General features: G+C 41.3%; 1 protein-coding gene across 8 annotated transcripts; it reads right to left on the bottom strand.

Annotated features, from left to right (window-relative positions):
- Positions 1 to 36,379: 36,379 nt before the first annotated feature.
- On the bottom strand, positions 36,380 to 105,534 carry LOC135323424 (hyaluronan and proteoglycan link protein 1). Of its 8 annotated transcripts, none has more exons than XM_064502890.1 (7): positions 105,468 to 105,534; positions 104,571 to 104,663; positions 89,860 to 89,911; positions 72,278 to 72,403; positions 59,178 to 59,552; positions 47,628 to 47,930; positions 36,380 to 40,259 (listed from the first exon to the last, which is right to left on the bottom strand). In XM_064502890.1, coding segments are annotated over exons 3-7 (1,095 nt in total). In that variant the 5' UTR covers positions 89,861 to 89,911; positions 104,571 to 104,663; positions 105,468 to 105,534; the 3' UTR covers positions 36,380 to 39,969. The 8 variants fall into 8 exon arrangements, with proteins under 8 accessions (XP_064358960.1, XP_064358961.1, XP_064358959.1 ...); XM_064502891.1 differs by having other exon boundaries at positions 105,474 to 105,491; XM_064502889.1 differs by lacking the exon at positions 105,468 to 105,534 and having other exon boundaries at positions 104,571 to 104,777.
- Positions 105,535 to 106,812: the final 1,278 nt, after the last annotated feature.

Below are 106,812 nucleotides of genomic sequence, written 5' to 3'. Positions count from 1 at the left end.
AGATAACATTGTGATTGTAGTTTAAATAGGTTAGGTACAGTGCTTATATTGATTTTTTTTCACTTCCTGCTCCTATTACTCATAATAAAATAGGACTGACAACATTCCTTATTAAAAAAACAAAACTGTTACCAATGCTTGTTTATTTAGACAGAGAATGGAACTTTCTTCAGCTCTGGAGACTTTTTTTAATACTGATTTAAATCCCAAATGGTCCGGTACTAACCCACTACTAGAATGCCCCTATTCACATCCCAGAATTGCCATGCAGTTAGGTCTGGTGTGTTAATCTCTACCCAGAGAGGAGACAGGGCATTACCACAACTAGTGACATGATTCCCTTACATACAGCATCACTGAACTCTAGTGTACGAAAGCACGTTGGGATTAGAGTATAGGAACAGAAGAGTAAGTCAGAGATTGAAATACAGATTTTTTTCAAATGAATGTTTCTTAGCTCTGTTTTCTCACCTTCCAAATTTGTCCAATATTCTGTTTAACTTCCTTTTTTTTTTAGCTATCCTGTATCTGCTGCAGAGATAGAAGAGTCTGGTTTAAATTATGAATTTCAAACACAGGCAAGACAAAGAGCAGAGTAATATTCCTGTGGTAATCCCCTACTGTGTAAGTATTAAGCTTTCTCTGTCTACTCGCCCACTTTCTGCCGTTTAATAAGATACTGAAACAGCTATAGATGAGGAGCTGGAAAGGATAGGGAAGGATGGGGTGTTGCTGATGAAGGTCATTAGCTTAAAGGAATTCAGCCCTTCTCTGCATATTTGTGGCTTGCTGGCAGCACGTGCAATATTCGGATCAAACCAGGCGCAGGCCGCAGGGCAGTGCGCAGAGCTCAGGATGCCACAGGGGAGCAGCTGCATTTCATGTGCCCATGAATAGCAGAACAGCTGTTATTCCAAGCATCTTCTTGCCCTGCCGGGTACCAACAGTATTTGAGTTCCTGGCGTGTACCTCAGCTGATGGGGGTCACAGCCAGCAGAGGCTACTGCTACACAGAAACGAGATCCGTCAGGCCACCTATTGCAGTATAGCTTCTCACTGTGGCCAGAGAGCACACTGCTTTTTGGAAACATTCCTGTATTCCGGCTAGGCGACGAGGCCCTAAAAGATACACATATTTCTGAACATAGGAAAGAGCCGATCTCCTTATGGCAGACCTCCTTAGGGGACATTGGTTTCTGTGTGAACTCATGGGCTGCCTGAGAGGTCAATGCAATTAGGGTCTCATCAGAGACTCGGGATGGAAGAACCATGTGGGAGAAAATACACATTTCTGGAAACGTGACAGGCGAGTCAGCAAGATACAAAAGGGCTGGAAAGGGGCTGCCAAAGGAAAGGGGAGCCTGCAAAGAGACCTTTGCAGTGAGAAATTTGTGTCCAGGGCAGTGGCTGGAGAAACATTGTCTAAGGCTTGACCTATGAGTATGGTTAGGGTCCAGGTCAGTAATTCATTCCCGCAGCCGAAGTACTTGCACTGAGCATAGGCAGAAGCCAATGCACACATGTAAGAGACATTTCCTCAACAACAGGAGGCTGGAGCTGCAACACCTGCTGCAACTTGGAGCTGCGAAAGGCCCAGCAGCACAGAGGCTCCAGGTGATTGGGGAGGAAGTGAAGGAAGAGGAGGAGCTACTAATTTAAGTGCTATTATGTAGATCCCCAAATCCTGGATTATGGTGGTAGTCTTGAGAGTGTGACTTGTAGATAGAATTAGGTTCTCTGTGAAGAGCCATGCTTTGCTGCTCTGGTAAGTTTTACTTTTAGCTTTTACCTCATATTTTCATGTTGCAGAGAGTGATTTTGCATTCAGGAGTGCTATGTTTTTCTCTGCTAGAATGGTGTCTGTTAAATGCCTCTTACCTCCTCCATGAAAAGAAGTCTTCCCGCTATTGTGTGTGTAAAAAACCTGTTGGGTGCTTTTTTTCTCGGCCTAATCCCTAGCCAGCAGCTGTCGGGGTGACTCCTAGAGCTTCTGAGCAACTCCATTCACTTTGGTGGGATTCATAGGCAAGGAGGTGCCTACTTATGGCAAGAAGCAAGTCTGTAGCTCAGTCTAGATAGCAGGAAGAAAAAAAAGGTGATTGTGCTTTTAGTTTAATTAAAAGGCTAACAATGCCCAGTCTGTGGATTTTGGGGGTCCTGACCACCTGAGGTGGAAGATGTCTCAAGCTGTCTGTAGACTTCAGCTCTGCAGACAGAAAATTGCTGCTCATCAGGAAATGGTGAAGGGTTTGTATATCAAAAATGGCTGGATAAATCTCTGGGCTTAGTGCAATTTCATCATATCCAAAGAGAAACATGTAGTCAGAGAAAACTTTTATGGTCAGAAGTAAAACTTTTCATTGTATTATTTATTGTAAGCATTAATGCCTGTCAGCCTCCCATAGCACCCTGCTTTCCCTTACAAGATGTAAAAGGGATACAAATGATGTTTAGACTAAGTGTGAACAAAAGCTGTGACACATAAGCAAGCCACATAAACAACTGTACTTTTCAACCTTATGATATCAACAGCTTTATAAGGAGGGCAGAAATACTATGCGGAAAAAAAAAAGTATGATTTGAACACTTGAGCAGTAGTAACAGAATGAAATTTAAGAGCCTGCAAAGCATCACCTGATGCAAATTTAGGTTCTCATGAAAAAGAAATGTGTTCAAGTAGGGAAGCCATCAGCTGTTACTGTTATAGAGGCTAAGTTACTGTTTAAATACAGATAAAGAGAAATGGGACCTTGGGATGTGTCAGTGAGAAGCTTCTTGCAGTGGTGGGAATGGATTCATGCTACATGATGCTGTGAAAGCTCCTCTGGATTTCTGGCCACCAGTAGCCAGGAGAAATGACTTCAGGCTGGAACTGGCCCAGACATTTGCTTCTGGGATGACCAGAAGAATGGAGAAGTCAAAAGCAAGGCAAACATGGTCTGTGGCCCTGCATCATGGCCACGATTTTACACAGCAATTACACTGCTTCTGGTTTCAAGCTCTAGAAGTTGCATCATGTAGTGGTGAAAAGTCCTGTGAAGGTACAAGTCCCCACTAATATAAGGTAGGGGGTAATCAGTTTAGGAAAGGGAATAAAAGGTATGGTTATCGCTAGTAGTAGCAGTTTGGCAATTTCAGTCCTGCATTTCCTAAACTACAATGCTCAGGGTATTACTTAAAAATAATTGTTCCTGCACGGTACAGAAATATATAGTTTGGTGACTTGGCAGAGGTAACACACAGAGGTCTGTAGCAGATCCAGGAAACGAAACTGTCTCCTAAGGGTCTCATTTATTCATGAGTTAGTAATACGGGACTTTGCTAAGAAGTCAATGGAAGTTTTGATTCCAAAGGCACTAGAATCCCAGGCAGGCTGGTCTTTTCAGAGTTTGAAAGGATCTTTTGGATCACCCATGTACTACATCTTTGTTAATATTTTTTAGTAAGTTTAGTAAGGGGGGAGGGGGGGAAGCAACAGATGTTTTTCCCTGACCGTGTTACTTGCTTCCTAAGTGACTGATTCCTTTGATAATGAAAACCATATCTGTTTTTTCTACTGCAGCTTGCTGCTCTTTAACCTCTTTGAGAGAGAGGGCTTAAACATTAGTGTTGACTATTGGGATTTTGAGAGGTGGGCAAATGGGCAGGGTGAGGTGGTGGTAAAAGGCCAGGCTGAAGCAAGGCATCAGCTTGCTCCGTCTGCCTCGGCACTGAGTTTCCTCTCTGCACAAAGTCCCAATGCACAGAGTCTGCCCGTGCCCAAACTGGCAGTGGAAAAGCTGTGGCCCAGCTGGTTATCTGCAGTTTGAAAACTGATGATGATACAAGGCTGATATGTTTGGCTTTGGTTCTCTTCAAGTTTGCAGTTGAGTGGATAGCTGAGAAACAGCCCTGTAATGCTACGCTGCCTCGGAGGTCCCTGGTGGGGCTCTGCAGTCAGTGGCTCCTGGGCTGCACACCTCAGCAACTTCTCTTTGCTTTTGGGGAAAATAAATATCTTTTCCTCTCAATAGGCTGAACAGGTCACGCTGTCAGGGTATGAAGGGGATCCCACATCTAGCACTTGGGAGATTCATGATACCAAACCAACTGGGCCCTGTTAGGTCTTGTGAAAACAACCTTCATTTGGTGTCTCCACGAGAATAGCCATAGGGTGCCAGAACCAAGGTCTGTCTGCTCACGTGGGTTTGTCACTGACAGCGACTGGTGGCAGATGTTTAGGGAGAAATATAAGAGTGGAACATGTTGTGACACCGTCTCCCTGGGTCCCTGTAGCGCCAGCAGCCTGGCTCCCCCCCTACGTGCCCGCTTTCCTGCCAGGCTGCCATTTGGTCAGGCAGAGTACGAAGGAAGGAAGTCATCAGAAAATATTGTTATCAAAAGGAATTACTATGGCTGAGAGAAAAGTACAGGAAGAATGATAGCAGGAAAAGAGCATAGGTATTGATTTGAAAATGGAAAATTGATCTATGTTAGCTTCGCATTAGAGAAGAACTTGAATTTATAGCAACCAGACCGTCTGGTCTCTCACAGGAGAGACTAGCATCCCCACTGAACGCACATCGGTATAGCAGCTAGGTATAATATGAAACACAGACTATTGTAGTTGTCTATAAACAGGGCTAATATGTGTGGTCTTTGTTTGGTAATATTGTTTTTGTTTGTGCTCTATGGTTACAAGTATTTTTCTTTTTAAAAAGCTCCTATAATCCTACAGGATTTTTACTTAATACAAACCTTTTAGTCTGTGTTTGTACAAGTGGGCTACACTTTCAATGACTTTCCAGTCCTGGAAAATTGTTAGGAACAGCTGTTTGTACTTGTAAAGGCAAACACTTGAGTTTAAAACGACAGGCGATGGAGATATGAAAATATTTTTTTTTCAGGGTACCTGAAGTGAGATCAACATATTGCTTAAGTGAAATGACTTCTAAAGATAATCCTGCATCACTTGCTGTCATTCTTGAATAGAAGATTCCTGCTGTGGAAGAGATTTCAAATGTGAAAGTTAAGAAAAACCTTGCGGTTTGGTCTGCGAGTCTTTTGCCCTTTCTTTAGAGCATATTGGATAGTCACTAGCATGATTGCATGGAGAAGTATGTTTACCTTTCAGGACTATGCTTTAATGCCATATATAGTGGAAACTTCATTTTTTCGGGGGGGTCGGGGAGAAAAAGTCCAATATTTGCGTTTTCATTGACTTAAAAGGGTGACTCCAAGGCAGAGTTAACAGAGCATCAGGGCTAGCCTAAGGAGAGATTAACAACACTGCAAAACTCCCAGCCTTTCTCCCTCACCATGTCCCAGAACTGCCTGACTCCTGGCACTGCTTTAATCTTGGAAAGGGAGCAGTGCTGGGGAGGCTCCTGGATTGCTGCTGCCGGATTTGCAGCTGGGGAGCAGCAGCTCTGTGGTCCCTGCCGGGCAGCAGTGGCTGTGCTGGCCTGGCCTCGCAGGGTGGTGTGAGCCTGGACGGAGAGGGGGAAGAAAGCAGGGTGCCGGTGGGGGCTATCGCGGTGTGGGAGCACGCCAGGTGCCCATGCCAGCGCAGCACAGGGGAGCCTAGGGGGCCCTCGCCAGGTCCCGTCGTGCAGCAGACTTCCTGCTTTCCTCGCTGTGTGCCGCTTGTGGTTTGGCTGTACAAAGGGCCCAGGACTTTTGCATTAGGCTGGCCTCATTCTGCAGTGTCCAAGAAATCGTCAGGCTACTAAGACAGTCTCAGTCCCTTCCAATGCGAGCAAACCTCCTAAGCGTTAAGTGCTTGTGGCTTTTCAAAAGCGGGTGCAGATCAAAACTGTTGTCCCTGTGTGTTTGTGCGTTTGTGGCTTGGCACAGCGGCTCTCCTTTGAGGTTCTGCCTCTGAGCCGTCCCTGGCTGCTGCTACTCTCCATTTGGCTTTGGTGGAGCTCGCAGACTATGCCTTTCCTGTGCAAATAAATAACACTGCACGTTCAGAATAACTCTCCCAACTTCCATGATGGTAATCACCAAAGTTAATGCTTTGTTGTCTCTTGTTTTTGTTATCCTCTTCCACCAGTCCAGGGTTGTCCATTGCGGAAACATGTGGGGTTGCCTCCTGACGTGTTTGGTTACTTCTCGGGGCAGAGCCACCTCTCTGGCTCTTGGTCCATGTGTGTATTCCTTGTGAAATCCGGAGTGTAAATGCCTCTAGTTGATCTCACGCGATGGAGGTGGCCCTTTGCCTGTAAACGTTCTGATTATTTTCCACAGATGATGAACAAAGAGCTTAAAAAGGAGGCAAGTAGTTTCTCTGTAGCACAAATCTTTTCTGTTCTAGCTCCTGCTATACCACTATTTAAATAACAAATAGTTTTAGCATTTAAATGCTAGTATCTCCTTACTTTTCATATTAGATATTTCTAGAGAGCTGTATATCTTCAGATATGATAATGGTTAATATCCCCCCTGACACTCCAAAGTGAAGTTAAAAATGCAGTAATTTCCAGCATATGTCAACAGATTTCAGTCTCTTCCATGAAGTAGGTTAAATTAATGATGTCCAGATTGCTAAAAAGCCATAAATGCTGACAGATTTTTGGAAATTATGTATTGTGTATCACCATAAGACACATCTCTCTTGGTGTAAAGAAAAACTGAAAATATTTTAATAGGCCTAATCTTACTTTTGTAGAGCGTGCATCTTTGTCTGAAATAGTTATCTCGCATGTTTTAAGAACAGATTCAGTGAATAGTAAATGGAATCTTAGGTTCTTAAATTTGTATTAATTGGAGAAATCTAAGTCACTTTTCATCAGTTATATTGCCTCGTTCCAACTACAAACTCTTCCAATGGAAGTTTTGCTATGATCCCTTTTGTGGCATAATGTAGAGGTAATGGTTAATGTAGAGCATTGAAAATTGACCACCTTTCTGAAGTATTTCCCAGTGTTTTATGTGTTCACCCACTCATCTGTGTTTCTGTGCAATCCCAGTGTAGGACAACTGGGTAAGGAGGCTCAGGAAGAAGCATGAAGGTCCTGGTACAGCCAGTTCCACCAGGTCATTAGCAGAGTATTCCAGTGCACTTAAATCCTCCATGGGGTGGGACTGGAGGATAAGCGTCAAGGCATACAGATGTGTCTAAGGGCCTGTGCAAGATCATTATCAAAGGGTTTCCTTTTAAGTGGGGAGCAAAGGACTCTGGCGCCAGTGATTTATTCTGATCTTGTTCTGTGGAGTTAATAAACGAACCCATTGGAAACTCAGACCAGAATATGTGTTTCAATATACTGGGGATTAATTGTACAGCTGAAGAAAAGGGACCTCCCCAAGCCAAATCAAGGACTTATACCCACTTTAATTTGGACTTGAAATAATTTAGTTTTAAAAGCACTTGTAGCTGTAAGTACAACTCAAGTTTAACATAACCACACAACTTGCTAGGTGAGTTGCTTTTAAATAGCGAAGGATTCAGGATCACCTTTGGCAGCTGTTCCTGAGCTTGTTGCACTTGAAGGACGATGTGATCAAGGCCTGGCGCAGACCTGGCTGTGCAGCCGGCTGGGGCTCCAGGACGCAGCGGTGGTGGGACGCGCAGTGGCGGTGGTGGGACGCGTGGTGTCTGGGCGGCTGCTGTCCTGGGGCTCGGCCGCCCTCGCCCGGGGGCAGCTTGCGTCACCTGCAGGCGCCAAAACCAGCGCTGCTGGCTGTCAGGAGCCCCATCTCCTCTGTACCCCTGGCCCCAGTGAGCAGGGACGGGCCCAGGTGCTGTGTGAATGCCATCTGGGAGCCCCCCACCCCCAGCATAAGGAAGTTATGGGCAAAAACAATTGCCACTGTCTAAATTTAACAGTGGGTGATAATAGATGCGAATGTACCAGCAAACACAAACTGAAAGAGTCATTTATTTCCGCCTTACCTTAACAATGTGGGAGAATATCAGTTCTGGCATGGATATTTCAAACATATATATCGCATGACCAGATAAGGAAGAATAGCAAGAGAACAGAGAAATAATAGAGGGGGGGAAAAAAAAAAAAAAGAAATTGTTGTCTGGGGAGAAGTTTTGATGGATGTTAGCATGCATCCCTCCAAGAGCAGCCTCTCTACATCCAAGAATGAGATAAGCTCCAAGAAGTATTGGTGTACACGGATTTTATTAAAGTTTATTACTTTTGCAGTTTCACACACATGAAGAATTAAATCCATATAGTTATGCCCTAGGGCAAAACATATTTGGATGAAATATCTAGGAAGATGACGATAGCAGAAGCCAATTAAATTCTTTTTTTTGGGGGGGTGATGGGGGAAGTTGTATTTTTTTATTTTTTATTTTTTTTGGTTTTTTTGTACCCTTCCTGCAGCAGAATCATAGCTGCCTAATTTCTGGGAGACAGTGTGTCAGGGAGTTAAATGTGAAGGAACCTTATTTGAAGGAGCCTTATTTCCTTTTTTTGGAATTATTATTATTATTACTGTTTTAATAAAATTACCTACTGAAAACCCTCAAATAGGGGTGTGTGGAGGGGAAAGGTTTGAAAAGTTGTGTGTGGGGGGGGAAATCAGATAATTTCTCCCAAAAGCAGAGGGGGAGAAAAATGGCCTGAACAGACAGAATTTTTGATACCATTAGGGAGAATTCATCACCATAAAAACTATTATTGTCGATGATGGATTTTTCTAGTGGCTTGGAGACTTTTTTTTTTAAGCTGGGAACTACTCAAGAAATGGTCAACTCTTAAAATGTCTTTCAAATTCACTTCTTTTTTCCTCAGTGAGAGTTAGTATTGTTTTTCAGCTATTAATAGGATTGCTTTGGGTAGGTAGAATATCAGACTTTATATAATCAGCAGATTTATATAATCTATGCTGAAAAGTTGGGAAGAAAAACATAGGATAGCTTAAAAAATGAGCATGCTAATTGTATCTACTCAGTATGAGCAATGACAACAATCAGTATGTGTATATTTAATTGTTTTTGTAGTGACATAGTGCAACAAGGTCTTGCATAGAAATATCTTCTGGCCATAAAGAAATATATAAGCACGAAGAACTTGGTCTTACAAGACTTGCCCAGCTGCCCAGCAGTTCTTCATACATTTTCTTCAAGTAGAGTTGGGCTTGTGTGGACTGGTTTTCAATACTAAAAGGTTCAGTACAGCCAGGATTTGAAGCTTTTCTCCAATACTTATTAGTGTAATAAGCATCTTACTATACAATATAATTAGTATTATAGCCCTAGGCAGTGTTTACCAATATAAAGGCAACTAAATAAACAAATGATGAAATGTTCATGTTCTGCTCCATTGTGTGTTTAGGAGGTTCAATATTAAAGAATGCAGCCATAAAATGTTGCTATCTGTAACCTCAGACTTTCAAATAGAAGAAGTATCATGAAGAAACTAGATTTACTGCTGAAGCACAATCCAACTTCTGTTTTTAGGGCATGTGTTTTGTGGTAGCCACCAATACACCTTTGAGAGCAGAAGTGGAGGCTGAGACAAGACGGGTACTATTTCAGAAATATTACAGATGGGCATGAAATCTGGTATTGCAGCAAAGCTCACAGCTCTGTCTAGGTAAAACAACCACCCTGAAATGTCAGGTATTTTCCTCTGTTGGCTGGGGGTTTTACCAAAGTAACAAGAGGCCCATTTAAGGACCATTTGGTTAAACTTAAGTAGGAAACATCCCAGAACACCCTCGAAGCCTTTTCCCTTTGGACATAAAATGGCAGCTGACATCAGAGATTTCAGGCGGTTGGCTAGGATGATTAAAAAAAAAAAAAAAAAAATCTGTTGAGAAGGATTTATAGAAGCATTTAGCACTGACCTGTTTCCCTTGACAACTCCTGAAAAATCTTAATTACTTCATGCATGAAATGCATCTGGCTATAAAAGAGACACAGATCTCAGAAGCAAGGCTTGCTGCTTCTGGGGCAGTAGAGGAAAAAGCAGGCAAGCATGCCAAAGGATATTTTAGCATAGCAGAGAGCAAGTTAAATGCCAAAGAATAAATGGCTGGCACACTTCTTCAGTGGGAGGCTGGTTGATTGACAGTGAGGAAAAATCTGTGACAAAATTATGTGTATATTTATACAGGAATCTAGGGAGAAAAAGATTTGTTTTTACATTAAATTGGCTACACTCATATCATGATTTCTTCATGTGTACTGAGACATGGCATATTCCTCTAATTTGTCTTTATTTAGCTGTCTAAGCAATAAAGCTAAGATGCTTTGAAATGCTTGTGACAACCTTCAGTTTGTTTCCTTGTCAAAGCTACCTGGCAGGGGCCAGAGATGCACCTTTTCTAAATAATATGTAGGCTCCTTTTGTAATGGATCCTACTGGAGGTTTAGTGTTCACTGATTCATGGGTATTATTTTATATGTATATACATATATATACGTCTGTGTATTTTTTTCTTTTAATCAAACGTAATCAATAAAGGTGAATACCAACTGAACTAACCATAGCAAATTAACGCTGCCCATTGACTAAAACATGCAAATAGCGTCACCATCATCAACTTATCTCTCTCCTCAGCATTGCTAACTAATTTTTGGCTCCAAAAGCTCGTGGTTTTCTAAACACACATTTTTGATAGCTTGGTCAGACAGTGCAGCAAAGATGCTGCACTGTGTCTGTCTGCTCTTCCGGTGGGGAATCTCTCTCTTTCCATTGCCATGGGTGAGGTAAGTGCACCTGGTTTGGGTCAGCTCCCCAGTGCTGCCAGCAGCACCTGAAGAGCACGTGTGGGACTGACCCATGGGGTGGTTGTGGTAGGTGACCCCAACCCAGACGGGGATTGGCTTCAGCCTCTGCAGCCTGGCAGCTCTTGCTGGCTGAGATGTCACGTCCTCTGTTCATGGCCATGGGGAGAAGTGTTTGAAGCTGTTGTCTAGGATTTCTCCTTTCCTGCTGTACACAGCTTCCATAACTACTTCTGGCTTAATTGCCTTTAGCTCAAGCAGCTTATAAACTGTTGGTGTGAAAGGGTCTGTCCTTCTGCCCTCAAGACTCAAAACCAATGGCCTTAAAAACTCACTGTGATGGGGTGTTTTGAATTAAAATATCAGTGCTTTATATGCCTAGACTTTCCAAATTAGTTTCTTTGGTATTTGCTCCGATTCCCTGCTAGTTCACTAGCACTTTTTTCTGTTAGTGGTTGAATATGGGAAGCATTACTTTAATTAGCTCTGTGACTCGTTACCATCATTTGCAATATGAGGTGTCTTTCTCGCAATTTGATTTGGCTCCCAGTGATGTCAGGCCAAATCAGTCTCAAATACTCCATCTGTTAATTGTTCCAGTTTGTGAGAAAGAGCGACATCCTCTGGCCTATGAACTGCTGGTTTCTTACAGAGAAAATATTCTGCATGCTTTCTCCGTAGATATTCTTACATGGACCAGGAATATCCTTGAATTTTACAGTGCCTTTCCTCTGCACTCTGTAGTCATGCTGGAGTATATGATAACTTTTTAAGTATGAATTGACTGCAAAATTTAACAAGGAGATGCAAATCAAACCTCTCCAGTTTGACCTAAATATTATTTGTTCTTTTTTGAGGGGAGAGGGAGAAAAAGTATTGCAATCCCAGGAGTTCTTTTTCAGCTTTCCTCTTAGACCAAAGCAATAGGAGAGCTTCATTTGCCATCTCTATAAAATGTCCTTTTTCCAAACTGTATCAGTGGGTTGAATAAAAGCTATTGTATCTTCCTATAAGCTTTGCCTTTTATTATAGTCATGGAACACCTGGACTAAAATAGCACATTTAATCTTAAACCAGAAATACTGTTTCAAATGGAGACCATGCACCATGTGTCTAAAAGCATATTCCTTTTTCCTGCAATATAAGTCAGCCAAAAAGAAAGATTCTTGCAGATTTTACTTTTTCCCCTGACACTAAGTGATGATAAGTACTATTTGCTTTCAGCAAGTCTTCTGCCCATAATTCTTTTAGAAACCTCTGAAATTCTCTTCTGTGCTTTATTTACTTGGCTTGTCCACTGATAAGGACTGAAATTGTAAATGTCAATACCTCTGTATAGCAGTGGCTGCTATACTGATATCCAGTTAAGGACCTAAAATATAAATACAACATTCCTTGTAATTTACATGGAAATTAGGAAACTAAAACTCCCTTGGTGAAGTTCACTTCTTTAGCTGTTTTTTGGTTATGAATTGATCTTGTGTACTATTGCGAGAATGCCTGTGAAATACTATTTTATTTACTGTCCAGATGAAATAAACTGAGTTAATTTATTTCAGGTTCAGTACTGGTAATAGTTTCGCTAGAAAGGGTAAAGCAATTTCATACCTGTTATCAAATAATTGTATCTTCCTCCCTGACATGAGTACGCAGTTATGCATGGCTTTGGACAACTCAGATGACCTTTATAAGCTCCGGACGCTTTTCCCCTTTGTTCCTTCGGAGCGAGTGGCAGAATATGCTCCCTGCAGCAGGAGGGGACAGCGCAGCCCTTTGCCTGGGCTCCCCCAGAAACACCAGTGCCGCCAGAGCTGCGGCCAGCCCAACCGCCGCACAGCCGCTCGTCCTGCCCCTCTGCCGAGGGAGGACTCGGGCAGGGCTTGAGCATGTTGCAGCGTAGGACAAAACAGTCGGGTTTTGGCTAGCTGGCAGAAGCCGCACGCTCTGGTATCGCGGCTTTCTCCCCAGGCCCCATAACGCAGGCGCGTGGCTTCACCTCTGCGGGGAGACCGCGGCCCCCCAGGCCGCAGTTTCTGGCCCAGGGCTGGCTGCATGCCGTCGCTGGTGCTGCCGACCAGTTGTTCCCCGTAGTGCTCTCTGCAACCAGTTAAGGGCAGCTCATTTAAAAAACTGAAATGCCATAGCGATGAGCTGGCGAGCAGAAAGTTGCCAAAGGGGGAGGCGGGCGGCGCTGGCAGCCCCGGGGCTGCGGGACCTGCCCGGAGCCGTCGTTCACCGCGGCTGGCGCTAGGTGGCACGAAGAGGAGGCGTGTTGCACCTGGCCCTCGCTCGCTTCCGCGGCCACTGCTCCCAGCACCGGACGCGCTGGGCAGCTGCGGGGGCTGTGCAAGCGGCCTGTGAGAAAGTGGCTTATGTTATTTATTTATTTTTTATTTTATTCTTCAACTGTAGCCATGAGTTAACTCATTATAAACAGTATACCAGCAGAAATACAAATGTGATAGTACAGCAATAAAACCAATGTTATCAGCAGGAAAATACATGATATGAAATATGTCGGTTTTATTTGCTGTACTATCTCATGTTCGTATTTCTGCTGGTATGTAGAAACGCAAGCCATTTCTACAATTAAGGACAATGTGGAAAATTTAAATGGATGCAAAGCTGCACTAGACACTTGAGATAAATCACACATCTGTACGTAGGGAGCACACAAACTTGATTTAACTATTCATCTTCTCTTTTATTAATATCTTCAGTTCCCATGTGAGATTTGGTACTGAATATAATAACAGAAAGTTTAGGCTCTTACATCACCCTTCAGACCTCTTTCTTTTTCCTGGCTCTAAAGGCAAGCAGCTTTATTAATTAAAATATGTGCCTTAAAATTTCCCCAAATCCTGTGAAATTCTGCAAGTCATATTTGCAGCCTTCTATTATTTGCTCTTTGGAGACTTTTGGTGGGACGGGAGTTGTGTGCCTGTTATTTCTATTGAAATCACCACAGTTGTCCAGCGGCATTGTGTGCCTTGCTGTTACATTCATTTGCAGAGTTTGGCTGCCTTTTTTTAACTGAGTAATCATTTTAAATGGATAGTTGATGCCTGGGACCCAGACCTGAAGAACTTTGAAGTTATGTATGTTGCTACTCTAATAATCGACAGTAGGAAATGGATGCTATTTTGACACATTGCTGTTAAACTCTTAAGGTTTTTGGAAAAGGAATTTAGGTGTGATATGGAAGAATTTGATCTACGCAACGGACACCTGCTGTTGAAGATATGCTGACTTGAAATTGTAAGGCAAAACACCCTGTGGTGCAGGCTCAGCAAGTCTTCTCAATTTGAGGGCTTCGGAAGCCACGTTCAAGTGGCTTCCTCTGGTGCACTAAAGCCTCCTCACTCTCTCTCTCAAGCCTCTCAGCAGCAGCTCAGTAACTTCTCTCTGACACCCTCCTCACTCCAGGTCTGTGAATCAGAGATTAAAAAACACAAGTTCACAATATCTGTGGAAATAGTGGGTTAGCCCAGCAAGGGTAAGAAGCGTCTGTTGGTGTCTGTTAGGGGGCCCTGCCAGCATGATATTCCAGCATAGGTACACCTTTGGAGACTGTAATAGAGACATGCTTGTAATGCTTGAAGTCTGTCAAATTTAGGAGAGAGGCACAGAGAGACTGTAATTTTCCTATTGTAGGGAGCTGCGGATTTGTAACCAGAACTGCACAGGGCAGGAGTAGGCAGGTGAGCGTTGGCATCTGCACGTGGTGCTGGGTATGGGTATGCTGTGTGCAGCTCCGGGGTCGTCACCATCGCTTAGCAAAAAAGAGTGTGCACAGGCAGAAAGCGGTGATCATTCAGGGCTGGAGAAAATGGCTATGGGTGGCTGACAAGCTCTGTAAGGAGGAGTGGCTAAAAACCAAAGCTGGAGAAATGCGAAGAACGAAGCAGATGCGTTTTCCATAGCCTGCCCAACTATCACTGAAACAAACTGGAACTTGCAAAGGGGAGCTTGTGAATTTTTCATGGTTTGATATTATCATGTTAAAGCTGGACATGCTTCTGAAAGTGAAGTATCAAACGTGAGTACCTTGTGTACCTAGGGAAACTTAAATGCCCCCTCATAACAGGAGATCAGCTTACACCAAAGCTGGCTTCGTGTTCAGCTCCTGCGGCAGGGCTAAGGCATGTAGCAAGCAGCAGGCCTTGCGGGAGGTGGCAGGCCCTTTTTCTTCAAAAACCTGTCTCTCTCTCAGCACACCAAAAGTCAGCACCCAGGAGCTGGACTTTGAAGTTGCAGGTCGTGTTGAATCCTTCCACTGAATCTTTAAGGCTTTCAGTTTTGGTCCCAGAGCACTTCTGAACCTCGTTACTGGCTAAATAGCAGTGTGATTTCTGATTATTATTATTATTATTATTATTTTTAATGTTTATGTGATCATGAGCAATGTAGGAAAAGATGACTGGAAGAATTAAAACCCTGAAGTTATCATGATGTTTCACCATTAATGCCTGCCTGGGGGAAGAAAGAAGTGTCACTTATAAATAGTATGATTTGACTGCTAAAACAGAAATATGGAATAAAACAAATAAAAACAGGCTCTGTTAGGCTGAGTGCACCGTTTCAAGTTTAGTTTCATGTTGAAATGAGACTACGGACTATGTAGAGAGAGTGGAAGCCAGCATTTAAGAAACATGGCTAAACTGTCTGATCTCACAAGATTTTTACTAAATATGATTATAATATTATTATTATTATTATTGATAAGATATCAGAATAGTAGAGACCTGTTTCTTGGTTTGGGTAGATCTGAAAACTTTCATTAATCACCGTAAGACCAGGGTGTTGAGAGCTGGTGTCTCAGGCTGGTGCACTGAAAAGTGAACAGAGTCATCTCCTCCGTCTCGCCCCAAGATGAGCTAGGGCGGCAATTCCGGATGCGCAAGGTGCTGTCTGAGCCCTGGCCTGGAGCGTTTAATGATCTCCATGTCTGAGGCTGCCCTGGCGATGCATTTGAAATCTCTCACTGTTGCTGCGAGAGTGGTCAAGACCAAAAGGAAAGTTCAAAAGCAAAAAAATCCCATTGACCGGCACTTGTACTTCCAAGTTTTATGTGATATTGGTGCAATACCTTACTGCAAGCATGACACTGGCATGCTGTCACTTACTTAGAATCACAGAATTGGGTTGGAAGGGACCTCTGGAGGTCTAGTCCAGCCCTCCTCACTCAAGCAGGGTCACCTAGAGCAGGTTGCCCAGGATCATGTCCAGTTGGGTATTAAATATCTCTAAGGATGGAGACTCCCCAGCCTCTCTGGGCAACCTGTTCCAGTGTTCAACCACCCCTACAGTAAAGAAGGGGTTTTTTATGCTTAAATAGTTTCTTGTATTTCAATTCGTGCCCATTGCCTCTTGTCCTGTCACTGGGAACCACCAAGAAGAGCCTTGCTCCATCTTCTTTCTTTACTCCCCCCATCAAGTATTAATACACATTGATAAGACCACCCCAAGCCTTCTCTCCTCCAGGCTGAACAGGCCCAGCTCTCTCAGTCTCTCCTCATATGAGAAAGGCTCCAGTCCCTTAATCATCTTTGCTGCCATTTGCTGGACTTGCTCCAGTATGTCCATGTCTGTCTTGTACTGGAGAGCCCAGAAACAGACACTTCCTCTGGCAATAAAATTTGAGAGCTATGACAATTGAGAGTTGCCCTAAATTAAATATAGTGAATGCTAAAGGAAGAATTTTTAAAAATTTATATATGTGTAATGTAACGTATATAAAATGAAACATGTTTGTGTAGATGTGTGTTACTAACCCAAAATGTTTGTAACAAGTGATATCCTACAATTGATATCCTCAAGATATGTGTTGGAATAATCAGTTTCTCCTGTCTTCATAGCAGGTACATTCTTCACTGGGGTCTCGGGGAATCAATGTTGTGCATACTATACATACCTAATGTACAGTGCATACTTGCCATGAGGAGAAAGGAGTTCGTACTGAAGTGTACTCACAATTGAAATGTGTTATGGAGCAACTGTAAAGGTCAAATGCAGACTGGTAGGATTAGGAAGAGTGTTTACTCCTGAATCAGAGGGAATGGGATTTTAAAATGCTTAATATGGGGACATGATTTCAAATAAACTTGCAGTGTCTCAGAAGGTGAGAAGTGCAAGAACTAGAGCATCACAGAAAAAACAGGTGAGCCATATTGCTGACATCAGTACCAGAAGGCACAAGACTATGTGACCAAGCCTTACGAAGGTTATTTGGTAGTTGTGATGTTATGCGAAAGAGTCAGGCAATAATGCCTTTTGCCTGAGTGCCCTGTAAAACTGTTTCTGTCAAGTAATGTTATTAAATAGCCTTTTAATCAAATAAAGAATTCACAACTTGTGTGTAATGGTACTAGGGCCTGGGAATTACACGCTGTAAGGATTGGAATAAGGCTGTTAATGTTAGAGGGGTACTAGTTTTAGTGTGTTGCCCAGGAGCAGTAATCCCAGAAGTAATGCTGGGGCCTCCTGATAGTGTTGGGGGAGATAGAGGTGGGCTTCCTCGCTGTTGGTGCTCGGCTTTCTGCGCAGTCATCATTGGCGTGCAGCAAAGCCTTGATGCGGGGGCTTGCGCTGCTGTAACGAGGGCAACTGCCAAGCGCGGGTGGGGGTGGGTGGGTGGGTATTTTCTGTCGTGATCTCAGCTAGAAGCCAGTGCTGAATCAAGTAGACTTCATTGTGCGGTGGACCATGCATGGTTCAGTTAGGAAAGAGGTAGGATTTTAGTAAGCTTTTGACAACTGTCTAACGCTTTGACTTGTTCTGTGTGTTGATGTTTATGACCAATTGGTTGCATTCATATGCAATTTCTTGGAGATGCTATTTTATCTGTATTATGCAGCAAATGTCAGGCTAGCAAATATGAATAATGTCTTGGTTACATTTTGTTTTTTCTATCTTACTTATTTTGAGGAAAAAAGGCATTTGGTTTCTCTCTTGTTTGTTTTTTTTTCTTTTATTTGGATATAGACTTAAAAAAACATACTTAAAGGATGGGTTGGGTCTGTTAGTTGTTTATTCATACAACTGCAACCCCCATTTGAGCTTTGATGATACAGAAATTACTCACCCTTTAGTGGAAATAAAAAAATGTCCAACACTAGAAACAAAGTAATTATTTTCACTTCTCTATTCTCCAGAGTTATATTTCAATTTTTTTCTTGATCTTGATTTAATCATAATTTTTCTATGATATTTTCTTATGAAAGACACTTATTTTCTTGTTCTATTCCTTTCTTCTCCCCCACACCCCAGACTTTCCTGAAAAACTTGATACTGACCTGTGCTTCCATTTTTGTTAGTATAGAAGTAAACTGGACAAATTTGAAACAAATGCTAATTTTAGAAATAATGCAATCATTGATCCAAATAAGATGACAGGCAGGCAACATACAGCAAAAATTGTCCCCAGTAACACACCCGGGATCTGCACAGATTCCTCTGCCAGTGGTACAGACCTTTGCAACTTTTGCACGGGTTCATATTTTCCAAAGACATGTTTCCGGAGTAACTTTGCAAAACAAAACTAGCGTTCATATATAACTCAAGGTATTTCCACGGAAGGTCATGTTCTAGGTCACTTTTTGTAGTTTTGTAGCAGGAAATAAATGATGGAGGCATAGAGGCCAGCCTGAAGCATGCTCTGAACTGAGAGGCACAGCATCTCCCACGTAGGGAAGGAGCATAAGAGGTAAACATGGGTCTGGTTCTGATGTATTAAAAGTAATTTATAATGACTACAGCAAATGTTGCAAGTAACATTAAACATACAAAAAGAACATTTGTGATGTTAAGCATATATTTTAGCTCAGTTTTCCATCTCTCCTTTAAACAACCTCTAAGGTCTATGGAAGTTTTCAGAGTACACGGTACTGGGATCTCTTTGGGAGCCAGTATAATCTGAATATTGAGTGACACAAGCCAGTGAGACCTTGCTGTGTGTGGTTAGGGCAAAAAGTCCAGATTGCTAGGCTAGCCCAAAAACTGGGATCAGAGAAAGGTAAATTGAATCAGTGCTTTTCTTTTAATATTGGGGCTGGTGCCAGTAGTAGCCCTTTGTGTACTAGAGCAACAACTTGGTGAGTCTATGCTACATGCTGCATTTCTGGAATACAGCATGCTTAGTGTATCCACTCAAAACTTGTCCTATATTCCCTCATAGATCATAGGTAGGAAATGTATAACTGTTTGCTTATTCTTCTGCAAGAGGAATATCTTTGATGTAATGCAAGCCAGCTTTCCATCTCCTTTGCATTGCCGGAATACTATAAAGGGTTGGAGTAGAGTTCACGATCAAGCCCAGTACCTAAAAATGTCAAACTGCAACAGACCTCCAGAGGCAAAGGTTAGTTTTACTAGCTAAAATCCTCTCTAGAGTAAAAATTCTTTATCTAAAACTTGTTTACTGTGAAAGGTCTGGAAGTTAATTTTGTAAAGTTGTATTTTTTTGGTAATCTGATTAATACAGCCTTCGTTTCTTTTTGAGTCATGGAGTTAGTGCGTGAAACAGGCAAACTTCAGTAGGGTTCAAATACTGAAGAAACACACTTACTTTACAGTGCATTTACATTAACTGAAATGTTTGTACTAACTATTGTACTAACACATATAAAAGAAAACCCTAGTAATGAGTAATAAATGTTTGTTATCAAAATGTGGAGGGAGGAAGAATCCTGACTGTGCTCTCAGTGCCTTCCTCTCCTTGATGGGAGTCCTGTGACTCGGTGGAGCCAGCTCCTGGGCTCCGTATCGAAACTAGCCCATTTTCATCGACAGCCAGAGGAGAGCTGCCCGGGCCTCCAGCCTTTCCATGACCACTCGGGCTATCCTTGGAAAACTCCAGCTGTTCCTGAAAGAAAAAGTGTGGTCCCCATGACAAAAATGTGCCCTCCCCAGGACATCTCAATAAGGGCATACTTCTTCCTCATCTCAGCTGATTCCTTCTCAGGGCAGCTGGTCACGTGTGCGCTAAGATTTAGGGGCAGGTATCTCCAGGGCTTTTGCCTCAGGGACAGAAAGTATGGTCCAGGGTCCAGATCCAGACTCAGAGCCTGACACAATTGCTTAAAGTTATTTGTACCTTATTCCTTGAGCAGCACCATTTAAATCAGCAAGTCTCTCCAGCAGAGGTATCTTCTTGATCACTTGCCTTCCCAAGATCTTAATGAGGAGGTAAGGCTTCAGAGTCATGGCATGACCATTATGGAAATGCAGCTGACCACAGTATTTTAATGCCACTTAACAGTAAAGGAAGTACAATTTGAAATCCACTGCCAGTTCAAAGGCAAGGATGAGCTGACCAGGTGATAAAAGATATTTCATGTTTTTGTACTGCAAGACCAGGCAGCAGAGACGCATAGCTCTGTAACAGAGGCTCCATAACAAACGGGATCTGAAAGGAGCAGCGTTAGTGTGTGTACGTTATACAGAGCACAAAACTGTGAGACGAATTTGGATAGGATACTTTCATGACTTCTGTGACCACAGCTGTGAACTCCAGCTGAGACGCAGACAAAACTTGCTGATTTCTTGGCTAGAGACAGTAAGCAGCAGGGTCTTCTCTTCAAACGATGTCTGGCAGTTTATCTTGAGATGTCCAGTCAATGCGGCTAAGTCAACATGCAAGATGAAGGGGTTAGTGATCTCTCTTTTCCCTCCTCTGTGGGCCCAAAGCTCCCCCCGTCTGATTTATGAGTTCCTGCTGATTTCCAAATGGCCCTCTGTTCTCTCTGAAATCTGAGACCTAGAGGACCCTCTTGAAGTTTCTCCTTTGCACTCAGGGGGGGAAAAAATCAATTTCCAAGTTTTCTGATGAATGCTTTGTGCATATTACCCTTCTATCTTTTTACTATAAACTTTAGCAGAGGAGAGAGGCTATGGATGACTATCAACCATCTCTGGTAGATGTCATTTGGGATAACCTATACTTTTGCTTTTCACTCATATAACTGAGTTTACACTTAATCTATTGTGGGTACTGTGTGACTCCTACCACTGTAGTATCTCTGTGCCTGACGACAGTCTGCATGAGGTTGGGAAAAATTATTTCCATTTTATGTGAGACACACGTATAAGATACAAAAAGGAATTATGTGCACACAGGACGTTGCTCAAGAAAATGCTTGAATCCAGTCTGTACGAGTGTGAAGTGTCCTAACCACCTACACGGACCCCTTTTTCTTTACTTTAGAAGAGACGTCAGTGCAAGAGGGAGGAAGAACCACTGATACCATGACAAGTGGTTGCGAAAAATCAATCCAAAATGAAGTTTTGGATAGATTTCAACTAAATTTATTGCTTGATGTGTTCCTGACAGGTCTGACAGAGGCTTTGGAGGGTGCTGAAAGCTTGAAAGAAATTGATAGTGTATGAAATTTTAAAGCAGGAAGTATTAGTTGCATGTGTTTGGTTTTTGGTTTTCTTTTTCTTATTCTTTCTTCCATAACCTTGATGCTGATTGAAGTCTACTGCTGTGACTGAACATGGAAATGTTGGCTGCCTTGCCATAGCTTACTGAAGGACCCTGGTGTTTTTGTCAGGAGGGACATGGGCACAGCTGTAGTCCTGGGACATGTGCTGCGCCTGCAACGTGGCTCAGGATCTCCTTCTCCTGGGTTTTGAAAGCAATGGTCCAGGTCCTGCCATTAGGCACAACAAAGAAATTGTCCATTTAGTAAAAGCTGTGTGATGCTTGGAAAACTTGTGAAAAGCCTTTCTGAATCTGTGTTTCTCTTTTTAGAGGCAAGCTGGCTAACTAGGAAAGTAGCTGGAGTCTGCTTCAAATCCACAGCCTTAGAACACCAGAGGCTTGGGGCTGTGTGGCTTACCGGAAGCATTTGGCCATATCCCATCAAATATTGAGGAAATGCCTGCTTGGGTGTCCAGAGCCAATTTTTTTTGTCACAAGTCTCATTCAGTGAAAGGGTGTCTCTCTAAGCAGAAAGAAAACTCTGTTCAAGGTTCAGTTTTGTGCAGTAGCTAATCATAGAGAACAAGAAATATAAATAAGGGCTATCTTTGGATTGATCTAAGCTGTGATCAGGACTTCTTTCCTTCAGAGGAGGCTACATCCTTGTTGTGGAGATCTGTAACATAGATATTAACTTTGGTGCAAATGGAAATGAGTGTGTGACAGCCCCATAAGAGACAGTAGAGCAAGGGTTAAAAGAATGGCATGTATTGATAATCAAGAATATGACTAACAGCAATAAAACTGATGAACACTGAGGAAAACATTGTTTTCATCAGGACCAGAAGGTCAGAGCATCAGTAAGTCCACAACACAGATGACTCACCAAGAGAAAATCTGTGCTGTGAAAACAGAGGGGCTGCAACAGCATTACACCACACTTGCTTTACTGTTCCTCTTCCTGATGTCTCCAGAGGAAGACGGCCTGCTGGCATAAAGATACTCCAAACAAGGAAATAGTAGGCTGCAACCTTGTTTAAGACTCAGGCAAAAGATCACCCTATAATGGCTGTTGACGCCCAAAGAATTTGAAAGACTTATCCAAAACCCAGTTTGTTGTCGATCAAGAAGAACGTAGGAGATGTGGGAAGTTGATAGCTGGCCCTTGTCCTCTTCGTCACACATTAGTTATCCTGGCCAGGCTAATTGGACACATCCATTTTGGTGCTTGTGAGTATGAGAAAATGACTGAATGACTGAAGTTAGTTTTGTTTAAAACAAATACCATGTTCGACTTTGAAGGTCTTGAATTAAGTTTTTTTTTTAAAGTAATTTTATACAGTTTCTTGTGGGTCTTGTCAACAGCGCTGCTAGTAGAGCGTGAAGCAATTGCATATAAAGAAGAGATTCCAGTATTTTGAGGACAGTAGTTGCTTTATGTCCTAAACTCTTGATGCAATGCTGATCAAGTGGAGAACAATGATTTCTTCACCTTCTTTTGTGCCATGTATTTGATACAAGATAAGCTACCTGCAGGCACTTGTTCTGACCGTATGAGAAATAGGACTTTTCAAGGCTTTAAGTTTTCTTTCACAAATGGAAGATCTTTGCTATCTTTCTGTGATAGGTGTCCAATTTCTGAATGCTGCTGCATTTTTGAAGGTGGCGTGTCAGCTGCAAGCACTTCAGAATGAAGTGCTCTGTGGCTTTTAACCAAAAGAGACGACATGAAATAATGTTACATTTCTGTGCTTTCTCCTTCATTTTGTTTGTTGTGATCAATCTCTGGGACAACTTGCCACTGCCCTTTTTCATTAAATAATCTACTGAGCCAAAGCATTGTTCAGCCAAACATAGGTGCCAATGAAAACTGAGTCACGTACAGAATGCAATGAATCATTTGGTATTCAGCTGGGACCTCGTTCTTCGTGCTTATAGCTGACATATGATTGTCCGGCACAATGACATGTTTTGCCATGGTCTGTGTTCAAAGGTACTTACACTCTGTGTTAGAACAACATTTAGAAGACAAGCGTTAGCCTGCATAGGGTAAATCCAAGCTAACACAGGTTTTGATGCTGTTTTATTGGCCTGAGTCTGCTGCGTTTATTTGGAGCCTTCACTAGTCTAATGCTGGAAATCTGAATAGGTTAAGTTGCACGAATATACTGCCTGTGATGTTTTGGGGACTCTGAAAGGGGACAATTGAGCCAGAGGAGCCAGCACTGAACCAAGAGCTTTTTCTTAAGGCACCTGGGCTTGAGAATCCAGCGACTCTGGAAGGGCGGTGGGGGGCAGTGGGTGTATCCCCGAACTGTGGCAAGAGCCTGTGAAGCCCCGAAGCCTGAAAGCACCTGTACCCAGTATGCTTGCTGGCTGTGTGCATCCAGGCAGGAAGACTGTGCTTTACTGTGCTATATTTGCCTTTAAGGATGAGGGCATTGGGAATATTGCCTGCAAGTTATTCTGAGTTGTTTAGCTTAGGTTTTCTTTTTGTTTTCTGCACTCTGCTGCAATTAGGAGCAGCCAGCCAGGCAGATGCATGTCAAAAGAAATGCCAAGGCCTGCCTACCCCAGACTGGAAGATGTTATGCAAGATCTCTGAAACAACACTGAGCACAGGATCCCTGGAGCCAGATAATGCAGCACTTTGTGAAGATACAGCTCAGTTCCCACAGACAGTGGGATTTGCTCTATTAACATGGTGCTGCATCAAAGCTAATTAGCCCTGTCTTTCAGCAGGACTTGTTCCCTTAGGCCCTGCGTTGTGCTGGGCACAGCTCTGTTACTTGTGGGCTCTTTGCAAAGCTATCTCTGTTGTGTAGAAAAACATGCTCTTTGGTATCTCCAGAAAAATATTTGTCTCAGCTTTTGTTCCTAATTCTGGTTACTTTAAGTGCAGCTCCAACTGTTTAAATCACAAACTTATGGAAAAGTCTGTGACAAGTGGTAACCAAAAAAGTAGCTGCTAGGTATATCTGTGCCGTTCGCTGCACGGTGTGAAATGTGCTCTGCTATCCTGTTTGTTTCTCCTTCCTTTCTTTGGCACAGGGCAGGAGATAGCTTAAACTTCCTGCCGGCTGGAGCACAAACTTCTGCACAAGTGCTCTCTAGTGTGGCAATAAGAAAAACCGGCCACAGCCAGGACAGATAAAACTCTGTATGCTCTCCTTTCAGCTGTCTCAAGAGAATGCACGAATCAGGACCACAGACCTGGAGATGCCATCAAACACGAGTCTGTAGTAAATATATACTTTCTAAATGGACTGGTGAAGTTATAGGAAGTTGTTGTGCTCCCCTTCCCCACCCTCCCCTGCGCCCTCACACGGACAAATTCCCAGAATGGAAAGGAAGGGGTTGGGAGAGAGATTTTGAGTTTGAAATGTTTCAACTATGTTGCATGAAAACAGAAATTGCTTCTTAAAAAACTGCTGACACCTGAGCTTTCTCCCACATCCCAGCCTTGTCTCATTTTTTTTCTTTCAGACTGCTCTAGCTCAATTTTCTCTGTGCGAAGGCAGACATACACTGCAGGTAGAAAAGCCATTACAAAGAAATATAGATTCCCAGATTGCCGCTACTGGGCAATGGCAGCATGGAATTCACTGTGGGTGAATTAGGCCTATATTTTAACACTTTTGTGGCTGTGATGGAGTTGTATTTTCTGGTAAGGCCTATTTCCCCTGTACATATTATATTGCAGGTTTACTTTTCATCAGGGTGCTTTTTTCTGGCCCAATCTTGGCAGATTTCCACTGAACCCTTTCCCCTGGTCCTTATGGATACCCGGCTTGGCTGGAAGGCCCCAGTGCCATTCAGAAAGATGTCAACAGGGAAATACCTATTGCCTTCAAAAATGCAATTAGGCCTATGGGTTTTGGGTTTTTTTTAATCCAGAAGGGACCATTTTCATTACCTTTCCTGTAGAATTTGGACTCCACAAAACCATGAAACTCACCCAGTGACTTCCAGTCCTAGCCCAATAACTAAAATATAGAGTTATTTGTTACAGAGACATCTGGTCTTGATTTAAAGACTAGGAACTTAATTAAAACTGATGGAGAATTTCCACATATGACAAATTCCATCAAATAGATTAGCTTCAATCTGATTAAACCAAGACTTTAGAATTTCTTTGACATTATATTTATTCTTTTGGGGAGTAAGAGAAGAACTAACAGATTCTTTTTTGAAATTTTGCCATGAAATTATGACTTACTACTGCCAAGTTTTCATTATAATTACTTTTTATATTAGAAGTCAGTCACTAATTCAATATAAACTTAATGTAACTGGAGTTTCAAATATATTCAAAGTGAGGTTCTTAAATACCGATCTAAACTCATTATGAGCACAAACTGACATAGAGTTATAGCTATGTGAGTAAAAAAATGAATTAAGCCAATAAATGAAGTGTGGGAATTAAATGGCACATCCTCAGTCAGTTTTCATTCATTGTTTTGGTCGCTAGTTTTGGTGCATGTGTCTCTCTCTCCCTTTCACTAAATATAGCATGTACCATAGGTCTAGTAGCACGCACAGATCAGAGCAGCGACTGAGCATCTGTTGTCCTTTAGGAAGGTCACAGGATTATATTATGGCTCTGTCAAACAGACTGTCAGAGTCTGACGAGAAAATGTGTCTAAGCAAATTTACATTTCAGTGATAGATTTGAAACATTAGTAATTCAGATGCTATTCTGTAAAATACAATGATCATAGGAGAAAGGCTAAATGCAAATGCAGCACTCTGAAGTTACTTTGGGAGGTGGAACCAGGCATTTACATCTGTGGTGTCATCTGGTGTTATGCAGCACTACTTAGTGGTCACAATTACCAGATTTTCCTTTCTCAACCCTTTTCCATAAACAACAGAAAAGCAACAAAAACAATATTGATTCAACTTTGGAGGGTGTCCAAGTCCAGAACTCTAGTGACCTTACTTTGAAGGATTCTTTTTTATTTCGTTTGGCCTTCTGGGATCTAAGTCTTTTTTGTGTTCATATAGGTGCGCACCAGGGCAAGCCTCAGCTGAAGTCAATCTAATGTAACTGTGTAAAAGTAGAGAAAGTGAAGGGAGAAGCAGGTTTCTAATTTTCCTCCATCATGTGGGCAGGATAGGTCTTTTACTTGGACAGACAGTATGTCATGACTCTTGTCTGTGTATAGCTCAGGCCGGGGCTGCCACACGGTATTCCTGGGGCCGGCTGTGCCAAGCGACCTCTTGTGCAGATGGTGCATGTTGGCTGACCTGAGTGCTGTCCCAGCTGGGCAACGCCGCAGGGAGCCACCGCTCCTGGTGGGTAGGAGCAAGGCAGCAAGGAGAAGTCTTTACTCCAAATAGCAGGAAGAGAATATCATATAATAAGACTTGATTTTTTTAGGTAGGGAGAAGGAAAACAGGCTAGGCAGTCAGTGACAGGCTTTTTTGGTTTGTTTGTTTGTTTTGTTTTGTTTTGTTTTGTTTTTTTCTTTTCTTCATTGGGTTCCTGAACTCACCAGTCCCCAAGTATATAGTGCCCTGAGTTTCCCTTCAGTTTCTCCTCCCAGTCTGGAAAAGACGCCCCGGCCGCTGCAGCAGTGGAGCAGCAGGCAGGAGCCTCGATGACCAGCAGGGGCTGAGACTGACCAAGGTGGGCCGTCTCTCCCAATGCGTCCCTCACTTTTGCTCCCGAGCATCCTGCAGGAAGACCTGGGCAACAAGGAAACCTTTCCTGCTCTAGCAGCTTATAGAGCTAGGCTATTGTATTTCTCTGCTTTGGAAACATCATTAAAAGGCGTTTTTCTTGTAATTGATTGGGGCAGTGTTTTACTAATGTCTAGAACTGACTTCCTGAGCAGAAATCTTGCTTTTATAGAGGGCCATACATTTAAATTCAGAAAAAATTTAAGGGAGTTGGGGAAAATATTTAATCCTCTACCCTCTAAAAAATATACTGTTTTCTGTATTTTTTGGTTTTGGCAAAGACTGAAGTGGATCCCAGCCAGCAAGTAAGTAAAATACAGTCAAAGACTGTCCTTGTCCACATGTTTAAAATGGACTACCAAAAATGTTTCATTTTTTCCAACATTTTTGTTGGGTGGAGTGTGGAAGGTGATTCCCCCTTCACACCCTTACATAAATATTTATGCAGAACTGCTTTACTTTAACCTGAAAGGAAAATTCTGAGAGTGCTTCAGAAAGCCTGTGGTAGGAAATAAAAAATGAAAATGATTTCCATTAAATTGCTGGCTCTGAACACGATGTTGTGGGCTTGGCATATATGGTGGGTTTGAGTGAAACAAATGGCCATACAGAAAACCCCAAAGTCCTACACTCTGTCTTCACAAAGTGTCTCTGTTACTCAAGAACCTCGGGAAAAGGAAAGGAGGAAACGCTTTATTGCCTTGGGAGGGTATATTAAATAAGCTTGCTCTCCTTTTCTGCCTCCTCACTGAAAGGCAAGAGAATAGTGAAAGGATACTGTACCTAAGGAAAAAATCCATAACATCATGGGCACAAAGGGAATGTGTAATGGGTCATAGGACAAGCGCTTTTGCAAACATAAAGAAGTCTTTTGTAAGAGGATTAAAGGTTTGGGTTTCCTTGGTTTGTTAGAGCTGAACCAAATCTGTCAATACTTTCCACTCCTAACCCAGCAAAGGGAAAATACAGGAACAGTCTAAATTTGGTACTTGAGAAATGGTACTGAACTGAGCACTGCATTTAGACCTGTTCCTGTTTTTTCCCTTGCTGGGTTAGGTTAAGCCTCACAATTCTGGAATCGCCTGTTCCAAAATGCCACAGTCGGAGGCGTTAATGCTTTATAAAGACAGGGCTGAGATCAGAAACTGATCTCGGCTGACCTCCCTGGCCTGAATTTACCTTCCTTGTACTTCTCTCCTGTGGAACGGCATCAGCAACAGGTTGTCCTGGTAATGGCTCTTGTGAGTAATGCAAGCTTGCAGGGCCAAATGAGAGAAGTTTAGGCCCATGCATCTGTTTTCAGTCTCATCTATTTAGATGACAAATCTAGCACACAGGTTAGGTGCTTCCCCAGCAGAGCTCTCCCGGGTCTGCTTGGCTGCACCGGGGCAGCTGTGTTCTCCAGCAATTCCTCTCCTGCTGCGTTTAGTGCCACCGGAGCAGCAGACTGACAAGTGCTTGGCTGGCTTAGTAGGATAGTGGCTGCAGGGGGAGGGGAATGCTATTCCTGCCTGCGTGTACAAGAGGATAAATACTGGAGAAGGAAAATAATCGTTTAATGCAAAAGCTGTGGCTAAAGAGTAAGCAGGTAAAATCTGGGCCTGGATAAATTTGGGCTGGAAATTATAATGATGTTTCGCGCTGTCAGAAGAGTAAGGCCCTAGGACACTCTCTGGTAGGAGGAATGGAGGAGAAAAATGCAGGTATTGAGCTGCAGCTGCTGAGCTGGCTCATGCGACGTGGCTCCTCACGATGGCGAGGGTCGGGGCCAGGTGATCCCTTGCAGCATGGGGGGCTATGCCGCAGCATGGCCGTGCCCCGCCAGCACCTCCAGCACCGCGGGGCTCCTCGTGCCTCCCTGAGACACCGCCAGCCTTCCCTGATACCTAACGACTGAGAGTCTGGGTAATTTGTGCAGAAATATTAAGTAACTTGGTGGGGCAGATATACTTTGGAGTTCTTGTTTGTATGTTACTGAAACGCTGAGTTTGATTTCTTCACTCAGTAAGTTAGATCAGCTTCAAAGAAAGAAACAATAAAATATACATACTGCTTTGCATTTTTAATACCTATAAATAGGCACTTACAAAATAGGGCATCTTTAAACAGCAGAACAAATGCTGTAGCATTATAACAAATCATTGCAATAAATCCTTGCTAAAGACTTCTCATTAATAAACCATTACTTTGCACTTGGGAAATGTGGTGGGTTTATTAATGTGGACTTTTAATCCCTGCCATTATGGAAATATTTAGCAGTATTGCTCAGTTGCTTGATCTTAGAGTTCTCATTCATAAATCTAAGTCACATTTCCTAGATATAATTTTTAGTCTTGCTAAATACAATTTAGGCAAAGAGCTTTACGAAAGTGTTTATGTAGCTGGACATAGCTTAAATGGACTTCTACTTCAAAGTTAGGCTGAGATGACTGCCTAATTTGTAATGGAAATGAAATTTGGAAAATTATGCGAGAGTACTAATAAATTGCTAATCAGTCATGGCCTTGTCTTCCAGCTGACACATGTAAATTTTGTCCCCAGTGTAGTCACAAAGGAGACCGTTATCATGTGCATGTAAATAGCAATTTTGTGGGGGACAAGCTTTTCCAATTTCTTCTATGTAGATGTATGCTATGTTGGGTCACACGAAGGGTGAGATGCATCTGATGTGGGTCATATCTCCAGGGAATGGCTATCATCACATGAGGCTTTAATGGGGTAGTACATCTTTGAGCAGGGGTCTTTTAAGCTCCCGTGCAGATGGGAGGCTGAGGTGTGTGTAGCTGTAGCGTAAGGAAGAGGCTGCCCCATCAGCAGCGGTGTGTGAGGAAAGTCCTGGACGCAGCTTGCATGCAGTGGGTGAGGCTTTGCAAGTCCTGGTGTATGACACCAGAATCTCCATTTCATTTTTGCTTTGCTCTTTTGCTTTTCTCCCAGGTATTTTTTAGCTGGAATAGTCTGTAATGTTTTATATGGTTGCTCTCAATAGTATATAATTTTTCTTGTCTTTCTATTTTAGAGTGGATTTGCAGGGGTTTTTGGTGGCTTTCTTTAGGAGCAGAGTAAGCTGGAAACAAAACCATATCAGACTTGTTTCTGATGACTGGCTGGGTCCTTATCTGCCACAGTTTCGTAGCTGTAATACTTGCTCTCTTTAGAAACCAGTAAAGCTGGCCCTGCAGGCTGGACCTGGGTCTTGCTTGGTAGGCCTAACTCTGTGCGAGGGCGGTGGAGATACGATTAGGAGTTGCCAGCGTCTCTCTCTGGGCAAAGTGCCAGCAGGTTTTAACCAAGTGATTGTTGGACATGTGCTCAAAGCTTGCTTTTGATATTGCTGCACTTCCCAAGGTCTTTTCTTTAATTTTCTTATTTGGGGAAGGTTATTTAAAAAAGCGTGGAGAAGGCTTTGCTTAGTCTCCCAAAGACTTAGCCCCTTTAAGTCTGTTTCTAGCTGGAAAACTGGAAGGGAGATTGTGTTCGTCTCTGGAAAAACCTGTCAAGGTAGCTCAGGCTCAATCTTGTAACTGTCAGTATCTTATAACACCCAAAATGATGGAGAGGGAGAAGGGATTTTCTCTTTAGAACAAATTGAACATGCTGTGGAAGAACACATTTGTCCTGGAGGCATAATGAGTAATTTAGGATTTTGCTATGGGGCAGCTCTGAATCACTGTCAAACCCCCTGTTAAGAGTCCAGTGGCTCTGTAGCACCAGTAGATGTCCACAAAACACGTGTGCCTAATGTTTCTAGGCATCTAGCATGGTTATGTGATGGGGTGCTGAGTGGCGCATTGCACTCCTGGTCCTGCGGTGCGCCGGGGCTGAGCCTTCGCCACGCTCTGCCTCCTCCAGCTCCGTTCCCTGTCTGTCAGCGCTGGCTCCCAAAGGAGGAGGGTCTTGCCAGGCCATATGTCCCCTGATGGGGTCCATGAGGGACGAGGACCACGGGGCATACCATAAAGCACACCTTCCCTGTAATATGTACTCGGCTGTTGGCACACTTTTGCTGTTGAACATGTCCAAAATGTGATACCTTCAAGCCACTCAGGGCCTGGCTTATGCCAAAACTTTGGAAAAATTTTAAACTAGGCCTTTTATTTGTGTACAGTAGCTGGAGTGAGAGTCCTGGACTGTGAATACTGTGCATGCATACTTACATGTGTGTATCTGTCCTCTGTCTTTGTTCACTTTTTCCTGATATGGCATTTTTAGGAAAAATGGAAGAATTAAGTTACACCTTAGCACCAAATCAGGTGAGAGAGGAATTTGAAAGGAGTCCCCTTGTAATACAAGATTGTTTGGCTGCGTGCCTCAGTTTATTTTATTTATTTATTTCTGGGAGGACTGCAGCAGTGGCTTACTTGGCTTCCTGCGGTTTGGATTAAGTCTCACTTCTTTTCCTCAACAGCTCCCTGTTCAGTGTGCTGCTTCTTCTGGAGCATGTTATTCAGCAGTTCCTCCTCCAGGCATTACGAGGGAGATAAGCAACAGCCTAGCTCAGAGCCAAGGAACTCGCTCAGGAGCCGAGTGCCTCCAAGATGCATGCCAAAACTCAGCACTGCAATGTCTGCTTCTGCTGTGAATTTAGCCCTGATGTACTTGCTGCCTCTCACAGAGACAGGCTGATGATGTGGGCTGCACTGTCACCCAGGCATGGCATAAAGCAATGGAAAGGGGTGGCAGGGTTGGTATATTCTTGATTTGGTTTATGTATTGTAATACATTTCACAGTACAGGTGCCAGTTCTTCCAAGGGTTGGTGGTAGTGGCCAAGAATACTTATTTTCATGTTTGAATAACATGAAAAACAGGAGTGCAGATGTTCCTAGATGCAAATCCTGCCATAGTGACCTGTGTTAGTGAGTTACTTCATCAGAATTAATGTAGTGTATTGTTGTAATGTATTGACTTGTCAGGATACACTGTTATAGCTACAGCTTTATGTTAAAGGACACCAAAAGACAGGCCTATATTCATAAAGGATTAAATTTAAGCAGCTGTAATGGAGCAGTTCATGGTGAAGCCCACAAAGGTGCTCATATGTCTACAACTGCGCGGGGTTGGCAACGCCATGGTGTTGGCAGGGCTGAGTGCCTCGATGACCCTTGTGCGGATGCGGCTGTTTGGAATTCAGCATCCCGCCATCACCAGGCTTTGGAAAAAGTTAGGATGGACCCATCCTCTGTCCCTACTGTTATGATTCCTCTTCCTTTAGCCATATTTTCAGCAAAGGTAGTGATTCAGCTTTCTGTATCCAAAGCAAACACTTAGGCTTTATTTACACTGGCAGTCCTGGGATGGCTCCCAGTTTCTGGGTCTGGGTTCCTGCCCTGTGCGCAGCTGAGCCCACCTCCTGGAAAGGCACTTGCCCATCTACATGCCTCGGTTTCTCCAGGGAGGAACATCTGGGTTCAAAGGATCTTGTGGCAGACCATGGCTTGGTCCCTAATTTGAATAAACAGGAGACTGAGACTTGTATTTATGCTTCAGAGCCCACCCATCTCTTGGTACCTAAACCTAAGCCCATAAGAGGCTTTCAGGCTGTGAATTCTGGATTTTCTTCCACAATCAAGCTGTCTAAGAGCTCTTTTCTTCAGTATTTGCTAGCTGAGGTGTTTTTTGCTCAGTTCATGCAGTTGCTGTGAGTCGCAGTCTAAAGGATTAGCTCTCCCCATTACAGGGTGCTGTGGCCAGTTTTATCTAGAGCTGGGCACTCGCCTTCCCGGGGACTGCAGAGCTCGCTGTGAAAGTGCCCAGGTCCCCGTGTGAATCTTTGGCCCTACCTTCTGAGGTGTTATTTTAACATTATGCAGGAGAATTTTTTCTTTTATACCCATTGACTTGGAGGTCTTAACAACATTTTAGAAGTGAAGACAATCCAAGTACAAATTTGCATTGTTAATGCTATTGATCCTCCATGTTTTGAAATTCCCACTATTATGTTATTTAAAAACATTAGTCTGTGAGAAATACCAAATTCCCTCTGAAAAAGCTTGATTGAATTCCACCTGCAATTAATCTTGTACATCCAGTTACTGCATTGCTGCTGCAACTTACACCTAGCTAAGAAAAGCCTTTTTAAGAATACATCACAAAATGGGCTGAAAATAATCAAGTTCATTTGTACTCTGGATGGTGCAGAAGGGTAAATGTTGAAAGATGTACAGGAAAAATAACTTAAATATTGTGTGTTTATTTTAAGTAAGTATGATTGTCAGTTTTATAACACAACTGAGTATTATCTCAAATAAACTTGTTTGTTTTGTAGGGTGTTTCTTTTGTAGGATGTATGAGCAAATGATCTTCTTTATACCAGAGAAGATAAAGTTATATGCTATCTTTAGAAATTCTTAAATTTGGATACAATTTTTCTGAAGGAACTAAGCCTTGAAGGTCATGTTTGAAGGTCAATCCTAGATGCATGCATTTTATGATAATTATCTTTGAGATAATTTGATGTTTGGAAAAGCTGTGGGAATTGAAATCCTTCTTATAGCTCTATGTTTTCTGATTGAGGCCATTCTTGTGCATTAGGATGTCACCTTTTGGTGTAATGAAGGTGAATGTGTCACCACGGAGTGAAGAAGCAGAGAAAAAAAAGAAGGGTTAAAACATACATTGAATGTTAGTTTTGTGCTGAGTACTGTATTTTTTCCATAACTAAAGATCCCAGGAAACTCCCTTGAGATGAGCTGATGCAGTAAAGCTTGGCTATACTTGATTGCAGTCAGCAACGGCACAAAATCTTATTTCAACTGGCTTTCCAGGCAAACAACAGTTGGTCCATGCTAATAGTGTTATGTTGCATTGTTAACTAACTGAAGAAATTTATTATTACTTTCTATAATAAATGGACAGAAACTGGATTACCTGGGTCTTAAGGAGCTGATTAGGGTGGAACCACTTGATAAAATCAGTATGACATTTGGACACAGGCTGTGGAGTCTTCTCTGTAAGCTTATTTTTGTAGTGTCATTTTGAGAGATTTTGTACAAATGGTTTTAAAACATGCTTTTGAGACTACTTAGCTCTAAGACTTAGTTTGGGAGCCCTTTTGCTGTGATGCCCAGAGTTTATGCAGAGCAGGCTGTATGCTTCATTCAGGTCTACATGCTTTGAGGTGTGTTGTGGTGTCAAAGGTTGGACTTTCCAAGTTGGAGCCCGTTCAGAGCAAAAGCTATAGGACTCAGTGTAGTATGTTCAGCTTGCATAGCGGCACAACTGTCTTAAGGTGATGTAATTATGGTCTGCCAGCAAAAGGGGCACTCCTGTCTCCTTCGTTCTTCTAACCTACAAGTGATCAGAGCAAACGCAAAGCCTTTCTGCTCTGAAGGTACCAGCAGACCTGCGGTGCCTCGGATCTCCTCGTGCTCTGCCCTTTGTGTCTTCCACTTGCCCGCAGGCGCAAGCGGAGCGTTGTGCTCCCGCTCTCTGCCCATCTGATGGGTACACCCACCCCTGCTGCCCTGCCTGCCTGGGGCCGGCACGAGGGGCAGGAAAGAAAGCAAAGTGAAGGCTGCCCGCACCGGGCTCTGGTGGTACTATGAGGACCTGCACCTGCTGGGCAGCCCTTCAGAAAAATGAAGCAAAATCACTCTCAGACCAGGAAATGTGAAGTTACCTACTATTATTCCTTTGTTTTTCATAGTTCAGTATCATTATTAAGGTATGACTGCATCCACTTCTTAGTTTGCGTCCTTCTTCCCTTCTGCTTCTTCCCCTGCTCTTTGAGGGTGGTTTTTTTGTTAATTTTAATGTTTCAGTTGCTGGTGAAAAGTATCCAAATCAGGAGAACTAACAAAGAACTAAACCCCCCAAAGACGTACTTGAAAGTCAAGAAAAAGAATAGTCCCTGCTCTCTCCCGTTTGGCAGTGTGAAATATAAACTCATTTTATACTGGAATTTTGAAGTTTGCCATCATCAGAGGCAGCCATTGATTCAACAGCCATTCCCATTAGAATGAAGACAGGCTTATTTCTCTGCTTCATGTTTGAGTCGGAACTTAACAAATTTGAAATCTGATATCTTTCTTCATTTAAAAAAATCATACCTTTTATTTTCTTCCAACTGTGAAGGAAATCTGAATGAAATTAACTGGAAAGTGAAGGGTGTCATGCATAAGTGCAGTGAACAGCAGCACAGGAGGTAATGAGCTGAAATCCCTTACAATATACCTATTTAGCTAAAGGATAAAAAACAAGCTGTTCTTATTTGATTAGTATGAAGGCCTACCCTTTTGGGTTTGTTTGTTCGTTTGAATTTAAAAACAAAAATAAACCTATCAAATACCCCCTGGACATACTGGAAAATAAACTAGTGCATAATTCATTAGTTTAGTTCCATGTTAGGACTGTTGTTATTAGTAGAACAATTGCATGCCTCCAGCACAATACTGAAGAAATAGATGGACTTTACATTTTACTCTGTAATGGCTTTACAGATTGAGACATTCTCAGACAAAAACAGGAAAAATATTGGACTCAAAGGGCCTATAATGAGAATTTCCTACTTCCAGTTTAAGGCTTGATGGAAAAAAAAGAAGAAGTCTCTTCCAAGCTCTTGATCTATTTTTAATTTGTTTTTTTAATTAAACATTTAAACTTGTGACTTAATTATTATTGGGCACAATGGAAGGAAAGCTAACTCAGTGTCTTAAATCCAGTCACTTCCAGCCATGAAGACAGTGGCTCAACTTTGAATAGTGGAGTGTCGTTCAGTGGAAGCAGCTACCACAAATGCAAATTCTAGTTACTGAGTGACTGTTATTACTGAAGACCATTTTAATTGCCTGCTTAATGCTGTAAAGTCAATGTTACCTATTTGAAAACTGTTTTAACTAAATTTTTAGAAAATCAGGGAGGTTCATCTCAGTCATGTATTAATTATAGTATAGCTTTCTCTTACTCTGAATGAACAGTTTTTCCAATCTCTTTTTCATTTATTTTAAAACATGGATGATATACTGGAAGTTTCTAGAGGATTAGTATTTCTCGACACAGTGGTAGTCTCTATATAAGTTTTAGGGTTCAATCTCCAGCACAGATTGATAAAAGAATGCAGAAATAGTGTGATTACGGAGGCTGAAAATCTGGCTCAGTGCTTTGAATAGCTAATTCTTCTCTTGACAGTGGAAATCTTTCTTGCTGTACATTACAAAGAGGGGCCTTTGTTTGTTTTTAGTTTTTAAGGCCATAAGATTATAAAAGTAATTTCATAATTTTTTCCCATACATGGAACATTATTCTTCATCCAATTTCTAGTGATGCATGTGCAGAGGGTAGCACCCACCAGGAAAAAAATGACTTCCTTATTTATATTTTATTTTATTTTGGAAGATGGGAGAGAAAGCAAAGTAAAAATTGGACCTTGTAACTCTACCTTCAAAATGTTTCGAAGAAGCATAAACTAAATGCTTTGGAATATGTTTTTCTTTACTGCAAATCATATCCACAGAGTAGACTCTCCCTTGCCCCCAGATTTGTGATCCCTTTGTTTACTATGGCAAAGCAAGCATTTTCTTTCTTTAATCATTTCCTTTTCTCTCTATCTTTTCTGGGAAAGAAATAGAATGGCCAGCCAATACGAAGAAATCATCATACTGAAAAGAACAACATGATTTAATTGTCATTCACGGGCATTAAAATTCAGATACATTGTGAAATACAAGGTAATGACAGAGCACATGAATTGACTCTAATGATAGAATTTTTTCCAAAGAACAGAATATAGCACAGACTTTTATCCAGTTCTTAAGCTGCTTTTTAAGGTTTTTATCCAAGCACCTAGCTAGCTTATTCAAAAATTAGGAAACATCTTGACCTTTGACATTATAAAAGGAAGTGGAGTCAGTAACTGTAAAAATAAATAAAATTCATGTCTTTTTGTCTATTTGTGCCCATTTCTCAAATAATCATACACTTTTTTAAAAACCTGCTTCCATTAGAGCTAATTTTTTTTCATACAAACATATTTTCATCAAACTGTCCCATTAACTTTATCTGTTATAATAATAGATAATATCGTATATCTATACAGGGATCTAAAACTAGCCTGTTCCCAGATTGGACTGCTGGACTTTTCGGAAGTAACACGACAAATGGAAATTCACATCCTGAGACTCTGTCACATGAACACCTGATTGCGAGTAAGCAATATCTTCGGTGTGAGTTTGTAGGTGTAACTGAGTGATGAATTTGGCCGCTTGTGACCACATTACAGTTCAGGGTGGCTCTAGCGGCCTGGTTCTGCGCTGTGCTGTGGCCTCCTCGTGCTGCGAGGTGGGAAGGCCTGGCTGCTGGGGGTTCCCCAGAGCTGAGGGGTCAGGCTGGGTGGCGAGGAGCCTGCGCAGCCCCAACCTGCGGGGCTGGTGACGCCCAGCGTGGGCACACGGCTGGGGCCGTGCGCCTGTCCGAACTAGAGCGAGCCTGGGATTGCTGCGGTCCAGGACGTGACCAGCCGTCTCTAGAACGTCATAAGGTTTGCGAGAGACCAAATTTACCTTTTCCCGCAACACCTGCAGTCTAGCAGCCCTGAGCACGGGTTGGATGTCTACATTTTTGGCACACTGGAGTTCTCAGTCCTGCAGATGTGTCTGGGTGAAACCCTGTGAAGTTTTCTTGAAAGGAGGGGGAAAAAAATCTGCGTGTGTGTCTGCCTACCACTGTGCAACAGGAAAGTGGTGCAGTCTCCTCCAGATGTAGCAGATGTTGGGGAGGAGAGAGGCAGCTGTATAAAGGCTTTCCCTCTTTACAGAATGTCAGGATCTAACAGGGGTGGCAACTCCTCTGGGGTATTCCTATGGCTTTTTCCATATCACTGCCTCCCTGCCCATGCAACAGAGGAGATTAGGAAATACTTTTTCTGTTTTTCCAAGGATTGGATGGAGGAGCAATATGTATTCCTCTTGGTTGCAGTACAGTCTTTTATATCCTGTCCTTCTCCAGCACAAATATTCTCCAGTTCTCTTACCCCTCCTGCGTTTTTTTTTTTTTTTTTTTTTTTTTTTTTTTTCCTCTCCCTGAAGTGTTTGGAAAAGATTCTGAGTGGTCCAGGAAAATGTCTGAAGTGAACATTGGTTTAAAAAATGACTGATGAGGAAAGCTTATATGGGCTCGGGGGCTTGGTCTATGATGTGTCTTTTTTATAACTAAGTGAAAGACTTTCAAGAAAACCTGACTCCTAGTGAATTTTTTAAAAGGGAGTTTTGGCACCGGCATTGCTTCATCTATATAGTATAAGAAAATATCCATATTGACAGTGACTCAGTAGGATGGAGTTTTGCTTCTGAGCTTGATGCGAATGAACTCCAGTGCAATACCTCCTGCGCTAGGGTGGCTTTCTGTTACGATCCTCTCATGTATTCTCCGTGGTTTATTCACAGAGTTTTTACAATAGGACCACAACCATTTTGGGAAGGAGGTTTATTTACTCATGTCCATGGGAAATTAACTACACAAAACCATTCATGAAAGCATACCAGTTGTGCCCTACTTGGATAATACCCCTATGTCTCATTTAGATATGGAAACAATGGGAAGCTATAAAACTTTGTGTAATACAAATATTGGTCCTCCAAAGTCTTCATAGTCAGTAAGCATAGAGTAGGAAAAAAGTTCTATGTTTTTAAGTGGTAGAACCAATACTGGAGAGGGAATTTCAAAACTGCCTAAGAGATTTCTCAAGACCAAGATGTTTTTAATCAGTGGCCTCTTTTTATTTATTTATTTTTTGGATATCCAGCTTGAGACACCATAAGTGGAGTAAATTTTCAGAAAGCCTTGAGCACCCACTCTTTTAAAACTGGTTGCATTAAGGTATCTGAAGATGAGCACCGAGAACTGCTGCATCCAAAATAAGTTTGCATCAGAAATCCAAATTCCCTCAGTTTGGCCTTTAGGGAGGACTTAGTGCTTTAGGCAGCTCTGAAAATCCTAGGCACTGTGCACAGTGCATGTTTATCTCTGACACTGGCAGATACAGGTAAACATATTCCACCTAGACCATTGTGGAATTAATGAAATGAAGAATTTCAGTAATTTTTCTGTGAAAGTGTTTTAACTAAATAATTCTTCTAGATGCAAATGAGATGTAAGCGAGGAAAGAAAGTGTTTTTTCTCCTCTAAACATTAATAGCTGGTTTCTAGTTTTTATTTAATAATCTTGTTTTAAGACTTTATCATTTTAATGTTTTTCCCAATGTTTATTCTTGTGATGTGTAAGTATGAAAGAAATATTAAATATTCTAATGTTCTTTCATTAAGACAATAACATTTCAAAGGCTAATGTAAAATCAAGCTGCTAAAGTTTGCAGTTTTTCTGTCCAGCAGTTCATTTATACAACTGCCCTGAGTAGATGCGATATGCTGCTTAGCAAATGGCCTTTAAGAATTTAAAAATAACTCAGTAAAGCTACTCAAAGGTAATACAACACTTCTTAGGCATCTTTAATTTGAGTTAAGAAGAAAATAGGGTTTTCTCTTTAGTTAATTATTCATCCCCTCATCAATGTTTTACAGACAATAACAACACAATTGAAATGTTCAGGAGAACTAATTGTGCTTGTTGCTATGCATGGGATCATAAGCTTATTTTTCAGAAAGGCAAGTTTTTAAATGGTAAAACGAATCCCATTTTTGTGGACTGCTTTAAATGCTGCTTTTATTAAATTGTGTATTGTTCCCGTTCGAAAACATTTCCTTTCTATTTTTTTTGAAAAACCTCGCTGAACCCTTATTAGCAAAAGATTATCTTATTTCAAAACTGCAGATGTAATTAATTTGCAGTGTATCTCAATGTGTAAAAATGTGTAAAATTTGTGCTTGTAAAAGCTTCTGCTTTGAGTAGCCTTACATTCCGTAAGTGAGTCCTAGCAATCATCAAGCTCTATTGCATGCCCCATTCATGAAAAGTATATTTTGTTGGGATGATGTAGCTTAAAGAATTTGGCTCTAAAGCTTCCTTATCTAGAGCTTCCATTAAATTATATTAATTTAAAATATCTATGGAATGATACTTTTACAAAAATATTAAAACGAAAAAAAAATTAATGGGTTGGGTTTATGAAAATGACTCTTTACAGTAAGTAAAAAAGGTTTATCACAGTTTTGGTAACTTGCATGAGTTCATATCGAAAAGAAATCTTTCACATGTTCTTAATGAATTTAAAACTGTTGTGCTCTAGGTATTTTCAGTTGTATGCTCTGAAACAGTAGACACCATATAGCTTGTGCTTTTTATCAGGGAAGCCTACAAAGCGAACTGCTGCTTCATTAGGACTGCAGCGTTTTCTTGGCCTAGAGATTGGGTAGCGGACACTGCCGTCAGCCAGCCAGCCAGCATCACAGCGGTCATATCCTAGCAGTTTCCAGGCAGCAAATATCTGGCCAACTTTAGCAATCTGTGCCCCATCCTTCAAGCAAGCCTGAACAGCTTCGTCGTAGGTCAGCTTGGTTGGGTGTATTAGGTAGTAAAACCGACCTGGAAAGAGAAAGGAAATAAAGAGTCATTAGTGAGATGAACAAGATGCTATGGTATAATAAAGATGGCGTTTGGGGAAGTTCACTGCAGAATCACATCAAGCAACTTGACTTGTTCAGAACCATGAGATTTATACTTTCTGCTGTTAAAATATTTTTATTTTTTGTATAGTGGGTTTATAAATAATGGGAGGAAAAAAATACACATGTAAATTTATGCTAACTTAGCAAGGCAAGGGATCTCCACCCTCACTTCATTTAGTTGTAACTGAACTGTTGTAATGCGTTTTTCCTTTGCCTGCAGAGGCAGAAAAATAGGAAGAAAAAGGTTGAGGAGAGACATAATGGAAGATACTCTGGGATTTAGAGGATTGCTTCAGTTCTGCATCTATCTTTAAGGGAAAAGATGCATTTACCAACAAAGTCCCCATGATATTCCAGCAGAACTTCTGAACAACCCTGTAGACTTCAGGAAAAACAAGTCTCGTGCAGCGGTAGCTTATTGATAGAGAAGGGAAATTAGTTAAATGTCTAAAGCAGTGTAATTGTACATTATGTTTTCAGCGTTAAATGAGTTATTCTTCTCAGAATGAGTTTTCTTCTCAGAAGCATGGCACAGTAAGAGTTGACCTTTGATAGTATTTGGGTGAGGGTGGCTAGAGGTAATGCGTGCAGTTTTACTCTTTGGCAAGGCGCTGACCTTGTTCCTGATTAAGTACAAGCACAATTTAAAGTTTTTCTGTAAGAAAGCTGAGATATTGCACAGCTTCTCAGAAGCAGAGTTTGAACCTGTGGTAGATCAAAAGCATGCCTGTCATAAGTCTTCGTTGCTAGAGTCAAAAACATTCCCAGCAGTTCTGCAACTCTGTTTCTTTTTAGGCATCAAAGGGCACATTCTCGCCATAAGATGACATTGAACTGATAGTGCTAGTAAAAAAAAAAAAGTGCACCGGTCTCAAGGTAATAAAAACATGTGCCAGCAAGTAAAGCTCATAACGGAAGTCTCCTGTACTAATCCATAAGCAGCAATAATACAAACATTAATTTCATTTATAAAGGCAATATAAATTCATTGTAGGCCTTTTATTCATTATATTCAAGGTTATTTATCATGATTGGATTGACAATTAACCAAGTGCTAGGTAGAAATGGATTACAGAGGAATAGCACTTAGCTGAAGTAATAATAGTTTCCAAATAAGTCTGCAACATTTTCAATTTGACTCTTTTCTAAGGGCAGCTCAGCTGAAAAACAAAGCAATTTATCCATGTAGGGTTCTTGTTCTAATTCCAGGGAACACTCTTTACTTCTTGATTAAAAATGTACTCCAAAATAATAACCTTTCTCTTCCTCATAAAAAACAGGCAAAGGCACAAACCTAGTTCTGCTCTTTTTCAGATTATTTTCTCGGTGAAGAAAAAGCAGTGAGAAAGACAAAGACTTATTTAAGCTCTATATCCCTGAAAAAAACATAGCTTTTTCAAGCATGGAAATGTCAGGTCAGATGAGAATATGATAATTGAATTAACTTTATGTTAAGGTTTGAAATTTTGCACTATGACGGGAATCTTTTTTTTAAATGCATTTACATTGTGGCTGTGGTGGTGAAGAACCTTTTAAACAATTTCACTGTTGTCAGAGACGATATCCACAGTGTTTCAACAGAAAACATTACTTCTGAGAGTAAATAATCTACCCTTTGTAAAATGCTTGCTTAATTCCATTTCAGCAAATTGACAGCATTTACATAGTGCTGCTAAAAAGAATGTCTATTAAGAGGAAACCTGTTCCTACTATATTATTAAAAAGTTTCCCCAAAGCAAATAAGGTTTTATACTTAGGGGGACAGGGATTTGGACTGATAGTATGTAAGCTTCACCTAGCTTATTAGTTGCTCTTCAAACCATATGTCAATGGAATGTAATTTCCTAGGGATTTGCCGTAAGGTCAGGTTTTTGACATATGACATCAATAATAAGAACTCCTATACTCTGCCCCTCCCTTAAGTAGGAGAACTTCAATAGTAAACCTCCTGGGGGAAAAGAAAATGTGTATCCAGGATGATTAAATAAAATACTATCAATAAACTCAGTACAAATTTGCTGGTTTTGCCTGCCAACAGGTTAGATGGGTTTCTAATGTGCTGACTTCTCAGTCTTAATATTTATTAATTTATGTGGCAGGAGATGGAGGGATTAATTGTCTGTCTCATTAATACGTGGTAGTTAGGCTACTCCTACAGAGGACAAGCATGCTTGATCTGACTCCTCACTTCAAATCATGGAGCAGAGGCTCTCCTCACACCTAATCCAGCCCCAGCTATAATGGGTATTTTAAGTTTTTTCAAGTAATGTAGCAGTTTAAAGAGGAAAACTTGAGCACTTGACCTAAATACCTACACCCTTGTGACTGCAGTAGCTTGAGGGATGCACTGCCAGGGGAGATTTCCCCAACCTCAGCTCTAAATCAAGAGAGCAGAGATCTGAGATCTGAGACTAAGTTTTTGTATTGCAGCCCTGGGTTTTCGGCAGCGGGCCATCATCTCTGGAGGCAATGAAAGGCAGTGCCAGTCTGCCTGCTCTCTCTGTGGCAGGAGTTAATGCAGTGCCTTGGAAAGAAGGCTCTTGGCCGTGTGCTCGGAGGGGAGGCCTCCAGCGGCACGGCCCATCCAGCAATGCACCCAGCTGCGCCGCAGGGGCAGCGCCCGTAAGGGAGTCACTGAGCGCAGGCCTCCCTTTGCAGTAGGCAGGCCGCATATACATACACGAGGGTGCCTACAGCCACGGAGATCAGTTTAATTGTTTTCCCGCATGAAAAGTAAACTATTCTCCATTTGTGGTTTCATATGGCAATAAAAGAGGTTCTCAGCAGCCAGCAGGATATTTCTGCAACTTGCACATTGTGTAGAGCCTGTCATCTGCTCAACAGCCTCCAGTTCAGTGTATCTTAATATTAATAGTATACGGTTGAGCAAGGCCATTTCCTCAAAATTCAAGAACTTACTAAAAATGTGAGAAGTGAGATGCTTTCCATTCCTTTAATGAGAAGATTCTGATAATTATTTTAAAATACAGTGATGATTTAAGATAATTGACTTCAAATTGCCACATGAGAGTAGATAGGAACAGTTTAAAACATTCTCTTGCACCCTTTCCCCCATGTGCAGCAAGTCCAGCGGCACAGAAGCACTGGATTTTTAAAATTCCATTTTTAAGAATGGATAAGAAGTTTCATTTTGGTATTTTTGCTTTTCATTTTAAAACAATGGCTACATGTTCCTAGTGGCTAAATAGTCCATTTATCTGGAATGGGCAAATGAGCAGTCAGCATACATTATCCAGAAAGGGCTTTATGCACTCTTCTCCCATTTAAATAGAGATGGTGGTTAACATATCATATGCATTATTGTAATAAGTAGGTGGTTCACAGCTGCACTTTTAACATGATCCCATAAAATTCATTCTTTGTATTTTTAACTTCGTTAACATATGAGATTTTTGCTTGATTCTGCTAGAACTGATAAAAAAATTGTTTATGCATTGTAATTCTATGTGCAAAGCCTATAGCAAATGCATGTTAATGAGCAGAATGTGTGAGAGAAGCTCTACTTATACCTTTTCTTTTCTTTCAAAACTTTTAATTACACGGGAACTGACAGTTATGTTTATATTTAGCTCACTTAACACTTTCCAGTGCAAAAAATTCCCATGACTTCTCTTTGAGAAATGCACTGCCCCCCTTCAGCAAGCTTTTGATATCAGGTGAGGAATAACCACTCAGACTATACCATTACATATCTTTGTCCCATATCTTTTGGGGGCTGCGGGGAAGACTGGGGCAGCACGATTCACCTGCACTTATTGCCCTGAATCGGTGCCCTCCTTTACCTCCTGGAGGGAGCGTATGGAAACAGAGCAGCTCCATTCCTCGGGGCAGGGAAGGGGGGAGAAACTGGGATGGGCTGCAACTCCTGTTAACCTGTGGATGACAGCAGCTTGTCCCACCGCATGGGGTATGAGCCTGCAGCTTTTCCACAGAGGCCATAGACTAAATTGGCTCCTACTGCAGAGGATGTGCAGGGAAGCAAAGCGTGGTGAGGGCTGCGTAGCGCACAGTGCAGATGTCAGAAAATGCCAATGTAGCAAATCGAACTTAAATGCTTCCCACTTGTGGGATATTCATTTCCAATAGTCTTTATCAGCTGAAGGAATCTAAAAGCAGGATAAGAACCACGTTGCCAGCTGATAGTTATTTTTCTGGAGGGAGAAAGATTATATGCTCCTTCGCAATATTGTAGGGGACAATCACTATTACAGCTGGGGCTTGAAATCCTGCTACAATGCTTGTACAGAAAGGGACCAAGTGGCATCTTTCCTGTGCAGCTATACCATGTTATTCCTTGAGCTCTGAGTGGTAAGTATATGGATAGCATTATGTTAATGTCATTCTTTGTATAGTTTTATGAAATACATCACTATGTATTTTTATGAACTGGTCAATTGCTACTACCAGTATTTATATAGTACGTGATACATTCTGGGGTTTTTTGCTTTGCCTGTACAGTCACAAATCACGTGAAGTTCTTACACAAAGCAACAGAATGATTTGAGTATGAAATGGTTATACAGGCTAAACAAAATGTTCAAGCTGTGCACTTATGCTAGTCTAAGAAAGACACTGTTGAGGGTAATTTCATAAAGTACTAAGATTATTTTATATAGTGTTGCAGACAAAACTTTGCTGAAACAATTTCCCCATGCAGTTAACAGGAATGCATGCAGAATTTTTTACTGAGGGTATCAAAGCAAATTCTTACCCTTACTATTTGGTTTATTCAGTTGACCACAGTGCGCGTCCAATAGCTCCAAAATGAAAATACCGAATCTGGATTTGAAGTCAACTGTGTTATCAACTATGTTTTCATTTTTCACCTTAACATCTGAATGTAATTTTGCTGTTTTGGACCATTCTTCTTCAGGTAAAGAACAAGCTTTGTATATATTTTAGTCAAAGACTTCTTAGTTTCAACTGTTGAACTATTTAAAAATGAGTCCTTTTTGAAATTTCCCCTGAGATTATAATGTGTTTTTGGGATTCCCTTCTCTAAGAAGAACCCAGTGAGTAGAAATCTAAACCTCACACACCCTCATTCTTCATAGCAGTTCACACAACTGAGACTTTCTGAGATTTTTTTTTTCAAGCCAGCATTACTACCCTGTGATCCTAGGGCATTTCGCATTTCTCCAGCTCCCTTATATAAAGCTGAAAGCCATTCTGTTTTATACTGTCAACAGATTGCAGCAGTCATTGCCACTGCTGGAAATGCGTGATGTCCTAACCACATCTCATTTTCCTTGGCTGTTCCTGAGCTGAGAGAATCAATCCTGCATATATGACGACTTTTCATCACTACAGGAACAGCTCTTTGCCCGTACCCACTATTGCTGACAATCGCAACCTGGTTGCAAAATGAGCTATCATAAGCCTTTTCCCTGTATAGTGAGAAAGGTGATGAAACTGTTAAACAGATGTAAACTGTCTGAAGTGTTGAGGTGAAAATAGGAAGCTGGGATTTTGAGAGAGTCGCTGGGGCTACTGTGGATATTAAGGTATCACTGGGATGTGAATAGTGGAGGACATAGCTGGGACATGGAAGGATAACATCAGCTGGGGAGGAGCTGGAAAGGAGGTGGATGGTGAGAGAAGCAGAAGTCCAGATTTCATGCTGATGCCCTGGGAGACTCATCTAGCACAGAGCTGGTGGGGACTGGAAAAGGTGGTGCCCAGCTCTTGATATCACCCTATTGCCATGCAGAATACTACATGGCAGGTGGCTTTAATGAACTCAGCATATGAGCTTCGTCTGGGTGTCGTCTTCCCTTTGAATTCCCTACCACCTGTATGCCTCTGCCTCTTGCTGCCTCATGCCTCTTTCTTCCTCTATCTCCTGATGTCTCAGTTGTTTATCCATTTACTTGTTTATCCATTGCTACATTTTTTTCAGAAATGATCTTTTTCTTTCCTTAACAGATATTGTCCAGTTATTAATGGCTTAGTCTGAAGAAAGGGTGGTGGTTGGTGATCAATAGTCACGAACATATATTCTGCAAGTGCTTTAAATAGTGTAGCTATTACTTTTTAAAAATTTTCCTTGATTATTTTATTTCTCATTGTTATTTCTTTAGTACATGGTTAAATCTGTACATAAGAGATGAGCTCTTATAGGATTTGGACTTACATAAATTAAGCAAGAAAAAATGAGCCAGCATTTCATATGCCAATGATGTAGCATGATAAAAATCAGATAAATATTTGTTTCAGATTGTATCTAGCCTAACTTTTGATATTGTTGGTTTGAGGATTTGGGATTTTTTTGAGAGGGTGGAGCAGACTTAACATTAGAGCATATCTTCTGAGAGCAGGGCTTATGTTTATTTTTTGTGTCTGTGCTCAAGGACAAACATGCTTCATTGTGGATAAGCAATCTGAGCATAAACAAAAAGAGCCATGCTCCTTGGTCTGGTTGGGCTGCAAGCCAAACATGTGTGAAGTTGGATAGAAATTACCCACAAGAATGATGTTGTAGAAGATTGTAGACTGCTTTTGCACATGTTCCCTTGCAGAGTTTCTCTTATTCACAGCCATGGTTTTAAATTCCTTTCAACTACTAGATTAAACCCTAAATGATAGCAACCTGAGATCAAGTCATTTCTGACCTAAAGTAACACTTACTAATAGCTAAAAAGCCTGCAGTCAGTACACTAAGGTTTAGAGCACCCCAGGATCATAGCAAAAGTGAGCAGGTTAGGGCTTTGGCAATGTACTAAGATTAGCAATCTAAATTATTACGTGTAAAAGCTAGAAATAGCTGTGCTGATAAGGAATTATTAGTCATATGAAATTTGGTGCATGAGCTGGAGCTGCTCGACACAACAGTAGAGACATGAAGTTGCAATCAGAATTTTGTTTTGGCGATATATTAACATTGTAAAACCTCATAACTATAACTGAATTCAAAATGAAAGCTCGATTAAGGGAATTATGGTTTCTTCATGACTTTAACTGAAGTAAAGTGGGCATATATCAGCATTAAAAATTACATACAAATTTTAAAGGAGTGAAAGTGGAGATATTTGAAACTGCTGCCAGTAGAAGTTCTAAGTTTTAGAAATCGTCTATGTGAACGTGTGGCAAAGACAATTTTACTCTGGACACGTGTCTCTGTAAATTCAACAATAACATTTTCCAAAGCTAACATAAACTTTGACAAATCAAATATCACTTGCAGCCCTTTGCTGCCATTGGAATTATTTTCTTTTCTAAGCTCAGCAATGGCCTTATACAAGGTAGAAGCAACTAAAGCTCTTACCGTTGAAGTTTGAAGTGAAACAGAAAACGTCATATCTGCTTCTTTCCTTATCCCAGAAGCCGTAATTCCTGACCCCCGGCACGGTGTTCCTGCCGCCGCAGGGCTCGCGGGGCTTGGTGATGGGGTACTGCACGGAGCCGTCGCTGAGCCAGCCGGCGTTGCACCAGTCCAGCCCCGCTCGCCAGGCCTCGTAGAGCTGGTCGAAGGCGGCGATGATGGCGTCCTGGCCCCGGCACGCCTGCTGCGCCTCGCGGAAGTTCAGGTTGTACCGCCCCAGCCGCGGAGAGTACGGGAATACCACACCTGCGGTGGCAGAGAGGCGGTGAGTCGTGGGGGGTTTTACACACTGAAGGCGCAGAAGCAAGGGAAACACCACTTACAGTCGTCAAAAGGAGAAATAAAGGTTAACCCCACGCTGCGGCAGGATATTAAGCTGTTCGATTTCTGGGGAGAAATGCTCCATTGGCAAATCAGCCCTTTTGTTCAAGCAGGGCATCGGACTGTCTCCTCGCTCACCCGGGGACTCCGCTCCCCATAACCCGTCCTGCTCCCGGCGGGAGCCGTGCCAGCTCTGCGTGCCGCCCCCGTCTGCGGCTCTGCTCTCCCCGCTGTGATCTCACCTCTGCCCTCTGAGAGCGCTTAAAGATGGGTTGAGCTGATGGAAATTTTGCAGCTGAATGTTTTTCATCAGAAAATGTCCATTTATCAACTTTGATTTAAAAAAATTTAAGTAGAAAAAAGCCAATTCCTTTTTTTCCAGGATGCAATTTGGGGATTTTCTGGTACTCATTTTGGAAAGAGTTTAGAAGGTAGTAGTAGAGAGTAGCATGAGCTTTTTTTTTTTAGATGCAGACATTAAAATGAAATGTTTTGCTTGACATAAAAGTATTGTTTTCTTTTCATGGATTCTTGCCAATCCATGAATTTTTCATGGTCTTTTGCTCCTGATTCGAAACAGTTTTCTTCCCTATGCCCCCCCCCCCTTTTTTTTTAAATTTCAGGTTATCCTAGGAATTTCATGTCAGCCTTAATAACAACAGTGGAAGGCTAGACTGGTAGGAGACAGAATTAGGGTCCTGAGGTATTAAAGCAGGAAATCTACAGGGAAATCAAATCAGTGAAGATGTGTGTGGCTCTAGCAAAGGAGACCTTTTGGACACTTCCCAGTGGCTGCCTGGCAGTCTGTCACCGCAGTCGCTCACGGTGGAAGGGGAGCTCCTCGTGGAAGATGCCAGCAAGTATGGGCCCTTCAACAGGAGACAGTCTTCCCCAATCCCAGCTGGTGAGCAAGGTGGTGCTTGGGATGCAGCAAAGCCAGGTGGTCCCCGGAGGAAGCGGCATGAGACACTCTCTCCCGCCACCCCTATGAGTGCCAAGAGCAGCACTGGAATAACTGAAGAGCGTGTTCTGGAGAGCCTGGGGGACTGGGGAGCCCTGGTGTGGAGGTACAGATCTGCTGATGCTTCCTTGAGCCGCATGTGGGACTTGGGACATAGGCCACCATCACACGGCCCACAGCTGGGTCTGTTCCCTGTCAGCTGCGAGCTGTCATGGTGGGCACGGAGGAGACCCTCCTGTGATGGAGAGTGCCCAAGCGGAGATTGGAGACATGGGGATGCCTCCAGAGTTGTTTCAATACTGACATTTAATCAATCTCATTGCCTTTTTCTTACAGATTTGTCTACTGTGTATTTTCTGTTTGTTTTACCAGAAACCTCTGTAATTAAAAATTACTTCTGGAAGCAGGAAAGATGCTTCAGAAAGTGTTGAAGAACCACCTCTCCACATGGCTCTGACAAAAGGCAGTACAGAGAAGAGAGAGATTTGAAACAAAAGTTTGGATCAGACCACCCTAACCTTTGGCAAGGTTTAGAAACTCAACCCAGCTCTAAATTTTACAGTTGGCTTTAGCCCAATCTTTATAATAAGCTGAAACAAAATGGCATCAGAGAAGATCCAGCTCAGGATGTTTATTTTCAAACATCTCTGTAGAACTAAGTGGTGTAGGATGTAGAAAGGCTGAAGACAAGATAACACATTAGGAGATGAGCCAAAAGCTTTAAACTGGTGAAGACATCTATCTTTCTTTTTACTTTTTCCCTGTTGGTGAATTCTCCTGCCTATAACAAGTTCCTTGTCTCCAAGGCAATGTAGCATAGGATAGAGAAATTACATTATGGTCATGCTCAGCTGTCACCATGCAATGAAGTCATTCTTCTTTTTGAACATTCAAATCCACTTTGGTGTCTATTCCACGGGTATCTTAACATCTCCTTCTTGCCCTTCTCTTCCTCACCCATCTATTGTCCCAGCAGTGTTATTTTTGTTAAATAATATCTCTGCTATTAGTAAACCCAAGTGAATTGGTCCAAGAAAACAAAGCATGCAAATGTAAACTTGGCAGGGTAATAATAAACAGGATTTTGTTCTACCTCAGTAATTAACTAGAAAGTCTGCTGACTTTCTTTCCTTTTGTAAATCCTTTGTTAAAGGGCTTTTCAGTTATTAGCTGTTCTGCACTATAAAAGGTGAATGATATGTAACACATTGTGTGCTGTTAACTACAGCTTCATAAACAAGAAGCCATAAATGTTTCATGTTCATTCTGGATCTCTGAAAATTTTTTTTAATCATTTGTTCTCCCTCAGTGCTAATGGCTAGAAATATCAATGACTATAGTAAAAATGTAGCAAGTGCCAGAGGAGTCCAAGCTTTATTACTTTATTAAAAATCCAATGCTTATTTTTTTTCTAGAACTATACCTCCCCAGACTCCTGACTCCTGGTCCAGCACGAGTTTGATCTGCATATACACGTCAAAAAAAACCTAAAATCACCAGAGATGGATACCTATTAATAAAAGTCTAAACTCATATACTTCTAAAGACTGAGCAACAATTCATCAGAAACTGTTCAAGCAGATTTAATTCCTTACGGTTTCAAAAATCACTTTTTTGAGATGGTTAAAAATGAACATAAATTTGTTACAAATCTACTTAAGTTTGACAGTTTGGGCCATAACGTTTTAATAACATAAATATGCACAGAACTGTAATATTAGCTTTGGGCTATATTTGGAGAGAGAGGCTAGAAGCTGATTTTTGTTTGAGTTCATCTGCAGTACAAGTCTGCAACTGATTAGCATTAATTTCACCCTGCAGATACAGACAGGGGTAGCCATCGGTGATTTTATATAGGAAAATTGACCTTACGCAGTTTTGTGTGGCTTTGTGTTATCTTGCATCTTTGCTGTTACTGGTTCTTTCTTCCTCATTTCTCTATCAAGCCTAACACTGAATTGATAGATAGATCTATACGCATCTTCTTCTTGCTACAATTTAGCCGTTTTGAACCTTAGTTAATTGGGCAGCAGCATCTTCAGTCTTGGCTCCTGCAGCCCATCAAAAGATAATGCGCTCCATCTGGGCTTGAGTGGACGAGGTTGTCTGGGGGCTGGTTGCTGTTCCCAAACTAGAAACAGAATCTAAACACCTAACTCCAATCCTGTGTTTTATTGCAAGACAAAACACCCACTTCCAAATGTTAACAAATTCAGCTTGGGAAATGGAGGAGAAAATGCTTCCAGCCTCGAATGGCTGCTATTGCTGTGGTTTTCAATTACATTTGAATACCTTTTTTGCTGGTAATATGAAAGTCTCCTGAAAGTCTTCTGTTGGGAAAGGATGGTATTTTTCTCATCAGTATGGTAGTTTTCTTATCAGTAAAACTTATGGTTTTAGCTGTTTACTTATGACCTGCTCTCTGGTTCAGTCTGAACAAAATTTCTAAATCCTTCCCCCTATTTTCTATATTACCCTCTCAGAAGTGTCCTGTCAGCGGTGGTAGTACCTGTCGGCAGTGGCATTACCTGTAGGTAGACAATGCATCCACCAGCCTGTTGGGATATGGCTCTTTGTAGGGAGCGAGTTGTTAGACCCCTGTTTAAAACCAGGGAATGGTTGTTCTCTTGGCCTGAAGAGCCTTAACTTGACCTTAGTGACTCAGTTCCTTGCTTTAAGCAAGCAGCTTAGACATTTGTAGAGCTTGAGTAGGGAACATTAATTACAATTTTGATTTAGGAGGTAGCTCTTCTCCCAGATAATCAGTTCTCTGAAATACTCCTGTTAATAGCAGCTGCTCTTCTGCCTTCCTCCAAAGGAGGAAAGAAACTGAAACACATTAATTTGGTGGCAAATTAATCTGTTAGTGAAAGAAGAAGGCCTGACAAGGCTTGCTGCATGTGCCTATTACAGTGCAATTGCAGTCCTGAAAATGGCTGCTGTTATGGGAGTTAGGATTTTTACCAAATCAGAACATAAGAACTGGAAGTATAACAAAACCTCCCCATATCTGTGCCTGTATTTCTATGAATGCCTTACTTTCAATCCCACTAATGTACAACTCTGCTCCTATTGCTGTGGCTTTTAATTACATTTTTTGCAGGGAAAACTGGGAGGAGAGAGAGAGGGGACTACTGAAGCTGGCTGTTTTGCAAAGCAAGCCATCGCTTTTGTGCAGAAGGGTTTAATGCTACTTTTTTATCCTGGATGGGGGAAATCTGTTTTTCTCTATTTGTCTTGAGAGGGAGACTTTTGAACAAGTCTATGAGAATTAGATGCTCAGTTATATCAGAAAATAAGTGGAAAATAATCTTTAAAATAGAGCTCAACCTTGCTCACTTAAGGAATGGAAAAGACATGACATTTGCATGTCCCTTGTATGCTATTTGTGTTACACATTCTTATATGCAGGTAGTCACTGAAACTCAACACGAGTCCTTTGCAATTGCCTGGTCACTAGAGACACGTTCTCAGTGCAAGGAGGAGTAATGGTTACCCAAGGCAAAACGGTGAGGAAGGAACTTTAGAAAGCTCAGCTCCTATAACAGTTTTAGAAAGCTCAGCTTCTGTAACAATTTATGGTTGTCTATTAAGGCAACACTGTATGCAATTAGCAGTTTTAAGAGTATGTACAGATAGAACAAAATAAAACAAATTTTTGTTAACACATATGGAAAAAAAAAGTCTCTTTACAGCCAGAGCAAAGAAATGGCTTCCTTCAGTTCTAGTCTAAACAAAAAGTAAGTATTTTGTAGCCAGCGTAAACACAGGGTACAGTAACGTTTGCTATATGCTGTACTGTAGGGTACAGTTTTATGCTGGTAGGTTCACGCACTTGAAGGCAAAGTTTTCCGTGTTGGGTTTCTAAAATTCTGCAAAAAGTGGAAAGTTCTTCACTTTCCTTGAGCATCCATCTCTATTTCTCTGCCTGTCAAAATCGTCAGATACCTGATTATGTAGCACAGACTCCACGGGTGGCCACTGGCTGTCGGCAGCGGTGGTGACTCCGTTGCCTGTAGCTGGAAGCTTGCAGCAGCGCCTCTCCGATCATGTCCCCGCACCAAGCCAACAGGGACTTTACTCACTTTTGACAAATAGAGGCTAGACTTATCCAGCCTAGACTTATCTGGCCCATGAGCAGATTATGCCCTTCTTTTTGCTTCAGCTTCTGTCAGATTTGAAGACTGTTGTTTCTCCTTGCTCTCCTTGGCTAAGCAGTCCTAGATCTTTTAGCATTTCCATTCAGATTTTGGTTTCTAGATAATTTTGTGTTGCTCTATTTTGTACTTTTTACTTTGCGTGCATCTTTCTTTTATAGTACCATTGCTCACACTAGACACAGTAGAGCCAGATCTGCAAAGATCTGTTACCCTGTCACAGAAGGAATGAGATTGGTCTGACATGATTTGCTCTTGGCAAACTCCTGTTGTCTTTCACAAAGCTTTGTGTTGTCTTCTAGGTATTTACAAACAGTGTGGCCTGTAAAATCATCTTTTCTGTAGGCAGAACAACAGATTTGTTATGTGAAGAATGTTTAAAATAGATTTTTGTATATGAATGTGACAGCAACACACAGAAGAAACATATAGAATACGCATTAGACAAAATCTGATATCCCCAGCTGCAAAGTGCATGGAATTGGTAAGCTTTAGGCTCTGCATCTTGGTTTCAGTTATGAATCCCTTGTTGCTTACATGCAACCTAAGAGAAAATGATTATATTAGGAAATGATTACAGTGACCATTTGGAAGAATTTATTTATATGAAGTTCATGAATTCGTTTGATCTATTTTGAACTATAAAGTCTTTTCTGAAAGAGATGGCCGTTCTTTTTCTAATTCTGTCTTGGACATAAAGGCTCATGTACCTCTAAGCAGGATCATAAAACCCGATGATCTTCTATTCATGTGGAGCCACCCAAAGAGTTAGTTTCCATCTAGAAGAAGCAGTCCGCAGAGATTTTTAATATGTTTGTCTAGATCTGCATATTTCTGGTACTGTTGAAAGTACAAAGCAATTATTTCAGAACCTGTATTGCAAAGCTACTATGTTCAGCTATCTTCTACCTATGTACAGACAAACTATAGAAAAGATTTCCTAATAGATTAAAGCTCTGCCTTTTGTTGGGGGTTCAGCATTGTTCTACATTCTTGGTCATCTGGGCTGTGAATCTTACTCCCTGAAGGAATTGTTCACAAAATCTGTGCCTGGGAAGTATGGTAGAGGGCCAGTGCTGGAGCCTTCATCTGCCTGAGAAGTTCAGCATACAAGCCTAATATGGTGAGGTTCAAAAGTATCTAGTACATAGAAGTATCAGACTAGTATCTAGTCTATAAGAAAGAACAAAAGTAAAACACTAAAATAAAGAAACTTTAATGTAAGCTGAGAGCTCTTTCTTTGCTTATGACTAATGTAACAGTATCTACCTGTTGTATGAGAACTTTAATTTGGTTAAGGTTTTAACTCCCAAAACGTTTGACAAAGAACGTAAAACTCACAATGCTTATTTTACATGTAAGGAGCACAGCATGGCCAGTTCAGTGGGAAAATGGCTTTGGCAACAAGGCCAACATAAAAAGTGTCCAGTTCCCTACAATACTTGCCATTTTTCCAGCCACCATTCCCAGCTTAACATTGCTGCCCTCAGGCTGGTACTTGTACTGGTAAGGCTGAGCTACAGGACTACAGGACTAAACAAGATGATAATGATTAAATGACAAAATAGTGGGCTTTTTTTTTTTTTTTAAGGCTATTTTTAAGCTGCATCATTTTCATTATCTGGTTTACAGCACAACCTCATGAACAGCTGCCTTGGCTCAATGAAGGGCACAGAGAAGTGTAGGTGGGGTAGAAACAGAGGATGGGGGGTGCAGAGAGGAGGCCTGGTAAGTCCTTTGGCTGGCTCCACTGGTAAAGCTGGCAGTTTGTGAAAGATGGTACTGAATCCTAGCCCTGAGCTCCTAGCCAGCACTGTCTTGCTAGTGGAGGGGGAAAATGGCATGGATCTGCTTCTCTTAAATAGTATCAGAAAAGAACATAAAAGGATGTATAGCATATGTAACAATTATGGGCTGTATCTAATTCCACTGCTTTTTCAAAGCTAAAATTACCCAATTATTGTGGATAGTTTATTTAATAATGATTCCAGGAAGCCTGTAAGTCTAGTAAGAACAGATCACTGCCGTGTTCGGAGAAGAAAAAGGTCCTTTGAGGTAGAGGTCAACATCTCACTGATATATTAATATGCTTTCACCTAGCCAAAGCTTTATTGCTTGTACAGTGAACTCACATTGGAGTGATCAGCTGTTTTGTACTGCTGTGGGGCATTCCTGGATATAAATGGTTTTGTCTTGCTGCCAATTAACATCCTGAGGGCCAGCATCTCAGGACATCAGACTATTGATGTAAATCCTTCCTACTGTGAGATTAACCTTATTATTTATAACAGATGTAGAAAGTTAGGATGGGCTGATACATTTTTCTTTTGTCCAAAGACATTGATTTTTTTTCCTTGATCTGTTCTGCATTGCCCAAATGCATGAAACAGCAATTAAAGCCAGCACTGCATGAAGCTGCAGGTGAGATGGAAAAAAATGAGTGCAGGGGCATGAGAAGAGAGGAATACATCCCCCTTAATTATATAATTCCATTATACATATAAGTTCATTTTCATCATTATCATTTTATAAGACAAGTGAAATGAAACTTAGACCCAGAATCATTGATTCAATTACCTTAAGCCGGACTAAACTGTCTTATTCCAAACTGAGACACTCAATAGTCTCATCTCAGTTCTGGAAAGTTTTACCATGATGTTTCCCTAATGAGATTTTCCTGAGTGTGCTTATGAAACATCACTCTGTAATGTCAGAAATGAACAGTTTGACATCTCTCCCATGTATGACCAAAATCACCAAAAGAGACCTTGTTCCATATGTTAAACAGATCCAAGTTAAAATGTATAAGCTTTCCTTTGACTAGAGATTTGGACATGATTAAAGAAATATGATTCCTCTCAGTCACTCCTGTCCAGTGAATTTCCCTATTTTAAGGAGGGTGGGAAGGAGTGGTGGTGCTGGAGAAGGTGGATTGAGGGTGGCATATTTCCAGGTGAGACACAGTTCAGTAGCAAGCTAGAGGTAATGCTGTATATGACTGGGACGTGGAACCCAGCCCTCATATTCAATGGGCTGGTGCTATACCAACATAAACAGTCCAATAGAAAAGAAAATATCCTTTTTTCAGCTGTGTTTTCAACAAAAGTAGCTCCTTTCTGTCTCTGAAGCAAGGATATCAACGTGCATCCTGATTGGATCTAGACACCTTGCCACCCAGAGAGGTAAGATTTAAGCAGTGTAACATCTTTTAATTCTCTCTGTTGTTGTTGTTGTTGTTGCTGTTTTTTAATCAGACGTCTCCTGACTTTCTGGGAGGAAAGGACTCCACTTGGAACCCGAGGCGAGCCTTTGCTCCCACTCAGAGCCTGTAGGCTTCCCAGAAAGCAGCAACCTGGTTTAGGAGCTGCAAGGTACCCCTATTTAGCAGATTTGTGTATTTGTGGAAGACAGCTCAAAGGCCTCAGCTCCTGAGGAGCCCAGGGAAATGCTGCATCCCCTAGCAGCTGCTGGTGCTGGGTCCAGTCCTTCTGAGCCTAAAGCCATAAATCCTTTCCCCCCCATCCTTCCACTTCAAGCCCTGAATTTAAGACACATGATTTCTTCTATGTTTACTGTTGACTAGCTTGTGTGGTTTGTCCTCAGTATAATTGCTCTGGGGAACATCAGGGTTGAGATACCTCACTCTGTTCACATGCTGCTTGGGAAATGTAGACGTCTATCTGAGCAAACTAGCATGTAAAAGTCCAGTTGTGAGTTTAGCACTTAATTCTGGGCACTATCAAAAACTGTGTAACTGTATTTTGGTAACTACTGTGTGTAGTAAATAAAAAAAGATTTCTCACTATTTTTTTCTAATATAGAGCCTTTCAAATATCGCTCTAACTACTCTGCCATGTACACAAGTATTTGTACAAAGCCTCAAGCCAAATTTCACATTCTGTTACTGCAGCTGTCAGTTTTCCCTCCTTTCCCAAACACTCCTATGACAGCAGGCAGCATTTGTGCTGGAGTCTCCTTGCTTTTAATAGCAGAGAGCTAATGAACTTTGACTCGAAAGGCACAATGTTAAGTGGCACCAGCCGAGTACCTGTGCTACATTTGTGGTGTGATGAATCCTTTAGAGATTTTACACAGGCTCTGACCCTTTTACACTGGCAAGAACATCTTATGCCATAAAACACTGGGAAATCCCAGCAGCTGACCAGGAATAAGATATACTGCTATTTCTCTGAAATCTTTTTGAAGCCTGACAGATATATGTGCTTAGGATGTGAGGAGACTGACATGAGAGTATTAAAGCATGCCATTGTGCAGAATTACTGAGCAAAGCTATATCCCACCTAACAACGCGGGAATGGACTCCAGCACTGTCCGCAAAACAGTTCAAGAAGAGCAGAGACATGCTGAGGCCAAACACAGGTAAAAGCTGTCACCTGTTCCTGGTCTGGATTATATGGTATCTGCTATTTCTCATGTACGCCAGACAGTTGCACTTACCCCACACATTTTTGTTTACATCCTTACTGTCTTGAAATCACCCTGTGAGGTGACTCCCCTGGGGCTGTTGATCTTGTAACACATCTCCCGAATGCAGGTCCCAGAGCTGCAGCCTGGGTAGACCTCCAAAGCCTTACTTTTACTTGCGGAAACCAGACAATGATAAACAGAAACTGCTCTCACTCCGGTGGCTCGTCCCAGAGAGAGCAGCTGCAGTGAGCAAGCACTGCAGCGCTTCCCCGAGCGAAGAGGAGGCTGAACACATGAGTGCCTTTGGCTAACGGAGGAGAGTAAAGCAATATGCCTTTTCCTCCTACTCATCTCTCTTTTCACTCAGAAATGAGTTTTAGATAAAGAAAATTGGACATGTATACAGGTTAAGTTTTCTCCTAAATTTCAAATAACAGCCTGCATTCTTATTGCAGACTGATTATAGGGGGCTGAAACAGTCTGAATTGACAATCCCACATGCATGGAAACTAAGGGGCTTTTCTGTGCTCAGAAAATGTAATACATTAGCAGCCTCTTACCAGGAAAGGAGAAATGAATGTAAGGAAGGTAAGGCCATGCCATCTATTTGCCTTCAAGAAGCAGTGGGCTAGTCTTATTCTGTATGCAGATGAAGTAAACAGTGTAATGTACAATAGGTCTCAGTGAAAGCTGAAGAATCATACACCTTACCCCTTTGCCCATGTGTAAGCCAGGATTTTGGTTTTCCTTTATTCTTTTTTTCTTTTCTTTTCTTTCTTTTTTTTTTTTTTTTATTCCCCAGCTACTCTCAACAGATGACTTAGCTTCTACTTGCTGGTAAATATTCGCTGGTAAGCGAATGAAGCATTCTCATGAAGCTCTTAGTTTATTGCTGAATACAGTGCTTTGGGGAAAAAGGCCAAATACTGATTCAAATGCATTAAATCTCATAAAATTTGTCTGAATTTCGTAAGAGTAAAGGAAAGCTGACTGTTGGTCCTAAGCTCATTTCACTAATTTTTCTGATGTTTGTGTACTATACTGTTTACAAGAATGTTGCTGAGGGAAATTACTACAGACTACATGTAGGAATTATCTTGGCAGGCAATGTAGGGATTTATTTTGTATAATTATAAGGCTGGAAAAAACAAACCATTGTCCCTGGAAAACTACTTTAATATTGTTCCTTTTTGCAAAAGATTTGTATCTGCTTGATAACAGAACATGCCCCAAAGTCCTGTGAAATAGCCATTAGGGGAATATTTAATATAATTTTGCCTAAGTCTACTGTAAAACACAGTGCTTTCTGTAAAGTGATAGGACTAAATTAAAAACATATGGAGTTCTTCATGCTATGCTTGGTCATTTTTTTGGATCCCCTCACACTGGGGCTCATCAGGGGCTGAAAATGCCATAGGCTAGTATAAGAAGTTGTAGAAGTCCTAATGTTCTTCTAATTTATGTCGGCTGCTATAGGCTGCCAGGCCAAGATCCCCAGCGTGCAATGAATCCCACTTCTGAGCTTGTTGTTATCACTGATAATACAATGCTGGTGGTATTAGGAAATGAAGGCATTTGTTAAGTCTCTGCATGTCTGAGTGTAAGCAGAATTCAGGTGTTACCTACCTTCTAAATCCAGAGCCACCACTGCTGTGTCATCCTCTAAACCTTCAATCACCTCGCACTTATATCTCCCATAATCCTCTAGCATGATATCTGTGATTACAAGAGAGGCATCATTCTCGCTGCTTTCCTTCAGAAACACTCTGCCCTGGTAGTTTCCGTAGCTCTTTCTGTGATGTCCCATTGCAACAAAGACGTCCACTTCTTTGAGGTAATCTGAGGTGAGTTTGGTCCACTTGACCCGGATTTTGTGGGTTCCTGAGCCAGCTGTTGATGTGTGTTCATGATAAAATTTACATGGCAGTGTGACATTGCCACCCCGGTGTGTGAAGACTTTAGTTTGTTCTGCTACCACAAGTAGACGGGGTCCATTTTCTTCTAGGATTTAAGGAGAAAAATAAAAACAAGGCTTAGTCTGCATCCTACTTTTTACAGAATGGACATATGACCAATGTATTAGCTATATTATACCACAGGTTTGCAGGATTAGGTCCCTGCAATCATTTTGTGCCTATGCAGCAGTAGGGTATATAAGCTAGTAGTATATAACTATTTACTTAGTTAAACACATAAAGGCTGGTAGCACACACTGAAGTGAGATTAAATAGCAAGATGCAGCTTTATTTCTCACTCTGTATATGTGGGAAAGTGGTGTGCGTATACTCCCAGAGAGAGAGAAAGGGCAAAGAGGTTCCCAGCACTGGCCACTGTGTAGGCAGAGGCCTTCCTACGTAATCCATGGTCATGATGATAGAGTGGTGTTGACTGGATTAATCGGTAGGTAGACATGGGGGCTGAGACTTTTCCCTCCTTTCCCTCCCAACTGCATAGTCCGATAGCTTGTTAAGAGACCTCTTACTTTTGAGGCCTTGATTTTGCAAATCTGAGCGCACAGGACATCACAACCAGGTGTGGTATTAACTGCACATTGGGAACGTCGCTTGCATGTAACACCAGCTTCCCTGCCTCACAGTTTCCTCTACCATCCAGGTGAATATGGTCATCCATAAAAGACTCCACACAAACATTCTGTATTTCCCTGTGGGCTGTTACAGGGCTCCCCACCTCCGCAGTTGTTTTTTTTCATAATTCAGTGTTTGAATATGGATCGAGCTCAGATGGCAGCATACAAACCCCACCATGATCCAGGATACAGTGACTCATTCTCGCAAGGTAGGAAAAACGTAACTGTACAAATAGCACTATTTATATTGACATTAAAAGTGTCAGCATAATTTTAAAATGTCTGATTTTCTACTTGCGTTTTATTCTAACCTTTGACTTTGAGTTCCTCTTCTGACATAAACACATCAAAGGAGGGAAGGTCAGTTTATCAAAACTATCATATTTGCCATGACATCCTCAGACCAGTAAAATCCTGTCCTCCTTCCTGACTGGCCTCATTTTTTTTTCCCTCATCTTTTATCCCCCCAGGCCTTCAAATGTCTCATTATTTTATCTTTGAGATTTTGTTCTGACATTTCACATGAACACATATTTAAATGACCAACTCCTTTTCTCCTTCCCTTACCCCAGCTTTTCTGCTCCCTTTACTCTCTAGTAGGTCTGTGTCACTGATGTTACTCTATTAAACCGTTGTGTTTGTGATAGTCAGATAGAACAGGTGCTCACTTCTCTGGGGCTTCTTTGCTATGCTGTGTTGTCTTGGGAAAACCCTGGGAAGCACAGATTTGATGGTGGCAGTCAGCTGATGGATCCAAAAGCTAGAGTGCTTCTTTTAGCACCTCTTGCCTCTCATGCGTGGTTTGCAAAACTGATTCAGCAAACTCAGCGCTTCTGTAGATATTGCTGTTTTCTATCACTAGGAACACCGGCTAAAACTGGTAATGAATCACCAGCACTCCACTTACCAGAACAGAGCTACTGACCTTGCTGTACGTAACAAATTACCAACAAAGACTGTAATTACATGTGTGTTCAGTATGGCAATAGCTGCCTAGATATGTGATTCTCAAGTTTGAGGCTCAATAAGGCTCCCGCTGACTTCAGCAGAAGGCAAGGCAAACTTCCTCAATGGAGGGGGTTGCTGTAGAGGCCAACCTGATGTCTCTGAAGGCTAACAACAGCTTTCTGCCATCTTCGGTGGGCTTGAATCTGGATTTAATGGACAAAAATCTAGAAATGCATGCAAAAATTTTGTCATCCAGAGAGGTCTGGATGAAGGAAGGAGAAAAGGACTGGGTCAGAGAAGCAGTGAAGATGCAGATAAGCCGATGGACAATCTTTCAGTGATGAACCCATCACACAGTATTTGATCCAACCAGCTGTCTGTTTACAGCTCTGCAAAAACACACACTGTATCTGCAGTCATGGGGAGTGGAGGGAGATGTTAAGGCTTGCAGTTTGCATATGTCTCCAGAAAGTCCCAGGCTTCTAACCATTGACTGATCTGCTAATAAATATATTCATTCCCTGTAATGGGCAGTTTATGCTTGACTTCACTATCTGTTGATGCTGGCTACACAAAGCAGCAGAAGAAGCCTCAGGCTATATAGCATTTTATGATTAAGTCACCTGCAAACATGTTCAGGAGTGGTAATTTCAAAGACAAGCTCACTGAGTTCAAATGTGCTTCTGCTTAAGAATACAAGGTAGCCCAAATTGTGCAGTTCTTTGTCAGGAAATGCCGTGTGAAGAACATTGCTATTATCTGCATGGGATAGATAGCCGGAAAGCCAGTTTCCTTGAGAATGAACAAGTCTAACTGCTGGAAGTTATTTTACTAAGTTGAGAAACCTCCCTACTTAGTGAAAAATCATCACTGCAAAATAGATCATTTGTAGTGCCAGATAACTGTTTGTCTGCTTCACCGCCCTTCCTCAGGCTGGGACTGGGGTGCTCTGAGAGCAGCATGGCTTCTCCCCCTTGGAGGGAAGCATCTCAGGAGGGAGGTGCCCTGGGGCAGAGCAGCCCTTTTCACATGAAGCGGAGAAGGAAGACAGTCAAAGCAGCCAGAGTGGCTTGTCTGCTGCTTTCCCTGTTTCCTCCGGGGACAAAGAGGTTTCACAGACTTCTGTCTATCTTGGGAGAGGAAATATTATGCTTTTGGGTGGTTATTACCAAGAAATCTGAATCAGAGCTTAACTATGTTTTGTCTTTAATACTGGAATAGGCATGCTAATAAATATTAGGGGAAAATATTGGAGAGGGAGAAGGGAGAGTGTGACTCAGGCTGCTAACGCTAGCTCCTTCTAACAACAGCTAGTTGATGCCAGTGAAGCCTGGAGGACTGCCCGGAGCGCTGTCACCACTGAGGCTAGTGCTAGCGTCCTGGTGCTGTGGTGGGCCTCTCTCCTTGCTCTGCCCACCTGCTCTGGCCTTCTAAAGCTGCTATTATCTCCATAAATGTGAAGAACAGAGGGGATGGGAGCCTGGGAGGGGAGGGCTGGAACCAGCACAGTTCTTCCTTACCTTGTGCCTATATCCCTGGAGGTTCAAAGGGAGACATAAAACTTGAAATAACAAACACCCTTTCCCCCTCAACTTTTTTAAAGGCCAGTTCTTTTTTACAGGTAAGAGATGATGTGCCCCTCTGTAGTAAGACAGTGGAACAGCAAATAACATTGCTGATGCTCCCAGACCTGGGAGAGGGGGATGGAAGAGTCTCTGGCTTTGGAGAAAAAGCAGCTATCAGACTGAGGTATGCTGTGTGGTTTGCTATTGGACTAGAAGACATGCAGAAGGGAAGAATTCGGGATTAAAAATGAGAACACTGGAGTTTGGCAAGAAGGAAGGATGTCTATACTATCCAGCAGCCAGTGAGAACCAGGGCCAAATCCACCTGCTTGCATATTTTTGGGAGCATGGCAAAATGAATGGTCTTTCAGAGGTGAACACAGAGACAGTTCAAAAAAAAAAAAAAAAGAAAAAAGAAAAGAAAAGAAAAGAAATCCGAGCAAACCAGAAGCCAAAACAGTGTCATTCCTTAAAAAAGCCATCAGAACTGGGGGGCTGATTCTAGACTGGGTTTGTTTGTTTGTTTTATATGTGAGGGTTGAATATACTGTGTAAAACAGTGGGAAATGTGCATGTAACTACTTTTAAGAAGTTCTGTCTGTTCTTTCTGATCTGTATTCTTAGCTTTTTTACCTTATACTTTTAGCCATGCCAGTCCATTAACAAACTCCATTCTTCTCCCCAAGGTGACAGTCAGCAACTATATATATGCTTATGTTTATTCTCTTTGGCTTACTGGTAGAGCTTTTACTATTCTGTCCATGTTCTGTGCAAAAAACACTGAATGAATTGTAAGTCATGCTCCTGTATCACAAAAGTTTGCTGCTGTGCAAATGTGTCAAGCGCTGAGATAAATCAAGTGATATTTTCATCCTTGTCCTGTTGGCAGTTACGAAATGGGTGGACAGTTCAAGTTTGGCACCTCAACCATTGGAATCGCCTCTGGGATGTCCCAGGCATGAGCACCTGGCTGTGAAGGCTGTGCCTTCACTGCCTGCTGTCCAGGACATTCATTTGGCACCCTGGGGAGACTGAGGCTGCAGCCGCCTTGCTCAGCAGCAAGTTCTGCCAACACTTTTAGCTCTTGGACCCAGCATTTCAGCTTACTGCAGTAAAATGCTTATGAGGAATGAATCTTACTTCCTTTCATACAAAAAGCAATGATCTGTTGTGAAGCAGTGATCTGATCCCAGGAGATGGGGTGGACAATGTTTATAAGGGCTTGTCAGAGTGGCTTTCTGGCTACTTCTCTCATCAGGTTTCTGACAGGCTGCTCGTTCTGAATAAAATCTTTATATCTAAAGAGCAGGATTATCTAAATGATGAGTGCAAGATGAAAAAAGTTGGAATAAGTCTTATTGTAGTGTCCAGCATATCACTCAAAGAAGAAGACACTTATTTTTTCCAAGAACTACTTTCTTCAAAAGTACCATCAGAGAATTTGTAAGGTAACTGGCTGCTGAACAGCTATAAACTCTGCAAACACCAGATAATCCCTTGCTAAACAGTTGTCTGCAACAGGACTGTTCAGGAGTTTTTTTGTAGATGAGAAAGACCACGCACATGGCCCCAGAAGAGCCTCAGATAATGATCTGATGGCGAGGAATGTACTGGGCAACCTCCGGCTGTTTCTTCTGTTTGAGAATGAAGATGTCAATAGCCTGGTTACTAGCTCTGATCTGAACTCTGAGGTTAGCACTGGCTGGAAACAGCTTGCTAGGTTGGATTTTCAGCCTTTTGGGCAGCAGCGGAGTTGTTACTGTCTGAGTTCATTGGCTCATACCTGTTCCATAACAGAACCAGTCACTACCAGTAACTACTTTGCCATATTTTTTCCACTCCTGCTTCCATAGTTATCAATTCTGTCTTTTGATTCCCTTCTAAATTAGCAGCTCCCTCCTCTAGGCTAGGAAGGATCTGGGAAGAGATCGTCGGAAGGATGATGGACATCACCAGAAGCATGGAGGCACTAAGCTGTACTGGTCTCTGTAGTGACACTGACTCCTGTTTCTTCACAAGAAGCAGGAGGTATCACTGCACAAGCAGCAGGCACAAAACTGGGGCAAATGGCTTGTTGCTGATGGTGTGGCTTGCTCACAGGCTGTGGCCTTTTGTTAATCATCTTGGACAAAGGCAGTGTAACGCAGAGGTAGCGGGGCTAGCTGAAGTGGAGGTTGTTCCCATTCCAGAAGCAGTCCGAGGGCAGGGCAGCACCCAGCTCGGGAGCTGCTTTCCCACGCAGTGGCACAGCCTGCCACAGACCAGCGCTGACTTGGGAGCTTGCTCTGCGGGGCCAAATTGAACACGTGTATATCCTCTGTGGACCACCGTAAGAAGGCACAGCAGGCAGCATGCCACCAGCTTGTTTTATTTTCCACCTTTCTGCCTTGCCTGCCTGCTGTGCAATTAGCACTGCTGTTCTTGTTACCATTACTTAGTATGCACCTCCATTGACTTTAGTGTGATTCCCACTTGAAGCAGGACAGTAAATGGATTTTTGTCATGCTCTTAGAGCTCTTGGTTTAGTCTCACCTGCTGGGTTACTGGGTTTTGTTCCAAATTCTACTGCTGGACACATTCTGGATGATTAATTTTGGGGTTTTTGTTGTTGTTGTTTTGTTTCTAACTGGCTTCTGTACTCAAGAGTAATGGCAAGTCAGGTTCAGAAGGCCAGGAACATAGTGTGGGGTGGAGGGGCAGTCAGACTGTTAGCTGTGACCCTTGGCAAACAGATTTATCCACTTTATCCATCGGAACTGTCCAGAATCTTATACTTACCCTGCCACGTAGCTTGATTATTCCCATATTTTAATGACAGAATAAGGGTAACAGAGAGAATTACAGCATATGGAAAAAATGTGCATTTTTAGAAGAAAAAATTAAAGTCAGATTTTTTTTTCTCCTTGAAAGTTTTTATGGATCTTTTTTGTGAGATAAAACTCATATATTGCCTTAGATTAGTTAAATAACACTGTCTGTCATCCTACTTTAAATAAACACAGTTGTTTCTTGCTTTCCCATAGTATTATCTGGGACCTAAGTATAATCCTCATTCTAAGATACCCTTACTGTTTCTATAGAAGTGGCATGTTTTCTTATTCTGCTATGTATATTTAAGAATTCAAAAATCTGATAACAGTAATAACTTTTATCTTATAACAATAACTTCCACTAGCTTTAATATGTATGCAACTGTAGTATATTGCTATACATATATGTGTGTGTATTAATCAGAGAATCTGAAGAGATGAGCATCAGGTAGAATTACACATGCAAACACTTTTTTCCACCTGCTTCTCCTACTACTTGTTTTTTAACTACTTTATAACTAACTACTTTTTTACTTTGCTTTTGGAAAAATTCTAAAAACTTCTGTTTGTACAAACATTGGTTGTACTGCTAAGGAAAGCTATTTGTTCTTATTTGGCCCAAGCATGAATTTCATTTTGTTTATGTCATGAGAAAGAAAATATAAACATAAAAGTCCTGTGTTTCCACCTCCAATCTGTCAGGAAAAAAAAAAATTTCTATGCATTGTTTTTAAGTTTTAGCATACAACTGGCAATAGAGATACTAATAAATATTAATTAAGAAGTTCAGCTAGACAGTTCCAAACAGCAGTACTGTTAAAAATAGCTGCTTTACCAATGGCAGGGGAGAAATCTCTTTCTCTCCAACACAGATGTGACAAGATTGAGGTAAAACACTTTTTCTCTGATCCCACCTAATTATGCTGAGTAATACCTTGGGGAAATTGCTAAAGGGGCCCTATTAACTTAAGTTTTTGTTTCACAGAGACCTAACTGTGCATAAAACCTGTAGGGAAATAATGAAACTTCAGACCTTCTAAACTACTCCCCTTTACCCTAAATAAGAGAGGAGCACTCTGAAGCATTTTACATTCTGGAAGCATAACCGCACTTTGAGAAGTGAGTCTGACAATTTTGTTGTGCAGTTCTGTGCCTCTTGCTAACACGTTGGTCAGATTAAATGCAGCACCCCAAAAGAGGAAACAGAAGATGAAAAGGATGGAAATCATGACACTGCTTCTGTACTGCTGCACAGAAGGAGCTCTTCACTGGTTGGATAGTATGGCGCAAAGACCATTTGACAAGACCAAAACATCACATAGAACCAGTGGGGACCTTTTTTAATTATTGAATTATTTTTCAGTGCTGCACATCTGGAATTAGTTTCATGCATGAAGTGAAGGCAAAAGAATAATTTAAACTAATGTTTATCATGAATCCTTTTTTTTCTGAAATATTTCAGTCTCTAATAATCTTTTGCAACCAGAATATATCGGTATCCATCATTTATCCATCATGCAGTCCTGAACACCTTTAATGAAGCCAATGTGCCAACAGAAGGTGAGGTTGTGCTTTGCCTGCATTCCCATTATGTGCTGTGAATATAGACAATTTCTGAAGAAGAAAACAAGTTTTACTGATGTAAAAGCAGCAGCTCAGCAATGAGAAGAGACTGTAAAATGGATTATGAGATAATTTAAAGTGTCCTGAATGGCAACAAAAGTAGTGAGAAATTTTAGGGGAAAAAATAAATGCAAGAAAATGGAAAGAAATAACAGGTAACATCATGGAATGTGGGAAAAAGTAGAAAGGTGGAGCAAATGAAGAAAGACAAAAGGAAAGAGGCAAAGCATGAGCCTTGGGAACATCAGAATTAGTATGAGGTCAAGTTAGAGTACATCTACTCTAATATGTTTTTAGCAAATCAAGAAAGTGTAGGCAGTTTCATTCTTCCTACTGGTTCTGTCTTGTTTTGAAGAGAGGTGGATGGTGCGTAAAACTCATCATCATGCAGAGCAATGTAGGCAGAAATTTCATCCATTTTTGTTATGGATTAATGGATTTAACTTCCTTTTTTTCTGAAAGAACAACATTAGGAAGTTTTCTGCTCAGTCCACGTTGTAATATTTCTGGATATATATAAATATATTGGCATAGAAGGTTCTTGAGAGGCTAGAAGGGTGTGTCTTGTATCTGAAAGGTAAAGAAAAACTACATAAAAAATTCACTGATATTCAAGGAAAAGCTAAAGTTTGATTCTCCTCAAACCAAACTTTGTGTTCTCTTCACTGGCCTTTATTGCTGCATTTCTAAATCTTGGACAAATTGGAGGCATATGTTAAAGACTCCTAGACACCCTCAAGAAATTAAAATGGCAGTTACTGTGATAGCTGAGTCAACTTTGTTTATTTTGCAGAACGGCAACCTACAAAAGAATCTTTTTATCTCTGAAAGATGCTCTGGCTCTTTGAATTATGAGGGGAAGACCCAGAAACTACAATTTACACTGACAGTAGGATCAGGGATATGCGTACAGACTGAAAAAACAGAAAGGTATGAAAGCTTTGTGAGAAACAAGACTGTAAGATGGGAGTCTCAGGCTAGAGAGGATCCTAAAGACAATCTCAGCTTGGACTGGTCTGGGCTACTGGTGCTGCCATATTCCTACTAGGAATGGACCAACAGAGACTACCCAGGTAGCATGCTTTGAGGACATTTTGGGAGATGTTCAAAGAATGGGAAACATTCGACCTGGGGTTTGTCCTATGAGCGAACACTCCCTAATACACTGATTGCTAGTCCTCTGTGACTGAGACTGGCATTTCCAATAAAAAAAACTCTAAGTGAAGAAATTAGAGGAAAGATTTAGGAGAAGATATCTATGCCTAGTGTGATGATAAAGAAGAGGTATTCAGAAAAGCTGAAAGATAACATGGTTTTAAGAGAGTGGACAGCTGACAGATAGAGTTCTGTTTTAATAAAAGCAATGATCTGCCAATATAGTCAGAGAACAATAAAATCAATGAAATGCTGTTTGTTCTGTTTAGCAAATGTTGAGTCTGGGAGAGACAGCAGAAGCGTGTATACTAGTGGAAGGCAGCAAAATGGGGGAATTAGATCTTCTGGTTCCTGACACAGAACTGCCAAGGGAGACAGAAACACACTGAAACAGCAGTCAGGGCTGGAATATAGCATTAATAGGTGGTTGCTCTTCAGAAAAGTTGGATAAAAAACAAAGGTGAGAGCTAGACATCAGTGCTACAATAGGTTGTGAAAAAATAAGAAATGCTGGCAAGGATAAAACAGGATGAGGATCAAAAGCATGTCAGGAAGGACTTACTGTAGTAGTCAGAGAAGTCTTTTAAATGGGCACAGGTTCATTTCAGAGTGTGCAGTCAATATACAGATAAAGGTGAAGAACAATACAGAAATCACCCAAGCAATTAATGTTTTCTTTTCTGTTTTTAATAACGTTGGTTTTGATAGTGTGAAGGTAAGTGGTGTGATGTAAATGAGTGCACTGATATGGAATGAAAACATAAAGGTGAAAGCTGAATTCAGAAAATATAGTGTGTTTGAATGAAAAGGGTCGAAAAACAGGCTCAAATACTAACATTACTGACACTTAGTCCAGCAAACCTGACAGGAGAGATATTAGCTGATCTGTCACATTGAGAATGGTACCATAAATTTCTTGACAAAAGTAAAATTATATATATATATATGTAAGAAAAGTAATTTAGCCATTAACAAACTGATTAGTCTGACCTCAACAGCAATGAAGATTCAGAACAACTTTTGAAGAAAAATTACTGAAGGAGAGAAATAATTAGATAGAGTAGGTCACTAGAAAGTGGGATGAATGCCGTAGATGCTTACAAAAGTGTGTCAGATTAATTGATAGCAACTATATGAAAAAATGGATAATAAGGACAGGGAAATGTGAGGTACTGATCTTCTTGGAGCTCAGGGAAGCAACTGATATTGGAAACATGGGAAATTAGATAGGATGGAGAACATAGGTGTTTGGTTAAGTGGTAAGGACTAGATACAGGGGAGACCGCAATTGCTTGGCCTGAAACATAAGTGATTGACCTAGAGAAAGGCCAGCAGACTTTCTCCAGTATCAGTGTTGAGACTGACATTCTTTGATATTTCCATTAACTTAACCTTAAAACATAAATGGGAATACTGAATGATTAAATTTTTGCATGTCATTAAGCATCATTGATATGGGGAGAATATATATTTAGAATATCTGGAGACAGAAGTAGAGTAAAAAGTGTGCTATCATCCAACACAGAAGCAAGATCTAGTATGAAGAATTCTGCTCTAAATCTTGTACTTTTTAATTGCAAGTGAGAGTGAAGGAGAATGACAACTGAATGTTGTCTGTCACAGTAGATTATTGATCGGCACTGCAGAGTGGCCAGGGAGAGGGCAGATCTGAATCCAAGGTCTAATAAGCAAAGTATTGCTAGCTGAAAAGCAGAACTATTAATGTCAGCCTAAGATCTTATCTCGACTCAATTCTGGCTGATCATGTTCAAGAAGTACCAATTCAAACAAGAACAAGTGTATGGATGAACTACTAAATCATGAGGCAACTGGAGGTTGTACTGTTAGAGAAGAATTTGAAATGATAGCTGTGAGGAGATACAAAGTTGTCTCATTACTGTTTTAAAGTAAACATCTAAGAAGCAAAAGAGTTGTTTGAAGCCAAGGAATAATATTAGGACAAGCACAAAGCCATAAAATGGCCATAAATATATATGTAGAATTAGAAGTGTTTCTTAAGTCAGAAGAATAGGGGCTAGAACTACCTTTCAGTAATAAGATTTGAAATCCAGCTTGTATAAAAAGGAAAGTCATTCTATGGGAGATTACGTGATGTGTGAAAGGGGACAGAAGACAGCTGAATTCATTGCCCCAGGAGATCCCTTTCAATTCTCTGTAGTTGAATACACTAGCGTTCTCTGCACCTTTTGTCATTCCAAAATATTCCCAAGCTTACAGCACATTGGGGGGGGGGGGGTTGCTACCTTCCTTAATATAATGTAAAATACTTTTTGTATGGATCTATAACACACATGTTCCACAGACTCCCCTGATTTCCAGCTCTTTTTCAGGTGTAGCCCTTGTTTACGTGTTTATGCCTCACTGGGCAGAATGCAATCTCAAGCCTGATATGAATCCACAGTGTGAAGAGGAATGTACAAAATTAATAATAAAGATAGCAAGGTCTGAACCATTTTATTCTTTTTGATTTGTGGTCTGTGTATTTCAGAGCCTGAATCAGCTGATCTTCAAAACTCATGGTAGAGATCAATTTTAAGCACTATCCAGCTTTCCTTCAAGGAATAAACTCTTGAGGTTCAGAGTTGAGGTGTTATGGATAGAAGGAATGACCCATCTTGCAACTTTTATCAGTTTTGAACTATCTAGCAGTACAGTCACTTACAGACTGCACTGTACATGCACTGAAAGACTAATGATAAGTGAACTGTATAACTTGAAAAGAAACTGCTGATTAGGCAAGTTTAAGATATACAGATTAAAAAAAATTAATTTTGATTTGATTTAATTATATGCACTAAATTCCTCTTCCAAAAGATAAACAAAATTCAGAGTTAAGAAACAGCCTTATACTGAGAAAAGACAAACTATACATTCATTAGATGCAGGTGTCAGCTTTGAAATCTACTCTGGGGAATGAACTTTCATCATTTCACAGAAGTGACATGTCTTCATTTTGATATACACATTTGTTTGACCTTCATACTGTGAGTTTCCTTAGAATGAAACCAGCTACCTCGTATTCTTTATTTGACCTTGAAAATCTGAGTGTCTGTTTAAACAGGTGCAGAGCACCTTTAACTTCTGTGACTTTCCTGGGACGGTTAAGTGCTTGGGCTGTCTTAGTATCCTGCCTTGACTCTATAATTCACATTTATAAGGAAGCTCAAACAACACAGTTTGCCAGCTGTTGAGAGAAAGGAATCAAACTTTAAAGACAGACAGAAAGAGGGAAAAATAATGGTGTGCTGCTTAATTTTGCAGTATTAATTTTAACCAGCCTCAGTAAACATATAACTGAAGGCAGGAAAATCTCTGTTAGTTCTGCCTCTCCTTACTGCATAAATCCTCTGTTTTTTTCTTATACAGAATGACCCTCAACGACTGAGGCTGAGACTGAGAAAACAGCTGCATTGTACTGCAGACTCCAACCCTGCTACAGCTATAAGCTGTAGGACTCAGACGAACCAAACAGGATTATGCAAAAGGGCAGTATTATCCTTAGTGTGAATAAAGGTATGAGGACAGATACATTTCTTTTGGGGTAAGCTACTTTTTTTTCCCCTCATGTTTAAATTGCCCAGTTTAAACAGATCTTAGATGTACTGGAGTTCAATAATAATCAGCATTTTTTTCTATGATATGAAGATTTATATATGACTGTCTTCTTAAAACAAATATATTCCACAAAAAACTAAAGGTATTTCAATCCATTGCAGTTGATTGTTACTTTAGGATGCATGCTTTTTTCTTTATCTTAAGACAAGCTGTCCTTTACTCACTAATCTCTGCAAGGTTGTGCCTAAGTGCTGTTAGACAACATAACTTTCATGTTTTTACATTTCTTAGAGATAATAATAATGCAACAGAACCAGAAAACAAAGGGTTCAGTCACCAGCAATAGTATTAAAAAATAGTGCAGCAGAATAAAACTTAAGGATCATTAAGCACATAATTTTGTCTCTCTCAGCAGTCTGAAGATACTGGTATTTTCTCATGGATATAGCTGTATTTCCTTACCTTGAATGTGAATAATTCCTTCATGCTCCAGACTTGAGTTGTTAGGGTGAGGTTCAGCCCAGCAGATAGAAATCAGCACCAGAAAAAGTAGACTCCTCATCTTTACAGTCAAAAGAATCTTCTTCACTGTGAAGGCATCAGATACAAAGAGGCTTGTGAAATTTTGGAAACCTTTGCAATGTTGCACTGCACAAAGTGTTACAGCTAGCGATCTTGTAATGGATCTACAAGGTATTTAACCCACTCAGCTGGAAAAGTTACAATAGCTAGTAATTTTTTAGACATGAAGACTGGACCTTTTTATCATAGACTTTCATTAAATGAAACTGGGAATCAATATTTAACTCTGTCTATGCAGAAATACAACATGAAAGAATAAAAGCACACACACAAATATGCACAAACCAAACTGCTTGCAAGACACACATATGTGTAAGCAATACTGGTGCTTCAAAAAACTGTTCTAGTGTACTTTTGCTTTTCCAAAGGTACTGTAAATCTGGTCTGTTAATACAGTTAAAATGAGCTAAAGCTATCACTATGTCTATATTTACTGTATGATGCAATCTTCTGATGATAGATTTCTAGGATTAAAACAATCTTTGCATACGTTTTGACATTTTAATAAAGACTGCAAGTTAACTTAGCAGTCAGGGTGGTAAGTTTGCTTGATCTAAGCAGTAAAGATGACAAAACATTTCTCAGGCTGATTAGAAAGGTCTATTTTATTTCAGATCCACTTACCATTTTAAAGGATGCCTAAGTATACAGTGAAATGTTGGAAACCATGCACAAAGTAGGTTAGAGTTGTATATGCTACCACTGCAGTTGCCCTGATTGATTTTTCATTCATTTCTACCTAGAATGCTGACGCACTAACTTAGCGTGCCAGGTAGGGTCTCTGCAGTCAGCAGAGCTGAGCGCTGCAGGGAAAATCTCTGCCAGCCTCTGAGTAGTAATTAGGCAAATGTAGACCTGAAATAGACAAGAAGGCATAAAATACAAGCACTTGAAGTCTGATGTGTGTTTTATAGCAATCATTTTTATAAATGGCTGTTATTTCCCAACTTTGCCTTTCAAGAGAGTGATTTTTTCCCCCAGTCTTCAGATAGTGTCAGAATTGTTAGTGTGGTTTCTTTCTAATGCACAGAGAAGTTTATACTCCTCTTTTGCCTCTAACAGAGCTAGAGCTATCAAAATTGCAGAGTACTCTTGGTCAGAACCTGCTTCTGGATCTGAGCTTTGCAAACAACCTCTATCCCTACAAAGACTCAGACCTCTGCTTGTTTCAAATCAAGATCCAAATATTGTAATGTGAACCCGCCTCTATTATGGGCTACAAGGCACAAATGCTAATGCCTTTTTTTTCGTAGCAGAACATGCAAGTTACTTGCCTGCCCTTCCATTTCTTCAAAAGAGCTTGGGTGAGAGTCCGAAGTCAATTCAGCATCCCTTATTGTGGAGTATCTAGAGGTAGGATAAGTGATGGCTGCATGCTATTTTCCAGGTGGTCCACACTCAGTAACCCAAGGCTCTCCAGCCACTCCCTCTTTCCTGAAAAGCTTGGCAGCCTGATGACCTCCATTTCACAGAACAAGGACAGATGTGGCTCCTCCTGGAGCACATCAGCCTGAGTCTGCAGGGACTGGAAGGGGCACGCAAGTGCAGCAAGGTGTTCCTCTTTCCTTGCTGGACTGCCAGCCCACTGGCTGGAGACAGAGCAGAGTGCCCATGTGTTGGGATGCACATCCCACACTAGGCAGCTGATACATTTTGTCTAAGAGTGAAAAATGCTCCAGTTTTTCTTTCTCTCTTTCTCTCTTTCTCTCTTTCTCTCTTTCTCTCTTTCTCTCTTTCTCTCTTTCTTTCCTTTGGCTAAGGACTAAAAACTGATTTTGATTTTTTTTTTTTTTTTGGTGAGGGAGAGTGTTATCCATTTAAAAATAGCTTGATTCACAGAGCAGTTTCGATTTTGAAGCAGATCGTGCGATGTTTACATGAAGATCCTTCTGTTTTCATTCCAGTCTCCATCTTTGAGCCCACACTGGCTCCAAAAGGCCCTGAGCACCATAAAGGTGCTGCTGTTCTGCAGTGAACCAGGCTGTGCCAAATTGACACAAGCTGGGAAGGAAGAAGGCCAGCAGGGGCTATAATGCCTGCTCCGAGGGTGCCTTAGCTGCTTATTAACATTTTGACTATACCCTCCTCCTGTAAGCCTGCTCTTTTTGGTGGTGTTAGTGAGAACCATCCCCAAAACCAGCTAACAGGTAGTACTGCCCTTTTTGGGGACAGAATCTCCTGCTTCCCTAAACTGTGTGTGCAGGGTCTGGGAATCCACCATGGAATGAGAAAGATTTATTTTCTGGTTGCACAGATGGAGATCTCTGCATCTGCCCACTTTTCCTTATCAAGGTCACCTTTGTGTAATGAGGAAAAGCCCTCCACTTATCCAGAGCTTCCCTGGGGCAATGATCATCAGAACACGCAATTTCAAAATTAGCCTGTTGAACTGAAGGAGCAGTACACACTTTTTGAGATATTTCAGTTGACTTGCACATACAGGCAACTGTTACTCTGTGTTGGAGTGAAAGCATCATACAAGTAAGGTAAGAGGCAGACAAATTACTGACTGATGTGGGACTCAGGAAATACGTTCTTTCTTCCGTCCTCCCTTCCTTTCCCAACCTCCTGGATGCAGCTGAACAAATTACTATGTCGCATGCCACAAATATGGTACAAAATCAACCTTAGAGTTTGATCTGTAGATTGACAGGGTTTTTGGAGGGAAATAGCAGAAATGGCGATGCTTTAGCTTTGGTAATAGACAAGGTGACTGTGGCTGGGCTATTTGGTTTTCCTCAGTTGTTAAGGGTGGAAAGGACAGCCTGGTGCTCACTGTGTGTGCAGGAGCACACACACACACACAGTTAGTGTGTGTGTGCCCGGCTGTGGTTTCTTTGGGTCCAGTAAAGCTCATCTCCACCACTAATTTTTTTTTGTTGTTTTTTTTGTCTTTGAAATGCCTCAGATATTGCACAAAACTAGCAAGAATTTCAAAGCTATTTAATGGGGAGCAAACTCCCAGCTCGCCTCATACAAAATTTATCCATCAGATACCCATGCTTAATTCATCAAGCCTTTTATATTTGTGGTTGATCAACTGAGAGTGAAGTTTTAGCTGGGCAAAAGTGTGCTGTTCGGGGATAATTCAACCCTCCATTCAAGTCTGAGCAGCCTTAAGGCTGCTCCATTTCTTTGCCATCTTCAGTGGCGGTGGAGAAAATGAGGCTCTCCAAAGTCACGTCTATTCTGACCTTGTACCAGTCTCCTCCAGGAATTCCCCAGGATGGGAGCTGGGGCGTAAAGCCAGAGCCAATGTAAAGCAACTTTACAAGGCCAAGAATCTGACCCTTGCTATTTTGTAGGTTATCCAAAAATCAATTAGCCAGAGGAATTTACATCCTCTACTCTAGCCAAAGAAAAAGAAGTCAGACTCCATTTCTGCAGCAGCCTAGGAAGACCTCAAGGGAGAAAATGATAGGTGTGGATGTTTTCATATTAAAATTAATAAAATTTTGGCTGGGAGTCAATGAATTTTCAGGAAAAAAATGGTAATGGTTAGTCATACTCAAGAAATCTGCACTGGTTTCAATTACTGCAGTTTATACAATCTGCTGCCTCCCTAGACAGGGATACAAAGAAGCCAAATATTAATTTTTAAAGAGAGATCTTAAGGCTCAGGGAAGTGATCATAGGGACTATGCATTAAGCTTTGAATTTCTCTAGAACTGTTCATTCTTAGATTTGCTAGAAGTAAATTTCGTGTATAGCAAATGATGATTAATATCAGAATTTCAAATTGCATCTAAAAGACTATAAAATACTATTTGTATTTTAATACAATATTCAGAGAATTAACAAAATGCCTTCAGTAAATTCAACTACATATGTAAGATACAATTTTCTGAAGAATTCAGAGTACTGAAAAATGCAAATGAGGTTACATATCAATCTTTGTTTTTACTGCAGCAACACTTATTATTTATTACTATGGCTACCTTCTAGCTACAGAGCACAAGAGCAGCCACACTGTGTGAGGTCGAAAGACCATCTAGCTCAACATTTTCTCTCTGACAGTGGTTAAAAGTCTAGGGAAGGCCTATGTTTACAGGAGTTAATTTTTATCTTAAGAATGGTGATATCCTGCATCGGATGCTTGCTTCCCATAGATGCAAGAGCTATGGAAACCTGAGCTCACAATGCTCAAGAGCTTATGGTGATGCAATCATCATCTTGTATGATCCAGCTGCTGCCGCTGTCACTCTGATAAGACGGTGCTCGAATGGGCCATAAGCTCGTGACTAACTCACACAGAGAACTGGCTGCTTTTGTGGAAATATCCATCCTGTTCACAGAATCACAGAATGGTTGAGGTTGGAAGGGTTCTCTGGAGATCATCTAGTCCAACCCCCCCCTGCTCAAACAGGATCACCTAGAGCACATTGCCCAGGATCCTGTCCAGACAGCTTTTGAATATCTCCAGGGAAGGAGACTCCACAACCTCTCTGGGCAACCTGTTCCAGTGCTCTGTTACCCTCACAGTAAAGAAATTTTTCCTTATGTTCAGATAGAACGTCCCGTGTTTCCGCTTTTGCCCACTGCCTCTTGTCCTGTTGCTGGGCACCACTGAAAAGAGTCTGGCCCCATCCTCTTTACATCATCCCTTCAGATACTTATACACATTGATAAGATCTGCCCCGCGCCCCTCAGCCTTCTCTTCTCCAGGCTAGAGAGTCCTAGCTCTCTCAGCCTTTCCTGAAAGGAGAGATCCTGCCGTCCCTTCATCATCTGAGCAGCCCTTTGCTGGACTCCCTCCAGTAGCTCCATGTCTCTCTTGTATTGGGAAGTCCGGAACTGGACACAGTACTCCAGATGCAGCCTCACCAGGGCTGAGTAGTGGGGGAGGATCACCTCCCTTGACCTGCTGGCAATGCTCTTCCTAATGCAACTCAGGACACTACTGGCCGCGTTGGCCACAAGGGCACGTTGCTGGCTCATGGTCAGCTTGTTCACCAGGACTCCCAGGTCCTTCTCCGCAGAGCTGCTTTCCAGCAGGTCAGCCCCCAGCCTGTACAGGTGCATGGGGTTATTCTTCCTAGGTGCAGGACTCTGCACTTCTCTTTGTTGAACTTCATGAGGTTCCCCTCTGCCCATCTCTCCAGCCTGTTGAGGTCCCTCTGAATGGCAGCACAGCCCTCTGGTATATCAGCTACACCTCCCGGTTTTGTATCATCAGCCAACTTGCTGAGGGTACGCTCTGTCCCTGTTTTAGATCTTGAGACTGAGACTCCCCCACAAACACCCATATATCCATAAAAAAACCCAAAGAAAAGGATATTGCAACAATATACTACACCATCTTTTCACATGTGTAATTTCATGATGCAAAGAAGGTTTAGGAGAAGAGGAAGCTAAAAGGAGATACCTGCAGAAGAAAGGTACCAGTGCAGAAGGACTGAGAGAAAACTGAACTCCTGGGGCAGACACATGTGACTTCTTTATAAAGGATTCTGTTGTGCTTTTCCCTGTTTTTAACTGTGAAGACCAGCAAGTAAGAGCAGTAATTAATGTTATCTAAAACAGATGATAAAATCAGTCTGAATAATTTAGGGTTGAAAAGCCCCCAAAATCTGTGGACTATTCACATCTGGACTCCTTACAAGAGGAGATTCAGTGTCCTGCTTGTGATTAGCATTTCTTATGGCTGGCTCGAGACAGCTTCCCACTCAGCACGTGCAAGCAACACTTAGGAAGCAACTGCTCATCTCTCTATTGACTGTACGGGGAGTAAAAGTATTCTGACTCATCCTGGTAGCACCGACACACTCATTTTAGATGTTTTGGTGCCAAAAGTGGGCATCTAAATTAGGCAATATGAAAGTATGCTTTTCCCTTGAAGGGCACCTAGCTTCTTGAAAGGGTAAGTATTCACAGTCACTTTCAAAGCTCTTTCTATCCTGCAAAGATAATGGTACAACACTCAGTTCCAGCTACAGACTTCAGACCTCAACTGGAAAAAAATCAGAAAATGCACTTCCTGCTCTGATATGCCCTCACACCATCTAGTCTAGATTCTACTTTTCACTTATTTTGCTGAGAAGAAAAGTTATTCCAGGTGAAAAAAAAATCAAAATCAAAAACAAAAACAAAAAACCCAGGCTGATTAAGGTTTAGACAGATTCAGCAGACTGCTCCCCACATTAAAGTGTTCTCTCAAAGGAAATTTTGCTGATGCCATGGCAAAGGGAAAGAATAACTGATGGCGTAGGGATGGGAATGGTCATATACTCAATTAGAATGTTTTCGAGCAATTAGACCAAGTTTTTGAACACCTCCTCCCATGCTACTTCATCAGTTGAGGTTATCTGGAAAATTGCGAGGACCATGTAAGTCTTGGGGCCATGTAAAGTGCCAGATGGTCAATGTCTGGATAGCAGGTTGTCATGGTAGTGGGCCAACCATAGGCAGAATAGTTCAGTGGAAAAACAGCATGACCATTCAAAGACATCTGGAATCCCCTTGAGTCTATTAATTCCCTGGGAAGCATGCTGATAAAATGCTTGCAGGGAGAAAGAAAATATCTTCAAGATCTCTGAAGTGTCTGCTTTGTGTTAGAAATGAAATTTATTCCAGGCACACAGGGCAACAATGATACCAATGCTTTGGTCATTATTCATAGAGTATAGCCAAGGTCATGTGGTCTGGCTTTATGACTAGAAGTTAGAAAATCTGGTACTGTAGGCTTAGTGCAAACATGGATAAGAAAAATGTGCTGCAGTTAAACCCTATTGTGGATAGAATACTGGTCACTCAGTGCTTTGAGTAGGTTTCTTTCTTATTCTTTAAATGAGACTATATACATATGCCTTTAGATCAGGAATCTGGACATTTTTGCTTAAGTAAAGCATCATCATCTGGCGTATACTAGGATCAAGTTCTTTACGTGTTCTTTGATAACACAAAGCATGATGCCGTAGAAAGGGAGTGCTGTATTTTACTATGTAAAGTGGATTTGCTAGTTTGCAGTCCCTTCCCTTAGTGACAGTTGCTATTGCAATCTCCACATCTCAGTGGTTTTCCAAGAATTTCTGCGATCCAGCTCAAGAGCTGGCTCTCCAGCTAGGTCATGCTTTTATTCTGCCATCTTCTTGCTGTGACACCCAGAAGCCTCTTCCAGCCTTGAGTAATCACTTTCATTGGAGGTCAGTATGGAAACTTGCTCTCTCTTCCCTCATTTTTCTTGATTCTTAGTCATGTTTATGAAATTATTTTTCCTCAGTCTCTCACTGCTTTCCCCAGCCCTCTTTCTATTACCTCCACCTCTTCCTCAAGGTGCAGCCTTTGCTGCAGCTGTATTTCCCAGGCACCTGGGCAACTTTTGCCAGGCTATTTGCTTTGGGAATTTCTTCCAGATTCTTTTCAGCATCTCCAGCCTCTGCCCTATTACTGCTTCCCCTCTTTTTCCCAAGGAAGCTTTTCTGTCCTTCTCTCCATGCAGATTTTCTTCCTGCTTCCTCTGCCCTATCAGTAACCAGGTGGCTTCCAAGTCCAGATGAACAGGTTCAGTCTGTCTTGGATTCCCTGTGTCCTAACATTAGATACACAGCCACTCCCTCATAATACAATTACAGGTCACTGCCAGTTCTCTCTTGCATGCTTAGATTTTTTCACTTAATGACACAAATGCATAATGACGTAAGTTTCTAGAGGGCCCTTCACCCAAATGTTGATGAAAGCTAGATGCCTATCCTCTCTGGATCATTAAAAATCCTATACATGGCATACCATTATACAGGTTCTTACAAACCATTCTTTTTACTTGTTTATAATATTATTATACTGTTAATAATTACTATAGTTGTTGTCTTTTAGAATTTATATTACTTTATCTAAACATGATGTTCTAGATTTCATGCTTAAAAGTGAATGTTTAGTACAATCCATGGGCCATTTCTAAGTGATTCGGCAGATTTTTTTTTTTTTTTTTTTTTTTTTTGGTAGCACAGAATGAAAGATTTCTTGTGCATAGCAAAAAGGCAAAGGATTTTATTTAGTTTTGGATCAGGACATTTGAGTAGGGGGTCTCTGAGACCATTGGTTCCCACTGGTCACCTTCAGGTTATCGAGCTTCAAAGAAGCAGTACTACCTGCCTGACAGCTAAACTTTGCCAGATGCATGACCCAGGATGACAGGAAACATTTTTTTCTGAACCATTGGTCTCATTTCCTATCTTTGTGTGGTGAATGGAAGCTCATCTGTCCTAAAACCAATGCCCTCTATAGAGATCAAGCCAGTAGAAAGTGTTTTCAGAGTACAGACCCCTCAAGAGTCCTCCTGTCCTCTCAACTACTTCAAAACTCCCGATGCTTTGAAGCAGGCCTAAAAGATTTACAAGAGCTAAGTCTTGCTTAGTTTCCATGAAGTATAAGAGTGAACTACCTGGGAAGACTGATTTTCCACACTGAAAACATAACAATCTCCAAACCCAAATCAAATGAATGAATTCAAGAAAAGTTTTGTGTTGTTCCAGATAGATAGAAACTTTCTGGATTCTTTCAAAGTTTTTGACAAATCGTTCAAGCCAAATGAGCTGATCACATCTTAAAACTTACTTAGGCTTACACTCTTTGCATAGGAAATATCGCAAAAGTTAACAGAATGGGAAAGTCATGAAATGGTCTGTGCACTAGAAATATGCAAACAGGCCAGATCCTGAGTGTTTTAGCTAAGGGAGCTACAAAATTTCTGTCCTGACTGTCCCAGGATTAATTTGATGAAGTTCTCATTCCTTGTCCCCATCTAAGCTGGCTATACCTCAAACAAACAAACAAAACAAAAAAACCAGTGCCTGCACATCTTTGAAAAATGCCACCATGTGAGGGAAAAAATGCACTGCCACGCTTGCTGGGTGTGGAGCCAAGCTCCAGCCCCTTCTGAGGAATTACTAGCAGCCTGCCGGTTTTGGCATGGATCCTGGTGCAGAGCATAAAATGGGCCTTCTTGTCCAGCCAACCGTGAACGCTAAATCCTGTCTTCCCTCTTCTCTGTGGTCCAACAGTTGCCCTGTCTGCACTCTCAATGTCATTGAGAATTGCTTTAATAAGCAACCCTGTTTCTTCAAGAAATAGTAACAGTAATAAAAGACCCTACATATTTTTTAAACTACTGCTGTATGTTGCTAAAGCAAGTCTCCTCTGAATCACTGCTTTTAAGATGGTAAACAATTTAATTTTACCACAGCAGTGTTTTCATGAAACAGCTGCTTCTTACTGCAATGATACATAAGTTTCTTTTGGATATTCAGTCACAAGGAATTAGCTCTTGGTGCAGCCAGATCAAAGCCATATGTGGCTCACTTGTAAAAGCACACTTCTTTCAACATTTTTGTAAATTGAATTAATCAGCAATCAATGGGAAAATGCACTGAGATCAGTTATTCAAAGAGGAGGAAGGTCTAGAGGTTAGGGCATTAGTTCAGACTTTGGGACACGGGTTCAGCTCTGCCCTCTCTGGCCTTACTGTGGGACCTCGGGGAGCTCGGAGGTGGTGGGGAGAGGTCACTTTGTCACTGCTTGCTCACTAGCTGCGGCACAGTGCAACAGTATTTTCTGCCGTTCAGCGAGTGTTGCTGAGGTAAATATACTCCTCATTAGAAGGAGCTCACGCATTACTGCAATGAAAGAAACATCAGTTTCTAGCAGAAAAGGGGACCTCTTCCTTGCCAATTACAAACACTACGTGCTTTCATGTGCTGCCATACGAGAGGTGATTGTACGTACACTTGCATACATATATGCAGATGTTTACTTACAAGTTATCAAGCTTCTCCCTGCTTTTCTTAACTATATTTTCATCACAATATATTAAGACTGAGAAACACTGGAAAAACATGAGTCATAGGATTGTTTAGTTAACTTCTTGTCAGTTAAAATCTACTGGAAACAAATAATGAACATTTCTAAGATTGTGGATTTTTCTAAGACAATTTTTCTAAATAAACATAACACTTCCAAACCTCATTGCTTAATGATGTTACCTCAGTATTCTGCATTCCTTTTTTTTTTTTTTTTTTTTTTTTTTTTTTTTTTTTGCTTAGAACACAATAAACATCAGTGGGAATACCATGAATTCACATTAAGGTCTGAAAGCAGGGGGTTTTTTTTGTATTGAGTAAGATAAAAGTGCATGGCATTCAATTATTTATAAAAAAAATATTCTTTGCTGGTTTACAGATATGATAACAGAGACTTGCACAGACATCCTTTGTCAGTCAGATGTGAGAAAGATGCCAAAAATAAGACTAAGACTATATTCAGATTCTATATCTACCAATTGTGGGTATAGTCAAATAGTAATTGCAGTTCTGCATTTTGAACCAATTAAGTTAACAGCAACACTAGAAAAAAATAGAAAAATAACTTACTGGAAACAAGAGGAAAAGACAACCATTTGAAAACTAAGGTTGTGAACTGCAGGTCTTATAGAAATACTTCAGGGAACCTGGACTCGTTCTCTGCGACGAGTGAGTGGTTCATGTAGTGCCAGTGCAGGAGAAAAGCTTTGCCACAGGCAGGGCATACCAGGATAATTCTGTGTTTTCATAAGAAATTGATACAATTCCTTTACTTGGTTTCCCGAAAAGCAATAAAACTTTGACTGTGATCCAACCTGGGAAATTATTATTTAGGATAGAGGAGGCAGAGACTAGTATAAGAAGGCAAGGACTTTTAAAAAGGGCAGATGATATTCTAGTTGCGATGAAAACAGGAGTTTTGCTACAGGGAGTTACCAGATGAGTTGAAGAAGCAGCCCTGGGACTAGATTTATTTAAATGGAGTATTTTAATTAAAGAGCTGATACAACTTGTGGCTATATATGAATTTAGTCTGTGGCTGGTACTGGGTGAAAGGCATTGTCCACATGGAGGGGACGCCATGTGTGGTACTGGATTAACTGGGTGGTTAGTGAGATGGCCTCCAGGAGTGCTGGCATAGAAACCGATGGGTTTGGTGATCAAGCAGAGCTGGGATTATTTCTTTGTATCCCCATGGCCCTGACAATGCCTCCTGCAACTCCAAAGCATTGGCAAAGCCTTCAGACACGCTACGTGCCTTCCCGGCCCCAGGAACTTGACATGGGACACGTGCAGACAAGGGTTTGTCAGGGTAACCAGAGGAAAGGAAACCCCATCTTATGAAGAGCTACTAAAAGTGCTTGTCTTGGTTAGCCTGGGAAAACACAGCTGAGCACAGATAAAATTGCTCTCTATAAATATATCACAGGGTAAATGCTAGAGAAGAAAAAGACCATTTCAGCTAAAATTTAGGAACAGAACAAGTGGGGCCATAAATAAATATAATCTAGAATGTAAATGATATTAAGCTATAAAGAACTGGCACAGTCTTCCTCAGGATTGGGGTGGGGAGGCAGCAAGAAATGTAGCTAGTTTTAAAGTGAGACTTGCATGCTCTATGAAAATTGCCTGGGCCGAAAGGGGACTAGGATAGAAGAGGACAAGTCTCATGACACAGGGGTACCTTTTAGTTGTTTGTTCTTGTATTCCTCATTTTAAGCAAAGCCCTTGATTAAAGCAGGTTAATCGATTTCTATTTCAAGCATTTTTTTTCTTTCCTTTTATTGCAGGTTCAAACTCTTTTGGCTACTGCTACTAAAGATATGATCTGACATGCTTACGTGGGGTTTTCTATTGGTCCATATTCTATTTCAAAACATGCTCTCAGTAATACTCGTCACTGATAGCAAAGCATGTTTCTTATCACTGGGACTTCTTATGAAAGATTTCCCAAAATGATTTTTCATATTCTGAATTTGTATCTGACTTGTAATTTTCCAGTGTAGATTCTGTACTTTATGTAGCAATGCTATTGTCCCTGATACAGATCATTAAATATCTGCAAATGAAATGGAGACACATGCGGCTGGCTTAATGGTCAGGCTTTTGCAGTGCTCAGCCATATGGAAGGTTTAGCAGTGGCTGCTGCAATGATTATACACAAAATATGAAGAAGACATTTCTTAAAGTCCAGATGTATGGTAGAGCAATGCAACCTTTCCATCATGTCTTGTAGCTGTGATACTTTTGAGATGTAGGCTGGTGTTAAAATAAAGGAAAATGACAGCTCCATTTCTGCTCTGGACCACTCAGAACAATGACACAGGATGTTAAGTTGAGAAAATAAAGAGAATTTCAACACATAGTCATAAATCAAGGACGTAATTGGAAAACAAGTAGAGGTGGCCCCTCGCAACAAATCATCCTGTTTAAGCATTTTCATGAAGAAATAGTATAATCGTTTGGGTAAAATTTCAGAAAAATGTGAGATATAATCTCACAATTATCTGAATAATTTGCAACTCCCTGATAAAATCATAATGCAGAGCATATCTTAGTAAATAAACTTCTCTAATTTGCTTAAGCAAAATGGCATGCTGAGTATGCAGTTCAGTACATCTAGTACAAGAATGAAGTTACAGCATGTGCTAGTTTCAGATTTATTCAGAGTTAAAAAGATGTGACTGAAACACTTTTATCCAGGAAACAAGTACATTCTCCATTACAAAATTAAGTAACCACGTAAGCTTACATGAAGAAAAAGAGCATGTGAAAGCCACAGACAGCACTGAGTTGAGATTAGTACATGCAAAGATAGAGATTTTGAGAACAAAAGTCTAAGGACATACTTTAATTTGTTGATATACAAGAGCAGACAGAAGATATTAAAAAAAAAAATCAATGGCATTGTTTGTTGAACTGTTCTGACATTTATTTTGGATGCTGGCAATGTCTTTTGACTTTTGGTCAGTTCTTGAGATAAATTAAACCTGCATAGATTACAGGGGGAAAAAATCAACACAAGAGGTTCCTTGACAATCTCTGAATTGGAAAACCCAGTTAACAAAGAAGATATATTGATCTGGATTGTGCCAGACAAGGCAATGTCTTTGCTTACGCAGTATTAAGAATAGCTGCAATACTGGCAGGCTGAGAAAGAATGGGGTTTTGCAGATACCTAAGCAGGATATCCAGTTTAAATAAATGGCAAACAGATAGGACTTCTACTTTTTGCAACTGTATGCTGCTCAGCGAAGTTAATTATTGGGCTCAGCATTTCTACACTCACCCAGAATAAAAGCAAGGCTTCTATTTGTGCTTTAATGTCTGCAGGATTATGCAAGCTGTTTCAACTTCACAGGCACACTTTCCCATTATCAAATAGCACTTAGCAAGGCTTTGAACCCCCTCCAATCAGTGTTACTCAATCCACGTCCCCACATCTGAAGAGAAGCTGCACTTAGGCGAGCAGGTTTGTCCGGTGTGAAGGATGGTGGGAATCCCAGGAACAGCGCCGTACCACAGAGAGAGAGTGCTTACAGAGACCTCGGCTGTAACTTTATGATGCTGCAGGGGTGAGCCAGGTCTGCACTATTCTTGCTTTTTTGGGGGGGAATATATATACTCTTTCCATAAGCAACTGCTACAGGTGATCACTGGATGGGGATTCCTGGGCAAGACTGACTTTTGCCTTGACTCATTACAGCCCTTCTTACACTCCTCCTCCAGCTACCAAAGCTTCCCTGGCGTTTTGGGACTGAGTACCTGTCCCACAGACTCAGGGACATAACTGCCTCCAAGGACAAGAGCAAAATCTCCAAAGTAAGCATCATTCAGTGCAAATAGGGGTGTTAAAACTGTAGCCTGGGGTGAAGAGCTGAAAAGCAATGGAACTAATGTATTACCAGTTGAAAGAGCTCCTCTAGAAGAGTGCTTGAGTAGATGCACTCCCTGGCCCTAAGGGCTGCTACTGGGCAAAGCCCTGTTTCTCATGCTGGTGTGTTAATAGGGTGTTGTGGCCATTAGCCTCCGCTGCCCTGCGGGGAAGAGGAGAAAAATGGAGGAGCTACAAAAGCTGGCCCTAGAAAGTCTGTATTTGTGCTCCCTCCTTCTCAGATGCTCCATTGTCTCTCCTACAGAATAACTAATTTTTCTCCACATCACATGCAACACTGCCTGTCTTAAGCATTTATCAGCCCTGGATAGATCTGTGCCAAACATCAGCAAGGTTTCCTATTTCCTTACTGCTTTTACAAATTGGCATGGTGATTTTCAACTAGGAAAATACATTACAAGATAAACAAACTGAGATACTGGCTTCAGCTTAACCCAACTTCCACCTCAGCAACTTGTAGAAATTTCCCAAGCTACATAAGCTGCAGAGCAGCCAGGGCATGGGACACTGTTACACGGTCTCTCACTTACCAATAGCTTCGGCCGTGCAGGGTCAGCTCTGTTTCATTTCGTTCTCAGAGGCCAGTTGCAAAGATTCACTTACATCCAAATGTCAAGGTTCACAGGGTAAATGCCATTCTCAAGGCTGTTTTTCCAGGGAAGAGTTTTTGAAGAACTAACCGGCAGAGAGAAATAAAACCCCAAACACCCAAACCTATCCCGGTGAAGACCTCCATAAGCCAGCCCTAGCAGAGCTCCACCTCCCAGCCTGAGGGCTGCCAAAGAAGACACTGGGGAGCTGTGCTAATCCCTAATTAAGTTTAATCTGCACTAGGAAAGGTCTGTTGATTTAGCTAGATAGGTAGAGCAATGCTGAAAGTTCAGTCCCAATGCAAGCATAGTTATAAGAGACAAAAAAAAAAAAACCAAAAAAACCCCAAAACCCCCACCCCTCTGAGAGCATAATTTATAGTAGTTTAGCGAGAAAAATAAACTAATTTCAAAGCAGAGGTTTCTTTTGCGTGAGCAGCTGCACCAACGATACATGCCACACTGCACGAGTGACCTCTGGAGCAGCTGCAGACACCGAGTCCTCTCCCGCCGTCCCCGAGGCCTCCCTGCAGAGAGCGAGGGTCTGCTGGCCTGCAGGGCAGCACCTGGCGCGGGGCCGCGGTGGTGGCAGCGGGAGGGCTCCCACCCGAGCGCAAGGCCCGATGCTCTGCCTGAGTCCCAGTGTGGGGAAAAAAGTGGATCCCATCTTAGGTCCCCGTAAGAAACTATGTGCACAGTGTACACACTGTGTGTGTATATATACACACATAGATATTCCTGTATGTGTACACAACCATTCAGATTTTGGCCATTGAACCCATTTTGATAAAATAAGTATGCTTATGGCTGGCATGACTGCACCAACGAAAGCTGGTAAGCTGAATCAACAGGCAAGACTTATCGAGAGAGGTCTAGAAGAGGCAAGGGGAGAAATAACCTAATACAGAACCTGCAATAAAATAATTTCTCTCTCTCCTTTTTACTCTAGCAGCAACAAGACAGATTCTTTCTGCTCTGCAAGACTGATTATCTCTGCAGTTACTTGGGATCCCAGGGAGAAAGTGAGTCCAGACCCGCATTAACCTGCTGTCCACTGGGATTTGACACTCAGGTGAGGGACCTGAGCAGATCCCAGAGTCAAATCTCCCCCCATCCCCCTTCATTCTTGTGTATTGATTACTTTGTTTCTAAAGGGGGTTATTCATATGCAACTGCTATTTTGACATTCTCATAGGGCTTACACATCCAAGGGGAGAAAACTTTATCATTTTAGGGACCATAGCTAGTATTATAGCAAAATAATATTAAAGAAAATGTCACTGAAATTGGCAGAAGATCAAAAGACCTGGGTTAATTGGCTGACACACAATAATAATCTCATAAAATAGCCTTGTCTCTTGGTCCATTTGAAGAATGGATGCTACTTAAAAAGTACTTCAGCAAACCTCAAAATGAAATTATATGAAAAGCATAAATATAAGAAATGAGCTTTTTAATAAACTAGTCTCACTGGAAATGCTGTAGACAGTAGAAATCTATTTCTAAGAAATCAGGTCATTGCTCTGATTAAATCTGACATAGACACGAAAGCATACATACAAAGCCTGCATTTAAAGAAGAACAATTTTGCTTCTCCACCATGCTGCTAAGAGGTTACTCTACATCATAGCAATGCCTTTGAACCCTGCTAGTTTTGTCTGAAATTCGCCTGAGGTGACCCACATCTTTTGAGGTATAGGCATAGGTTTGTTTTATATAAATTTAGAACAAGAATGTTTTTTTATAGACTAACTTGTGGCATTTAGCTTTAATCCTTGCTTGCATCAAGGTGAAACAATTCCTGCCATTAGCTACCAGAAGCATTTTACTCTCAGGGAGTCAATGTTGTGCTGCAGGGAAAAGTCATTTAAGAAATGCAACACTTTCTCTTCTGTGGGAAGAGCAGAGTAATTGCAGAAATGAAACAATTTTTTTCCCAGCACATCTTCTCCAAGAAAATGTGGGTGGGGAGCTGGGGGAGCAGAGAGGCATGCTGTCTGGCTGCGCACTTTATTAGCACTGCACTTGGAGGTGGGCTTACCACTGGTCACCCAAGGGAACACAGCTCCCCCTCAGCTGTAATGCAACTCCACATGCATAAATGCTACAGTAAGTAAAGCAGGTTGTAGTCTAGACTTTGGCTGTAAGGGAAAAATATGACTGCAGGAAAGACTGCAGGTTTCATGGGGTTGGTATTTCCCTGTCCAAGCAAGTGGGCAAACTGGAGTGGAGACTCACTGAAGTCTGCCACCCAGCCCCACGATCAGGGAACAGCAGCCCTTCCTGCATAACGCAGAAGGTGGCTGCGATGGATTACATCTCTTGGGAGCAGGGCTGGAGTGAAAAGAGAAAATTAAAGCAAGAAAAAGAACTGAGAATGTGCTGTGGCTGTGCACTATGTAAGTTTGTAGGTGACCTCTATTTCACAACTGGGACATCAAAGGCTGTAAAACCAGATGCTATTTAAGAGCAGAGAAATTCCCTTCATTTTTACTATAAAAGGACTGGCACACATATTTTATGAGGGATTTTAAATGGCTCATAAGGGGCTGAGGGGGAAGCCTTCAACACAAGTCCTCTGCTGCAAACACCTCTGTTTAAATGTCTTAAATTAGATTTTGTTGGAAAAAAGATACTGGCATGCTCATAACCCAACATACTTTCCATTATAAACTCATTTCTAGTGTAAACGCTGAATGTACAATCTATAAATAGCACCTTGGCTACAACATAGACTTTTATTATGTGCTCTGAATTCAGAAACAAAATTCGGGGTTTAGTTGATTTCTTGCTTTACAGCTCTTCATCTCTTCTATCATTTATTTACTATATCTTTACCTTTTAATAAAATTTCATAAGAACCTTCTTTAAATCATGTTCTTTTGACAGGAAATAAAAGATTTGTCTGTAGTGAGAGGACTCGCACTTTCTGTTCAGTGAGTAATAGTGTAGATCCTTGTTGTATCAGGGCACTACTAGCACTAAATCCCAAAAGGACAGTGTGGAATATGGTCCAGTATCCTTTAATTTAATATCCAACTTCTCTATGCTCATTTTCAACTTTTATGGCTATTAAGGAAGGACTGTCAGTCAATTGTGAATTTATCTGAAATAATTTCTTTCACCTTTCCTCAGAACATTTTCTTTTTCCTAATGAAAGTTCTTGATTGTTTTCCAACTTACTTCCACCTGCTTGTTCACCTCTTGTTTCAGAGTTATCTTTTCTTGTGTTTACCTGGAAAGAAAATAGAGAATAAAATCCAACTACCAAAATCATCTCTTTAAGAACTACCTGGAAAAAAAAAATACCTAGAAAATACTAAGCTTAACCTTTCTAACTTGTACCAAGGTTTTGAGAAGGCTGCTTTACAATATTTGGCAGGAATCAAGAACAAGGCAATGAAATCTGTGTGGGCATGGCTCCAATTTTGCTGGCCACCAGAAAAAAAGAAGAGCTATCTTACTTCTTTTCGTGGCTGGCAAAACAGGCTACTGAGTATTGTTGGAGGCAAATATTGCTTGTTTTTTAGCATGCAGCAAAGCACCTCATGAGAATGGTTAAACAACACTGACCATACTTCTTGATCGCTGAAGCAAATTTTATTAACTTCACAAGAGTCATAACAGTGATATGCTATAAATTCAGTAAAAATGTTCAACTAGCTGAGGCAAGATCCTGACCTGAAGCTGTCTTCTGGCAATGCAGTCCTTACTGCTCTGTTACATGGGATCTCATGGTGACTGTGTACAATAGCTTGGCGCTGGTATGCAGGATGCAGTCATTGCATAGATATTATATCTGAGTTTGTCACTATCAGTATATATTGATATGTTTGGAATTCACTACAAAATGGAGGTGTACAGCCAAAAGGAAGCCATATGATTCCCCTCTTATTCAAAACTGCTAAATAACTGTGTTCCTGAATGTAAGTCTTTATTTTAAAAATAATAATAAAAAAATCATTTTAACTTCCTCGCTACTTTATCAAATGATCCAATGCTTCTTCCCATCTTTGTAACATGATTTAAGACCTGGGGATAGAAAGTGATCCATAAGAACTAGATACAGTTTTCATGGTTGTGAAAATAACCTTCAGCACATCAGCTGATGGTGAACAGTGCGGTGGTTCCTCCCTGGCTCTGCAGTATTCTGCCTAGAACAGCAGCTCCCAGAGGGGCCCACAGCTGTTATTTGTCTCAAAGCTGTAAAAGTATAATGTAAGAAGAGTAACATTTATAATTTCAATACAACATGATTAATGTTTTCATGGGCAGAAGTACTTAGCTAGTTCTCCTGAGTTGATCACTACAAGTAGTTTGGTGGGTACATACACACATGCTGAGGTTGCAAAGGCTGCTGAGAGACCAGGGATTAAACCTGTGGTGCCTCCATGCTCCACTTCCACCCTCATGCACCCTCAATGGTGCATGTCACACCTACAAGCAGTGGGGATAGGACACTCCCTAAAACATCTTTTGCTACTGTTTGCCCAAGTCCCTGACTCCTTTCCTGAAACTCTCAAGTCCCAGATGTTATCTTCTGCAGAAAAGACCTGTCTTGTGACACAACAAACACTCAGCTCAAAATGTGAGCATGTTGTATACAAAATGGTTTTAATTTCAAATGAAATGTCTTGTGAGCACACTTAATGGTGTGCAAGGTCTTTCCTGGCCCTATGCTCCTTATGAAATAAGTACACACATGACATGCTGCACTGACTGGGCTGGAGTAGAGGAAGACAGGAGAAGATGAGGCATAATTCTGGTCCATGTGAGATGCATCTGTAGTGCAGGGTATAAAGACACGAGCCTGTTTGATATGTATAGGAACCAGGGTGGCTCAAGCAAACAGGCAGTTGCTAGGCCTGTTGGACTTGGCCTGGTCATACTGTGTTTACTTATGCCAGAACACAAAGAAAAGACTAATGCTGGCACTGCTTTGGAGGGCGAGTGGTGCAGCTGATGTTAGTGGAGCGAGAAAGCAGCTGCCACTGCACAGCTGTGGCTCTGCCTACTGCTCCTGTTCATCCTGCAGCTGGAGGATAGCTCTCCATGCCTCTTTCCTCTTGCTTTGCTACAGCCCTACCTGCCTCCTCGCCTTGCCCTGTGGCAGAGGAGGCCTGTCCAAGGGAAGGCCCAACCCCTTCTCCTCTGAATGACAGAGGTCATTGTCACCCTCAGGATTAAGAAGTCAAGAACCACAAGTGAACTTGACTTTGTGACATCTTTATGAAGTCCATACCCACAGAAATACCATCAGGAAATCTGCAGAGCAAGGACTGATGCACTAGCCAAGAGGACGCAAGGCTCTGTACACGTATTGATGGGTCAGACCTGGGGCACTGTCTGCCAAAGTGGCGTTGTGAAGGGAGCCTGCTTGAGAGACAGCTGATGGCACAGTCATGCCCAAGGCTACAGCTCAGCTCGTGGTTTGTGGCCTCTTGTTGCCTACAGGGTGGCAGGGCTAACCAGATGGCAATGCACCAGTAGACAGGAAAGTTCAGTTTCCCAAGCTTTCTCAAACTTATATTAGCCAGCTTTTCTAATGCCTTCCTGAATACTGCTACTCCAATTCCCAAGTCCCTCCTTCAGCACATGGAGGAATAAAATCACTACAACAGTAGCAATCTATCTAACCCAAGGTGCTGGGACTGAACACAAGATATATTGACATGACAGATGATCTTGGTGGCCAGCAAAAGAAATAATTTTACCTGCTTTGAATATGTGGTAAGAAATAGCTAGAAGTATTCCCATTAAGTCTATGAATTTATGAATTAATCATTTCAGAATCTATGTATATTTTAAAGGGAGGATGAAGTCAGAAAATAAAAAAGGGTATTATTGGCCTCTGAGTCAATGAGCCAGAAGACATTAGCATATGCAATCTTTACTGTAATTATTTAACATTTTTCAGGCTGCTGTGTTAACCTTTGGAAAAGTAAACAATGGAAAGTTACATGACTATTTTCAACAAAGTATGAGTCAGAATTGCCTTTTTTGTCTTCTTTACATGGAACAATAATCTCATTGCTCAAAGCACTTTGACCTGATTCTTCACTGCCTTCTAGCTTGTGCAGACATTTTTATCTTTACAAAGAAAATGCAAAATAGACAGAAAAAAACCTTCTTAAAGAAGGTGAATAATGGGGTTCCCATGCATTGAAATAGGTGCACAATTCTCCATACTAGACAGTACCTTATTTTTATTACTATATATATATTTTTTTAATTTTCACTTTGATCACTCACACTAGCTGTGTGAATTTGTTTTCTTTTTTTCCCCCATCTTCTCTCTGTAGTTTGTTGTGTTTTGTCTAGAAGCAATTGAAAAGTTTCTGGGGCAGAATGTGACTTTTTTTTTTTTAACTGTGTAATTCCCGCTACTCTCAAGATGCACCTATCTAAATTCTTATCTGTACCTGAGCTCCCATTTTCGTCTCCTTGCCTCTTTTAGCCTTTAATATGCAGGTATCTCTTCTTTATTGTAATAATGGCTATCTGATACACTGTAGATGATAAAACCCCTAAGTAATATGAGTACTAAGAACTATTCCAGCTTCCAGAGAACTTGCTATTTTGGGCTCAGTGACTAGCTTACTATAATTCAGTGTTGCATGTAGGCTCATAAACCCCTGTGGAAGTGTGAGTTTGGTAAGAAGACAACTATGGGACACCAGCTGAGCAGTGAGCCATGATGTACATGCGCCTTCCATGCAGGTACTCTGGAATCCCTTCATTGTAATCCCTCCCAAAGCCATTGGAGATGGCCAGTCTTAGACCATTGTCACAGGAAGAAACATATTATGGCATTGCCCTTGAGGTAGCAATATGCCTTGCTTGACTGAACTGATTGCACAGCCACAACTAGATGAACTTATCAGGCTACTTATGTGAATATCTGTATCTTCACAGGTACATCCTTGTGAAGAGGGGAAGTTCTATCACCCCAAGTTTATAGATGGAGAAGTGAGGCATTAAGAAGCTCCTGGCTTATTCAAGGTCATACAAGAACTTATGCCTGAAAAGGGAACTGAAACCATGTTTCTCAAGCAACAGTAAAATAACAATAAAATGTCTTAACTACTCAGTAATCCTTCTTCCCTGGTGCAAGTAATAAATAATTAAAATATAGCAATTAATATCCATTCTCAGATGCCTGAATGTTGTCTCAAATTAATATTGTGTCATATTCTGTCTGCTAGTGTAGCAACTACAATTCTCCCTTTTAAACAGCAAGACGTTAACATGGCAAAAATGATTCTCAAAAGTCTGTTGCTGACACTCCATTGTGCACTGAGAAATTCTCAGTCTTGGTGGCAGAGTGATACAAGCAGCACGGTGTTGGTCTTCAGAATTTCAATCAGGTTGCCTGACTAGTAATCGTACTAAAATTCCTGCAGAAATAAAATGATTAGCTATATTAGAAGGATACAGCAAGTACTAATTTATCCCAAATTTATCTGTTTCATGCATGTAAGCCTTTGGCTATCCTCTAATGTGATTTTATTTCAGAAGGGAATAAGCAAAGGTCAGAATCGTAGACAAATCTGTTGACTCATTCCTCACTGACCAAGCAATATACTACATGGAATATATTTGAAGTCATTTTGAGATTAAAGATAACACTTCAGAAGGCCCTTCTGGCACTAAATCAATCATGAAATACCTACCCATAGCTTCCTTACTCAATCTAGAGATGCAGATTCATTTAGCGCTGGAAGATTACATTAAAGGTCAAAGCCAAGCGCAATTAAGGGCTGCAGGATGGGAAATTGAGGAGTCAATTGGCAAATGTCATGTAAATGAGCTTCATGCTTCCTATATGTTGTCCTTCTTTGTTGAAAAGATCTAACTGACCACAGACATTGGGATTGTTCAACATTTGAAGGTGATAGTTACCATGCACAGAACGGGGGCACTTCCTCCTCATACGACTCTGTCTTTGTTCAAGGAAAAACAATATGGCAATTTTAATTTTTTTACTCTTTCTTTTCCTTTATTTTTCCCCTTCTTCTTTCCTTGAATGGCATCTGAAAATGTTGCTAGACTGGAGGTTTGCCATCATTTTGTAATATCTTGCCCCTCTTTATTCTTGTGCTCTTGTATATCCAAACAGCCAAGAAAGAATCTGTGGCACACTTTAGCTAAAATTAGTGACTCTTTTCTCATCAGTACCATGAGTCTACATGCTACGTGAACAAATACGACTTTGACTGTGGAAATGTAAATCATAGGATCACAGAACAATTGAGGCTGGAAGGGACCTCCGGAGATCATCTAGACCAACCCCCAACTCTAACAGGGTCAACTACAGCAGGTTTCCCAGGACTGCATCCACTTGGGTTTTAAATATCTTGAAAATGGAGACTCCACAACCTCTATCACCCACACAGTAAAAAAGTTTTTCTTATGTTCAGATGGAATTTCATGCAGTTCAGTCCATGCCCTTTGTCTCTTGCATTGTCACTGGCCCCCCTGAGAAGAGGATGCCCCTTTCAGTCTTGCTGAGCCCAGTCATATCAAGAATTGTCAGATCAACTCATGCAGTTAGCACACAAATTAGATTTAAAAAAACTAACAAGAACCTTGTAATTTACTTCTGCAGTTCATATTCAAGCTTTCCATTGCAAGCACAAAGGCCAAAGAGACTTTTCTTGATGGAAGTTAAGATTCTCATCTAATATTAAGAATCCCAAGCTGATGACCTAGTAAAACAAACCCACAAAATGTTATGAGAGTTACAAGAGTTCGTCATTATGCCTTCCATGATGGAAAAATATGAACAAAGTTCTTTTTAAGGTAAACCCATATAAATTTCCTCTTAGCTACATTGGTCTTACTGAAGTCTAGGAAGAGCTTACATATCTATACAGAACCGGAATTGCTTTTTGTCATTGTTTTCACATCTGCAAAACAGTGGCCTTTTCCTGAGAAGACAACATGCCTCCTCAAAAATTTGAGGAAGAACAAGCTGTAGCTTTTGACTGTTTAACAGAGTCTTTAAATTATCTTTTCGTTCATATTTGTTTGCACATTGCACAGTAGCTGAACTTGCAAACCCTTAAATGTAAAAGAGGCATACTCTTGCTTCTGTTTCTTCTCTGGATTATGAAGAAAAACTATAAATTTCCCAGAAGTAGATAGACACAATGGGGGCTGTGACTCCCCAAAAGCATGGCCATAGGTGGCATTTGTCTGAGTGTTGCTGGTTTAGGGGAACACAAAGAGCCAAAATTTATTGATGATCCTAGATCTGTAACGACTTTGGGTCATCGTTTAGTGTGTAGCCAAGTCTGATATAAGAAATATGCTAAATTGACTGTTTGGCATCAAAGGAACTCCAAGATGGTTTGCATCCACATTGGAGACCCCCGTCTCCCTCTCTAGATAATTTTGTAAGGGTAAGCTCTTGGCCTCTGACATGTGGGCTGCATTATTATACCACATCTGAAAGGTTTTGTTTAACTTTTATGTGAGAAACTCAATATAAATTGGGCAGTTGGCACTAATATAAAAAATTGCATAAAACCTGTAAATCACAGTTCCATGGCAGTTTCTGGAGTAATAAAATAAAATAACAAGAATGAATCAATGAATATCGCTGTCTGCAGAAGGAGGGATATTTTCTGAGATGACTATTTCGCACATTGCAAGTCACAAAAATAAGTACAGATTTGCTCAAACCCGTTATCAGCTATCAAGAAAGTCACATTTCCCCAGTATAATGTCAGGAGAAGGCTGAAGTCGAAATAAATTGTAGTTATTGAGTAGTGGTGCATTCCTGAACAAACATCCCTCAGATAAAATAACAGAATCTGCATCAATCATCAGATGTACCAGAAATAAGTCACCCTCACAACATGATTTGAAAGGATCTATGTCTTTGGAAATAAATGCTTATGCTTTCCCTTGACATTTACAGTGTTTTTCATAAAAGCTGTAGCTTTAATTTTCTGATAGGCTACCATTATTCCTTGACAATGTTCTATTCGAGTGACATTGTCTCTGAATTTTCTGTACATTTTTGCTACTTTTGATCCATCTTGAAATACAGTAAATCTAAAGTTTCTGTCAGCCTGATACCTAAAATGAATCACTCAATGTAGTGGCAAGCATAGGTGAGGATGCTTCTTTTGCCTCAGATTTGCAGTAAATGATTAAAAATAAGTAATTCTCAAGGCACATCTACCCAGATGAGATCTGAAGTCACACTGGCCTCAAGCGTATCTGCAAAGATCACATATTTGAATTACTACAGCCAGGAACTAAGAATTGTTCTTGTCATGAGCCGCAAACCCTGAAAACTTATGAACCTCTTTTGACTTTCTTAAATACTCTTCTGTGAGGTTTAGATGCCCAAACAACCACTGATTCTACTCAGAACATTCAAAAGTAATATCTTCCATAAGAAACTCTCTGTTAGTAGAATCGTAGAGAAACTGGCTTACAGGGAACCGCATTTTGTCTAGCCTGGTATTAAAACCTGAAACAACAGAGACCCCACAGACTTTTCAGGCAGCCTACTCCTGAGCTTTCTCATCCTTACATTAAGAAATCTCTTTCCCCAATCTTTCTTCCTGCAATATGCACCCGTTACTTATTGTTTTATCTGCTATAGACACAGGGAGCAGATTATTCACTTTATCTTTACAGCACCCTTTTATGATTTAAAGTCTGTCCTTCAATGTATTCTTCTTTAACCAAACGTAATAGGTTTTTCAGTTCCTTCAAGTCATGTTTCCTAATTCCTATCATTCTTATTTTCCTTAAGACTTTCTTTAGCTGGTCTTTACAGCTCTTAAAATTCAGTGCTTGACACTGGGAACAAGCTCAAACAAGACCTTAAACCTTATTCGTCTTTGTGTATGGTTTTGTTTTTGCAACAACGTGTCACTGTTGAATCATGTTCTGGTTGAGTACCCCAGAACTACTCCGAACCAGCTGTTCCCCATTCTGTATTTCTGTAGTTGACCATTTCTGCTAAATTTAGCTTATTGCATTTATTAGAATGATTTTTTTTCCAGATTTTTTTCTCCAGTTAGGCGGATCATTTTAACTTTTATGCATAGCTTCCAAAATGCTTTCCTCTCTCCTAGTTTTGTGTTGTCTAAGACCTTAACCGTATTTTCTATTCCGTTGTCCAGGTTACCAATAAAAATATTGAAGATTATCAACTTTGACTAGCCCTGGAAAAACCCCAGTTGATATGTGCTTCTATTTTCACAGTGAGCTATTGACTTCCTAACCAGTTTTGAAAACATATTACAATAGTTTCATCAAGACAATGTTTTTCCTAGCTTGCTTATGAAGAAGTTCTTTGTGCCACTATCATTCTCCCATCCTGCTGGGAACAGCCCTACTGGGTTTGGAAAGTTTTTCTTGTTGTCTGATTTGTTCAAAATGGGACATATAATAAAGTACAGATGAAATCAGATATGGAGGTTGCTTTTGAAAAATCTAATGGTTTATTCTTTTCTTACACAAAATAAATATAGAAGTTCACCAGCCTACCTGCCTGACTTGCTAGTAAAAGTGAAATCCCAATTTGGACAACTACTCTAAAACTATATAATCAAAGCTTTAAAGTAACTTAAGTTACAGTGACCTGGCAAATATTTAAATTTTGTTCCAGAAACCCTCAAACATTTTATATCTGAAAATAACAATGATGTGTTTGGTAATCTTTCAGGTTAAGCATGAAATTAAAAATGCGGAGCCTCATTACTGCATGTACAGCATCCCAGCTGTGAAAACAGTCTGAAGCCACGTCAGGCAATAAGGAGTGTTTACCAGAAGGTGGCAGCCCCATTATGGTCTGCACTACATGAACACACTCTCTCTCTCTCTCTCTCTCTCACACACACACACACACACACACACACACACACACACACACGTACGTATTACTGGAATTTCAGTCAAGTAACTACCGCACCTATTTGAATATTATTATTGCCTGACATGCTTCTTATAAATCTCTTGGTTGGGCCCAACACTATAATGTTTTCACAGATATTACAAAATGGGAAATTTTGGAATGTGCTTTTCCCATTTCTAAGCAGTTTCTTTAATGCTGTGTATGACTCAGGGTTTTTTTCTGCTTTTCTGAAAGTATGTTTATGCAAAAAATAATCACTACATAGATATTTTGGGGCGTGGCATGTATTTTCTTAAATATTAATAGATGAATGGTTGTTCAGTTCCAGTTGAAGAGTTTTGGGAATCGTTTTACCAATGAATGCTTTTTTCCTGCATTAAACATATTCTTCTGCATGTAAAGTCTACAGTTGCAGGCCTTGATTGCTCCAGTTTTTGTAAATGTGCATAACCTTACTTGAAAGAATACCTTACTGACATCAGTGAGGTACTAATGTCTATAAAGCTACACACATTTACAGGTTAGGTGCTTTACATATTGCTTTTTGATCAGCCATGTGAGAAATTGCAGAAGTCATTCTGCAACTAGATGAATGATTTTATTCACTGAGTCCTATCTGAGTTTCTATAGATTTCAGTGAATTACTAATGTAAGTAAGTTTTTTTATATATTGTTATGTAGGATCAGAATATAACAGCACACTGGTATTGTGCCATTGCTTTTGTGCATATGATCTTCTAAAACACAAATGCCAAGCAGTGATAGCCACTAACTAGGAGAATAATGAATCACCATTTTTAAAACAATGGAGGTAATAGTCCGTGTGCTAAAAACTGCAAATCACCAGTGGGCTGCCATTTAACACAATCGATTTTCAATCATCAGGCTCTGAAAAATGAATTACACTTTCTAACAGGGCATGTGAGCATATGTGTACACATATGCATAGAAATACACAGACTCACTGCTGTGTATGCCTATAGACATTATGGTAGGGAAGGAATACTAAATGTAAAGGAATGTTATTTGTAATAGATGCCATTGTATCTTATGGTACACTGCACTAATACCTATTGATACACTTGACAGGAGAAGTCATCAGGTAATGTGATATAAGCAGCGTAAATTAACATGACATAACACATGCAGAAGGAAAAAAAAACAAAAAAGAAAGACTTGCCTAATACATTTACTTGTAAAAGTATAGACCAGGAGTGATCAAATCCAAATTTCAACTATCTCTAAATAACTTTTTTCATTTCCCTCTGGAGTACTTTGAAACATTTGTCTTCCACTACTTAGATTTCTTCCAAACACATTTCTAATCTAACCTGTCTCCATTGCCCATATGGTCGTTGTACATGATAAGCATTTAAAGGAATTAGGCGATATTATTAATGGAAAGCTGTCTCAAGATAATGGTCTTCTGCTATTAGACAAATGCCAAGATGACATTTTCTGAAGCAAGAAGCATATATCTAGTGACATTCTTCTATTCTCATGATTTTATTTCTATTATGCCAGACTATTAATGATGTGGATTCTGTCACCACATGTGCCCTGCTCTAGAAATGGCAGTGGCTCAACGTGCCATTCATGGAAAGCTCACTTGCGGGAGCTCAGTGGCCTTGCAGAGACTCTCATCACTGCTGCTGGGGTTGGACCCCGGCAGCAGCTCCTCTGAGTCTCAATTCCAGGCTGGGATGAGCTAAAATGAAAGCCACCTATGGAAAGGCCATAGCCACCTGTGAAGCATAGCTTCAAATCAATTAGCCCATTTGCCGCTGTGGCGTTTTACCTTCCTAGAGTTTCATTTGTAAACTTCGCCTGATGAACGGGAAGGCAGGGTTCCTTCTCATTTTAGCTGTTAACTCATGCATCATGTTAACAACCTCCTATGATCATATTTCATATAACACTTGAGAAAAGTTTTCAAACTATTCTGCGTAGTCTTCAGTCTGATTACTGCTCTGTGATTTTCTATTGCATCTTTAAAATGTTTGTCTTCAGAGCCATTGATCATGTTCAAGATTTCCTCTGTATTGTACTAATTAAAAGGAAACAAAGAACGTGTTTTCAAAGCAAGGGAATGAGGAGGACATGGAAATTGTTTGTTCCATTAAGTGTGGTGTTGTAATTCAATTTACCATTCAGACAGTGACGAAAATCAGGAGCGATCAAAACACAGAGAACTTGATTTTGTGAGGTATTTTAGTACCTATTTGCTCCTTTAGCCACTGAGAATAAAGTGCAGCTTCATTGCTGGGTTTAGGTGCCGAGGACATGTCCTCAGTGGGAGCTGTGATGACGGAGGAGTTCCAAAAAAGCTTAGGAAGAGGGAGCATGTAGCTGGTCACAGAGCATAAAAGCAGTCACAGAGTACATCCAGACTGATGTACGCCTGCCTAAATTCCTGCCATTTCATTGGCTTCTTTAGAGCTACGAGAATTGACATCAGCTAAAGATCTACTACTGAATAAACAGTCTGGTGGACCAAAAAACCACCTTACTTTCCCCAAAAAGAGAAAGCACAGTCCAGCAGATATGTGTGTGAGGTCTGAGGAAGGCGGAGACAGATGACATGCACAGAAAAGGAAGATGGAGAGGGTTTATGACCTTTTATTAGCCGTCAGAAATAATTTGACACTTTCTTTGTCTATGGCTAGCATTGAAAAGATATTCAGGGACTGAAAAATGGTTTAACAACAGGACATTCCCTGTGACAATGGAGTTTTGGAAGCAGTGGCAGCTTTGAAATCCTTACTACTGAACATATCTTCTCTCCTGCCATAATATTTGTACAAAAATCCCTTCACTTTCTCAGTAGCTGCTCAGTAATGACAAACAAAGTATAAATTTGTGGATATTTGCTGCAGAATGATTTAACAAGTCTTTGGAAACAGATATTGGTGGCAAATTATGTTAAATAAAAGCTGAACCGCTTTTTACCACACCTAACAGACACTTAAAAATCAGAAAGAACCTCCCCTAAAAATCTAAGTTAAGAAAGGAAAAAAAAGTTAGCTGATACCTTTTAATGGTAAAACAGATTAAAGTTACCTTCTACAATTCAATTGCACCTGGATTAGTTACAGATGTTTAGAATTAAAGAAAAAAAATCTTTTGAAAAACTATTTGCAGTATCCACTAGGTGGCATACAGTGACCATGTTTAGGTTGTCTTATCTCCACAAAACCTCCCATTCATAGAGCAGATAAAGAACTGCATTATTAATTTATACCACTGCATCCACTCTACACCTAATATTTGTTTAGCCAGCTGTTTCCTCTAATCCTCCTTCAATGCTATTGATTGAAATCCTAAGTATATTCAGACTCTTTTTTCCCCCAAAGAACATTTTGTTACCTGCAAATTACAAGCTACCTTTTCAAGCGCCGGACTGTATGCTGCAGTTACTGACAGTGGAGACAGAATGTCTAATACTTCCTCACAAGCAACAGAAGACGCTTGTAATATGAAAATGACTTTTTTCCCAAAAATGTACTTTCAATTTGTAGGAAACTTTAAATAATGAAATACACTGCCAGGTTTACAATGAAACATAGAAATGCGAAGTATTTCAATCCAAGGATAGTTTAACCACTGCTTTAGTGCAAAGGCAAATGAAAAGCAAAAATATTAATTTCAGTCCTAACTCTTTAATCCTTGCAGCGAATTGGAATATATTTAAATGTAAGCAATTGCAAAGTCGCTCTTCATTCGAAGATCTCAAAGACCTTTCTAAAGGTGGTCAATATTATTTCCTGGTTTTTATTGAGAGGCAGGGAGGTTAAGTGACCTGATTAAGTAAGTATTGATATTAGCTCCAAAGCCCAGACTGTGACAAATAGTGGGCAACGGTATTTCATTCAGTCACATTTCTACATAAAAGCAGAGAGACTGGAGAGCTCTCAATGCAGTGAAAATTGTTCCTCTCGCCCGATTACAAATTGTAAAAACAAAAATGCACTACAGCATAGCACAGGAAACTCCCACCCTTTTCTGAAACCTCTCCTCCATAAACCCAAGCCTTTGTACTACCTTAGTTTTTTTTTTTTTTTTTTAATACCTACTAGTTATTTTAACCACGCTAACAGAAAACGAGAAGAAACTGAACCTGTTAGGTATATAATGAAAGGATGCTTTGCTGTGGAAATCTGTTACATTACCCTGTCAGTCATGTCTCTACATAGGACATTGCTATAGCTAATACTTCACTTCATAATGACATGGGAAGGGGGTTTCTCTTTCTCATTAGACTCTGCTTAGACATTTAGGGATCTTATTATGAAGATAGGCCTTTTGGCACATTTTCAGTGCAGACCAACAGTGTCTTGATTATTACTTTGACATTTTTATTACCTATTTAGCTTGAAATAATTGTTCCCTACAAAATTATTTTTCTCATTTTGTTTGAACTGCTATGTTGAAAAGTACCATGAAATTATCTTTCTTTTTGTTCCTTCCTGCTTTATTTCTTTCATTTCCTTTCCCTAGTTACTAGGACACTTAATACAGGTAAGCACATATAGTTTAGAGTATCAGATAATGCCTTCAGAGTAACTCCACTTAGCTATGCTTTACAGGAGTTGAAGATCTGCCTCCATTAGATATGAAAAACCAAGCAAAGCATGAGCTGGCTCTTTGTAGCACGAGGATCTGGCACTCCATATGACACTCCTTGGCATGAGACTGCTGAGTCCTGGCTCTCCCTCCACAGGAGCCGATAATAATTTCCCTGTTCATAATACATTTTTCCACGTGCTGAAAATACTTAGGCTCTAGAAACAGTGCTTATTGAGAGGGTGTGTATCCATAGTTACACAGCTTCACTGCATCTATGTTTTCAACTACCACATCATACACATTCCTAACAATGTTTTCCTAACAAAACAATGGAAATCTTTCTAGATAACTTCTTTCCACATCCAGGCACTAAAATAGCCTTAGTAATCTTAATACACTACATTAATAATCCACAGGATTCTCTTGCGCACATCGCCAGGTTCCCAGAGTCTCCTTGAGGAGTTAGATGAGTTTATGACATCACACAGCAACATATACTGCAATATTTTCTCCCCCCAGAGACCCTAGCAATAATCAACCCCCTTCCTAATGATATGCAAATAAAAAGCAATGAACAATTTGAACATGGAAATTAATTCAAACCCTTTATATCTGAACCTACCACACAAGTAGTTTTGCCATCAGAAACATTTCAGATTACACCTCTCTCTCACCAAAAAGCAAACAAACAGCCAATGAAACTATGTAGTTATCACAGCTATGGACCAGCTAACTTTCAGTTACATGTTCAAAGTGCTATGGCATCCCAACTTTCTTGGTGAGTTGAGATGATACAGAAACCTGTGCCAAATGTTATTCAGGCTTTCTTTCACAATAAATAGCCGCATGTGACATCGGCATATAATTTATCACATAATATCAAAATGATTTCCCTTCTACCTGGATAGTCTGTGCTTTATACAAATGCACTCCCAGCCCTTCAAATTCTTGCTCAGTCTACTGTCCTCCTTTTTCTATGTCCTAAAAGCTTCTAAAAGTATCCAACAGATGGAGAAATCCCTCAAGAAAGATGAATATCTGTGAGATGTGTAATCCCATAGGAGGAAGCCATAGGTCTGAGGTATTCAACTTTTATATTTCAGACTGAATCTGCAGTTGCAATATGATCTCTCCTTTGGTAACACGGAGCACTTAAAGTCAAATGCATCGAAGTTAGGCAGTTTCACTATCCGTCTTTCCCCCCTCACCCCCCTTCGCTGCCAAATTAGATTGCTTGAAAATCCTTCAGCACAGCTCTGGAGCTGATGCCACAGCCGTGGCTTACTGGATCCCCATCCGATTTGAAGGAAGAAAAGAGTAAAAACCTTTCCCAGAAGTTGGGTTGATTTTTTACCTTGCGCGGAGCTCCAAAGTTAAGATGCTCTCACAACTCCCCACCAGTGTGAAAGCGAGGACAGCCCAGTGCGGAGGAAGTTTTGGTGCTCACCTTAAGTTGGGGTGCGCGTGTGAGTGCCTATGTCCCGACTGTCCCTTGGTGGCTCTGGGTGGCAGAGGACCTGATTCAGGGAAGGGCGAGCCACTTTCTCACCGAGAGCAGAAGGAAAGCAACACGTCATGAGTCGAGTACGCCTCCGAGATGCCTTAATTACGGCTCGACGTGCCTTCCCTTCAGCCCCCAGGAAGGCGAGGAGAAAATAACCACCCCACCCATCCCACCCCCCGCCCCGGCGGTCACACGCGCGCACAGACAGGCGCGCACACACACACGCACGCGCACACACACAGGCGCACAGGCACGCACACACACGCACACACACACACGCACACACACACACACGCACACACACACACACAGGCGCACAGGCACGCACACACACGCCCACACGCACACACGCGCGCACACACACACACACACACACACACACACACACACACGCGCGCACACACACACGCACACGCACGCACACAGGCGCACAGGCACGCACACACACGCACGCACACACACGCACACACACACACGCACACACACACACACACAGGCGCACAGGCACGCACACACACGCCCACACGCGCGCACACACACACACACACACGCGCACACGCACACACGCGCGCGCACACACACACACACACACACGCGCACACACACAGGCGCACAGGCACGCACACACACACACACACACACACACGCGCACACACACGCACACGCACACGCACACGCACACGCTGTCCCGCCCGGGACCCGGCGACGTCCCGGCGCCTGCAGCCCCGCGTCCCGCCGCGCTGCCCCGCGCAGCCCCGCGCCGCGCCGCCCTCCCGCGCCGCCCCCAGAAGTGCCCCGCGCCGCGGCCGAGCCCGAGCCCGAGCCCGAGCCCCGCGCTACCCCCACCACGCGGCACGAGCGGCCGGCGGGCCCTTGTGCGGGGACGGCTGGCTGCGGGGTGGGAGACTCCCTGCGAAACATGATACTTCTGACCACTCGCCTCTGCTGGCTCCCAGCCCCCGCTCCCTACTTACCCCCCACCCCACCAACTCCGAGGGTGGGAACATGTTTCCAGAAAGGGAGAAAGTGCTGGGGGTGGGGGGGAAGGGGAGGAAACAGCTGGATCTAGCAGGATCCTGTTGTGTTTTTGTTTTACCCCCAATTCCCAATTGAATTATCAATCCAGGAAACAAGTCCAGCTTCTGTTATCGCTCCCCAAATCCCGGTCACTCCTTTACTCTCGGAGCACGCGCATCACAAAACCTAAAACCGGGCAACCGTTGGCCCCAAGTCTTTACATTCAAATTTCTAAACACCAAATCAAGCCAAATTGTTCCTCCAGCATCAAAAATATCTGGACGATGGTGCATTTCACATCGGGAAGCATTTTTCCCACCCCAAGGAGTGTGCTAATCTATGCAATTTTTGGCCCCAAACCCCTAAATTTCATGGCATGAAAAGCATACACATTAAACCTTGACTCTTACAAGAGCAGACAAAAGGTGCTGCCATTGTTGTATCTCTACATGTGACCATTATTTAAAAAACAAATCAACCAACCTAAACAAAAAATAATAACACTGCCCCTGCCCCCCCTGCCCCACGCAGCCTTGATGTGTGTTACAGCCTGGCAAACTGGGGCCTAACTAATGTTATATGCTTTGAAAATAAGTGTAGCTGCTCTTCCTTCAATTGAAAAAAAGAAAAAACCCCAGTGCTTGGAGCTGCCTCTCCAACAGCACTAGAAAACGTGTGCCTGTTTCCTCAGCCCCTGCATTCTGTTAGATTAGAAAACACAGGTAACCCAGGCAACTTCATCTTGTGGATTCGTTTTATTCTTTTCTTCCCTTTCTCAAATGCTAAACAGTAGAGTGTAACCATGTCGCAACAACTGCAACTCTCCAGCTTCATTTTTCAGCTTGAACCCTGTTAGCTTTTATCATTGTGGGTGTCAAGCTCTCAGCCTGCACCATCAAAAGAGACTGCAGCTCATCAATCCTACTTGATCAGGAAATGCCAGAGCCTAACACATCCTGGTGCAAAAACATGTCTGAAGCCATCGTTTTTACCAGATTCATCAAGCAGGGGTCAGCCACCGCTGCATGTGATCAGACGCTTCACAGCAGATCGCCCTGAAAAAGTTCAGTGTTGTAGGACTTTGCCTGGAAATATTAAGGTATCAGCTCAGGGTTATTGTGGCCAGTAAAAATGCACACAACGTACATACATCAAATGTAAAAAAAAT

Source organism: Dromaius novaehollandiae, chromosome Z (assembly GCF_036370855.1).
Source record: "Dromaius novaehollandiae isolate bDroNov1 chromosome Z, bDroNov1.hap1, whole genome shotgun sequence".
NCBI lineage: Eukaryota > Metazoa > Chordata > Aves > Casuariiformes > Dromaiidae > Dromaius > Dromaius novaehollandiae.
This window is presented reverse-complemented; position numbering and strand designations above follow the sequence as displayed.

What these genes read in the sequence shown, in the direction of transcription:
- LOC135323424 (XM_064502890.1), bottom strand. An exon ending in AGGAATTATTCACATTCAAG is followed by an intron (nt 59,553 to 72,277) that starts GTAAGGAAATAC and finishes CTTAAATCCTAG; the next exon opens with AAGAAAATGGACCCCGTCTA. An exon ending in TTTCACTTCAAACTTCAACG is followed by an intron (nt 40,260 to 47,627) that starts GTAAGAGCTTTA and finishes TTCTCTTTCCAG; the next exon opens with GTCGGTTTTACTACCTAATA.